At 40.1% G+C, this 144179-nt stretch overlaps 2 protein-coding genes across 4 annotated transcripts in view; one reads left to right on the top strand and one right to left on the bottom strand.

Annotated features, from left to right (window-relative positions):
- The window catches only part of LOC138828396 (5-hydroxytryptamine receptor 5B-like), an 18577-nt gene extending 18045 nt beyond the window's left edge, over positions 1–532 (top strand). Inside the window, exon 2 of the mRNA XM_070024465.1 lies at positions 1–532. This exon is cut by the window's left edge and continues 877 nt beyond it. The gene's annotated coding sequence lies outside the window, so the exon portion shown is untranslated.
- A 1605-nt stretch (positions 533–2137) lies between these two features.
- Positions 2138–80347, bottom strand: Ccdc93 (coiled-coil domain containing 93). 3 transcript variants are annotated; one of them, XM_070024444.1, is made up of 24 exons: positions 80167–80346; positions 75149–75262; positions 73663–73757; positions 65207–65318; positions 61028–61126; positions 59502–59558; positions 50552–50652; positions 45385–45421; positions 43882–43974; positions 43443–43493; positions 42562–42648; positions 29720–29833; positions 28905–28967; positions 27678–27751; positions 26432–26513; positions 24706–24777; positions 22720–22773; positions 21158–21220; positions 18446–18554; positions 15691–15773; positions 13689–13726; positions 11725–11809; positions 8121–8234; positions 2138–7547 (listed from the first exon to the last, which is right to left on the bottom strand). In XM_070024444.1, exons 1-24 carry the CDS (start codon positions 80206–80208, stop codon positions 7494–7496), a joined length of 1893 nt encoding a protein of 630 aa, XP_069880545.1. In that variant the 5' UTR covers positions 80209–80346; the 3' UTR covers positions 2138–7493. The 3 variants fall into 3 exon arrangements, with proteins under 3 accessions (XP_069880545.1, XP_069880535.1, XP_069880555.1); XM_070024434.1 differs by having other exon boundaries at positions 29720–29836; positions 80167–80345; XM_070024454.1 differs by lacking the exons at positions 2138–7547; positions 8121–8234 and adding an exon at positions 8243–8339 and having other exon boundaries at positions 29720–29836; positions 80167–80347.
- Positions 80348–144179: the final 63832 nt, after the last annotated feature.

A 144179-nucleotide genomic window follows, 5' to 3' on the forward strand; every position in this document is an offset into this window, starting at 1 on the left:
GATTCTTAAAGAGGAGGTCTGATGATATAGTACCATGGTCTTAATGGTTTTTTTTTAAACTAGTGGGGGATGCCACTGGATACTGAGGTTGCTCTTTGGACTAGTTAAATTAGAATTAATTCCTGGAAAGTGATATAAGCAGCAGCAAGTGTGGCTAGAGGTGAGAACTCCTGGTGAGGTCTTCTCTTTCTGTGGTGTGTGTGTGTGTGTGTGCGCATGTGCACATGCACGAGCAAGTCCTGGGGCTAGAACTGTCTGGCTGCTGTCCCTGAGCTTTTGTGCTCAAGGTTATTACTCTACCACTTGATTCACTCACAGCTCTACTTCCAGCTTTCTTGGTGGTTAATTGGAGGTAAGTCTCATAGATTTTCCTGTGCAGGCTGGCTTAGAGCCACATTTCTCAGATCACAACCTCCTGAAGAGCTAGGATTTATAGGTCTAAGTCACTGGTGCCTGGCTTCTCTACCAAAGGGATAGCAACTATGAGAAATTTCCCATTTGAATGTCTAATAAAAATACTTTTGAGGCATTATTTTCTAGGCTCTGAATAATTTTCTTCATGACACACATAATAAAATGCAAAAAATGATGCTTGCTGTAGGACTCAAGAATACCACCAACAAAAACTCTATGTAACTACTGAACATGCTTGTACCTACAAGCTATTTCTTGCTATATGCCCATGGCTCATCTGGGGTTTCGCTATTCTTGATGACTCTTCTGAGCTTAGGTTGGAAGTTTGGGTTATGTCTACGACTCCATGTCCCCCATATATACTTACAGCCAGCAAAGAATGACCTGCTCAAAAGAGAAGAGCAAGGGAGGAGTCAAGCCAAACATATAAACATATTTTCAGAACACACAGGCAAGTAAAAGTCTGAAACCAATGGATGGAGAATTACACTAGAGGCCTCTCCAATGGGATATATGAAGAATAAGTGAGCTAGCACTCATAATTTTAAGGGAGAATGTAAACAAAACAGAACAAAACAGTTCAGTGTAATACAAGAACTCTTGTGAAAGTTGTTTCAGTTGCATTTTCACCTAGCTTATTACAATGGCCACTTCACAAGGTTCCCTGCTTGTGCCCCTTACGGTCTGCAGTGAACAAACATCACATGCTATTTGCTCTGCCTAGAACCTTCCTCACCCAGGTCTCTGTCTTTGATAGGTATCTTCCTTAGCTTCTGAGTAAAGGGAAGACATTATAGACCAAACTAGACACTCTTGATCCTTCTTCCTAGCTTCACTCATCATGTTGAAGCAACAAATGCTCTTATTTGTTTTACCACTAAAAGGGGGTTTTACTAGTTTCTCTAGTGCATCAGTCTCTGCTGTAGTCCCAGTGCTGGAGATAGAAAGTCCTATTTTGTTGGCTGAATGAACCAGTTAATAACTGATTTTTTTTCTCATAGAAGAACATGGAGGTAAGTGGACCTCATGGTGGTTCACACTTCTCATGCCTTTAGGGAAGCAATTCTTTCCATCTTTTCACTCTGCTTACTAGTATGTCAGTATGTCTTAAGGTCTCAAGATGGCTGAAGTTGCTCAAATATTGTCCTTTCCTCCATAACTTGAGAAAACAGGAAAAAGAGGCAGAAGCTTTACTCTTATTGTCATTGGCAGAAAACTCTTTCCTAGAGGGCTTATCAGTCTCTTATTAGGGTTAGACACCTGTCTGTAAATTAATTCTTGGTAAAGAGGAATGGAATTGATATAACTCCTTTAGAAGAACTTTCCTGCAACTGGACAAAACAGTTTTACTGAAGGAGAAACAGGATTTTCCACCTATTGGCAGATTTCCTGACAAGATGGGCCTGTGACCCACATGTCTTTTGTGGGCACCTAGATAACACTGTGATAGTCACAAGAGCAGGCATCAATGGGACAGCCTCAGTCTGTTGTCAGGACCCAGCTTCACAGTCCATCTCCCCATCCCTCCTTGTAGTCAACATACACAACATACACAAGTGTTTCACCTCTCCAAAGCTCTTCAACCAAAAGAGGCATGGCCCACTGTCCTCAAGACCCACACAATGGAGTCTAGCTGCCTCTGACTCAAAGCTTTACCTTCTTTATGAAAACTGACAAGACACGAGGAGCTTCTTCCATTGTTTTTTCAAAAAACTGAAGCAAATTACAATTTTAAAAAACTTTATTTTTGAAGAGATAATATATGCACGTGTACACAATTCAAAAGGTACAAAAGGCATACAGTGAAGTCACTCCCACCCCTCTTCCCAGAGGCAATGAAGGCCACAAGTTGTTGTGTAACTTCCCAGAGATACTCATCTACTTGCATATGTAAGTAGATGTCACTGACACACACATGAGTATATGTAGACACACACACACACATACACCTACACACATGTACTGACCCATTTTTTTTATTCCAACACTGTTATATAATACTCAGCATTCCCTCTCCCCCCCCACTTAACCATGCAGCCTGAAGATTATGCTATGACCCATATACACAGAGCAACTCATAGGGAATGGCCGTAATTTATTTCACTGCTGAGGGGAGTTTTCAACTTTTTGCTACTATAAACAATGCTTCGGTAAAAATCCTTGTGAGTAGGAACAATTGTTAGGCGTGGTATTGCTGGTTGTGCACTTGCACTTGTGAAATATGTTGTCCAGTTGTCCTCCATGGAGGCTGTTAGTCTCACGATTCTGCCAGTGCTGTACTGAGTGCTTCCTGCAGCCTGTCCCACTGTCCCACTTGCTTGGTTTCATGCGACTGAGACATTTCTACCAGTCAAGTTACCTTCAGATTCATGAAAAATCTGGAGACAAAACATATTCGCGATCCTATCTGAAAATAGTATTTTCCCTTTCTGTTTTCCTCCTATAGAGGGAGGAAAAAAGTTTCTATAATGTAATTCCTTCAAAAAGTCTGAAAACTCTTGACACCATTTTCCATTTCAACCTTCAAGGTTAGAGAATAATAAACACACTGAGCAAGAGCTGCTAAAGATGCTGAATAGAATTGCTGACCTGTTTCAAACTAAGCATAAATTAGAGGAAAGGTTAAATCTAAAATTGGCTACTATGGGGATTGCAAAGCTGCAATCTGGAGAAGCCAATGTATCCAAGCAGTATTTCCTGATCACTCGCCTTGAGCTAGATGTGGAGGAGACCATAGTGTGACAGGCAAGGTCCCCTTGCTTTTGCTACCCTTACACATTCTGGAGAAGAGTGCAGTTAAGAGACCTTACAAAGGACTAAGAGACATTCAGGCAGCAACTTGTGCCATCAAGACAACGTTCTTGCATCGCCATCTAGACAACAGGGCATAGGCAGTGATCAGGGCAAAGTTAAATGGGTTTGTGCATGTATTAGGCTATCAAGAAAAAAACTCATTGCCAAAGATCTCAGAGGGGACTGAGCTCCAGGCATAGGGAATGTCCATGTAGGGTGAGATTGGCCTCATTAGGAAACTGACAAAGGCTGATTATTAGGACTCAGTGTACTCCTTGTGTTGTCAAGCAAGCTGCAGACCAAGTACCAACTCCTCTAATGATCTCATACCATATGATTATAAAATTACTTCTTAAACATTACTTTCAGCCTACCTGTGTGTGTCATACGAAGGTTTGCTCTCAGTGTAAAAGACCAAGAGGGCATGACATTCTAAGATGCATGAAACAAAGCACTTCCCAGGCCAGGCCCAACCTCAAAGACAGACAGTGGTAGCCATGCTGATGAGCTCTTCACTGTACTGTTCAGTGGTAAGATGTTCTTTTGCTCATGGCCACCACTGGCTATGAGTAAGTCATAAAGAACTTCTTAAAGTGTTTTTCTGCATAGCATCCCTCAAACCAATTACCAGAAATCAGAAGGAATTCAGTCTTGGCCAAAGTAAGTGGGAGAAGTTGCTGTCTCAGCCACAGTAAGTAGTAAAAGTTATTGCTAGAATGCCTGGCTCTTAAACTGAACATCAGCTGGTCACCTGTAGAGCAGGTGAGATAGGAAAGAATAAGAAGCAACAGAAATCCAGGTGGACCAGACTGCAGACCAGGCAGACTGACCCAAATGCTCTTACAGGCAGATTTGCTTTGTCACTACAGCCGTGGTTGGGGCCTGTCAAGGTGACAACCCCAAGGCCACAGGAATGGTCCCCTTGTGAGGTAGTAAAAGGAATTCCTACATATACTAGTTATTGCAAATAAGGGAAACCATGGGACCTGTTTCTTTGGGCCTGGCTTACTTCACTTAATATAATTTTTTCCAAGTCTTTCCATTACCTAACACATGGGGCAATGTCATTCTTTCTGATGGAGGCATAGAATTCCATTGTGTATATATACCACATTTTCATGATACATTCATCTACTGAGGGGCATCTGGGTTGATTCCAAATCTTAGCTATAGTAAATAATGCTGCAATAAACATAGTTGTGCTGGTAGCTTTAGTACGGTCTTGTTTGTGATCATTTGGGTAAATGCCCAAAAGTGGGATTGCTGGGTCTCTTTCTTTGTTGCTTTGTATGTCCCTCCCCCATGGTATAATGCCTGTTTTCACTATATTTGATGTTGGTATAATTTGTGGAGGGGAAGGGAAAAAACAAATAGTTTAAAGAGGGATACAGGTGGACCCATTGCAACAATGAGATGTTATGCTGAAAATGAACTTTACAACTTTGGCAGGGGGGGGGGGAGGGGAGGGGAAGGAGGGGGGAGATGGGAAGGGACGGGAAGGGGAAACAAAGGAGGAGGCAACAATGCTTGATAAGAAATGCACTCATTACCTTGTCCATGTAATTGTAATCCCTCTGTATAGTATTTTCACAATAAAAATTTAATAATAATAATAAAAAAAGGAATTCATGAGACATTTCCACTCTCTGCTTGAGGTCTGAGGAGGGCCTAAGGGCTACAGTGCTGCTGGGAAGTGCTTCCCCAGCCTGTTGAGGAAAGATTTCTGACCTTCACCCAGGTGCCAGTCTTCTGATTCCACTGCCAGACTCAGTGAACCTGGTGGCAGAAACCCACTGTCTTCAAATATAGGCTAGAAACCAGAATCCTGTTTAAGCCAGATGGTCTGACTAATAAAAGCTTATTATTCCTGACAAACTTGTAAACTTCCTAAAACAGTTTCTCCTATGATTCTTGACTACTGTTCTTTAACACATTACACCTGCTTCTAGTGGTGATGGCCTAGCTGTCTACCAGCACTGAACCTCTAGAGGCCCAGTGACTCCCAGGTACTTCATGAGCATCAAGTCTTATCTTGCTCATAGCAGCTCTAATACGGGTCTAAACTAGAACATCCCCATGTAATCCATGAGTGGCATATGGGAGGAAGGGATGCTACTGACCTAGAGGCTGAGAGTGAAGGGTACTAGCAGCCAGCATTACCAAACTCACTGGTTTGAATGGTCTGCTTCTGGTTGAAAACTTATTTCCCTTGAAGTACATACTTAAAATGGTTATTTAGGGGTTAGGAAGGTGGCTCAGTGGTGGAGTGCTTGCCTTGCATGCATGAGGCTCTGGGTTCCATTCCTCAGCACCACATAAGCAGAAAAAGCCAGAAGTGGCAAAAACAAGTGGGAGAGCACCGAAGAACTGGGGATGGAGTCCAGGCCCAGAGTTCAGGCCCCATGACCAACCAAAAAAAAAAAAAAAAAAAGGTTATGTAGAATGCATCTTCATACCTTACAACTCTGGAAAAGCATGCAAGTAACTCAGAAGAATATGATGCAGCACTCTGTCTGGACACCAAGAAAGATGTGGCACTGGAGCTCCCTCTAGGTGCCCAAATTTCTTCTGAAAGGGCTAGGAGGCTCAGCAGCTCCACAGCCTGTAAGGCCTGACTGCACAATGTCCTAATTACTCATGAAGGCGCTGCCCATGCTTCAGACTGTTTGCAGTTAACATGCAATTCTAAACTGGCTTCTGCAGTCTCATTCAAATTATGTTCAAGTAACACGGGCTAATTTATCTTCTGAATTAGGTCTTGTGGATTAAAAAAAAGGTATCTAATATCTCTATTGCAAAACCAAACCAATGAAACTCCTAAGAAACAAAACTATTTCTTCAAAAGAAATATAGTTTTCTCACCAACACCAACATAGGACACATAGACTCCGGTAACACTAGAATACTACCTGCTCCTGCGTTCCTATACCTGTACCAAATTCTTTCTACCTGCTCACAAAATTTAGGTAGCCAGAGGTGGATCCACAAACTTCTTCGCAAGGTAATACAGATGTTTTTCTCAACTTAAAACTTGCTGGATAGACAACATATGTATGCGAGAATGGGGTGAGATCTTCACACTGGGGTTTACTGACTATGGCCAAGGGGTCAAGCTCCTGATAGCCAGGGCAAAAGGTCTGTGTTTGTTTTAGACTGCTCATTTCCCAAGATGAAGCCAACCTATAAGCTTCCTTTTAAAGCCCTGTGCAGTGTGGTGGCACACATCTTTCCAGTCTGGTCTCTTATGCCTTCTGTATCAACCTGCTTGTGTCTCACCATCAAGACCACTCCCTGAACACTCCTCCTCACCTTTTTGTGTGTCTTGTATAGTCTTGTACCCTCCAGTTGCTAACAATATTCACTGAAAGCAGCCTTCCTAATATCCTAATCTTTTTTCCATTTTCTCCATGAAGTCTCCATGTCTCTGCACTGCACTATCTGCTGTCTTCTCTCTGCTGCTCTAATAGAAAGAAGCAGTGTGCAGATCTCTCTCCTAGCTCATGCTATGACGTTCTTTGCAGTGTAGGAACATGGAATGTGCTTTCCATCAAGAAAAGCTTAATCATGTGTTGCCTATAACTCACATAAAAATTGGGACACAGAAACATGTAATTCCTATTGAAGTATCCTTAACTTTCAAAGTTTCAGGCAAAATTAACAACACAGCTTTCATTCTAGTTCCTTGTATGACATCCAAGCCTACAGGGCGGCACCAAGAAGAGTTAGGAGCAAAAGGCACCATAGTGGGTGAAGAGCCCAAGTGACCAATGTGTGATATAGGCAAATCATTTGCCCATGGCCTTCTGTTTGCACTGTAAACTTCTGGCAAAGTTGTGGGAGATTGTTCCTCTGGATACTACTGGATGCCTGAAGGGTAGCGATTGTGTTTTACATTTGCTGGATCTCCCTCAGGGCTTATTTTTTCAGCAGTTGCTCAATTAATACTTGCTAAACAAAAGAACTCTTTTATTTAGAGCCCATACAAATACAGGTACCTTCATTAGTGCAATGTTACTGGAAGAACAGTCGAATGAAAATAGAAAATGAGTACTGCTCACATTTCTTCATAGAATCATGAGTGTTATCCAAGCCAGTGCTTATACTGTCAAATTCTATCCACAACAGCCAACAGAGATGAAATGGAAGCAATCAGGAAAAAGGAAACATCCAAGGAGTTGAAATTAATACACCTGCATCTCTCTACTGTTGCTTCCAGAACCATTCCATGATCTTGTAGTTGATACACGGCGTTAAAAAAAATCAATATATGACATGGCTGGGAGGGTTCAGGAGGCCTTGGCTTTCACCTTGGACAGCAGCACCTCGTTCTTGCGGCCCTCCTGGAGAAGCAGAGAGAGAGGAGAGGTGTGACTACACCAGCACCCACTTGGCCTTGCTGTCCTTGCCAAGTCCCTCAGGAGTAGGTTCGGACAGCTAAAACAGCATGGTGAAACTATCTGGCATCCTATTGACCTCTGACACCAAAACAGATACACTAACATTATTGCTGTGCTGCTAGACTGGATTTCCTAAAATCTTCAAGAGGATAGAAACCAGACACTGGGCTTATGAGGGTAAGAGGTGTGAAGGAACTGTGTAGAAGCACCCTAAGGAATTTTCAGAAAGGCAGCAAGTAGCAGTACAGTGAGCAAACCCCTTTGACGCACTCTTATTCTTACGGTGAGGGGTAGGAGTATTCTCAGCATTTAGGAAAAGAAGTATGAAAAAATGCACACAGAAAAGAGCCCTTTGTAACTATTTCTTTCTAGAATTAAAAAGTAAACTGTCTCCCTGCCCCTATTACTTGCTGAAGACCATATACTACGTACTTGCTCTGGTTTTTAAAAGCTCATCTTGAGATGAATATGAACTTTATTTTAGCTCTAACACACCCCACCCACCTTCCTCCTTACCTCTTTAAACTCTTTCACAGTCTTAAAATACAGTCTCTGCTTTTCTAACAGTTCTAAGTACTGGTCATTCAACTGATCTCTTCTCATTTTGTTCTCCTGTTTCTTCTTTTCCATCTGTTGAAAATATTTTGAAAATGGTGGATGATGAAAAGGCTCCTGACAAAGGCAGCTGATAACATCCAATAGCAACCATCAATATTTCCACGGATTTCTTTCCACCTATAGAAACTGAGGTTGGCTCAACAACTTTCATTTCTTTGTATGACACTGCAATTTACTCAACAATTTGACTATCACTGGACATTAAATAATTACATTATTTCTGTCACTTTGAGCAATTTCACAATAAACAGGTGGGTGTTTCACAACTGGGAGGTTATATTACCTCTGGAGGACATTTGGTGATGCCTCCTGGTAGTTTTGAGTCACAATTGTGAGGAAGAGGAGCCACTGCTTTCAATGGGTAAAAGAGAGGAACGTTGTTAAGATTGATGTACAGGACAGTCCCACAACCAGGAATTACCTGGCCCAGGATGTTAGTAGTGTTGAGGTTAAAAAACTCCTGACATATGAAATTGTTTGTTATACAATAAAGATGCACACCACCTTTCCATTTGATATAATTGTTTCCATACTTCAAGCGTTCTACAATTACTTTAAAAACCATACAATAGTTCTGATCATTGCTTACTAGGCAATACTGGTTTTCTGGGATTATGATCACATCCTAGAGGCTTGATGTTGATTGAAAGACACTCTTTAAAGGCTACCAAAAGTTTATTCTTCAGTAAATACTGACTGAACACTACCAGAGTCCCCAAGAGTAGCAGTGCACAAGGTAAGTCCATGCTTTCACAACGCACACTCTAGAGACTGATGTCTAGCGAACAGACACATTAGAGTTTCCATAAGCACCAGGACTTTGAAGAAAATGAAGAAGGGTTGGAGAAGGGTGGGGAGTGCACATGGCTCCTCAGACTGGAAGGTCAGGGGGACCCCCTGAGGAGGAGCACTGGAGCAGAGCTGACAGCGACAAGTACTATATATTCTGAAGATAGCCTCAGAGCACTGGCCAGTGGAAAGTGAGGGCACAAAGATTTACACTATAACACAACTGGATGCTTGTTACATGAAATCATGACTGATGTGGTGCTTATTACATAAAATCATGAATGATTTTGGAAACAGATTTAGTTAGTAAACACAAGGTGACCTGACTGTACCTGAGATTCAGTACTTTTGCCTTCTCTCTCCCCAATAAGGGTCTCTGTTGACCTCAAAAGTGAAATGCAATCTAGTACCTTGATGCATACCCCAACATTGTTCAGAACACAAAAGGACTTATTTCTTGGTCCAATTCTGACCCTGCATCAACTCCTGAGTCTCAAGTCTCTGTGCCCTGCTCCCTGTGTAATTCTACACATGGACACCTGCAATATACCTGTGGTTAAGTCTTATGTGTGGCAATCTGCCTCTTTCAGTGGTAGTACTCCCCACCTAAGAACTTTGGCCAGTGTCTTCCTGCACTAAGAATGAAGATCTTCAGTAGTCAGCCTTCCTCCTTGCTGACAGCAGATCTCCTGTGCCCATAACCCCAACACCAGCGCCAGCCCAAACTTCTGATACATTGCAATACAACTTGCCCTGCTATTTCTCCTTTGACTCTACTTCAAGCCACCAGATACTTCCTGTTGCACTAGGAGGGCTTGGACTGACAGCGAGCTTCCTCGCTCAGCGTATCAACTTTAAACCAGATCCCTCTTGTTCATTTAGTATTTTAGCAAAAAAACTGGCCAAGACCAGTTATGTTCTAGTGATACAGTTAATGACTTCAAGTCAATTATGAATCCACTCTGGAAAGTAGAATGGCAATATAGGAAACATGAGAGCTTAAGGCCAAAAAGGCCTACCTTCAAATCCTAGCTCTGCCCCTCATTGTGGACCAATGGACAAGCTATTTAATGTTTTCCAATGACAAGTTCCCTCTTAGCTGTAAAACGGGGATAATATAATCTAAATCACAAGTTTTGTTGTAAGAAATGTGTGATGTTAAATGTTAAAACAGATGATAGATCATTTACTTCATAGTAGCTGTTCAGTAAGACAGCTTTGCTTCTTAACACTCCATATGAATGAGTTCAGTGGGAAGAGTAGGGAGTCAGCAGTGCTCAGCTCTAGTTTCATTTTCATACTACTTTCAGTACCATCTTGCCACTCAGACCACTCCTACTCCTTCCTCATCTCCTCTTCACAACTAGGGTAACAACTCCAAATGCTTTTGCTGATTGAGCATTTGTAATATCCAAAGATATTACTTCCCTGGATAAGGTCAAAATGCCTACTCACATGATTCCCTCTTTATTCAGAAGCCCAGGTGAGGAGAAATGCCTATTCTACCATGTTTACTTAATGCTAGTCTATTATTCTGCCAATTCGGGAGGACACAGACTCAACTGTCACATCAATGGAAGCAAGACCCATCCTGGCTTTACAAACAGAGCGGTTTCCTTTTTTCTTTTGTAGCACTGGTGTTTAAACTGAGGGCCTTGTGCTTGCTTTGGAGCTGCCCTATACCACTGCACTTTCAGCTTTTTTTCAAATAGGTATTTTCAGGTATTTTTCAAATAGGGTCCTGCATTTATGCCCAGGTTGGTCTGGACCTCAATCTATCTATTTATGCTTCCCACACATCTGGGATGATAGGCCACTATGATGATGCCACTATGACTAGCATTTTCTCATCTGTAGAGGTAACACCACTTAAAGTTTTCCATTTTTTTGTTTGTTTTTTGTTTTGACAGTAGTGGGGCCTGAAATCACAGCCCGAAGCTTGCTAGGTAGCCACTCTACATTTGAGCCATGGCACTAGCCCCACTCATTTAAGAGACTCTTAAAAAGATCAGCAGAGTGGGGCGCTGGTGGCTCATGCCTGTAATCTTAGCTAGTTAGGAGGCTGAAATCTGAGGGCTGTGGTTCAGGGCCAGCCTGAGCAGTAAAGTCCATGAGACTCTTGAATAAACTGCCAAAAGTGGTGCTGGTGCTGTGGTTCAAGTGGTAAAGCTCTAGCCTTGAGCAAAAGAAGCTCAGGGACAGGGGCTGGGAAGATGGCTCAGTGGTAGAGTGCTTGCCTTGCATGCATGAGGCCCTGGGTTTGATTGTTCAGTACCACATAAGCAAAAAGAAAAAAGCCGGAAGTGGTGCTGTGGCTCAAGTGGTAGAGCGCTAGCCTTGAGCTGAAGAGCTGAGGGACAGTGCCCAGGCCCAGAGTTCAGGCCCATGACTGGACCCCCCCCCCCCAAAAAAAAAAAAGAAGCTCAGGGACAGTGCCTAGTCCCCAGACCACCTCCCCTCACCTTCCCCCCTCCCCCCACAGTGATTGCCCATAGTGGGTGCACAATGCTTCAGAGCTGCTACTCAGAGTACTACTGCTACTCAGTCTTTGAATGTGAGGCACAGGCAGTGAAGGGGTAGGGGTAGGTCCTTGCCCACTGCAGTCAGATATCTGGTGGAAAACTCTCTGGAGGGTGGTAAGGATGGGCAGCAAACTCCCAAGTCTTCCCACCACAGTGAAACTTGTGACACTACAGAAGATAGGTCAGCTGACCTTCATCCTGCTTTGCTTAATTCCTTCTACAATCTGTTCCATCTGCCGTAAAAACTGGTCCCGGGCAGCAGGGGAAGCCATGGCTCTGAAAGAGAAACCGACAGAGAGGTATGACAGCACACAGAACTAAACTATGAGAAGGCGGGACACCAAGGAGTCAGCTCTGGGTCCAGACTGTTGTCCCCAGAAGCAACTGGGCCTTTGTAAAGCTCAATGGACCCATAGAGACAGCTGGGGTCTCAGGCAGGATTCTAAACCTGTGAGGAGGGCAGTCAAGTCTACCTGGCCTAATAACTTAATATTGATCTTTTATTTCCTCATTCTTCCCACAGGTTCACTAACTAATCTGTATTTTCTTATAAAACGTAGCTAAAATGACAGACACACTGCTTAAGAAACGAATTAAATTTGGCTTTAAAAAGTCTGGATTGGGCTGAGTGCTGGTGGCTCATACCTGTAATCCTAGCTACTCAGGAGGCTGAAATCTGAGAAGCATGGTTCAAAGCTGGCCCAGCAGGAAAGTCTGTAGACTCTTATCTCCAATAAACCACCAGAAAACCAGAAGTGGTGCTGTGGCTCAAATGGTAGAGCGCCAGCCTTGAGCTGAAGAGCTCAGGGACAGCTCTCAGGCCCAGAGTTCAAGCCCAATTGACCAAGAAAGAAAGAAAGAAAGAAAGGAAGAAGGAAGGAAGGAAGGAAGGAAGGAAGGAAGGAAGGAAGGAAGGAAGGAAGGAAGGAAGGAGAAAACAGGCTTGATTGGGAGACTTTTCCCAGGATTGGTAAACATATTCTTTTTTTTTTTTTTTTTTTTTTTTTTGGGTCCAGTCATGGGGCCTGAACTCTGGGCCTGGGCGCTGTCCCTCAGCTCTTCAGCTCAAGGCTAGCGCTCTACCACTTGAGCCACAGCACTACTTCTGGCTTTTTTCTTTTTGCTTATGTGGTGCTGAGGAATCGAACCCAGGGCCTCAGGCGTGCAAGGCAAGCACTCTACCACTGAGCCACCTTCCTAGCCCTGGTAAACATATTCTGAGTGTTCCTACTAGGGCTAGGAAGCCTGGTCCTGTTGCTAGAGGCTTCCTAATGTGCTAACCATTCTGCCTTGCTCTACCACTGCAGAGGGCAGGATACCAGGAGGATCAGAGCCACACAGGACTTGAGTTCCTCCAAAGGTCAGGGTGACAGAGCAGGGCACTTCACAGCAACCCTCACTGCACACTTTCTCCATGATCAGGAAAGGGAGATGAGCATCAGTTTCAGAAAAGTCACAAGACCATAAGGCATTCCCTAAATCCACATCTTCTCAGGAAGCTAGTTGGTTTTCCATTTTGTTTTAAATTTAGAGCTTATAATTTCTTAAAATTCCAGTCTCAATGTATCTTTTCACCTGTCAGGACTAGCAGATGTTTGTACTACAGAAAGCAAGCCCTGGGCTTCCCTGGGGTTGAGTGGGGGTTTGAGGGAGCATGGGTAAGACAGCCCACCATGGACATGCTTGAGGGCTGGTGTGATCTGTGTGAAAGCAGCCTTACTATCCAATTTTTGAAGAAAAAAAATTCACATCTGAACAAAATGGAGGAGGCATTTCTATTGCATGATTTTAAAAGTCTTTAAAAAATTACAAAGATTTATCTAAACTTTATGGCTTCTCTATGTACTAAGAACAAATGGTATTCATCTAATCTTACCAAGACAAAAGTAATTTTCAAAGAGATTATAATGGTGATGAAAAATCAAGTTCTTTGAAGGGTAACTTTTCCCCAAAGCCCTTCCTTGTCATTAAAAAATTACATTTTTGCAGGGACTCAGGGACAGTAGACTAAGATCCATGTGTTCTGAGCAGAAGGGGTGAAGTGTAAGCATTATATTCTAGCACCAAGCCTTGCATGTACTTTCCTTGGTCATGCTATGGGTAAGGTGAGGTGCACTGAATACAAAGTACAGGAAGGAGGGTGGAAGGTACTTACTGTGAGAAGTTCTCATGAATTGAGTTGAGCAGGCTAATCTAGGGACAAAAAACAAACTGTAAGATTAACATATAATTGCCTTAGGCTTTGAAAGCTTGTTTCCTCTCCACACATTACTTCTGAAATGAAGGCATGCCAATTTAAAGTAACATACTGAAGTTACTTTAACATAGATTAAAGTAACAACATATGAAAGAAAAAAAGAGCAACATATTCTTAGTCCTTTAGACTTTGAGAGAATTAATTTCTATCTACTCAAAGAAAACTCCTCTTCCTAAAATGCATTATCACAGAATCATAGAAAGAAGGCTTTCTAATGGGCCCTGAATGAAGCTGCGAAGATGCTATGATAATAATTATCTTCGTGGCTATCAGCATGCAGGGTCAGAGGGAAGAATGAAAACAGTTCCCATCCTATTCCTTTCCCCAGAATCTGCCTGCCAGTGTGGCCAGCTGCCAGATGGCTGTGAGAGCTTCTGAGGGAATAAATCCTTCATGGCCCCATTACCATGGAAACTGCCTTATTCCCCAGAGTAGGATCTTCTATCTACCCTAGTAATAGAGTCCCAGAAAGGGCTGAGTCTGGGGCCAAAAAACCTGGGTCCTCTTATGTTTGTGTACATACTAAACCTGTAGGCTTAGAGTAAGGAACTTCCATATTTAGATTTTAGGTTCAAAATCTAAAATGTAAAATATCACATGCATAAATACAATTAAAATAAAATACACAGACAACGTTAAAAAGCTAAGTTCTACCTATGATTTGGAACAAAAAGCCAGCATCCGACTCCCTCAACACACCTAGTTTTCTTTTTTAAAAAATTGCAACAACTTTGTAAACAATTTTGAAGAAGGGCAATGGAGCTCAAGGTGTTCTGAGAAGGAGTTGACCTATCCCTAAATTAGTGCTGGCAAATCTTCACTTTAACAAGTAGGCCAGAGTATAGAGCAGAGCTATTCCCTATGTCTGATCCAAATCTCACCAAACATACTCATCTATTCATTTATCAAATGCCTGGGGTATGCCAGTACTGTGTAAGGTCCTAGATATAGGCAAGCACTAAACTATCTCTTCTCAAGGAGTCTGTATGATTTGATTGCATTAGATAACAAAAGTTACTGATGCTTTGATTTGGGTTCAAAGAGGATATACATCTATAATATTGTTATTATTAAAATCGTAAGTTTTTGTCACAGTATAGCTGGAAAAATGATAATAAAATAAAAACTAGGTGTGCCAACCTCTAAAAGAGGATTGAACAAGAACTAATATGTATTGAGAATCCATCATATGCAAAGACTTGACATTTTTTCACTTTCTGTCCATCATGATCATCATCAACACAATTTCAGAGGGGTGGAAAATGGCCAAAGTGATTCCAAAGCTGTGATTCCTCTACAATCCTGTTCTGCTGTAAAGACCAGGTCTGTTCTCTTGATTGAGTCATAACTGCTTATTCTTCCTTAATCATTTGCCATTTGGGTAGTTCCTGAGTCAGGAATATATCTAACTTGTGTAGGAAAGCAAGAAAGAGGGAGAGATGCTAGTGCCCACATCAACTCCTTGCTTCTGCTTTGAGTTCCCATTCATTTGAATTCATGCCCATGTCTGTCATTGATGATTAAATGGCTAGTTTTTCTATGTGAGCTACAAAAAGCCACACAACAGTCTTCTTCATTCAGTGGGTTCTTCTTGTCTTGTAAAATTCAAACCAGCTCCCCCACTGGTGCTTGCACTATATTTTTCATGATAACATTCCCCACATGGCACTATATAGAATAGCTATCTACTAGCTTCACCTCACCACAGACAATGAACTCCCAAGGATTTTTGCACTTTCTGGTTGATCAATCTCAGCATTTGGCATTATGCATCTTTCTACATAAACTGAATGTTTACATAGAATGATTCCCAGGTATCAAGACCACGCGAACTTCCTGAAGTCAACTATAGTGTTGGTTGTTAACCTCGATTATTTTCTTTTGAGAAATAATTCCTTACCTCTTTTTCCAAATAAACCTTTTTATCGTCCAGGGTATTATATAAAGTGAAGAACTGTTTGGTTTCCTTGTGTACTGCAGAAACTAAATGCAAAGAGACAGGATATGAATGACAGCAGAGATCAAATTGACCTAAGTACCCTGTTCTCATGAAGCATATGCCAGGACTCAGGTCTGCCAGGTCTATGTGCAAACTTAATTGCCTTGCAAGCTTCTGAAAAGTCTCAGAACCAATTACATGAGGATAGCTATTGGTAGGACCCAGGTAGATGACACTATGTAGTCAGCATTATAATTATTGCCATAAATGAGCCAGTCACTATTCTCTGAGATGGCTAAAAAACTGGGTGGGATTGAGGATATTTGATAATGATGATGATGATAAACTGATGTAGCTATTTTGGTGCAGTTCCTTGAAAACAGTTTTGGTGTCAACATGTCCAATGGATAAATTAATGTAATGTGTATATGTATGTGCACACACACACACACACACACACACACACACACACACACACACACACACACACACACACACACACACACACACACACACACACACACACACACACACACACACACACACACACAGAAGTTTTACTAAACTACTAAGAATGATGACATTATGTTGTTTTCTGGAAAATGGAGGAAACCAAAGATGGCCATGTTAAGTGAACAAGTCAGTCCTATAAAGTCAGGCACTACATTTTCCACTTTTCATTTGTGCAGGATAGATGAAAACAAAACAAAGCACTGAAGCCATGAAAGTAAAAGAGAGACTACTAGGAAAATGAAAAGGGAAGGGAAGAGGGGTAAGAGTGATAGACAGGTGAGTACGATCAAAGGATAATATATACATGTGTGAAACTCTTATGTACAATTTAATATTTATCAATAAAATGACTTTAACTTGTGAAATTTACTTTGAAATATATAGATATGCAACATTATTGTTGAAGGCTTTCAAGTAGAAGGCAAAGATTTAACTTAAGGCAGAACCTATTTTCTGCTGACAGCTGTCATTGTTGACATACGCCTCTGATCATGCAAAGACTGAAAGTTCGGGCTGGTAGGTTAGGACATGGGGAATAAACTGACCCAGACCTTTTGAAGAAGGACAATGCTTGAGCTTGAACAAGAAAGGGTATTTTAGAGGCCACGGCTTCAAAGCCAACTTGGAAGTATATCTTGAAATTAACCTAGTGGAAACTGCAGGGCAGTGACATTCTGAACTTGGGGGCTGGTTCACAGGTCAAGATGCAGACGGATGACAAGACACTGAGTAATGGGGGTCACTGGATACTGATTGTACACCAAATGATGTGAAAATCTGTATGTTATACTGGGGATTTTGAAGCTTATCTAAGTCCCAGAGAGATATTAAATAGAAAAGCTTTTACAACAGGAATATAAAAAGATGATCAATGATGTCTGAGAAAGATCAGTCAGCAAAAGTATTGAGGTGATTAGACATGGAGTGGAAATGAGAGGAGGCTTCAGCTGCAATCCAGACAGAAGAAACAGACCTGAAAATTACTATGGAACAGAACTGGCAAGAAGCACTGAATCAGGGAGACTGAATAGGTCCATTGTGGCTCCAGGAAGATATGAGGGAAAACAAGAGTTAGCTTTTGTCTGTGGTGGGAATATGGGGTAGGCTTACAGAGTCTGAGCTGGGTGTGGAAGGATTCTGTCTGATAGAGGAGAGGCGACCTAGATACAGGTACAGGAAGTTTATAGTGTGCTTAGGCACAGGATGTGGCCACAGTATGTGGACTAGAAAGGTTCCAGCTCAGGTACAGTAAGGAAAAATGCTTGATTCAGTAGCCAAGCGCTATAATTAGATGAACTGGTAAAAAACTTGGAGAAGGCACTGCAGACCATCTAAGTCATTTATCTGAGATAAGATGCAAGTAAGAACAGATAGGGCAAAGGAAGTAGGAGCAGAAAGACAATGGCAACTTTTGCAGGACATTATGAGCCACAAAATGTGGTCACTGATCAGACTGGTCCTGGGAGGCTGGGTGAATATGATGTGATAAAACAAAGTCTGTATCAGCAAGAAAGCAGAACAGAGTGAGGAGTGACCTGTGAAGGACATGTAGTTGGCCACAGTGAGGACTGGTTTAAAAGCCTATTTCTAAGAGCTCACTTGCTTAAAGAATTTGTTTATAGAATGAGTAGGAGAGTACCACAGTGCTGCCCCCAGAGTTCTCCTACAGCCTTTATGATGAAATAAAGCCCCAAACAGGCATAATATTCAAAGTACCTATATGCAAATGAAACCATGTAACTTGAGGGGATTGGTAATGTTGGGAGAGATGGAAGAATGATGGAAGGAGTGATAATGACCAAGATGCTCTGTACACATTAACTGATATGCTGAATTGAAATTCCTTTGTACAACTACTTAGGAATAATAATAATAATAATGATAATAAATGAAGCAATGGTACTCACTGGATACTATGTTAAAAATGAACTATACAACTTGTAGGTGGGATGAGAGGTAAAAACAGAGAGCAAGGGGTGACACTGACTTAATGTAACTATAACTCCTCTGTATATCATCTTTATAATAATACTAAAAAACTTAAAATATGACAAATAAATACATATATAATAAACAAAGCCCCTACTGGGCTGGCATTTGTGGACTGTGCTCTGGTAAACACAGCCCAATGCTGAAGTGGCCAGAGCCCCTTGTCTCCTGTCCCTCCCAGCCTCAAGAGCTTATGTGTGGTCAATGCACCTACTCTGGCGGTAGAGTTCAATAAATCTCTTCTGATACTGTATTAGTTCAGCTCGGCTGGGCACTTCATCAATCTTGCGATGTAAAATTGCTATTTCTCGATTCCTTCGAGCCTACATGGAAAGATAGGAGGAAATAATACTACTTGGCCAAAGGTTTTACATATTCCCCAGGTGGAGATTGCCCCAACTTCCATCTGAGCCCAACCACATTCCCTGAAATGAAGATACAGAATCCTGAGACTGGCTTCAGTTCCCCACTTGTGAAACTAATTGACTTTCTCCCTTTATAACATGTGGGAGGAGGTGTATTATAGATTGAACCTTGAATGGCATCAGGGTTATAGACCTGGGCACAGGTAAGTAAGGAACCCATACCTGAATATAGAAAGTATGTCATTCCACTGTCCATCCAAAATACATTCTAAATTCCTCAGCTTGGTTGAAAAGCACTAGTTTACTTTTTTACTTTTTTTAATTTCTCATGGACTAGGGAAATTTCCCTATGAACTGAATGTGCAATACAGTGAAGTGCAGTGATGCAAAGGGAATAGCTACTGCAGGAGCAAACCAGTCAGCCCACACATGCCTCCATTCATATTCTGAAGGCTCAGGACACTGGGATCTCAGCATTGACTTCATTCCTCCTGTCAGCCAATCCTCCTGTTCTTCAGGTCTGTTTCACTCACAGAAGCAGAAGTGTCCTCGAATTTACTCGGTAGCACAGACTCCAAGTGGAAATGTACTATCAACTCATCTAACCTAACCCAAAATTAGTTCCTTGCAACTCTAGCTGTATGGAAGCATCAAATCTCCATTTGGCCAAAGTACCTCATAGGTGCTTAGGCTCTGACTTGTATTTTATTCCCCTTGGAACAGAATATTGAATAAGTATTTAAGTTTTAATTTGCCTTAAACCTTCCCTACTTCAGCAGCGTCTTCTCACCAATATTTAAATATGCTCAAATCCATCACTTTTAATAAAAGACCCTTCTTTAAACCTCATTACCTTTCAAGCCACCAGCCTGCCTCTTTCTCTTTCCTTTCATGGCAGCCTCACTCAGAGCCATGCCTGCTCCCCACAGTGCCCCATCATCCTTTTCCCCCCTCTTTGTGGATTGATGATTTTGGCTGCTCTTGCCAAAGTCATGGTAGATCTTCCCAAGGTCATAGCCAATGGATGAGGATTAGCCTATAGCTTTCTAGATGCTAGACAGCACTTCCCATGCTCTCCTCTGTGCTCACTGCTCAGCCTCCTCTGTGAACTGCTCTTGCTTCCCACCTTGCTGGCACAGCAGCTCAGTGTCAGCCACATGGTGGATTCCTCTTTCCCTTGGCTGCTCCTTCTATGTGTGCTTAGCAGGGTTTACACTGTCTACATTGCCACAGCCTCAGTCAGCACTGACCAAACACAGACATGAATCTCCTCCTCAAACTGTTCCGAGAATACTGACAGTCACTTACTCCTTGGATCTATCTATTTAGTTAAATACCCAGAAAGATGTCACTGGCATTCTTGTCACACGCCCATCCTATTTCTTCTGTTTTATGCTTTTTCTTAGCAACACACACACACACACACACACACACACACACACACACACACACACACACACACACATACACACACACACACACACACACACACACACACACCAGAAACTTAGCATCACACGCCCATCCTATTTCTTCTGTTTTATGCTTTTTCTTGCCACCATCACCAAATTATTTTTTTAACTTCAGCTTTCCTCAAGCTGCTCTGAAGCTGCCCTTAATAGATATTTCCACATAAATTCCCTTGCATCTTGATGGTTATGGGCATTCAATTCTCAACCAGCCAGGTCCCAGAGGCTGAGTCATACCATTTACTGTTCCTGAGCCCTGACCTGCAAGGTAGAAACTGTAGGGAGCTTTCAGCCTAAGTTTCCAAATATGAGGCAGTAGTGTTCTGATTTTATTTCATTCTATGTCTTGTTGAAGATTAGATCAGCACAAGAATATATCTGACTCACCCAAAACTGACCCCCAAACTCAGCAAAATAACTAGGAGCCAGAAAGGGAAGAAGCAGGATCTTACAGGCCTCTGCTACCTGTTGACCACTCTCACCATAGCCTGGCCTTTCCATCCCAAAGAATATAGAGGAGGGCAGCCTGAGTCCAGTGCAATTTATAGCTCTTCAGTTTCCATGAGCTGGATACTAGCCAAGAAAGGGATTAAAATTTTGTACTGTGTATATTTAATTTCAGAAATTGTTTTAACTTTGACTCTGCATTTAGTTCTAGAGCTGGCTTTAAAAGCTACTTCCCAACATTTGATGTCATTCTCTCAAGTCCATGGTTATCAGATATTTTTATGGGGCATCTAACTAAAGAGGAAAAGTACTGGAACTTGAATCCTGCCTTTGGCAACTCAAATTCTGCCTCTGGGAAAGAATTTAACCTATGTGTATTCACTTTTTTCATGTAACACAAGAGACTTACAATATTTACTCTCTACATGGGGTGAAGTTAAACTCAAATGAGTGACAGAGAAAGTAAGACACCAATGTGTGATGCTATTACCATTTTAAATCATGATGACTCTCCAGATAGAAACAGGACTGTAGGTATCATTCTTGTTACCTGATCTCTCTAGTTCTCAGACACTAAGACATTCTACTTCAGTAACTTCCTACCTAGTCAGATGTATCTATAGACTGTTAGTTCTTGTTACTTACCTGTAGTAAACGAATCTTATAGAGTTTCTCTTTCTCCATATTATACCGTCTGTCTAGATCTTCCTAAAAATGTGAAAAGACCAGAATTATTTGGGAATGAAAAACATTCATTCTTTGGTGGGGGGTCTTTAAAACTTAATATATTGTTTTATCATATTTCCTATCTCAATCCCTCAAATTTCTGTTCTCAAATGCCCAAGCTCAGGATCAGGGTCTTATCTGACATGAGGCTCTTGATATTTTTCACATTATGTTTAAAACTCCTTTCATCAAGATTCCAGGAAGAATCCAGTGGTTCTTAAGTGTAGGGCCATGAGCCCTTACCATTCCATACTTCAAATCTATATTTGGATTTTTTTCTGTCTTGATTTTTGTGTGTGCTAGTCCGAGGGCTTGAATTTAGAGGCTGAGCATTGTCCCTGAGCTTTTTTGCTCAAGCCTAACACTCTACTAATGAGCCAGCTGTACTTCTGGTTTTTGATAGTTAACTGGAGATAAGTGTCTCATGGACTTTCCTGCCCAGATTGGCTTTGAACTGGGATCCTCAGATCTCAGTCTCCTGAGTAGCTAGGATTACAGGCATGTACTGTTGGCCGGCTTCAAGTCTTTCTTAACCACATCTAGCTGGTGGTTTTCACAATAGCAGGAGAACACTTTGTATCATAGCAGAACACTCTTTTGGACAGCACTGAGGTAGAGAATAGAGACTAGTCCCACACTGAACTGTACAGTGGGAGACATGGATGGACAGTTTATTGACTCAGAGAAAGCTAAAAGACAGAATGCATATGTATAAATAAACACACACACACCAGCTCAGCTTAGCTTCAGGAAACATATGTCACTGTGGGAGTCCTGAGGCCCATTCTTCTGGCCTTGAAAAGGCCAACAGTTAGAGCTTCCTTCCTTCCTCTCCCATCCACTTTCTTTCCTTTTCCTTTCCCCTAGAGGTTTGTGGATGTGCTGAGAACACTGGCTTAATTCAGAACAAGGTCAGCAAACTTTAGTCTGTAAACTAAATCCTCTAGCTTTGGGTCAAATTTATCTCTATGTCAATATTTGTAAATAAAACTTTATTAGACTATAGTTGCATGCATTCATTCATACAGTGACTATGACTTCTTTATCAGTTGTGCCACAAAGCTCAACAGACTTATTACTTGATCCTTTACAGAAAAAGTTTGGCAACCTTGGTATATGGTAGAGAAAAAATTTTTTTCCCTACACACTACCCTCTCCCCTCAGAGCCCAAGGGCTATGACAAGTACATGTGTCCAACACAGGCTTTTCCCCTGATCAGTTAAAATGGTAACATGAAAGCAGAATTCCAGCACACCGAATTGGGAGAAAAACTCACTGGAATGGTGGCATTGAGGGCCTTCCCAATAAGTTCCTGCCTCTATCTGAAGAGCAGGTGTATAAAGTGGCATAATGTCCCTAAAAGCCCAGCAGATGAGGAGGCAGTTGTACAGACATTCAGGGAGGCCAGAAAGCTGTCTGGGGAGAAAAGAAAGCTAGCTGCCACACCCTTTATGCCTGTCTGTAGATGGGCAGGTACTTACATTGTAAGTCAGTGTGGAGGTCAGGGCTCCATGAGGCTCTCCATTGGAAAGGGTCTAAAAGGATGAAAATATAGGAATATAATCAATACCTTTCCTGAGTAAGGGGAATGGAACAGCAGTTAAGAGTATAGTTGTAGACAGGAGTGTGAGGTGGGGAAACAGCAGAGCTAAGCGGAACCTTGACTCTTACCAAGCATATCTGAAAAGAGAATAGAAACCACACAGCCTGTATATGAGAACAGTGGTTTAAACTGTTTTGAAGTATCTGACAGTTATACCCTAATGAGCTAAACTGTGATTCTCTTCAGTGAAACAATCCCTTTATAAAAAGATATGCTGAGGATAGAAATGGGACCTGGAACTCAGTTATCTGAACAAAATCGGGGTGGCTGAGCTGATGGCTCATGCTTTAGAATTTCCAAACTGGAGACTACTCAAAGGCAGCCTATGTGGTGATGGTCCCAGAACAAGCTGGCAATCCTGGTTCTGTTGCTCATCTATCCCAACATCTCATAGAGTTAAAAGTCATGTTGCAAAAGGCAATCCAAAAGATGCTTTTACTGGGCTTTATGAATTAACTAAATCTGGACACTTAGTCTTCCACTCCCCAGCCTACACTTTGCACATTTGATCTGACCTCTTCCCTGCTGCAGTCACTTTATAATCACCCTGGACTTCAGGAAAGAACAATATAAACATCTAGACAAACTGACCCTAAAACAGGCAATGTCATCTTATCATCTTAAAAAACCTGCCAAAAACTCAAGAGACCACCTGCCAGGCAGCTTGTTTCTATTCTGTTTCAGTGGTAAAATAACTTTTCTGGAACTCCTACAGAGACAAAGACTAATGATCTACCAGGCTATAGCTCCCCAACTTAGCCTATTTAACCTGAAGCCAATGTCTGTATCTCCGAGGATGGCTAAAGATGTATGTATGTACTCCTCCCAACTTTCCCTATTTAACCTGAAGCCAATGAAGATGGTTGAAGATGTATATATGTACTCAAGTGCTGTCTTCCCAGGGCTGCCATGTAATAATCTCCTTTCTCTGCCCTTCACCATGTCTCTTTATTAGCATATGGGGAAAATGGACCTACCTAACAGGGGACTCCAAGATTTTGTTCCTGGGTCTGAAAACCTAGTTTTAATATGGCCCAGCAAAAAGGAAGCCCCTGTAAGGCTGGGGTCTCCTGTTGAGGACAGTGGTCTTCCAAATCCCAGAATGATCACTGGAGAAGACCAGGCCCATTGTTGGGAACTTGGAGGGCTCCTGGTACTACTAGCTTGGAAGAATCTTTCCCCTTCCTTGGAGCTTAGATTCTCCTTCATTTATGGGTAAAGGGGGTTTGTAATCAATGGGTCTACAGCTATTCCAGGTCTCCCATCCTAAACACAAGGACTCTCAGGAAAAAAAATTAAAAAAAACAAAAAACTCTGAATGAGTACGACAGTATGACAGGAACAAAATCAGAGAGCCCTACAAATTTTACTTAGTCAGAGAAAGACATTATATTCCTATTCTATTATATAAGAATGTTCAATGGAATTCTACTCTAGTTCCCTAGAAGAACGATGGAGATTCATTGGGTTAGATGTGGCTGCTCTCACAGCTCTAGGGCTCTAGTAGAAATCCACCACTGCTCTCCTCCTTCACATTTACGGTTACCTTTTGTCATTAGCCTGAGTAGAGAGGAGGGAATGGATAAACTAAAGGAAACTTAAAGAACAGACTATGTGGGAAACAACTGAGACATTTCCTAAATGTAATCAAGAGAGGTCTGAGTTGTATGACCTGACAATTCATGTCTCTGGTTGCTCCTCCACATCCACTATGGCCTTTTTACCTCAAAAGGAGAGACATTAAAAACTCGCCCACTTACAGGCTAGGTTCAGTAAACTGGCTTTCACACAGATTGCTGGTTAATCCTGAAGAAATCATTTAATGTAGTGATAATGTGGCTGCTAGTCTTGAGGACACACTTACCTTTTCATCATCTCCTGGTTCTCTCTCAGCTTTGAGGTTTTCAATTTCCTGTTGAAGCCGTGCCATCTCCTCCTTGAAGAGCAATATAAACATTTACAAAAATCCGACAAGCTAGAAACTGGATCTTATTTTCTCTTTCATAAGTTCATAAGAGGGTAAAAAACAAACAAACAAGCAAACAAAAAAAAACAACCTGGAATTAGCTGCTCGGATGCCAATTTCCAGCTTAGGAAGGTATTTTTCAGGAAGAGGGAGGCAGACATGCCCTCCATTTACTAGGGCTTTTCTTTCTTTCATCAGTCCTGGGGCTTGAATTCAGGGCTTGGGTCTTGTCTCTAGCCTTTTTGTGCTCAAGGCTAGTGCTCTACCATGTGAGTCATAGCACTACTTCTAGCCTTTTCTGAGTAATTTATTGGAGATAAGAGTCTCAAGGATTTTTCTGCCTGGGCTGGCTTCTGACCATGATCCTCAGATCTTAGCCTCCTAAGTAGCTAGGATTACAGGCATGAGCTACTGGTACCCAGCCAGGAGGCCTTTCTTTCTGAAGGGCTAGTGAAATGTGCAGTAATAGCTGGCACAATGAGTGGCACTGAACCTGGTTTCAACAGACTTGTTTGCCTCTTCTTCATAGTCTGCCTTGGCCTTATCTACCTGCTTAACATTTTCTCTCTACTTCACTAAGAGTCTCCTCCACTTGCCATCCTCCCTACATCCAGTAGCTCCCGTGTGGGATTGACCCTTTTTCTTCTGAAGCTTATATAAAACTAGTTGGGCCTCACTCCCTGCCTCCAACTGTATCAGCCTCATGAGATTTAAAAGTTCCTAGATGGTAGAAGCTTGGCCTTATGCATGTGACAGATAGACATCCCAGGCTTTGGAGGGCACCCCTGGCTTTGTATGTTTAATTTTTTAATTTTTAAAAACTTTTCAGTATGTATATTATTTTATATAAATATGAAGAGGCACTTAAGACATTCCACCTTTGTGTTTTCTTTCCTGGATATCCTCTTTTGGTCTCATTGTGTCTGGATACCTAGAATCTTGTATAATTTGTGATATCCCAGTATATTTTAGATATAATTTCTGCATATCAGAGAGAATGTATGCCATTTGTGTCTCTGAGCATTCCTCATATTTATATAAAATAATATACATACTGAAACTCCAAGATATGGAAACAAAAGAGGCCTCTTTTCTTTCGTTAAAGTTTTTAATGATTCTGTCCTCTTTACCTTATGGATGATGCATTCAAGTGTACATCTTCAGAAGGGTATAGAACTTGAGAAAAAAAAGGGTAAAAAGTGCAGCAGTGGAGCTCAATGAACACTGACCAAAGCGTACTATACAACTTGTGGGTGGAGATGGGAGGGAGGAACTTGGAGAGAATGAGGGAACAGAAGACATTATACTCATTACCTGACTCATGCAGTTGTAAGCCCTCTGTAAATAACCTCTATAACAATAATAAAGTAAATTTATTAAAAAAAAACCTTTCAAGATATTTGTAAATCAGATGATATTCTTGGTTTATACTCTCCATTTGGAGTTCTGGCACATGATTCCTATTTCACACCCTCTGCTATCCCTCCTGAGTCTGGCATACAACTGCTTGAAGAGTCTGCTTTTTATCCTGTCCTAGACGGCATGCCCCAACAGCACAGGGGAGGGAAAACAAGAGCTTTAATGAAAGTCCTGGCTTATTTACCAACACCAAAAAGACACTTACCCGGCAATGTGCTTTAAACTCCTGTTCCTGACTTTTCAGATTTTCATTCATGGCTACAAGTGCTCTCAGGTTCTGCAGAATACTGAGGAGAAAAGACCAAAAACTGACATAGTAGGTCATTATGGCTTCTTGAATTACAGCTAAAACCAGAGACCAGCTAAAAAGGACTGCCTTTTAATTTCTTTTGTCTCCCCAAGAATGTCTAATATGTTCTCTACAAATGGTAATGATTTCTATTCAGCTGACATTATTATTCATTTGTATGCCTTAGACCATCAGGGATCCAAACAAATATTACATTATACATTCTAGAATTAAAATGTCAACTGTGGAAACATCAATGAGTTTCAATAGTACTGGATATAATTAATGATGCCAATTATTCATCTGTACTCAGGGAATACACAGTATTGAAAGCCATTTTTAATATTCCTTCTGAAAAGAAAGCACATTGCTTCAGGCCATAACAACAGCCCAAGCTTAAAAATAAAATTGTCAGATGTCTGACAGCAGTCTCCTCCATTATCATAAAAGAAAAGTTTTAATCACAGGGCCAAGTAGTCTGCTACCAGTGTCCATTATTCTGGGAATGTTTATGACTTCACAATCAAGTATGCTGCACATGCCTTGCAGATTTTACTGCCCAAACAGTCAAACTGAAAGGGGCAAATGGTCAGTGCTGCTGCTTTTCTGACCACAGTTAATTTTACTTGGGGGAGAGAGGCACAACTGCAGCTTTGTCTGGACCCAAAAGACGGCAGTATCTCCTCCAAGGAGACAGGGCTGAATTACTGTGCAGTAACAGTAGATAGCTCCAGGGAGGAGGAATGGACAGGGACAGGAACATGAGGGGTACTTTTCCCCTCATGCCTTTGTATACTGTGAAAATATTGTTTTATTTTATGTAGTTTTAAATATTTACTTTGCAGTACTAGGGTTTGAACTTAAGGCCTTGTACTTGCTAGGCAGGCTTCTAGTACTGCATCATGCTGCAGTACTATTCTATAAAATAGAAAAACAAAAACCATGCTGCTCAGATGGAGGGGAATTGGGAAGAAAAGTGGGAAACTCAGTGCAGAACAAGCATATCAGCAAGTAAAGCATCAGTCACTCATTCTGAATAGATGACTTTAACCCACAATGGGGCCAGAACATATGACTTCCACTGCTCTGACCCCTGCTCAAAACAATTAAGCTACCAGATCCTGGCAAAATCACTTACTTCCCACCTGCTAAAACTTCTTACCTTGGATCAGCTTTTGCTTCTATCTTCTCCAGAGCTTCCTGCTCTTTGTCTAGTTTCTCATTGTGACTCTTCAACTGAAAGAGAGAATGGGGCATCCTTGTTGGGACCTGGGAGGAGAAGGGAGGGAGTGTTCCCAATTTCCTTCCTCCTGGCTCACACCTAGATCTTCAGTAAGTGGCCAAGCCCACCAGATTTGGCACTACATTAAGAAAAGAGATGGATGAGATAAATGAGATGGCAGGGAAGGCAGAATGAAAAGGCCAAAATCAGATTCTTCTAGACATATATTCTGCTGCTCACAGAAATCTTGGCAGTAGCTTCAAATCATAGCAGCAAATGGATGGGAAGCCAAAAGTGATGCCAAGAACAGATGCCTCTTGGTAGCAAGAAGAAGAGTTGCAAAAGAGAAAGAGATAGAGAGACAGAGACAGAGACAGAGGCAGATGGGTTTAAATCTCAAAATAAGACTGTCATAGCAGAATTAAAACTTTTTAGCCTCTTGAATAATTTGCCATTTTTTTCCTTTTGATGCACGAATGAAACTTTAAAAGTAACCCAGATTTTGCTGCATAAAGTGCACTATAAAACAGTATACTCCTATTTAAAATAGAAAGTAAAGTAGCTCTTTTACAATGATCTCTACTATCTACTGTTAGGAAAAGAAAAAAAAAATGGTGCTCTAAAAGTATCTGTTCCTCACCTGGTTTCCTTAGCAATCAGAAGTGGAATTTAAGCCATACTGGAAAGTGGGTTACATGGGTCAAATACTCCCACACCCTTCTTCCCCCTCCTTTGATACCCAAGAATTCAGACTTTGAGCTTTTATACAACCTGTTGCTTGAAAAGTGGGAGTCATTCTTGTGAGAGACCTTGCAGGTCCTTTTATGTGCCCCTTCCCTCTCAGACTGGTCTTCCTCAGGGAGTAATTCCCACCTCAGCCCACAGTCATCTCTCCTGTCAAAGTGCCTGATGGCTCAGTACATGGCTACACTGACAGCATCAAGTCATATAGCATCATGTAACTGTCCTGTGTCCTCACGGGGCATGTTACCTTGGAACAGCTTTTGCTTTTATCTTCTCCAGAACTGCCTGCTTTGTCCAGAGGCATGAACTCTGAGGACAGGACCACATCTCCTCCAGGGACAAGTGAAACTTGGTGTTCTAGTAGCAGCACTAGTCAGAAGCAACTCTTGACAGTGGGCCATGGAGGAAGGAGGATCTGCTTACCTCTGCTAGTGTTTTCTTCGTTTCATTGTATTTGGATTGTAGATTAGTATGATTTGCTTGTAGCTGTAAATGAAAGACAAAAGATATTTCCTTTCATTTGACTTTTATCTTAAGAGATGGGATGCATATGTATCCCAATTTCACAGAAAAGAACATTCATGACACCAGGATTAAAATGCAGATGTATGTAAATTTTCTATAGCTAACTAATCTGCCTGTAGACTACATGCTTCATTTCAGCACTAAAGATTCTGACACAGAGTATGAGGATTGGGTAAATATCTGATACAAGAAAGGGTTTAAGACTTCAACACTCAGACAAATAAATTACCTTTACCGCTTAGTTTCTTAATCGGAAACTCACATCTTACTCTTTCTGTCGTTTCCAGTTGGCCCAACTACATACCCAGGGATTATTACATGCTTCTGGCTGGCCATCTTTAATAACATTAATAGGGGCTGAGTGGAATGGCTTACATATATAATGCCAGCTATTCAGAAGTGAAGATTAACCTTGAGAATAGCAGTTTGAGGCCAGTCTGGGCAAAAAGTTAGCAAAAACCTCATCTGGACAGATAAACTAGGAATGGTAGTTCATGCCCATAATCCAGTGATGAAAGCGGTCATAGTAGGAGAATCTTAGGCACTCAGCAAAAATGTAAGATTCTCCCCTATAAATAATTAAAGCAAAACAGGGCTAAGAGTATGGCTCAAGTGGTAGAGTACCTGCTTAAGACATTTAAGATCCTAACTTCAAACCCAACCAAAACCAAAGCAAACAAAAAAACCATTAACTGTAAGACAAAAATACTAACTTCTTCCAGATGTTTGGTCTTCTGCAGAATCTGTTTGTTCAAGGAAATAACTTTCCGATGATGTAGCTGGGAGCTTCCTAGTTTTTCTGGACTTTCTTCAGCTGACAGCTCAGACTGCTATGGGAGAAAGCCCAACGCATTCAATTAATTCACCAGTTCACACATTCATTCCTATAAAGTCTGGATGAGACACTACTAGGTAGACAGTCACTAAGCCAGATCATCTATTAGTACTTCTTCAGAACCTCAGTCCAGAAGAGGTTTTCACAAAATGACTAAAGTTCTCATCAACAGAATCTGCATTCCTGACAATGAAAACAACAGTAAAAATACATGGGCAAAGATGAAGACAAAGCTCAAGTAATAGTGTATCTGCTGAGTAAGCTAGAGGTTCTGAGTTCAAATCCTGAAACCATCAAAAAAATTAAAAAATAAAACAGTAATAAACCACAATAATAAATAATAAGCAATAATACATAATATGGCTGTGGTTATGTTGATACAAAGACATTCTAGATTTTTTTTGGGGGGGGGTCTGGTCATGGGGCCTGAACTCTGGGCCTGGGCACTGTCCCTCAGCTCTTCAGCTCAAGGCTAGCACTCTACCACTTGAGCTACAGCGCCACTTCTGGCATTTTTCTTTTTGCTTATGTGGTGCTGAGGAATCGAACCCAGGGCCTTATGCATTCAAGGCAAGCACTCTACCACTGAGCCACCTTCCCAGCCCCATTCTAGATTCTTAAGTAGGGAAATAACAAGGTCATAGTACTATTTTCAGAAGACCATTCTGGAGTCATTGAGAGAATGATGAACAGATTCACTTTTATCAAATATTATAAGCAACCATTACAGTGTATAAGCACTTAGAAACACTTAAAATGAAACTGAGTCTCCTAACTTACTTTCCCCTATTATTTTTTTTTTCTTTCTGTTTTTCTAGTGTAATAGAGGATCTATCTGAAAGATTGCTGAGAGGCCAGGCAGAAGTCTTCTGTAACAGTATTTAAGTGAAGAGGGGATGAAGAAGAAGGGCTAAACAGGAATCTATAAAGACTTCCAGGACTGAGTGAGGTGAATAGGCAATGAGGCAACATTTGGAGAGAGAATGACCATTGCTGAGAAATTACAGACATGATATGAAAACAAACACTTGCTTTGAGAAACCCTGAGAAAAACAAACAAAAAGGTCTACCTTGTGGTAAAGTATTTTGAGGGTTATGAGAGATAAGGCTTTATTAAACAGTCAACTATCCCTCACAACATTTTCTTTTCTACTAAAAGTACCCCGAATTCCATCCTCATCTTTGATTTTAAGCCCAAATGTAACCAATTGTATGCTGACTTGACTTTCCCTGCATGTTTTACCAGTGATTATAGACTTGCAAGTTTAGAAGATGTACCCCTGGGGAAAAGAAATGGGAAGTGAGAAGGAGGAGAAATTACATGGTCATAACCATCATTAATTTTGGTTAAGGATTTCTATGAATAATTCAGTAGCATTATTAACAGATGAGTTTTGCTGCTTAGTAAGTCTGGAAGTGGGAAACAACCAGCTGAGCATGTTGCATTAAACAGTAAGAAACATCATTTTCTATCCTGTAGGCAGATAGTCTACAACAGAAATAGAAAACCTAAGCATTTGTATCACGATATATCTAGCCTTGAAACCTGAAACTTTGAAAAATGCCAACTAATATACTTCAACTTGTCAGATTTCTGGAAAAGGGAGTTACCTTTTAAAAATTAATTTTGGATACATCAGCTATTAATACCCTTAAGTCTGGGAATGAGGTGGTTTCTGAAAATTATTTGGGAGCAGAAGGAAAGAGGGAGGAGGAAATATCATCCTTCCTTATTTCTACATCACTTTCCAGAAATAAAATATCCACTTTGACTAGATCACCTTGACTTATGTCATTAATTTGGCCACATTTGTACATTACATACTTAATGGCTTTTTTATTATTTCACAGGGCCACATGGCTGTGGATATGTTGATAACATACAGGCAACAGGACACTATTTGAGGGAAAGAAAGGAAGTAATAAGATCATAGAGAACCTTGGTAAGACCATTGGTTTTTAATATCCAACTTAGATTCCTTGATACTGATTTCCTGAGCACTTTTTAGAAAGTAAAAATGTTCAGAACCACTACTTTAAGGGGCCTAGCTCACTTCAAAATTTATTCATTGACTAGAAATACAAGAATTTATCCACTGTTTGGGACAGATAATGGAGCAGGCCCACTAACAGGTGGTGCTTCATTTCATAATACTAAGAGGAGAAAGTATCTGTTCTTACTCTGCTACTGTATAGGTTATTCAAACATAGACAAAATGCTTTCATTACACAGAAGAAATCCTGTAGTCTTTTCAAACATCAGTATTATAGGATACCCTCTAAGAAACAAAGGCTTTCAAAATACTTTCAATACTAATTAACACATTCATTCTCTGTGGAGTCTCTTAAATTTGCAGTATAAAGCATTAATGCACACCAGGATACTCAGTGCCATTTCCATATTAAAATGACTAATAATACATATGTAGGACAATTATACATATAAATTTGTAAGCTCCTACATTTTCCTTGGGTGTAGCCATACTGTAATAGGAAGCTGATCTGTGTAACAAGTTTTGGAACAGATAAACTAGTATTCCAGACATGAAGTGAAGAAAGTTCTCAACCTAGTTATTGGAAAGTGAAAATTCTATTTTTCAAACATATGTTTTATTCAGCAGTCTAATCTTTCTTTTTTCAAATACCCCCTTAAAGCCAAGAGAGCTCAGAATGAAGAATGAAGTAGGTCCTTCCAGCAGTAAATCTCATCCAACAGTGTATTCACTAATAGTCACAATGGAAAAGAAAGCCAAAGATAATCATGTTGCATCCTGAACCAGAGCAAAGCTGGGTAGACAGGAAAGAGGTAGCTTCTGAACCCTTGACAGAATTAAATACCATGGCATCTTGACTGTCTATTTGCAAAATGCAATAGTGTCAAAGAAAGCCAACCATCTACAAATACATCTTTTGTACTTATACTGGAGAGAGGGCTCAAGTGCTAAACTAATTTTATTCAGCAATTTCAGGTTAAGGACATGCTTTCAAAACTACAATGTCGGTTAAGATAAAATCTTATGCAGATTCAATGTTTTCTAATACTTGATAGTCACAACTTCTGTTCTTAAGAGGGAATAGATTTAAATGTCATTCAATAGTATTACTTCAGTTCCAAATGACAATGCCCAAGAGAAACCACAAATGACTACATTTACTAAAATGACATAATTACAGAACTGAAAAAAGACCTGAAAGGTTACCAATATATTAACCTTTTTGTTGGTGCTGGAGATCAAACCCAGTGTCTTGCACATGAATGACTGCATTCCCACAGCTAGACCCAGAACTTCTCTCTTTCATTCCCTTCATCAAAGCATGGTCGCTGAACTGGTAATAAAAGGATCACTATCTCACAAAGTGTCATAGTTCTCCATATGGACTGGAGGAACGTCAGGGTCTGGAATCTTCACCAATCCTCAGTGGAAAATAAGTCAACAGATTAAATACAGTATTTATTTATTTATTCTAAACCCAAGAGCTCACATGAGTGCTATATAATTTTTTTTGGAAGACGGGAACATGGAAGTAGGAGTCCAAGATGGTAATGTACCCAATCGAAGTGGCTTTTTATTCCCCTGGAAGTACTTGTTAATCTTAAACTTTGATTTTTATAATCTAGTAACAACTGCTCCACATAATCTTGACATTGGTATAAGAGTAAAAAATATGCAATGAAGCTGGGTGCTAGTAGCTCCTGTCTATAATCCTAGCTACTCAGGAAGCTAAGATCTGAGGATTGAGGTTTGAAGGCAGCCTGGGCAGGAAAGCTCATAAGATTCTTATCTCCAATTATTGGAAAAAAAAAACTGTACTTGAGGTAAAACCCAGGCCCCGATTTCAGGTTCCATGATGAGCATTAAAAAACAGCAACAAAAAACCACAATGAGACCTTGTAAGAATAGCCCCATGTAGTCCTTCAATTTAAATTCATGCACTACCCAGATGGCCCAATTAAACTTTAAGTCAGGACTACATGTAAAATATGCTTGGAAGTAGCAAAACCATATTTTCCCTGGAAAAACAGGACTCAGAATTTCAGCAAACATTCTAAGGAGTAGCCAGGTGCCAGTGGCTCACACCTGTAATCCTAGCTACTCAGGAGGCTGAGATCTGAGGATTGCAGTTCAAAGCCAGTCCGGGCAGGAAAGTCTGTGAGACTCTTATCTCCAATTAACCACCAGAAAACCAGAAGTGGTGCTGTGGCTCAAGTGGTAGAGTGTTCATCTTGAGCTGAAGAGCTCAGGGATAGAGCCCAGACCCAGAAATCAAGACAAAAGAAAAAAAAAAATCTAAGGGATATACTGTGAATTCCAAGTGAAAACTCAAAAGCACAAAAGAAGTCAATATATCATGTCCCAAAACCAGTGAAAACAACAAAGTGAGTGCTATAGCCAAACACACATGAGACAATTGAAGTTATCTTTATCCAGGGCTCTTACAGCTGGGTTTTCTACAAGAAGTTGGTATGTTTCAAAATGGTAGCTGCTGTCCTCTGGACATCATAGCTTGTACATGACATTTTAAAACCTGAGCACTGCAGACTGATAATACAGGGCTATCTACTTTCCCTCATCTACACACAGTCCCACTATGAAACCAAATATGCAAATACACCTTTCAACATTCTTGACTCCCACAAATGAAACTATGAATTGCAAAGATTCATATTTATATAATCTTATGGACTCTAGGGTTCACTCTGAACTTCACGGTAAGCAACAAAGTAACTCTGCTTAGGATACAATGAATCTTTAAGAGGTGGTGTGAATGGAATCTAGCAAACTGCCTATGGGTAACGGAATCTTCTGAAATAAAACATTTTACACTTAAGTTCTCTGGTGGTGCGCTAAGTGATATTCAATCCAACAAGGCTAATAATGTATCTTTATGTAAGCTGATGAAGATCTTGAAATTTACAATTTGTATGTATAACTTGAACAATCCACTAGGTTAACAATTCATCAGCTGAGACAATTCTTTGCCATTAGTTGTGTCTTCAGTTACTGTGTTACATAATCAGTCACAAAGAAGTCAGGAAACCTTGGAACACACTGGAAAAGCAAACTCATCTAACATTGTTTTCTATATATTTACAGGGTTTCTTCCTCTCAGTTCTGATTACTTTTGACTCCTCCCACCTTCCTTGGCTTAGTTTTCTCAGACCTTATTATGTGTGGGGGCATAGTGGTAAACACCCAGAAAGAGGAAGAAGAAAAGATCTGAACACTGCATCTTCACAGACTCCTGAGGCAAAATTGACTGATTCAGAAATAAAAGCAGTTATCCTCCACATTCTTCTCAATGCCTGGATTATGCCACAGAGAAAGAGTTCAAAAGCTTTTTGTTCCTTCTTGTTCCCTCCCTTCCTTCTGCAAATGTTTCCAAAACCCTACTGTGTTAGGCACTGGGAATATACAGTAATTCTGACCTTCATGCATAGCAACTGTTCTAATTCTGGGAGTAGACAAGAGACAAATGAAGCAGGACATTGTGAGTAGTGCCATGAAAGAGGTTTGGGGGGTGGGGGGGAGGTGGATCTCCCAAACACCATAAAAGAGCCTATTTTATTTTAGTAAGGGGACTCACCCTAAATAGCCACTGGGGGAGTCTCATCCGCTATCCTCTACTGAATATATTGCACGAGGCAGTAGAGACACAAATAGGAAAAATGGAATTGTGGTTTTCCAGAAGGGATTTAGAAATGACTTGTGTAATACCTGTGACAGAAGGTGAAGAAATGATGCTTAGAAATTTGCCTAACATCTCAGCTTTCCTAATCCCAATCTGGGTTTTACTCCCTGTGGCCATGAGCAGAAGGTTCCTGGAAGAGCAAGCTCTTGCTATATTACCTTTCAATTCCAACTCTCCAGGACAGATATTAGCAAGCAGCTACTCAGGAGGTTGAGATCTGAGGATAAGGGTCTGAAGCTAGCCTGGGCAGGAAAGTCTGTGAAATTCTTATCTCCAATTAACCACCAGAAAACCAGAAGTAGAGCAGTTGCTCAAAGTGGTAGAGTGCCAGCCTTGAGCAAAAAAGCTCAGGGACAGCAGCCAGGTGCTGAGTTCAAGCCCTAGTGAATAACACACAAAAAAATTGGTTTTCAAGATGAGGTAAGGTGTCACACAGGTTCCAGATCAAGAACAATTGTACAACAAAGAAGCCAGGAATGACTGCCTGTCATCTTCAGACTATTCAAAGTTCCTGGAATAGAGTACCTTCAATCAGTGTCCTGTGTGTCCCCATTCTATTTCACTCAACTAGGTACAATTTGCAGAGTTCTCCATTATGCCTAATTATTACCAGGAAAAAAATTAGTTCAATGTCAACTATGTCAATCCTTTTTCTTTTCCTTTTTCTTATGTGACAACACAGATTAAATGTCAACTATCATCACTGCAAGGGCAAACAGACTGTGTTGGTGTGTAAAGTATCTTTCACTGGACTGCTGAATCTTTTCTGGGAGTGTTTGAAGGCAGCATCCCTGCCCCCTGCCACACCTGGGGCATGATACATGCTAAAAGAACCCCATAGGGGTAGTAATTACCTCACCTCACTGGGATAAAGAAACCAAATTGAATTAAAAGAAAAAAGTCTCCAGAATTATACTGCTTTTCTTTATAAATGCCTTCATTCACTACGTGTAAAGGATGAAGCAGTTTTGAAATCAGGGTAGAGAAATAACAACATAAGGACAGGTTACCTCAAAGGGGCAGATAATATATTAACAATGGATTCCTTTGGGTTGATTCCAGCCAATATATTAATAAACTTCCTGAGGGTGTTGGAAGAAAGGGCCTATGATGTGTTCACCACCATGTGTTAGTTTAGTGACAGTCCAGAGGGGCTGCCAATCACAGAACCTAACTTTGACATAACTGGCCTGGAGATTAACATATGACTCAAGCCCTCCCTTAGGATTTACTACACCAATACAGGAAACTATTATAAGACTGAAAAAGACTTTGTGGCCAGGCCTCCAATGCAATGACACAAAAAAAGGAAAACAAGGTCAGGAGAGGGTGGAGGGCCATAATCAGCTGTTGAGTACCCAGGAGTTTGAGCTCTGGGAGCTGACACAGCTCCTTTTCCATATGTCGCCAGCAGAATCTCCATCACTGATCACTGGCATGCTGCAGGCTCGGTGGGCTATAGCTAAAGAGTTAAGCGGAAGAACTGAAGGGACAGTCTTCCCTGATGGCAGCATCTAAGGTGTAGTAAAAATTATCCTGTGGCGGAAGACAGATCGGCTCTGATCACAGGTTATTCTCTAGAGGAGATTTTCTTCCCATTGTGTTTTCGAATGTGCATCTTTGGGCTATTCCCAGGCTCTAATTACCTACTGAGACTCTATCTATTCTCACAAGATTGAACTTCAAAATGCTATAGAGGTTCTGACTAACAGAATCAAAAGACCAGAAGTAGTGGGTGCCAGGATTTCTTAATTATGGAACAGGAAAATTTCCAAAACCTTTTAAGAACAAAATTCTCTCCACAAATAAACTCCTTAGTCATCTAAAATAAATTTTGTTTTAGAAATAAGGTGATTCTGGGCTAGGATGCTATACTTTAGGGAGCTTGTGGAACATAGTATCATGTGTTGTTCTGTAGTAACATGAAAAGTCACTTAGCCCAGACAGAAGCTTGCACAGCTTTCAGTAACCTATGTGTATGACTCTGTGTCCAGGCTCCATCGTTTCCCTTCTACTTGTTTATATGATATGTCCCCAGTAAGGCAGTCAGCGGGATGCTTAGTAGAGCCTGAAGAGGCACTGTCACTGCAAGGCTTGGGAGGCAGAATGACAGATGGCAGAGGCTACAACTGCTCCACCTAGCTAAGGAGACAGGTTTCAAAAGTACACAGTCCTACTGAGCACTGGTGGCTCATTCCTGTAATTCTAGCTACTCAAGAGGCTGAGAATTGAGGACCAAGGTTCAAAGCCAGCACAGGCAGTAAAGTCTGTGAGACTCTCATCTCCATGAACTACCAAAAAGCTGGAAGCAAATTTGTGGCTCAGATGGTAGACTAGCCTTGAGCAAAAAAGCTCAGAGAAGGTACTAAGGGTCTGAGTTCAAGCCCTAGTACCTATTCACATACACATAAAAAAGTACAAAGTCCTGTATTCAAACCTGGAGCTTACTAGCTACATAGTATTGGACAAATTATTCCACCACTTTAATCTACAGTTTTTTCACTAGAAAAATGGCTATATCACACATTTATTTACTGATCACTGGCACTGACAGACACTAAGAGAGGCCCTTAGGTAACAAAGGGTAAACCATGTTCCACATCCACATTAATAGGGAGTTTCAACTGCATATATAAAGGTGGAGGCAGCAGAGGGTTACGAGTAAGAAGCAATATGTTAGACATCAACACCAAAAAGCACAATGAAGTTTCATTGAGTACATTCCAGGGAAAAGTATTACACAAGAGTATTACACAAAGAGACAAAGGGAGATGAAACTTCTTGGCCCAGAGCCTCTGGACATTCATAAATTATAAATCTGGAAGTGTCTTCAACATTCCTCTTTCCTGCTGTTTTATAGGAACCATATTAAATTGAGTTACATATCTCAGAGAGTGGCTTAGAAACACATGGATTATTTATCATGTTGTACTGTTAGAAGAACTTGTGAATTTTACAAATGAAAGAAAAGCACATGTTTTCTACCTCATTTTATAGCCAATGCCTGTTGACTTTGCAAACACTTGTTCCAGACAGGCTACACAATTTATTCCTTAGTTATGACATATTTTTCATACTTTATCTATACTCCCCAAAACTATCTTGTCCTTTACGAAGAAAAAAAGGACATGCTGATAAAAGTCTTGCTTGGATTCTTCTTAAGTTTCACCAATGTTACCTCTTGAGCATTCCTCCATTTCATCTACTTCCAACACTTCTGTTTTACTGCTACAATGTGAAGGCAAGAGAATCAATTATAGGTGAAATACAGTGCCTAATTTCACTTAAGCTACAGCAGTAAGGACAAGTAAACTGTGCACACGCCTAAAATGATCCCATCTCCTGATGTTCACTGTGTAACCCTTTCCCCGAGTTCAGATAACAGCTGTGATTTGTTTCCAGCCAAAAGAACATAGCAAAGGTGACATCTTGTATGTGATTACATGCATATGTTACAATATGTTACATGACACTGTAATGTCCATCCTACACAAAGATATCTTCTCTTTCCGGTTTTGATGAAGTATGTTATATTGTTGAGAAAACCCATGAGGCAAGGAACTGAGGGTAGCCTCTAGCTAATTGTCAAAGAGCCACAAGAGTTAAATGCCGAGCACATAAGCATGGAAGTAGATCCTTCCCTAGTCTTGCAAGAGTTTGCAACAAAGTAATCTGCTAAATTATGGCCTATTTCTGACCGGTAGAAACTGAGATCTTAAATTTACAGTATTTAAAGTTACATTTATGGTCATGTTGCTATGCAGCAAATAATTATAGAAACAATCTAAGAAGAAAAAAAGCAGCTTCTGCCATCTGAGAGCTAGCCTTGTACCATAAGCACTTGATGTTGCTGGGAGCTAACATGCATACATAACTTAAGTTTGGATATTATATATAAACAACTTCAAGGAGCACCAACAACAGACCAGGCCACTGTGATCAAGGCAAAAGCATGGTCAACTCTATAATCACATTTGAAAATAAAGAATTAAAAATATCACCCAAATCACAAAAATACCCAAATATCCCTTATACTTGCTATACAGCTTTTACCTTGATTGGTTCCTTTTCCCCCTATGTCTTATATATAGAATTAAAAAAAATAAGTTTATTGTGAAAATACTGAGCAAGGTAATGAATACATTTCTTACCAAGCATTGTTGCCTCCTCCTTTTTTTTTCCCCTACCATCCCTTCCCTCCCATATCCACAACTATATTCCTCCCCACCCCCACCCCCACCTAATTGTAAAGTTCATTTTTTGACATAGTGTCTTGTACATCTCATTGTTGCAATGGGTCATACAGAATTTATTATGATTCTTATTCTCAGATGCATCCTTTCTGATAGCATCTAACACAGAACAAAGCCTCAAACCTTTGACTTCTCCCAAACCATGAAAGCTCTTTCAAACCTTGGTGGGTTAAAGGAATCCATTTTATACCTAGTACATAGCAAGCTAGACAAATGAACATAAAAGCTAGAAATGTCTAGAACATGAGGAGAGAGACAAGAGGGTCATTCACTTTTGTTACAACTTCTATCTCAGTCCCAGAAAACCTTGGCAGAAACTACTGGTTCAATTTCAGGTATTATCTACAAGGCAAGCAGAAAAAAATGTAAAGTCTAATAGAGGAACTATTTAGTGAACTGTATTGTATTACTACAGGATTATACAGGTATCCAAATAAATGTAAAGTACAGAAACACAGAAATTGTTTCAGATATCAGGCAGCAGCAACAACAGTGAAATCTCATAGTTCAAGAGCAATAATGTGCCAAGCAGTGTTTGAGGCATTTAATCTTTTTTTTTTTAATTTTTTTTTGGGTCTGGTCGTGGGGCCTGAACTCTGGGCCTGGGCACTGTCCCTCAGCGCTTCAGCTCAAGGCTAGCGCTCTACCACTTGAGCCACAGTGCCACTTCCGGCTTTTTTTCTTTTTGCTTATGTGGTGCTGAGAAATCAAACCCAGGGCCTCATGCATGCTAGGCAAGCGCTCTACTACTGAGCCACCTTCCCAGCCCCGAGGCATTTAATCTTTACAACTGAGAGGAAAGTAATATTCTCTTGTAGAAGAAACTGGGAAAAAGAAAATTAAGTAATTGGCCAAACTCACATAGCTGAGAAATTAAGACAAATGTGAACCAAGATACTATTCAACTCCACATGTTAAGTTTATAACTACTGTACCATTCTACTACTCTCAGACATAAATGAGGACTGCAACTGTGCATAACTGTGGAAGTGTGGGTATAAACAGAAGATAACATTCAGATATGAATAACTGTGATACTAGAATATGGTTAATGGCAATTTAATTTTAAGAAACATCCATTTCAATGGCAAATAATCTTCTTGATGGAAACAGACAAGCAATGGGCATTTGACCTTTTCCAATTCTCCATACAAAGTTTAATTGGGCATATCCTTGCAAAGAGATGACACTACTTTCCATTCAAAATTACTTCTATTTTTACTCTGTTCTAGAATAATGGAATGGAAGTCCAGGATTAATGGTAGCATGCAGTGCCCAAGGTGGATCAAGATCACTGTAAAATGGTGAGAAAAGAAAACACAGGAGATGGGAAAGAGAAGCCCAGGGGGAGATGTGGCAAATGTGGGGCTGACTGAGAGAGGAAGGGAAGCTTTTGGCTTCCTAGGTAAGAAGAGGGATAGAAGAAGAGATGCATTTCCAACCCCCAGAGGAGTTGTCTCCTCACTTTCCTCCTACAACAATCATAGGTCCTATCTGCTCATTACTGACAAGTTTAAACACAGAAATCAGTCTCCATAGAAATGACAACCCTATCTAGTTGTGTTTTTTCCCTAAAATCTGGCATCAGGAATACTGAGGCAACACAGGGTAGAACAAAGCTATACTCTTGCTACCAGGTGTGGGTGCTAACAAGGGGCCAAAGTAATTTCTTCTGGAGAAAGTAAATGAATCATTCTTTTCAGGATTGTATCTACATGAGTTTATTTTCACTTTTACCATAACCAAATGTTCTGTTTTGTTTTGTTTTTTTTCTGGTCACATCTTGAATGACACATTGATTGGTTTCATCCTTTCTATGTAGCAAATGGGAAGATAATCTAGGAAAGTTGGATTAGAAAGTGCGTGTTTGGAAACATCTATAGTACTTAGGGGACAGAGCAATAAAGAAGCCCCATCTAGACACTGTCTCATTCAGTGTCTTACTCAGAAGCCCTTTCCCTTGGTAAGAGAGGATCTCTTCCTGTGTTTACTGTAGTTTACATATCCCAGGTTACAGGCAACAATTTTCTCCTGACCATACCACCTGTTCAATCATTTCAGAGGAGGTGGAACTAGTTTGTTCTCAAGGCTTCGAAGACAAGAGAAGTAAAGCTAAATGCTCTATCTAGCACACAGCATTTTAAGAAAGTAGACTGAGTGTGGATGAGAAAGGAGGGATGTAAAACAATGCCTTGTAAATCTGAGCATGCCCACATACATCTCAGCCAGGCCAGAGTCAGTTAGGTGCATAATGATTAATCACTTCCTTCCTGAAATATTCAAGGTCCTACTGCCTCTCTCAGAATGGAAAAAATTTAATGCTGAAATATGGTTGTGAGGTTTTGGTTCATTCTATACTCTTTTAATAAAGCAGAACAAAATTTTTTTGCCTTGGGCTTGGCTGAGTTATGGGGTTTATCTCCTAAGTGGCAAAAAGCCTCATTCTTCAACCCAATCACCAAACTGAGCTCAAGTTATAAGATCTGTGATAGGGAAGAAAAAAATGCTTCTGTTTTACCTCAGGCAAGGATGTATCAAATGTGATCACTGCTCTCAGAGACAGATTTTCTCTTAATATTTATAGAAAAATGGGTACTGTAGAACAAAATTAATTTAGCTAATGGGCAAATGCTGAGGGCTGAGCATGGTAAAGCCTAGTATCTGTGGTTTTGACAAATGTGGCAGATAAATTAGAACCAGATTCCACACTGCAGGGGAAGGGTAAGGAAGTCAAACAAAGCATATCTGGTACAAACTCCAGCAGACACCCACCTACCTTATCTGCATATTCAGACACAATCTGCTTAATCTCAGCAGAGCAGAGGCCCACAATCTGGCCCACGGAGCTCGCGGTGAGACGGCTCTGCAATCACATGAGTTCTCAAGTCCATGGCTTGTCTTTGACAGAACTAGAAATCTTGAACACTCCATATTATTGAAAACCAATATTCCAGGGGAAAAAGACAATTTGACTTTGTCCACTTATTCATGGACAGGGGAAACAACAGGCTAGGCTAAGGACAAATGTCAGAGCCACCAGTGCCCCATCTCCTGAGTCCTACACTGATTGTACTAGCTTTCTAGGCTCTGGTTACCCCAAGAAAACCATGCTTCACTGCTATGTCCCATGCCCCAGCTTCTTAAGCGTCACCAAAGAGAGCCTGCAGGGCATTTAGGGGGCTAATGATTCAAGGAAGAGCAAAAAAAAAAAAAAATCTCAGACCCTAAAATAACTCTTTACTGACACAGTTTGTTACTTTACTGGTTTCAAAAGAAATGATCCTTTCCAAGTACATGGCAAAACCTCAGGACAGGCCTTGAGCTCTAGAAAGATCAATTATAAACATCGTGTACCTAGTTGATACTGGAAGGAAATAAAAACTAGGGGCTCCTTGCACAGGTGGATCTTATGGTTATGGAGAGGCAGGGCTGGCTCCAGTTCTACAGAGGTTTGGTGACATCTTCTAAGTCTCCCTCTTAGAGGGCAATGCTATGACTTACAAAAAGCTCTCCCAACCGATGATCCTACAATTAGGCCTCACTACTGAGGAGAAGGCTTTAGAGAAGGTGGTACCCCAGGAGGAGACCCTCTATAGCAGAAGGGATTCCATGTCCTCATCTCCACATTCCTGTCCCTTTCCTCCCACAACTCCTTACCTCCTCATTAGCCATGGCAGTCATCTTGGTCATCAGTGACTGAATACGCTGCTGGAAGAGGAAAGGAAGGAGCAGCAGTGAGCAATTCTGACCATTTAAGACTGAAGTAAGTGCCTATATAAGCTCTGCCTAGCCCAGGATTTTGTTCCTTTATCTTGTTTAGTGTGAGCCTCACAACAGGTGATGAGATGAAACTGCAAGGTGTGCAGTTTCATCATTTAAATGATGTAAATTAACAGTAATACTCACAAGACAATACCTGGAAATAAGGAGGGTTGGGGGAAGGGAAAAGGGAGAAAAATGAGGGAAGGGGTAACATGTTAGACAAGAAAAATGATCACTACCTTACTTATGTAACTGTAACCCCTCTATATATCACCTTGACAATAAAATTAAACAAAACAAAAACCCCCAAAACCTCAGAGGGCTGATCACATACCTCTTCAGCTGCTCGAAGCTCATCTTCTTCATGAGCATCTGTTTTTTCTGTAGCTGAGAGCCCTGCTGCAAGTGTTGTTTTCTTGTCCTCAGTCTGGAAAGGGAGATGTGAGAACAACTGAACATTAGAGACTCAGCAGAAAAAAGACAACATTGCAAAGAGGTACAAGCCTGTGAAAGAAAATACATTTATCTGGAGATGTATTAATCTGGAGAGCTGAATTGGTCTGAGAGAGTACAGACAGTTCAGAGGCTGACACTCTAGTCAGAGGATGAGCAGCCCAGGTATGAGTGGTGAGACTCATCTATTCCCAAACTTCTTGATTAAATGAATACCAGGCCATACACAATCTCTAAACTTGCCCTTTCTCTTTGATGAGGTCTTCCCTCTACTTTAAATTTCAGAGCAGATCACTGAAACCAACAGCAGTGCTATTTCAACCTGCCAGCTAAGACCTACTATGGGATATGAAAGTAAAAATTTATATAAATAAAAGTAATACAACATATCAGAGTGCATAGAGGTAAAGGTTCAGCACTTAAGTCAAAGTTTTGATTCAGTCATAAAAAATTTAAAATAACTGTCTAAAGGACAAAGCTGTAAATTGCTTCATCTGTGGATCAAACTGTATACTCTAGATGTAGGTCTCAGGTTCTCAATGTATTATGACATACTCAAGACAGTCTGATCAACAGTTTTTCCTTGAACTTGGCTGCCAAGTCTAGAGTTCTTGGTGCTCATTACATCTCTTCCATCCATCTAATTTAATTTTCTCTGCAATGTGTTTTATGTTCTCTGAACATGTGCCTCTTTCCTGAAAAATAGGAGTATCTTCCTTATTGAGTAGTTTCAGTGAATAAGTACACGCGAAGCCCTTTAATAAAGGTCTTGGGACACAACAAGGGTCTGGTACTATAAGATTTACCTGCCTGCTCTGTTGGTGATGATTACGATTCATTAACAATACATACATGTACTAATGGAAATCTTTAAGACTCCTTCAAAAAATTGGAAAAACCCATCCTGACTTCTCTGGCTCGTCCACACTTTGTTTCCTGATGCTGGACAGGGCTATTGATTTATTCTATCTCATTGTCAGCATCCTGTTCTCACCTGTACAGAGGCCTCTCATCATAAGGTACATGTACTCTGGGACTTCTGGAAGCAGACTTAACACTGCAAGACTCCACTTAACCAACTCTGAGGCCATGGCTTCAATCAACATCCTTACCTCCAGCCCTAGGATGAGATGAGACTGCTATGTTTTGGCTGCATTGTCTGCAGAGGTGGCAGGTTGCAAAGTCCAGGACAGAGATGCAGGAGCTAAAGGTACATCTCTGCCTGCTTTCCCAAGGTCCAGCACTTGGTTAGCAGCAGCCTTTCCCTGTTCCTTCCTGGGTTTCCCAGTGAGCTGTTGCTCAACTATGACTATCAGGAAGAGGCCCAAAGAGAGGAGGTTGCCATCTCTCAAGTATTCTCTCCTACTGTTGATTCTTATCTTACCTTTTCTGTTTCACTCTGGCGGCTAAGTCCGTATCTCCTGCCAGCCACAAAAAAAAAGGATTTCAATTACTATTAAAAAATCACAATAAATTATAAACTCATTTTTTAAGATTTTATAGGAAAAACACAGAAGAGGACTTAGGCTATTTAGGTGTTTACCAAAAACCATATTCTCCCAGTTTTTGAACAAAGAGCCAGCCATGCTATTTGCTTTACAAACACTGTAAAAGAGAACATTCGGGTACTATAGAGTATAACATTTCGATAAGTGCAGTTATTACTCTTTGAATCAAGAAATGTATTTCAGAGCCACAATGTAAGCTAAAAGCTTAAAAACTATCTGTGTGAACAAATGAGAATGTGTTTGCTCAAGCTGAACATGCTTTCTAGTATTACTTCAATAACAGTTCTGCAAGTATTTTATTCTTATGCGTAATCCAAGCATGATGTCAGTAATATGGATTCACTTCACACAATCTTAAAAGTTAAAAACACACAAATGCCCTTTAAAATGCCTTTTAAATTAGTCTATCTTCTAGCTCTCTTAATCTGTATCTTAAAAAAACAAAAGCAACAATGCAAAAACTATTCAACAAAAAAAAAGCATGAAATGCAAAAGACCTAGCCTTACATACATACTTTAGTTTGTAAGGAAATAAAATTACATGTAACTATTTAAGAAAAACAAATTGTGGAGTTCACTCTACTCTTGCACAGGCTATATCTTAAGTATGCTGCCTCCACTGTTCTGAAGCTTACAGTCTCATTCCCTCCTACTCTTTGTACCCAATCCTTACCCAACTTCACACTGGCCTGATTCCTATCTACTAATGGAACATTTTCCATTGGGAGAAAATAGGACTGCTTGAGCAGCCTCATGTGCCTTCTCTTCCATGGCTCTGCCTGTGAACTACTCAGACTCACCCCTGTAGCTCCAACTACATCCTTAACAGGGAGCTTTGCATATACTGCTCTCTCCTCTCCCTAGTTACCTCTCACTCCTCAGCTCTAAAGCAGCTTCTTCAAAGCTCCTATCATATGTGTGCAATGCATATAAGCAGTCCTGACTGTTTATCCTGATCTGCTTGTATTTATTTCATTTCCCAACCTTCTAGTTGCGTGTCTGCATCCTTTTCCTTGAGGGCAATGACCCTACTTTTTTATTTTGTATTTCTTATGTTTGTTGGATAAATAAAATTAAAAATGCAGGAATCAGTATGTCATAAGAATTATTTCATATTACTTCCAGTAGGTTGCCATCTAACTAGACAGACTAAAAAGTCACTACTGGGCAGTAGGCTCATCTTTTAGGCAAAAATTTACAGTTCTGAAGTGTAGCCAACTTAATTTAAGGTTATACTTTGAGTATCTACACAAATTCTGTAAAGAACCTTATGGCACACTCTGAATGGCTTAATCAGTATTGATTGCAGCTTTCTATAATGCAAAGGCTGGAAAACAAGAGGCTATTTTCCATACCCATTGGGACCTCGGATTCTGAGTGCTATCGAGGTCCCAACCAATCAGATACACTTAATAAAGCTGGACATGTGGAGTAGTTAAGAAAGGAGAAACAGAAGATCAACTTTGTTGGCATGGGCTACACCAGAGCAGCCTGGTTCTGGGCCAGCAACTGTCACAGTGGTTTCCTGGTTTCTGCAGAAGTAGTGTGTTCCCCTTGCCAGCAGCTGTAGCATAAGCTTCCTGACTCCTCAGGCCGTTAGTCAGCTTCCTAATCTGGAGCCAGAGGCAGCACCCTTAGCTCAGCTCAAATGTGAAGCACAGGAGTCATCACTGGCTGAGCCTAGTTCCCATCACTCCCTATGATCAATGAAGCCCTTCTGCTGAAACTCATAGGCATTCCATTTTGCACCAGGGAACCCAGAACTACAGGGGGTCTGGTCAAAACTTCCCATTCCAGGGCTGGGAAGGTGGCTCAGTGGTCGAGTGCTTGCCCTGCATGCATGAGGCCCTGGGTTTGATTCCTCAGCACCACATAAGCAAAAAGAAAAAAGCCAGAAGTGGCACTGTGGCTCAAGTGGTAGAGTGTTAGCCTTGAGCTGAAGAGCTGAGGGACAGTGCCCAGGCCCAGAGTTCAGGCCCCACGACCAGACCCCCCCCCCCAAAAAAAAAACAGAAACAAAAACCCCAAAAAACAAAAAAAACTTCCTTTAAGTATCTTTGCATCTACAGCATTCTTTGCTCTCCAGGCTTCTAGTCTGAGGAGAGACTATCAGAGCAGAAGATACCCTGTGACAAATAGTCATTTTCTAAAGCCCTGATAATGTTATAGATTTTCCAAATAAAGCAGCAGACAACTAAACCTGTGTGACCCAATTCGCAGACCCATCTATTTCTCCTTCCCAGACAGAGGTTCTAGGAAAACTACCCTGACCACCTAAAACTAAGTTACCCTCCTGTGCTTCTGTACTTATACTATAAACACTCATTGCCCTGTATATAATAATTACCTCCTATCTTGCCAGGCCCTGCCGGTTGAGCTCCTAGAGGAGAATCTGCATTATTTTTTTTTGTTTTTTGTTTTTTTTAGTGAGATGTAATTCATATAATATAAAATTTGCTATTTTGAAGTATACACTTCAGTGGTTTTTAGTGGTATGCAACTATCAACACAACATTGTGTAAACCCAGAAAGTTCTATCAACCTAAAAAGAAACTCTGTACCTATTAATAGTTTCAATCCTACTCTCTCAGTCCCCAGGTACCATTAATCTACTGTCTGTCTCTACAGATTTGCCTTCTGGACATTTATGTCCATGAAATCATGCAAGATGTGATTTTTTGCATTTGGCTTCTTTCAATTAGCATAATGTTTCAAATTCATTCATGCTGTAGCAAGAAATATTAATTCATCCCTTTTTGTGGCTAAATAATATCCCACTGTAGAGGATAACATTTTCTTTAACCATTGATCAGTTGTTAAACATTTAGGTTGTTTCCATGTTGGAGCTATTTTGAATAAAGCTGCTAGGACCATTCCTGTACAACTTCAGTCATGATCGTATCCCCACTACCTAGTTTAGAGCCAGCACAGAACAGGCACTCACTATATTTTGCTCAAGTGTCCAGCTAATTTTTCTAAAAGCCTTTTGCTCCATGTGACATGAAAGCAATGCCTACATGACAAAGAAGAGCTATAAATGAGAATGTTCAAAGTAACCACTACTCCATCCCCCACAACCTCATCCTCTACATGCCAGATAAACAAAAAAGAAAACAAAGCATGTATTCTAAGAGAAAGAAAACCTGATGTCTTCATTTAGTACCAACCTTAGGTTTAGAAATTGCCCTGAGTACAACCCCAGCAACAGGAACAAACCTTTTGTTCTTTCTCACATTCACATTTGAGAAGGATCAAACACAAAACCTGTGCCTTGTTCTGTTCCATAAAGGAAGCCAGGCTCCATGCTGGCCTCAATTTACATTGTCCAGTCCAGGATGGACAGGTCCTTCTAGTTTACCCAGCCTTTGCATTGTGACAACAAAACTATCAACAACAAATGTATTCTTAAAGGTCCCATGTGAAAGAGAAATTTAAAGCAAGATATTGAAATGTTTTTACCATATCTTAGTGAACTGACCAATTAACTGAATCTGGCATTTTTTTCATCCCTAGGAGTATGATTTTCTATAAAAATGGAAAAATGCCAATACAAACAATCCAGATTAACAAATCCCACTATATTCTCCTAAATGTTCCCTGGCCTTGGAACATGTGACCCAGAGTTACTCTTTCCAGCTTTGGCTTTCCAGAGTTGTGCTGCTTCCCCTGGTCACCTGGGAGTTAGGCTTGGATAGAGGTACCCCAACATGGTTTCTGGGGCAGGAGTCATGAGAATGCAACCCATCCATTTGTATAGGGCTCCACACTCAGAAGGTCTTGAATGTAGTTACTGTTGTTGTCCTAAAATTCTCTGTCATCATTAACAATTCTCAATAAGTGGCCATGTATTTTCATTTTGTCCCGGATCCCCAAAATACGTAGCAAGTGCAGGAGGTACCTAACTCAAAGGAGCACTCACTTCTCAGAAGCAACTGGTAAGCTTTAACTGTAGCCACCACATTTGGTTTAGGGCCAGAGCTACCTCAACTTCTTTTGGGAAAGACTAGTTTGATGCTTGACCTCATACTATTACCTCAAAACAAGTAATAAATAAAAAGTTATTGCCTTTCCTTGGGAAGCTGGAATAATGAAACCTAACTTCCTCTGGTTCTCTCTAGTACCTTAGAGGAGCAAGCCATCAGCTGCTCCACTCAGAAAACTGCTAGTAGAGGAAGCAGTTAGTTTCAGCCATCCAACAAGAGCTGGGATATGTAGCAGAGCTCTCCCAGCACAAAGAAAGGAAACAGGAGGAGACATACTCACTTACATCAAGGGATCAGTTATCCTAAGTAGAGAATGCATGACATTAATGAATGTTAAGACCCAATGTCAATCAATGCAGAGAATTATGTCCTTGTAGTTTTTTAAAGTGAAAAAGATATAAAGTACCTGGTTTTCTTTTTAAACAAATGAGGTATTTTAAACTTCAAAACTTTCACAGAAAGTCAAAATTGTTCTTATAAAACTTAGTATTGGGGCTGGGAATGTGGTTTAGTGGTAGAGTACTTGCCTAGCATGTATGAAGCCCTGGGTTTGATTCCTTAGTACCACATAAACAGAAAAAGCCGGAAGTGGTGCTGTGGCTCAAGTGGTAGAGTGCTAGCATTGAGCACAGAGAGACTCAGGGATAGTGCTCAGACCCTGAATTCAAGCCCAAAACAAAAACAAAAATAAAAGCAAACCAACAAAAAACTTAGTATTAAACAGGTGAAAATGTTTCCATTTCTTCTGTTTACTAAAGATCTTAATAACAGCAGGTCATGAAGGGCACATTGGGTAGCCTCTGCAAATGCTCCAAACCCCCTAGTTTCCTAAGCACGGCAGAGCCTGGTGCAAGTTACATACACCTCCAGGGAAGAACTGCAAAGACTACCCATTGAAATGGGCAATACCAGAGAGAAAAGTCCCTGAAGCTGAAAAGTCTGCCTGAAAATAGAAAACTTAATCAGATAGAAGCCAACCCCACTGAACTAAATGATGCAATTTAAATTAGCTGTTCTTTTAAATGGTTTTATAAAGTAGACCCTAAGACCCATTCATTACCTGCCATATTCCAAAAGTGTAGCGTGGATTCGAGATTCTTCATCAAGTAGCTCCTCTGCTCCCTGCTGGCGTTTATATTTCCGACGAGGCTTGTAAACATCCTAAGTGGATAAAAAAGCAAGTTACAGGATGTGAAGAGCTCTCCTGAACTATCTGCTGGGTGTCTTCAAGCAGTTAGGGGGAGAAGGTCTTTCCCATCAAGGCCTAAGGAGTCCTTACTTTGCTGCAAGTCTATGGGGGACTCGGGTGGCTGCCTTCAGGGATTAAGACACAGAGGCAAGGTTGATGAAAACTCAGGTGAGACACATGACTTGACTATTATTAATTGAGATAATTTGCTTATACCTATACACCTTGTTGTCTGAGAAACAGGAAAGGTTTTACCATGGAAAAGCAAAGGTCAATAACAAAAGAGGTTCCTTTGTTCTTCATTTGTGGTCACTAACAAAAATAAAGTACATAAACATATGGACAACCCATCCCACCCAACAAATACTGCTGGTGTTCATTGGGAGCCCTGCTATATTGTTTACAGATGGAAACACAGCACTTCCTACCAAGACAAATGTAAGTAATGGGCCCATGAAAATGTCCAGAAGTACATCAGCTTTTTGTTATTTGTTTATTTAAAATTACAAAGTTTTACAAAGAGCAAATGGATATACTCTTGTAAAAAGCCTCAAATTTTCCCCACTGATAATTCTGGTAAACTTATATTTTCTATTATTCTTTTTTTCTATAATTATTTTATTTTCTATCATGAAAAGTTTCAATCTGTGACATACATTATATAATGTCGATAATTTTGTGGAAAAGAGAATGGAATGTAGCCTGGGATGATGCTGGAGGCTGTTCTCACCAATTGCTCCCTAGTTTGCTCATGATTTCTACATAAATTGGAAGCTATAAATAACATAAAAGAGATTCATATGAAGTGAAAAATATAATAAAACTGCATGACGCAGTTACTGTGTATAATTTAATTTCCACTGAGCTCTGCTATTGTAACAGTGCTATATAATTGAGCTTAACTGCTATCTTCCTTGGTTACCACTGAAAGAGTCAATGACCCAAGACAGGAAATTGGCTTCTTCTATAAAAGGACTGGCTCCCAAACAACAATACACTGAAACGAAGAGGTAAAAGCAACCTTTCCTTTGTCATACATTGACAATGTTAACTTTTATATATACTTTACACTTTAAAGTTTATACTCATGTATACATTTTACCTTTTGCACTTTCTAGTCATTATGAAGAGGTAGGACAAATGCTATTATTTTCATTTCACTGCTATGGAAACAAAATGAAATAATAGTATTAGGTCTAAGACAGTATTAGATTAAGGGCTGGTTGCAGGGGCTCATGTTTGTAATCAGGAGGATAATAGTTCAAGGCTAGCCCAGACAAAAAGTTAGTGAAACTGTCTCAACAGACAAATCCAGTGTGGTTAGATACACCAGTTATCCCAGCTAGGCTAGAGGCAAAGGTAAGATAAATTGTGGTCCAGGCCTATTTGGAAAAGTAAGTAAAGCACAAAAGGGCTTGGGGTGTGCCAGATGGTACAGCATTTTCCTAGCAAGCACAATGCCCTGAGATCAAACCCCAGTAAAAGTGTTTTTTTTTTCTTTTTGCTTGCTATTGTTTTTAATGTACTTATAATGTACTATGTGATTTTTTTTTGTTTCTTTTGTATGTTCTTCCCCCTTGGTATAACCCCTGTTTTCACTGGATTTGATTCCGGTGCCCTGCATCTTGTATATACATTTTTATAATTTGGGGAGGGGAAGGGAAATAACAAAATGCTTAAATAAGAATATAGGGTGACCCATTGTAACAATGAGATGTACAAGACACTATGTTGAAAACCAACTTTACAATTTCTGGGGGACGAGGTGGGGGAGTGGTTAGGGAAGAGTTGGGGAGGTGGGGAGGGAAGGGATGGTAGGGGAAAAACAAAGGAGGAGGTAACCAGGCTCAATAGAAAATGTCCTCATTAATTTACTCATGTAACTGTAACCCCTCTGTACAGTATTTTTACAATAAAACCATATAAATAATAAAAGTAGAATTTTGAGTCACAAAAAAACAACAAAAAGAGATAAAAGATAATATCAGGTTACAGATACCTTTGTTTCTAACCTCAAAGCTTTTCCATTACACTAACTTGCTCCTCACAGACCTTTTAGCCACGGAAGAGCCAGAGTGACTCTAATCTTAAGGTAGTTCTTGAGTTTCAGAAAAGCCTGGAGCTCTCTGATAACCACAATATAAGTCAAGCAATCACCAAGGAAATGGGAATAGCTGGAAAGAACCTAAGATAAACAGAACAAAGACCCCTTGCATTTCAAACCCAAAGCGTGACCCGCCAGGTAGCACCAACAAAGTGCTATGTCTATAGTATCAAGTGTCAACCAATCACGTGTAGGCCTAAATAAAATTCCCAAGCTTGCTCACAGTGTATTATAAAAGCTGTGAAAAAACAGAGGTCATGGCCTTTCTGCATAACCAGCTGCGACTGTGTGCGTGGAGGTCCAGGCTTGAGCTTGCAATAAATGACTCTTCTGCTTTTGCGTCAATTCAGTCTCCACTGGTCTTTGGGGGTCCCTCTCTGGGCATTTCACCACCACCAGTCATTTCTTCAAGATATATCAGAAGGCTTACTGTATAAACTGTATTGCCACATGCATCATTATAATGGTCTGCATAAGCATTGAAGGGCTAATGTCCCAGGTTTCCAGGCCCAATATAAAGAACTACTGTTATGCCACCCATTAAAAAAAAAGAAATCAGGAGTACTGATGCCCTCTTCCATCTCTGCCACTAACAAGCTCGATGAGTTTCCCTCTATGGGGGTCTCAGTTTCCTTATATATAAAGTAAGGATAAACAGAACTTGAATGACACTCTTGGTCTCTCAGTCTTTGTGTTTTATCATAATCCTATGAATGTATGACTTGGTAAATCATTCTATCAGTCTAAAGCTAGAAATTAAAATAAAAATATGCCATGCTTTACACAGGACTACCCTCTTTTTATAAAAAAAAATAAAGGTATAAAAGACTCAGTCTTTTTCCATGAACAGTAGCAGCTTTCATTTTTAATGATAGATTTATGCCAGATAGGCACAGATTGCTATATATACACTGCCCATTTGATCCTCACACCTTTTGAGGACAGCTATCCTTATTTTCTGTCTATATTAAACTCAGGTAGACAGTGTAGAGTACCAACAACCTGCATACAGTTAAGTGCGCAGTAAGGAAATAAATAATAAGCAGAGGATAACACTAGAACTTGGACTCAGAAGTACTCCAACATGTTTTATACCTTAATTCTGATCATCCCTCATTAGATTCTGGTATTTTCCATGGCAGATGATAATGGACATTTGAATGGCATTAAAAAAATTAAGGTGACCCCTTTGTAAAGCAGAGAACTCCTACATCATGAGAAAAGATCTGTATTCACAGGTCTAGTTGCCAGTTAAGTCACCTGTCAGAATAATACCTTTTGAGCCCACATTCTAAATGTTGGGGCAGAAAAGTAGAACAGCACAGTACCTAGGCAGCATCTGCAGCAAATCACTGATGGCTGCCATTACAATGACAGTAGACAACTTCTGTATTGAAATAACAGAGCAGGCATGAAGCAGTCACTACCAATCTGGCCTTCTATATCAAAGGCTCAGTGGATCTGACCATACCCATCTTAGCAGGAAGTAACATTTCCCAGAGTTGCTTCCATACCATAACTGCTCATTCTTATGTTTTATCCAACTCTGACATCCCTCAGCCTAGGATTCTTAAAATCAATCTGCCTCCTCCACCAAGAGGTGAGCAGTGTCCTGAAAGATCTCACAAGAAAAAACAAACAAACAATAACTAAGCTGCTCTCATAACAACAGCCAAAGGAGGGCTTGAGATTAGAGCAATAGAAATCTGAGGGATAGATAGATGGCATTATTTGTGTACTATTTTCTCCAGAGATAGCCCTATATCTTGTTCTTGGTCTATTTTTTTTTTCCCTAAACAGGGCTTGGTGTGTGAGTCGACCTCCTACCTTTGAAATCTAGCATATATCCCATCTCAAATAGTTTAATTTTGCAGTAAGACTAAGGTGTGTTGTATAAATAAGATCAAGACAGCTTCTGTGTCTTAGCCCCTGGGTTGTTTAATGCTTTGTAGTGATTTTTACATCAAAACTCAGATGTACAGACATCCAACTACTTTAAACACATCCCAAATCAGCATATATTTAGCCATTTTGAAAGTGTCTATTTTGCATACCCCTCAAAATGCCATCCTTTTAACTGTATTTACACCAGGGCAGGTTGGTAACAGCAAGATCCTCCTGCCCTTCAGAGATGTGACCCGATTCCTTATGTACTGCTGAATACATCACTTTATGGCAGAGCCTTCCCATGATCCTTAGGACTACTTCCTTGTCTTCTTTTACTCTGGACAGTAGCTCCTTTGTCTAAAGTTATGGTGTATGGGAAGTGAGATGAAATTGATGGATATGGGGACTGCCGACTCAGAAGAGAAGGAAGTGGGTTCTCACGTGGCATTGACTCTCACATCTACAAATGGGAAAAGTCATAAGAAATGCTGCAAGAGATGAATAACACCTGACATAATGCCAAAATAGGTGCTAAAAATGTGTGGCAGAAACTGGGGAAAGTAGAAAAGCAACAGAAATTGTTGGGGGGATTCAGATGTAAAACAAAAAACCTGCCTGTCTTTTCTAGCACTGTAGCTACACAGACAAATTATCATCCTTTTTTATGTTTTTCCCCCCAGTACTGGGACTGAACTCAAGGCCTCAAAGCTTCCTAGGTAAATGCACTACCACTTGAGTCATGTTGCTCGCCCTTTTTTCATTGGTTAGTTTTTTGGGTAGGGTCTTGTTTTTTGTCTAGATTAGCCTGGACTATGATCCTCCTATTTGTGCTTCCTCATTTATCTGTGATAACATGTTGCTCCACCATGCTCAACCATTGTGCTCGCCCATAGCTGAGATGAGTATCACATCTCACCATTGGTTGAGATGCAGTCTTGCAAACTTTTGCTCAGGCTAACCACAACTACCTGATCTCTGTCTTTTAACTAGTATCAACTTTTCTGAGCTTCATTTTTCTGATGTATAAAGTGGAATAATATGTAAGTCTGTACTGATGAGGTAAATGTCTGACTAGGTGCCAAGCATATAAAAGTCACTCAGCTCAAAGCACATGCCAGCCATACATATTTTATAAAAGGCAAGAAGGAGGTCTAAAAAGTAGGCACTTGTATGGCTGAACTTATTTTATTACTTAATTTTCACTTCCCAATTAAAATTTAGAATTCTAGATTCAGCAATTAAAAAACAGACAAGAAACGCTGAAAGATGCCTGAAAGGCAAAACTCAGAAATATCTGGAAGCATAAAACCTAAGCCTTGCAAGCCATACCTGCCACCTAAGACAGGTTTCCTCCTCTTAACAAAGGTAATGATTTTCCTTGAAGGAATGATAACAAACTGTATGCTATCCAATTTTGTTTTACTGGGTCACAAAAAATAGACCAGGAATAAACACTACAGGCTCAGAGTATTTTGCAAACTTTTGGGACTCTCAAGCCAGCTAAGAAAGTGCTGGAAGAAGTCACAAGTGCCCAAGGTAATGGCACATAGCTAAGAGCCTAAGAAGGCAGCTTCTCACATGTGTTTTCAGTAGATAAGAAAGGAAAAAGTAAAACCTCACAAGCCAACCCATAAAAATTCCTTACCATAAATGGTAAAATGTGTTGCTATGAAAATGCATTGCCAAATAACAGAAGATAAAGTTCACTTATCAACTACATAATACAAATTTTGCTGTTATTTTCTTATATCTGAAAACTGCCTTTTACCTAGGTTCTCCTAGCACAGTGATTACACTAAGTATTGAATCCATCACTTCTGCTGTGACTTTGCACACCTATGTGATCTATCTGGATCTTAGTTTTTTCATTTGTAAGGAGGTACTCTCTGTTTCAAGAATCAAGAGAGGTTCTAGATAAAATCAGATCAATGTTTAGGAACTACTTACTAGTCATTATCATTACCTCCTTAAATGTTATTTCCAACCAGAAGTAGACTTGGAGAAAAAACAGACTCAAAAACAACAACAACAAAAGCCAACTTCATTATAAATGAGAAAAAGAAATTACCTGTCTGATTCTAAAGGCCTGAGCTAGTCCAAGGTTATGGACATTCAAGGTCATTTCACTGAGAAGGTGATTGACAGCAATATTGATCTCTTTAAAAATTCTGAGTTATATAGCCAAATAATGTATAATTTTCTACTTCCCAGGACTTGCTGAGATTTACATGTGATAATATTCAATTAAGCACTAAAAAAAAAAAAAAAAGCTTAGCTTGGGTTACAGTATCTGAATAAGTTAAATATACACTAAGTATAAAATCCGAATAGCCTAGGTTTTATAGGGAAAACAAAATTTCCCAGGTCCTGGCCTCAGAAGTAAAGTTATTACCTGGTTTTCCTACTTTCAAAAATGCAATGTCACTTAAAACAGGTACTATCCTTCATAAAAATATTAGGTGGAATCTTTAATAGAATACCAAAGATTCTATATTAGCAAGAAAAAAATTACAATTATATTTAAATTATGATTCTAAGTCAACTTAAAAATACACAGAACACATTAGAATGTTTTATGTTATCTTTGGGATCTGAAATGTCCCCAATGGTCCCCAATGCAGCAATGTTCAGAGGTAGATCTGAATGCTGAGAGCTCTGCTCTCTTCATAATATTAGTCCTTTAATGGATTCCTATCTTAATGGGGTACTGGAGGGGGTAGAACTATAGGAAGTGGGGCCTAATTGGAGGAAGAAGGTCACCAGGGTCATGTCACTGAAGGTTATGTTTCCCCCCCTTTTTCCCATCCCTTCTTCCCCTCCCCCCTTCTGCCTTCTAGCTGCCATGAGCCAAGGAGATTTGCTGTGCCACACTTTCCATCAGATGTTCTGCTTTACCAGAGCTTCCATTAACTTAAAAAAAAAAAAAGGAACTTACAGTCACACTCTGATATTGTACACTAGTAATCCTAGCTACTCAGGAGGCTGAAATCAGGAAGATTGCAGTTTGAAGCCAGACTGGGCAAAGAAGTCCATGAGACTCCAATTTCAATTAAACAGCAAAAATGCCAAATTGGAGGCATAGATCAAGTGATAGATCACTAGATATAAGCTGAGTGAAAGTACAAGGTCCTGAGTTTAAGCACTGGTAAAAGCATGAGAGAGAGAGAGAGAGAGAGAGAGAGAGAGAGAGAGAGAGAGAGAGAGAGAGAGAGAGAGAGAGAGAGAGAGACAGAGACAGAGACAGAGACAGAGAGACAGAGAGAAAGAGAGAGAGACAGAGAGAGACAGAGACAGAGAGACAGAGACAGAGACAGAGAGACAGAGAGAGACAGAGAGAGAGACAGAGAGAGCAGAGAGGGAAGGAGAGGAGAGGAGAGCAGAGAAGAGCAGAGAAGAGGAGAGCAGAAGACAACTTTTAGGGTGGTCTAAATTGAACATCTAGCTCACAGCCAAGAAAGAAAACCACTCTGGTAACCAGGCTCTGGTGGCTCACATCTGTAATCCTAACTACTCAGCCTGGGCAGGAGAGTCCATGAGACTCTTATCTCCAATTAATCACCAGAAAAACAGAAGTGGAGCTGTGGCTCGAAGTGGTAGAGCACTAGCCTTGAGCCAAAGAAGCTCAGGGACAGCACCCAGGCCCTAAGTTCAAGCCTTAGGACTAGCATGTACATCCAGTGTGCTTGAGCGTGCGTGCGCGTGCACGCACGCACACATGCACACACATACACACACAAACCTAGCCCAGTGTCATAGAATTATTTCTCTGTACTATTTAATACTGCCACTAAATCAGAAGACAATACTTAATTTCAAGTACCCCTATCTTAAAGGTGTTCAATCCCACCCATTTCAAAATGGAATTAAGTAAAAGACACAAATTACAATTACAAACTGATAGCCTTTTTTTTGTTTTACATGTGCACATCTATCTTTCATTATCAAATGACTGATGTTCTTTTCAGAGAAATCACTTTGGGAAACTACAAATTTACTCTCAAGATGTAGTAGTTTACAACCTTGTTTTAAAGAAGGACACAATAAAGCCACATAAACCAGACAACCTCAATCTTGAAAATTATACAATACAACCCAAGTTATCTGCATAAAAACAACACCTGGAACTTAAGCTATCTGGCTTTACTAGATGATCAATTATAAAATTAATTATAGCTACCTATATAAACATAGCTAAATCTTACACATAACAATGAGTAGAATGGTAGGTATGACATGATTTAGACAAAGTGAACAAGACACAAGTAACAGTATATGCTACTTTTGGAAGAGGGAACTGTACAGCCAGGCACTGAGGCTTTATTCCCTTGAGTTTCATAAGGCTTCAGGGACCAGAAGTACCATTGACAAGGATCACCTGGTTTTGAGTGTTTTGAACAGGACCAAAGCTCTCTTCTGCTCCACCACTCTCCATGCTGGAGAAGTAGATACATGTGTAAACTCCCAGTAATCATATCTGAGCTTTCCCTCAAAGCTCAGAAGCTACTCTGCCCCACCAAAGCTATCAAAGGGATAAAGGTGGTACAGTAAATTCAATTCACCATCTCCAGTTTATCTTCCGCTCTCTAGAGTTATGCAAGTCACTTCTGCTCTGGGACCAACAAACATTTGGATATTTTTTCCCTTAGTCCCATAACTAGGCTAAGAACACAGATGCTGATGGTGGCAGATTCTACCTCACACACCTATTGGGAGACCAACATCTAGGCAATCCCTAGTCACCAAGCAATCACAGGTGACATGCGATTTAAATGAAGGCTGTCTGAAGCCTTTGCAGTGTTGAGACAGAAAAACACAGGCAAGGGTGCTTACAGAGAGGTCAACAACTGTCTTGATGGCCTTGTCTTTTCTCCTTTTGAAGTCATCATCCTGGAAGACAAAACACAGGAATTAAGAAAATTCCAGGTAAAGAATAAGTGAAGCTGGGCACCGGTGACTATAATTCTAGCTACTCAGGAGGCTGAGAACTGAGGATCACAGTTTGAAGTAAGCCTAGGGCAGAAAAGTCTCCATGAGACTTTTATTTCCAATTAACTACTCAAAAAAATTGGAAGTGGCACTGTGACCCAAAGTGGTAGAGCACTAGCCTTGAGCAAAAGAGCTCACTCAGAGACAGTGCCCAGACCCCGAGTTCAAGATCCACGACAAAAAACAAAACTGAATCATTCAGAATACCTTACAAAAGACTTCCCATAACTACTTTGCCTGATATTTCTAAAAAATTAGAGTATTTTCCCCACAGCAAAAGACTGTGACTAGTCCAGATGGCTTCAATAGATCCCAGCCACCAGTAAGAGAAAAAAAGTCATGGAGAATAGTGCTTAAGACAACTATTCTTAACCACTTTTGAAGCTTCAGATTCTCCATCTCCAATACCTATCTGAGATCAGGCAAAGAACAGAGGGCATATAATGTGCTACAATTGGCATATAGTAAGAATTTGACAGTGCTTAGCTATTACTGTAATTGTTAAAAATTGTTAGTAATATCCCTCATAAGTGGTTACTCCAAGAACTTTATACAAAAATAGGCTTTGTAATTTGATAGAAGTTCTGGATCAAATGCCAAAATTTAGAGAAAGATGATAAAACTGTAGTGCTTCACACTCAGTGGCATTTAAAGAGCTGTTCTAAAATGATGGGACAGAGGATGAATTATTTTACCAGTGATACTCACTAGACACTATGTTGGAAATGAACTATACAACTTGGGGTGGGGGGGGAGATGAGGGTTCGGAGAAAAAAACTGGAAGAAAATGAGGGAATGACAATGTTCAAAAGCAAATGTCTTGGGGCTGGGAAGGTGGCTCAGTGGTAGAGCGCTTGCCTTGCATGCATGAGGCCCTGGGTTCGATTCCTCAGCACCACATAAGCAGAAAAAAAAAGCCGGAAGTGGTGCTGTGGCTCAAGTGGTAGAGTTCTAGCCTTGAGGGACAGCACCCAGGCCCAGAGTTCAGGCCCCACGACCGGACCCCCCCTCCCAAAAAAAAAAGGAAATGTCTCATGATCTGACTTATGTAAATGTAACCCCTCTGTACATCACCTTTCCAATTAAAAAACAAAGGAGGAGACACCAATGCTTGATAAGAAATGTACTTATTACCTTGCTCATGTAATTGTAACCCCTCTGTATGGTATTTTCACAATAAAAAACCTTATTAAGAAAAAAAAAAAAAAAGCACTGTTCTAACAAGCCACAAGGACCCTCTTCAATGCTGGGGTGAATCCAAGGCAGGGCAGAGATGCCTGGAGCCTGAGCTACACTGCCCCTTCCTAAGTGTCTCTGAGTATGCACTAATGCTGTTCTTGATGAACAAGAATGAAGGGCACAATACTGACCTCTGGAAGACTGTAGGTTTTCTGGAACTGGGCTATAGAGTAGGAGCGGATATAGTCACCCATCTCTTCTTTTGTTTCTATAGCTCGTTTCACCAGCCACTGGGAGAGAAAGTAAAGAAAGATGAGAGGAAAGAACTTGCATTGTGTTGAAGGCTACTCAAAGACAACATACTTTGTGAGCTCAGATTGGCATGTTTGAACTAACTAGATGAAAAGAAGAAAAGAGTAGAACAAAACAAACAAGCAAATCCCATCAGCACATGCTATTACCTGCTACCCTAAAGGAAAAACAACTGGCTAGGCATCAGAAATTCCAAGACACATTGGGACCAGTGCTAAGTAGCTGTATAGGTGCTTTAAAGCTGTACCTCACATCATCAGATGTCAGTTTGCCTCTCTATCAAAGGAAGATATATTTCTTGACATTTCTCTGAGCTACTACAGGAGTAGTAGCTACTACAGGAGTGAAAGGAATCATAATACTAGCATGGTTTGAAAGCACCTGAAGCACAAGGCTGATACAATATCATACAAGCTACTGGGGCAAGTGACTAATCTTACTGTAAACCTCTCTATTTCCTGTGCTGCTTGTACCACAGACAGGAATTCCCCATGGAGAATACCAAGTACATCTGTTCCTGCAACAGATGAAAAAATCCTGATATTCAGATTAGAGAACAGTATGTACTAAGTCAAGAGCCCACTGGGTTAGACCAACATTTTCTCTTATACCTCATGACATTTTCAAGGAAGATTCAGTGGTCAAGTGTAACAGAACCCAAGGCAGAGAGAGACTATATATTTGCTCACTGATCTGTAGCTGCAAAGGTGTAAAGCTAGGAGTCAACACTTGGAGGTGTTTCCACAACAGACTGTGGGACAAATGGGTGTTAATAAATGTTTCCCAGCTTCACTGGGCTGACAACTGGAAGTAACTTCCTTTACCCAACTTAAAATCCCAGGTAACACACACACACACACACACACACTCTCTCTCTCGCTCTCTCTCTCTCTCTCTCTCTCTCTCTCTCTCTTCATCAGAGATTCAGGTGCTGAGGGTGAGGTCTTGAGTGCAGAAAGAGCCTTTGACAGTTTTGCTTGTTTTGCTTTTAATTCATTTCCTTCATTACTGAAAGCCATAATGGAGGAGGAAGCCACTGGGCTGACAACTGGAAGTAACTTAAAATCCCAGGACACACACACACACACACACACACACACACACACACACACACACACACACACACACACACACACACACACACACACACACACACACACACACACACACACACACACACACACACACACACACACACACACACACACACACACACACACACACACACTTCATCAGAGATTCAGGTGCTGAGGGTGAGGTGTGAGTGCAGAAAGAGCCGTGGACAGTTTTGCTTTTAATTCATTTCCTTCGCCATAATGGAGGAGGAAGCCATTTGTCAGGGTTGCCACTGTCTCTACAACAGAGCAGCTACATCTGCAAAGCAGTTTGGGGGCAGTAGTTGTGGTTTTTTCTGAAAGCATAGATAGCACCACTGGTGAGGTCTAACTGCCTAGGCAAATAGACACAGGCCCATGCAAGATGCTGGAACAAAGGGCCTTGTTCAGAAGACAGTAGCTGAAGTAAAAGACATGTTTTGGAAGCAGTTGTCCAGGCTAGGGTGGCTGAAGGTAACTATGCACCATGTACCCTATGTACCACAGAGTGTAATCCTATAAAAATGCTCTTTTCTGGTTAATATCTTCCATCTAATTTTACTAATCTATAGTATCCTGCCTCCAAACAATGACCTTGGGTACCAACTTAAATCACAAGTGGAGGTGGCAAATGAGACAATATTCACAACCACTGCAGCTCCCCTCACTTTCACCCAGGACCATGCTTAGGACAAACAAGGTAGCTGCCTCAGTGCTCAACTCAATTTAGTTCTGCTTTTGTCCAGGTTGAGACCCAATTTCTGATTCTTCATGTCTGTTTCTGCCTCCACAAATCAGATATACTTATTGAATATAACAAGGAAATTGTTATTCCTCATCTGGACCCTGAAGAGTGTGGTCAGGTGAGGAAGAGATGGCCTGTGGAGTCCCAGGATCCGCACAGCTCTGTTTTGGAGTTCCCAGAATGAGGGAGGGGACCTCCTGGACAGGCAGGCTATACCAGAGCTCCCCTAACACAAGGTAAGTATGTGCTTCACAGGATTCATATCCAGATGGAACAAAGAGATGTATCCTAGACTGCCAGTGCCTTGGAGGTTAGACCTATTTTCTTCTCAGCTGACTTTCAGAGTATACTATAGCTTTGCCAAATGTCAGATAACTAGGTTAACAGTTCCCAAATACTTAACTGGTCTCTGACTAACCTTTCACTAGTGCCTAGAAAACAGGAAAAACCTTCAGACAGGTGTAAGTTTTTCAAAATGCTAAATGTATGCAATTTGAAGTATTGTTCTCTTGAGATCAGGCATCAAATGGCCTTTCTCTTAGGAAATAATAGAGAAAGCAACATAGTAGTTACCTTTAAAAATGTTCTTACCTGGCAAACTACAAGTCCCAACCCCAAATTTTATAGGCCCATGAATTAAGCGAGGTAGTAATCACTAACCCAGGCTTTCCTGTCCGGACAGGAGTGTCTTTAGTACAGCACTCACAGCATGAAACACCAATAGAACCTCAAAATGTCCAAGCTGAATGGAAAGAAAGATCATTTCTCACACATCTTCTGATATCTGGAATAGACTGGCTGCCCCATTACTACAGCATGGGCTAGAGTAAGATCCAATGCTTACATATCCAGGCTTTAGGGGAAAGGTAACAGCTTCATAATATGACTCTTGGAGATTTCTGTAATCAACATCTGGTCCTAAATTCCCTTTTTCACAAAGAGCATCAGGTACCATCTCCATGTCTCCCAGAAGTCCAATGAACACATAGTCAAATTCTGAGTTAAACTCTCAGCCTCAAATTTATTAACTTTAGTTATAAATTTACAAAATCGATGGCATTTCAATCCACTAGACTTAGTAAAAAGATACTAACAAAAGCCAGTATTTGGTACTTTTAGAGGATTTACAAAGACATATGTTAACTTACTTCTCATCCCATCAAGTAGGCACTATTATTCTCTATATTTAACAAATGAGAAGTTAAGCCAGTTCCCACGGTCCCACAGCTAGAAAGTAGCAGAGGTGCAATAGGAACATAGAAGTCTAGGGTCAATGCTATTACTTCCTACATCCATAGTCTTAATGTGGACTAGAAGATTTTTCAGGCAAAGGTTGTACAGCTTCTTTCTTAGCAGCTTAAGAGTGGTAGAATAGGAAAGGCACAACACCTGAGCTATAGAGGTTAGGTGGAGATCTTTAGTTGTCTAGTCTCTAGTTATCTGCCCTTTATCAGAGTTCCTAATCTCACCTTCCTCAAAGGTAAGACAGGAATTATATAATAGATGCTTTGAACACTGCTAAGATCAGACGTAAAGTACTATCTACAGGCATATTACCACTAAATTAGAATTATGTCTAGATCCATTCATTATTTGTATATGTATGGGTGTGTGTGTTTGGGTTTTGATTTGCTGGTTTTGGTGAGTTTATTTATTCAGTTATGTGTTCCATACCCTGAAACAAACATTACTTTCTCATCCATCTTATTATAAATACACTATAAAACTGTTTTTACACTTTCTATAAAAATATAGCCAGGCGCTGGTGGTTCAGGAGGATGAGATCTGAAAAGATCACAGTTTGAAGCCAGACTGAGTGGGAAAGTCAGTGAGACTCTTATCTCCAATAAATTACTCAGAAAAAACCAGAAGTGGTACTGTGGCTGTAGTTGTAGAATCCTAGCCTTGAGCAAAAAGAAGCCTCAGGAACAAAGCCACAGCCCTGAGTTCAAGCTCCAGGACAGCATCAAAAACAAACAAATATAAATAAATAAATATATGTAATGCTGTTCCATAAAACTGGAAAAAAAATAACAAGAGAGAAGATAGTACGAAAGAGAATAAGGAGTGCCAGAGGGCTTTTGAGAATGATGACAGGTCCTGCTGCATCAAACCCAAACCATACCCGCTAGATCGAGGATCTAGGTCAGTTGGCCTCAAAGCCAGATCTGTTTCAAGAGCTGTAGTTTGCAGGCCAGAAAGCATATAGAAGACCTCACCTGTACAACAGGAAATATGTGGATGAAGTCCATGCCCTGGATCTGGTGGGGCTCTAGCTGGTGTGGGCACTTCATCTTCGGAAGGACAGAGACAATCTTTTCAGACAGAGCTCTGAACAAGAAAAACAAACAGTGCAGATGAGAACACCCTGAATGGCCTGAAGACATTGTTCAAGCCTGGACAGCAGCCTAGAACCATACCAATGTCAGAACATTCCCCTGACTGACTGCAAAGTGAGAAAAAGCAGCACAATTAAGGGATGTACACAAATGTTATAAATCTTTTAATTCTAAGGTTTTATTCTTTCTACTTTTTTGATGTTAAAACACTTTTTTTTTCTTGCCCCAGGACTGGGGACTAAAGCCAGAACTTGTGCTTACTAAGGAAGCACTCTGCTACTTAGGGTATGTTCTCAGCCACTTTTTTTTTTATTGTGATAATACCATACAGAGGAGTTACAAATACTCGGACAAGATAACGAGTACATTTCTTATCAAGCATTGTTGCCTCCTCGTTGTTTCCCCTTCCCATCCTTTCCCATACTCCTTCCCTTCCCCCACCCGATCCTCCCCCCACCCCGCACCAAAGGACAGAATCTCACTGACTTTGCCTGGTGGGTTTGAAGTCATGATGCTCTTGCCTCCTACTTATCAAGAATTTCAGAGGTGTGTCACTATGCTCAGAATTTTTATTGTTTTTTTTATGAACACTAATGCTGCTTTTAGTCTCAGTGAGTGAGGTCTTTTCCCTTCATGCATTACTGGTATGTAGTCAATACAGCCTTGCCTCAGTTATATTTCTATTCAGCGGGGTGAGAGCTCCCTCCAGTGGCTACATATCTGTTTGCATAGGGTCACAGATTATCCACCATTCAGTAGCTTAAAATCCAGAGGCTGAGACCCTCAGCACCATCCAGTACAAGCCCTTGCCTTTAGACACGGTTCTCCTTGCCACTTCTCAGAGCCAGCCTACTCAAACAGGTCTCAAAAGGCATGATTTGGGAAAGAGATAGATGGTGTACCTCAGGGGTTATAGCCCTTTTAAACTTGCCTCCCTGAAAACACCGGGAAGTCTCAGTAGCACATGGGAGCTACGAGGCATAATACTGCTGGGGGACTGGGGGTTTAGCCCAGCGGAAGGGCGCCCGCCTGGCACGCGCAAGGCCCTGGGTTCGGTCCTCAGCCCTGGAAAAAAAAAAAAAAGCATAATACTGCTGGGAGAACATGGAAGGAAACACTGGCAGGGTGTGTGTATAGGGTTATGGGGACAGAGTCAGGAAGGCTTCTTACAAAGGTACACTAGTCCCCATTTGGCTTTTCCCTGGATCTCATCATGGATTCTCCAACTTCCTAAAACATTAGGAAAAAGGACAATGGCAGAGGTCACCAAGCAGGTTTCCTAGCCTAAGATTTTAGTATATCATTAGGGTGCTTAGTCAGACTTTACTTTTTTTTTTTTTTTTTTTTAGATATTTAGCATAGGCTGGCATCAAACTTACAATTCTCTTGTATCAGCCTCCTGAGTACTAGGCCACTACATCCAGCCAACTCCCTAGTTGTTAAGTGCTCAGTGCACTTTTCCTTTCACTGAAAACCATTTGAAAGGGAATGAGTTAAACCTGGATCTGAATCCAGGCTCCCACACCCACTCTAGGGCTTCTGGCAGGCAAGTCACCTGGTCTAATACTAACCTCATAAAATGATGAATGACTCCTACCTCCTACATCCTACCTTTTCAAAGAGTGTTATGAAGGTTAAATAATTTGGGCATTTACCCAAATGATCACAAACAAGACCACATTGCAGCCTTATTTACCATAGTTAAGATATGGAACCAACCCAGATGCCCCTCAGTAGATGAATGGATCAAGAAAATGTATATATACACAATGGAATTCTATGCCTCCATCAGAAAGAATAGGATTGCCCCATTTGTTAGGAAAGATTTGGAAAAAATTATATTAAGTGAAGCCAGGCCCAAAGAAACATAGGTCCCATGGTTTCCCTTATTTGCAATAACTAGTATATGTCTGAGTCAAGCAGAAAACGTCAGATAAGTTGATGTTAGGGGAATGAACCCCAAGATAAGCATTCAAATGTTTTTTTGTTTTTTTTTTTCCCCTTTCATGCAATTGTTTCTATCATATTTATAAGATGATTTCTATGTTGCTTTGTATGTCCCTCCCCCACAGTATAACCCATACGTTCACTGTTTTTGATGTAGGTATAATTTGTGGAGGGGAAGGGAAAAAAACAAATCGTTTAACTAGGGATACAGGTGGACCCATTGCAACAATGAGATGTATAAGTCGTTATGTCAAAAAAGGAACTTAACAACTTTGGTGGTGGGGGGGAGGATCGGGTGGGGTAAGGGGAGGAGTATGGGAAGGGATGGGAAGGGGAAACAATGAGGAGGCAACAATGCTTGATAAGAAATGTACTTGTTATCTTACCCATGTAATTGTAACTCCTCTGTACAGTATTCTTACAATAAAAAAAAATAATACAATCATGGCACATGGTGTAGTGCTAAGACATAGGCTTCCGTTTGCTTGGGACCATCTTCCCTGAAGTCTCAGCTCCTTTAACATCCTGCCCTGACTACCCTACTTAAAACATGAATTTTCTTCTATCTGACGTCTCTCCCCATAATACTCTTCTTAAATTTTTTTTTTGGTAATCTTCCTCTTTTAGTCATTACCATTATCTATCTTACTTCTATATAAAACATACTTCTTAATTCTTGTCTTTAGTTTGTCCCCACTACTAATTGTAGCTCCTCAAGGAAAAGACATTTTCATTAGTGAATCCAAAGTACACAAAGAATGTCTGACCACAGGAAAGGCTTTATAAACACCTTCTGAGTGAAAAAAAATGAACAGAGACCCTTTTTGATTGATATTTTAAATTTCCTTCTTCAAATAGCATCATTCATTTGCCTTTCTCTGATCCCATCACAGTTCATAGTCCTTACTGTAAAGAGTGATTATAGATTTACTTCCAGAACCTACTTGGAGAGAAAGCACAAACAAGTGCATTGGTATTATAAATAGTATAACCTTACCATTTTAAAAGGAATTTCTCCACAGATGGAAGTTGTAGGTAGAAGGCCAAATTAAGCTACTAAAATATATTCTCTAAATAGTTCGAACCCAGCAGAACTAACTTTTGCTAAAGGATCAAGAAAGGGAAGCTTAAGTAGAATAAAACTGTACAAACAACCACAGGAACAACAGGAAATTATTGAGACTGGGGAATCTATCTCTCATCTTCTAAGATGAAGTAGATGCAGTGAGGAGTTTAGGTGAGCTCATTTCCTATTTTTACTAGACTTTTATGAAACACAGACATATCAGTGTAGAAAAGACCACTGTGAAGAATCTCAAAACTTAAACAGCTGAAGATGGATCTTTCCAGTGTAGTACAGGCAAGAAATCTTAAGCATTATACTTTGTTTCCCTTGATAGAATATGAATTTTATTTAACTTCATGGATATAATGTCTCTATAATAAAAAAGAAAGATGTAAAAAAATCAACCTCTGGATTTGGCACAATGGAAGAGATCAGGGCCACATACCAGGACTGTGCAGTGCCTTCCAGGAAGGTTAACTATGGGCAGCTTAGTGAGATGCCACACCCCAAAATGGCAGATATTAGAGATACAGGGCTCTGTTACTTATGGTTAGCACTAATGAAAACATATGACTGTGCTAAATAATATTCTTTCTCTAAAATCACATAGTATATAGGTCTTGAATATTATGATATAAAAATATGTTATAATAAAATGTATAGCATATGTATTTTTTGGACAGTGATAGGGTTTGATCTCAGAGCCTAACACTTGCTAGTGCCAAGATTAAGAAATATTTGCCATGACCACAAGCGTTTTGTCTCTCCGCTTCCTGGCTGCTATGGTATGATCTGCTATTCTGTCATATACTCTCTATGGTCATGGATAGAAACTGTGAATCTTTCCTTAAAGTATTTATATCAGGTTGGCAGAAACATGACACAAACACATATCTAAATATTGATCCTCAGAGCCTTTTTAGATACTTTGGATAGATATGTACTAAAACATTAACTATAGAAAATAGGAAATTTTTACCGTTCAGTGCTTAGAACATGGTAGGCATATAAGCAAGATTTCTTTGGCAACTATTCCTAGAAAACCTGTGTGCTTGTACCACCATCTCCACTACAGCTCCTCATTTGCCTCACCTCCTTTAGTACACGGTACAGAGCTGAACCTTGCACTGCAGTGCAGAAGACATCCCTCAATTGACCCAGGACAGAATCTGAAGAATTTGGAGGATGAAAATGGAGTTGATGAAAAGATGACTTTAAATTAGGCAGGTCCTTCTAAAAGATCACTAAGAGAATATCGTTTGATCTGATCTCAGCAGAGATGAGGACAAAGTCACTGAACACCTACCTGGCTACTAGGGATGCAGCCAAGGGGCTGGAATGGGACAAGGCTACTTCTCCCACCAGGAGTGTGCACAAAACTTCAAACCTCCAAAAAGCAAAGGGAGAAGCTACTAGAACCCAGGCTGCCAAAGTAGGTTTAAAGCAAGATGGGACCATCTTGTTCAACAAGAGCATGCAAGAAACTGAGAGCCCCCAATCAGCTGTGGCTACAGCTGTAGACATCCAGGCTGCTGAAACTCATTAAACAACCAAAGACGGAGCTGGGAAGGTGGCTCAGTGGTAGAGCGCTTGCCTTGCATGCATGAGTCCCTGGGTTCGATTCCTCAGTACTACATAAGCAAAAAGAAAAAAAAGCCGGAAATGGAGCTGTGGCTCAAGTGGTAGAGCGCTAGCCTTGAGCTGAAGAGCTGAGGGATAGCGCCCAAGCCCAGAGTTCAGGCCCCATGACCGGATCCCCCCAAAACAAAACAAAACAAATAACCAAAGACGAGGCTACCAAAACTAAGATAATGGATCAAACTGTTACCCCTACAAAAGTAGCAGGCAAACCCACTCAAGTCCTACCTACTAGGGCGAAGGGACCCTCTATCATCAGTGAAAATAAATACAGTATTGTAAGTCACCAGGGCCAAACCAATAGACTTTTTGCCAAGGATAATATGAAAACCACAGAACCTAAACCACTCAAGGATGACTAAATAACAAAATATGTGCTTCAAACACTGTGACTTGGCCAAGTTAAACTTCTGCCTCTCATGTTTAATCCAGAAGAAGCTAAAGGCAGAAGGATGCTGAGTGTGATCTTAAAATTATAGCCATCAATATTAACTGCATGCATTCTTGCGGAAAACCTACAAGAACTAACTAAATCTGAATGTGTCAGAGTCCTCAGAATCCAAATGAATGTGTGTATTCTTGATGCCTCAGAAGTCATACATTCACCAAACCTTAAAGAGGCACCAAGGAAGATGTATGTACACTAGAAAAGGAAATTCAACTTCAATAACAGCTACAACAAAACAGGAAGCAGATACAAAGAAACACAGTTTGTTAAGAACTATAACAGGGCTGGGAATGTGGCTTATTGGTAAAGTGCTTGCCTAGCATGCAAGAACCCCTGGGTTTGATTCCTCAGTACCACATCAACAGAAAAGGCCAGAAGTGGTGTTCAAGTGGTAGAGTGCTAGACTGCAGCAAAAGAAGCTCAAGGACAGTGCCCAGGCCATGAGTTCAAGCCCCAGGACTGGCAAAAAAAAAAAAAAAGAAAAAAAAAGAGCAGAGCTATAATACATACTTTCTGGAACATTCAGTCACAAGTAATAAGCCATATGGAAAAATTTCGGACCAGCCCCCCACAAAAAGGACAAAACATATAGTTATGTAGAGACAAATACGACAAATACAGACTTTAAAGACCAACACTTAAAAATCTATAAAAGATTACAGATAAAGACAACAGTTGCCAAAACCCCCTATCACTTTTTAAGTAATGGGAATACCAGACACAGACATACATGAGGCATAGCATGAAAAAACTGACTATGATACACCTGCTAAGGAATGGAATGTACCTAAGCAAAAACTTCAACAGAGAACCATTTTATAAAATTAAGTGAACTAGACACATATAGCTGAGATACAACCAAATAAAAGGCAGACGACAAAACCACTATTGTCAACAATGGTCCCTGTAAGGGCTTTCCTGTCAACACAGACAAGGAAAAACAACAGGAGACACAAAAACCAGTTTTTCTATCGAGAAGCTAAGCAGATAAACCTCAGTAGAAACTGAAGGGGAAACAGAAACAAAATTACAACCACAACAACTAAAAGAATGTTAATGATGGAGAAAATGGACTAAAAAACTGATGTGAATATAATCAATACCCAATAGAAGATGCTCCAAGCACCACAAAGAACCATTCTGAAGATACCAAGAATGAATCCAGTGTATTTCCTACTACTACTAATGAACTAAGAACTGGAAGAGACACACAGAAATGCCTCTAGAAGGAAGTCTTTTGATTTGAAGACAATGAAGAATTTCTACTATGGATCATCATTTTGAAGTTTTTCATAACAATATTTTAGCTATGTAACACATTGTTTTCACAGACAAGAACACTGCTTGTCTAAAATCTTACTAGACTGTGAAACATCTCAGCAAATAGAAAACTGTACATTTTATTTGAAGTTTTTCCTCATTCACAATGTCTGGATCACAAAACGTTGCTTTTACTTTCACATACCAGGAGCATTCATGAAACATTAGTTCATAATCCTAGGCTACAGTCCCACAAATGACTGTTCAAGTCTTCCTCTGTCTTTCAGGACAGACTAAAGATTGTTGACCAGTCATTTGTGGGATTGTGAAGCCTAGCCTGGGAATATGACCAAATGTTTCAGCAATATTCCTGCACAGGAAGATATAATCAATTTTATGTGTTCCAGAAATTATAAGTGATGAAAATTCTCAAATATAAATTCCACTTTATTTATATATAAAATATATTATCTAAAATTAGGCTAGAAACAATTTTTCACCATGACTTCAGTTTTAGTGAAAAAATTCTTTAAAATTTTTTAAAAATTGCAAACAAAAAAACTTCAAAAACAACTTTCTAGAAATCTTCATTTTTTTTTTTTTTTTGTCAGTCGTGGGGCTTGAACTCTGGGCCTGGACGCTGTCCTTCAGCTCTTCAGCTCAAGGCAAGCACTCTACCACTTGAGCTACAGCGCCACTTCCGGTTTTCTGGTGGTTTATTAGAGATAGGAGTCTCACAGTCTTTCCTGCCCGGGCTGGCTTTGAACCGTGATCCTCAGATCTCAGCCTCCTGAGTAGCTAGGATACAGGCGTGAGCCACCGGCGCCCAGCAGAAATCTTCACTTGTATGTGAAGTGAGTTTATGTCAAACTGGATACAAGATACTATTCTCCTTCGAGGTGCTTTACTTTCAGTATTAGCATTTTCTTTTTTTTTTTTTCTTTTTTGGGTCCAGTTGTGGGGCCTGAACTCTGGGCCTGGGCACTGTCCTTCAGCTCTTCAGCTCAAGGCTAGCGCTCTACCACTTGAGCCACAGCGCCACTCCTGGCTTTTTTCTTTTTGTTTATGTGGTGCTGAGGAATCGAACCCAGGGCCTCAGGCATGCAAGGCAAGTGCTCTACTACTGAGCCACCTTCCCAGCCCAAGTATTAGCATTTTCTATATGTAAAGATAAATTTAAACATAGCCATATCCAAAATGCCTTAAATACAAGTAATCTAAGTGTATCAATTAAAAGACAGAGATTAGCACATTCAAAAAAGTGTAAGAACTAACTACACAAGCGTCTAAAGGAAACTAAATTTTAAAATGGACCCAGAAAAATTAAAGTAAAAGAATAGAAACACAGAACAGAAGAAACAAGGTTGATCAAAAGGATACTAACAGCATAGGTAATTTGGTTTATAAAGTCACATATGGCTTTGGAACACAGAGGACTACTTTCTTATACAATCATATCTTCCTTAATCTGCATTACTTAAGCAAATGAATAATAGTACACAAAATGGGTATATGGGGTGGGTAGCAAAACAAAATAGATATGCCACATGGTCAAGAATAACTAAACTGGGGCTATAAGTATTGGAGAGGATCTACATGTAAAAATGTAAGAATTTATGTTAACAACAAACAGTGCAAGGCCCTGAAATTAAACCCCAGTACCACAAAATAAATAAATAAAATAAATACAGCTGAACAGGGTGATATATACCTATAAGCCTAGCATTTGAGAGGGTGAGGTAACAAGAATGCCTGTCTGGGATATGTATAAAAATGCACAAAAATAAATAAAATAAATATACACAGACAGTATAACATGAAAATTTAAAAAAATATAAATAGAAACACATAACAACTACCTCTCCAAAAAAAGTCCCTTCTCCCTCTGTTTAGGCTCTTCCATGGCAAGCTCTAATAACTTACATTTTTTGACCTATTGTAGAGTTTTCCTCAAAGAGGCGAGCTCTAATAACTTACATTTTTTGACCTATTGTAGAGTTTTCCTGAAAGAGCAAGTCAACATCTACATCAAAGCTGCAAGTGGTGATACACCAAGTCATTCCTCCTACTACCTGTAAGAAACAAAGCAAATATTTGTTTTGCTTTCTAAAGGAAAGAAAGCAGAAGGTAGATAAACTACAGTTTATGAAGATTCAATGAACATATAATATTAGACATCTTTAGAGAAAAAGTGTGTTCTCCTTTCCTATGATTTGTAAGTAAAACTCTGCAATGGTGAAAATGTTCTGTACCTATGTTGTCCTATATATCAGCTTCTGGCCATGTGTGGCTACTAAGAACTCAAAAGGCTGCCAATGTGACTGAAAAGTTGACTCCACTATTAAATGGGCATATTGCACAAAGATTCTCTTCATAGTGAAGGGGACGGACATTAATTCTCAGCTGAAAGATTTCTTAATTTGGTTTCCAACTTGCCAGATCCAAGGAAATTTGTATTTTGCAGACCAAGTACATGAGCATCAAAAGGCTGATATTTTCTGGCTCATTTTGTTTATTTTCTACAAATCTTAATAGTCTTATCTACCTTTGCTTTTATGAGTTTTCTCAGATGAAAATAAGGCTTAGACTGAAATCTCACTTGGAAATAAAATCCTTTTCAGATGTAGCATGATATTTGAAAAACCAACTGAATCTCATTCTGGCTACAGTTTAGACTCAAAGGATATACCTATTAAAATTCCAGGTCCCAACCCAGATGGAATAAAAGTTCAGTGGGTGAGACTTGGACATGTGTGTTACAAAACAACTCAGGATGACTCTGATATGCCCAAACCAGGACTGTTACCCCAGAAGCATTAAGCCCTTGTTTCCTGAAGATTTCCTGCTCTGTCCTGTCATTGGTCCTAGATGACTTAGCACTGTCCACTGAAGCATTTCCTGCATCAGTCCATTTATTCTACGTATGTTGGTTTACTTATCTGTCTTCTGTTTTTACAAAAGTGCTTCTCTTTGAGAGCACTTATTGTTTCAGCTCTGTGCTCAACATCTATTACTATGTCCTGTGCAAAATAACTGTTCATGGTACTGCTCAATTGAAAGCAGTAGTGACTTCTCCCTCCCTGAAACCCAGAGCATATTCCCTCTACAGAGTATCTGTCAATTGTTCAGGAGCATGCTGACTTTGTATAACTAATTATTAACTAAGATTATTTTCAGACATAAACTTTATAATCTCCACCAAAACTGCAACTTCATTAAATGGAGAAAACTGTTCTTTTGCTTGCTTGGATTTTCTAAAAGTCTGTGCACAGAAGTTGACTTTACCTTTATCTACTGAATTATATCTTCTTTGATTAAGGAAATTTTAATACAGCCATAATGAATATGTATTAGGAAAAATGGAGACATGGAAATGGAGAAAGTAAAAGCACAATCTCTTCCTCTGTCTGTCATGGTCATCCTGATAAGATATAGAGTAATGGTTAGAAAGGTTTCCTCTTACTTTGTCAAAAGGTGATAAGCCTTTTATTCTTGCTCTGAAATACCCAGCGGCAACCAGGAGTTCCAGAATTTCAGTCAGCTTGACATTTTGTTCTTCATCTTCTCTTGTTTCCACCTAGAAAAAGAACAAATGTAAGATAGTAAAATCTACCTTTCAATAAGAGGACACCATGTATATCCCTGATGCCACAATGTCATTCAAAAGAGCAGGTGAAATTGGTTGAATCACTGCACCAGATTCATTGTAAATTTGACAAGCATCACACAGAAGCATGTGGACTCTGTCCTAAAGAATGGGCTCCCAGCCCTCAATAAACTTCTAATCTTCACAAGTGGAAGCAAATTGTTCATAATAGGCTACAGGAATCCAGGGGATTGAGAGACTGGTGGACATTACCTCTGTCTCTGACACAGTTTACTTTGTTTGCCTTTTTTTTTTTTTAAAGATAGGGTTATGTTGTTTCCCAGACTTGCCTAGAATTCAGGATCCTCCTGCCTTAGCCTGCTGAAGTGTATGCCACCACACCTGACTTTAAAAGTTTTCTTGATAGGTTTCTCAACTAAATTATAATCTCCTTATAAATAGGAAAAAGGTATTTAAAAAACTTTATACTAATCCAAGTCTGGAAGTCATTAACAAGAGAAGTAAAAACAAGGATTTCACCCCCGATATATTAAAGGGTAATTACTGCCACATAATATGATTGCCTTAAAAATGTCACCTACTATATGTAAATGGAATCTGGTTTAAAGCTTTAAATTTATATTCTTCCTCCACTACTATGTAAATTTGTCTAAATATTCTAGTACTTTTGCATCTAGTATTTTTACTTTCTATTTTTTATTGTATAAATAGTGTACAGAGGGGTTACAGTAATATGAGTAAGGTAATGAGTACATTTCTTATCAAGCATTGTTACCGCCTCCTTTGTTTATCCCCTGCCATCCCTTCCCTCCCCACCTCCCCAACTCCTCCTCCCACCCCAATTTGTAAAGTTCGTTTTCAACATAGTGTCTTGCACATCTCATTGTTACAATGGGTCAACCTGTAACCTTATTTCAGCATTTTATTATTTCCCTTTACCTCCCCTCACTGGAATCAAATCCAGTGAAAACAGGGGTTATACTATGGGGGAAGAACATACAAAAGAAATGAAAAAATAACAGTACATTTTAAATACTTTAGTTAAAAACAATAGCAAGAAAGAAAAAAACAGTTGTGTCCCTATTTTGGGGTTCATTTCACTTAACATCATCTTATATGGTCATATGTACATAGCTTTTGACCTTTTCTGCTTATCCTAGACTTAGACTAGTTATTGCAAATAAGGGAAACCATGGGACCTATGTTTCTTTGGGTCTGGCTTACTTCATTTAATGTAATTTTTTTTCCAAGTGTTTCTATTTCCTAACAAATGGGGCAATGTCCTTCTTTCTGATGGAGACATAGAACTCCACTGTGTGTGTGTGTGTGTGTGTGTGTGTATACATACATACATACATATATATATATATATACCAAATTTTCTTGATCCATTCATCTATTGAGAGGCATCTTTAACTGCCTTTCCTTTCTTCCATTATTATAGAAAATCAAAAGCTACCTTTCTATAAAACACCAATGCACCTTAGCTCAAAGATTCTCAAACTCATCTTTGACTATTCTTTCATGCAACAATGCCAATGAAAACCTTCCTTTACTGTGCATATTACATTTATCTGCCCCTTTTATTCTTGCTTCATGCAATGATTATTCCAATTGCTTCCCAATCTCACTGCTAATTTATCTCATTCAGTCCTTCCTAGAGCTTCCCCATTATCCCTCATTAGCTCATACCGCAGCCCATCACAATGCATTAAAATCTATCTATAAAATAAACTCTACATCTCTTAGTTTGGTATTCAGATCTTTGGCTGAAACTTACCTTTTTAGCTTCATCCTTTATCTCCCACCCACCAAGGATAATCTGAAAGCAGCTTCAGTCAACTCTGACAAAACTTCCTCATTTTTTCTCTGGTCACACCATCCCTTTCCCTCTGTATTCTCAAACCAAGCAAGAATCACCTTCAAATTCTAATTCAATAATGACTATTTCTTACAAATCTAGCCCAGAACAGTCATTTCTGCATTTCTATTTTAAGCCCTTCATACACAAGTGTTAGTCTCTTCTTTGTGGCTTGGCCAGTGTTGGGAACATACCAGTCTTTCCCATTGAACTGTTAGTTGGTTCAGGAGAGGACCTATGTATCACATGTGTGTTTACTCCTCTTTACCAAACGTTTAGCTCAAAGAACACACATGTTACAGAATTAAATGCTTAATCATTACATTAAATTCAGGACCTAAACTAGTTATGTAGTAGCAAAACATTTCCATTGTCATGACACTGATAATACAAAGTAAATTTTATTTTGAAGTGTAAATTGTCAGTAAAAAGAGGATGTACTATTAACATAAAGTTAAACATGCAATTATTAGAGATGGAGTAACAATTCCTTGAGATAGGGTAGAAGTGTGGCAGGGGAGGGACAGCATTTGGCCTCAGCTCATTTTCTCCATTTACTCCTCTCTCAAATGATCCAGCTCATCAAAAATCCTAAAGATTAACTTTTATTAATCCCTAGTGGACCATTACTTACAGACTAGTTTCTAGTAAACAGCAATATTAATTATTCACATCATCTTTTTTCAGCAAAATATTTTGGATAGTTGAGAAACATCTACAGCATAAATAGTCAAGGAAAAGACTGAAGAAAGAACAGTTGTACTCTATGATGGCACAGTAGAAAAAAAAAGATGACATTTTCTTAGAACTCGGGACATAAAATAAGAATCCTTCATTTTGTTGGTGATTTTTTTTTTGTCATGAACACATTTCCAACAAGAGGAAAAATACATTACAGGAGGATAATGCTGCCTAACTTGTATCTAAAGAACACCAACAGGCCACCTACTATAGGACGTTTCTTGTCTATGCACCCCCAGAATGGAATACTGTACTTTTGCAATATATGCTGTGAATTAACTGGCACAAGACAATGAATGCAAATGTTCATGAAAGTTCATTTTGCATATTAACACTGAACCAAAGGAAAAAAGCCACTACTACAGGGGAAATATAAAGAACATCTTTTCTTGAAGGTATAAAAAGCTACCAAAGTGGTTAATACATCCAGTTATTAAAACTAAAACTCTGATAAAGATGAATGTCTGTGAGCTCTTAAACTTGTTTCAAATTTTCAATTGCACTGCCCGGTAATTCATATAAACTAGAAGGAAGGCCAAGCCTAGCTATCTTTCTTTCACAGTCATACAAAAGGAGTTTCAAAAGCTGAGTTTATTGAATTAACTGGACTAGTGAGAGCCTAATGGTAGACTAGTCTTTGATAGTAATTTGATCATATTCAGCATGACTTTCTACTGATGGCCAAGAACTATCTAAAGCTTTTGGAAGTCAATGACAAATCTGCCCCAGCCTCTGACCAAATTGCTTATTATCTTAGAAAATCCCTCATTGGCTTGGAGAAACTGAGGAAGAAATTAGAAGACTAGAAAAGAATCTAAAAGCAAAAGCTCAAGTAAAACTTGAAAGAAAGGCTAGAATGAAAGAGTGACAAACCTTCAAGTATTACAGGGCAGATCTTACCCTTCACTATCCCAGGTGAAATGAAAAGGAATGTGCATGTAAGGTTTCACCTAATGCTGGAGTTCTGACAACTCACTTACCAAGTGTTCTTACAACAACAAAATAAACTTGTTTCCTCACTGGTCCACACTGATGACCCCATAGTCCTTCCACCCCTAGGCATAAAGCACAGTGATTCTGAAAATTAGGAAGATGAAAGAGCTGAGCATTTAAGCAAGGCCATTCACAGGCAGGCATGACACGGGTCCAAGTCAAGGAATCAGTCCCTGGTCCGATGCTTGCATCACAACCTCAGTTTAGGAAAGGCGTTTCCCATTTCGATTCGGAATTGTACACTCCACTAGCTTCTGAGCAAACGAACAGGAAGGGAAGACTGAGGCCAACTACCTCTACGAATGATGATTGCAGCCCACGAAAAATGCCATTTCTTTTTATTCCCAGCCAACGTGGGACATGTAAAAATCACTGAGGCTTGGGGGTGGGAGGGGGGAGGCTGGGACAGGATGTGAAGGGTAGACAAAGGAGCAGGCTGCAATGCTTGATAAGAAATGTACTCATTATCTTGCCCATGTAATTGTAACCCCTCTGTACAGTATGTTCACAATAAAATAAAAATAAAAATAAAATCACTGAGGCTTGATCCTGTCCCTCGGGGATGGAGACACTACTTCATTCCAACTATCCTTAGAAAGCCACTTCTTTCGGGGAGTGGGGGGGGGCAGCAATGTTTCTGCCCCGGGGCTCAGTCCGTGGCCACTCAGCAACCCAGAGAGCGCGGTTCCCCCACACCGACACCTCCCCGGTGCACGCTCGGCTCTCAAACTTCCTGCTCCAGCCTGAGTGGGTCAAATGCTAGCAGAGCTGCGAAGCCTCGGGAAGGCACGAAGGGTGGAGCTGGTCCCCGAGACCCCGTGGGGCCGGAGGGGTGGGGACGGGGTGGGGGGGCCGGAGGAGGTAGGCTCCCAAGGTCACCGCCCTCTGCACACCGTCAGACCCGGACAGACCCGGCGCGCGTCCCGTGACTGCTGCGCTCGGGAGCGTCGGCCCCTAGAACGGACCCCGCAGAGCCCGGGGGAGAAAGAGGGGCGCAGCCCAGGACAGCCCTGGTACCCCGGCGGCGCGTCTGGAAAGCCCCCCGAACCCCGAAACAACCCGGATCCCTACAAGTTTGCCCACCCCGCCGCTGCCCCGGCCACGCAAGGGGACGCGCTGCCCCTCCCCGGTGGGACGGGGGGGGGGCTCCCTCGCGGTACCACACCTGAGAGCGGGGTGGGGGGTGAGCCCAAGGCCCCGCAGGCCCCTCGGCGCCCGCAGCCCCCAGGCCCGGCCCTCTCCTCAGAAGCCCCGGCGTGTCAGGGAGAGAGGTCCTTACCTCCGGGAGACCCTGGCCCCCCGACCCCTTGGGCAACACCATGATCCGACTGGGGTGACAAAGGTCGTCAGAGAACCCCGCCAAGCGCCTGGAGGAAGCCGTCCCGGCCGCCAAGCGGCTACCGGGGTGGGGCGCAAAGCGGAAACTTCCTCTGCCACTGCCGCCGCCGCCGCTGCTGCCGGCCGGGAACCGCGGCCCGGCGGAGCATGCGCAGTGGAGCGAGAGCGCGGCCCCACTGCGCCTGTGCGACTCCAGCCCGCCAGGATGGGCGGGGCCAGGACGCGCTGTACCTGCTCTGCCTGGCCCCGGAGCTTTGCGCTGGGTGTCTGCACTCCTCCGCCCCCCAGTTCGCCAGTGCACCGTGCTTGTTTGCTTGTTTGTTTGTTTCTACCCCCCCCCCCGCATGTTAAGGACAATTTGCATTCCACCTCCTTTCTAAGCTTCCTCGTGGCAGCGGATCTCCCTAGCGATTCTGGTTTTGTCCACCAGCCGAACTTTGGGAGCCCCCTACACCCGAGTCGGGGGGAGCGCGGGTGGCCCGGAGAGTCCACATCCAGCCCGCTTTCCCGCTCACCTGTGCACGTTTCTGGATGTTTGGACGCAGGGAGGGATTGCTCATGGCTGCTGCCTGCGTCGCGTCGGCGGCTGGAGCTTCTCATTCCTATCCCCTGGTCTATTACATCCCAGGTTTCTGGGTCTTCCTGGGGACGAGGACTTCTGTAGCTGTCTCTATTCTTACTAAGCCCCTAACTGCTCCATAAAGGGCTTCCGAGCCTCTCCTGGTTTCATGATGGAGACAGAGGTGATAGGTGAAATCTTTTGCCATAGAAGAGATGGGGATGGGGGAGGAGGTGTGAAACTATGAACTCCTTGAGATCAGATGGGGTCTTACATTTGTTTTTTTCTTCTTTGCCTCCTTAATGTCTTTTATTTAAAAAATTGTCTACTAAGTAAACATTTTTCCTGAAGATTTCTTTTTATTTTAAAAGGAGGGGTGGATTGCTGGAGCAAACCAGTTTCTTCTCAAATGAGCTAGTAAATAATCCAGGAAGCAGTGTGTTGCCCGCCCTCCCCCCCCCACCCCCGTATCCATCCAATAATTGAAGAAATCAATGTTCAAGTTCAGATGCTGAAGTGAGAGCGCTCCTTTGGGTGGTATGACACCTCCATCTCACCCACTGTGATGCCAATAAAACTAAAATTTCTAAGATGTCCACTTCATAGATTTCCAAATATGTTTGAACACTTGAAAATGTCCTTCACTGAAATGTTATCGGGTGAGAAAGAATGGGGACTGAGAATCATCTGTGCCCAGTTACTTGTTAATGCATCAGGCTGAGTAGCAATACCTCACAGAGTGGGCAAGCCTAAATAGCGTAGCATAAAGCAGTCCAGAACAAAGGGCTTGGGGGGATAACCTAATTTAGGCAGCCTATATCATAGGTCCTCTGTGTGTAAATCGCCTTTGCAACGTTTTAAATAAACATGAGCTTTTCCACCAAGAAACTGCCATTTTACTTAGTGTCTATGTCGCAAAGTTCAGTTAACAGCATGCCATTTAAAAAAAGATATTAGTGAAACAGCTATCACAGCTGTAAAGGAAGATTGAGCAGCATTCATTTAAGAAAGGAATGGGAAAACGAATGCAACAGCAATACTTACAAGACATTATGTTGGAAATGATCTGTACAACTTGGGGGAGGGGAGAAGGGGAGGGAAGGAGAGAGGAAAATGAGGGAGGGGGTAACAAGTTCTACAAGAAATGTGCTCACTATATTATTTATGTAACTGTAACTCCTCTGTACCCTTTACCTTGACAATAAAATTAAAATTAAAACAACCCCTGCACAGTCTTGAAGAAAACCATTTTTTTTTAAAGGGGAAAGAAGATTTGTGAAGACTCTCTCTGATAAGTGGGCTATTCTCCCCCTTTTCTATTGCCTAATAACCCCATACACATCAATACAGGAATAAGAATCAGTCTTTTCTGTCTTTTTGCATATTGAATATCAGAGCTGTGTGGTGTTCTTCTAATTGCAAGATTCTCTGGAGCTTCCCAAATACTTTTTAGTTTGGGGGTAAAATGGTAACACAGTAAAGAGCTTCTTGTTAAAACACTCTTTATTTGAGATGATGATTTCTGTGTGTTTTTTGTTTGCTTGTTCGTTTGTATTTGTTGGTCATGGGGCTTGAACTAAGGACCGGGGTGCTGTCACTGAGCTCTTTTGCTCAAGGCTAGTGCTCTACCACTTGAGCCACAACTTCTGGTTTTTGAGTGGTTAATTGGAAATAAGAGTTTTACAGGGACTTTTTCTGCCAGGGCTGGCTTCAAACTGTGATCTTCAGATCTCAGCCTTCTGAGTAGGTAGGATTACAGGCATAAGCCACCAGCAATTGCCTTGAAGATTTCTTTAAAGCTACAATCATGTGGTTTTTAGACTCCTCCCTGTTCCACTCAGGGCTCTTGCTTTGACCAAGAAGGAGATCATGAAGTTCTATAGCAGGAAAGAATCTTAAAAGATGTTCTGGCATCAGTTGTGTGGCAGTGTCAGATTTCTGGCCGAGGCCAGGTTTCTGATTTACAATGTACTTCAGTCATCTATCAGTTAATATCACTGAGACTTTTCTATGCCAGTAGCTCTCAAACCTGTCTGCACATTGAAGTCTCTTGGTTCTGTGGAGAGACATTCCCCCTTGGAATATGCTATTTTATATATGACTTCATTAAGAGTACAATATATATTTTAGTAAGTGACAGTGGTACAGAAAATTCAAGATCCACTAACTTAAAGTCTTTAAGTTAAATGAGTTCCTGGAAATTCTTAGTTGTGTGCTGTTCTATTCTCAAGTGGCAAAATTTTACAATGTTCCATGTAACATTTCTATAGTAAAGTAATAGAAGTGCAAGAATTGCAAGCTGATGTAAAACCCATCTATTCTGAACTACTGGTAAAACAACCTGGTGTTTCTACACACACACACACACACACACACACACACACACACACACACACACACACACACACACACACACTACACATACAATTTTAGGTGAGTTCTTATAGTACACTTTAATAAATGAGAGTTTTAGTTGTGGATTTCAATAATCTCCAGTATTCACAACTACATTCTATTATCTATACTAAAAACAATTTGACGGGCTGGGGAGGTGGCTCAGTGGTAGAGCACTTGCCTTGCATGCCTGAGGCCCTGGGTTCGATTCCTCAGCACCACATAAGCAAAAAGAAAAAAGCCAGAAGTGGCACTGTGGCTCAAGTGGTAGAGCGCTAGCTTTGAGCTGAAAAGCTGAGGGACAGCGCCCAGGTCCAGAGTTCAGTCTCCACGACCGGACCCAAAAAAACCCCAAAAAACAAAAAAACAATTTGACAAGGATCCAAATAGACAGTAGTAAATAAACAAGCCTGCTATATTTTCTATCTTCTCAAGAAAAATGATACCATTTTCTTGGTGAACTGACTTAATAACTAAAAATAACTAAACATTTCTTACAAAACCCTAAAAATTAATGAGATAATGTTAAGTTATAATAAATGCCATTAGTGAAGAAAAACCCAGCATAATTATTAGAGAATCATTGGTAAGTACAAATAATTGGTAAATGTATACTAATAACATAAAAATAATTGCAATTATTACAAATAATTGGAAAATATACATACAATTGGAATAATTACAAAAAGGGGTAAGGCTGGGGCTCTCTTACTATTTGAAGGGAAACCTAAATCCCAAGAAGGTGAGGAGATCACAGGGAAAAGCATTCTAGCAGAAGAGGCATCTGAACTGTTGTGCATAGCTTCCCTTTGCCCCTGAACATCTGTTTTTCAGCCCATTCACCCTTCTTGCTGCTATACAGGTTAACTCATTAGAGCTCCATCAGCAAAGCCTGGGGACACAGATCATGAGGACACTAGTGTGGATCCGGAGACAAGAAGGTTTGCAGTGTGAGTCCTGGGGAATGAGCTGCATCAGGGGCATTAGGATTCCATTAGTAATTTGTCAAATATACAAGAACTTTAAAAACATTCTTGGATATGATATTTACACTTCTAGGATTTAGGTACAGAGATCCAACATGTTGCATTATAAGAAAAAAAACCCTGGAATCCATGTAACTCATAAGAAGGTACTGATTGGGCTGGGAAGGTGCTCAGTGGTAGAGCGCTTGCCTTGCATGCCTGAGGCCCTGGGTTCGATTCCTCAGCACCACATAAGCAAAAAGAAAAAAGCCAGAAGTGGCACTGTGGCTCAAGTGGTAGAGCACTCTCCTTGAGCTGAAGAGCTGAGGGACAGCGCCCAGGCCCAGAGTTCAGACCCCACAACCGGACCCCAAAAAAATTTTTTAAAAAGGAGGTACTGATTAAACATATCAATATATTCAGTGGTGCAATATCATGTTACCAGTTGAGCTGTGCACTTCAGCAAGTAATGAAAAAAAAAGATGAGAGATGAGGCAATATAAATTTTAACAATGTCTGCCTGTCAAAAAATCATTAAAACACTTAAAAGGCAAACTGGAAAAAATGTTGCTTGCTTGTGACAAGAAGTCTTACAAATGAGGAAGAAAATTTTAATAGAAAAATGAGCATAAGGCTTGAATAGAGAATTCTTGAAAGAAATTGTCACTAAGATGTATGAAAAAAATTTCAATGTACTTTTAAAAAGCCAAAATGAGGTATAATTTTATATGGAAGAAATAATTGATGTTTTAAGGACCTGAATGCCAATAGCACACCCTACTCATTAAGTTTTCACAATGGTGCTGGAAGGCAATTTGGCCAAGTTCATTATTCATCAAATATTCCTTCAGTGCCTACTATGTGCCAGGCACTGGGAAGAATATTCAGTGTGTATAACTCAGCATCTCAGGGAAATATGGAGTTTTCACAGGAATTTTGTCTATTGTTGCTGCTGTAGCAAAGTGCCCTAAACCAAGTGACTGATAAACTACAAGAGTTGAATGCTTATGGTCCTTGAGATTGGGAAGTCCAGGATCAAGTCACAGGCAGATTTAGTGACTGGTGAGGACTCATTCCTCATAGATAGATGGTCATCTTTTCACTATAACCTCACATGACAAAAATGGTGAGGGGTATTTCATTTATTTATTTATTTATTTATTATTGTGAAAATACTGTACAGAGGGGTTACAATTACATGGGCAAGATAATAAGTACATTTCCTATCGAACATTGTTGCCTCCTCCTTTGTTTCCTCTTCCCATCCTCCCCCCACCCTTCCTACCCAATCCTCCTCCCCCCCACCAAAGTTGTAAAGTTCGCATTGTTGCAATGGGTCCACCTGTATCCTTATTTAAACGATTTGTTTTTTCCCTTCCCCTCCACAAATTATACCGCCATCAAATACAGTGAAAGCAAGGGTTATAACATGGGGGAGGGACATACAAAGCAACAAAGAAATAATCTTATAAATGTGTTAGAAGCAGGGCTGGGAAGGTGGCTCAGTGGTAGAGCTCTTGCCTTGCATGCGTGAGGCCCTGGGTTCGATTCCTCAGCACCACATAAGCAAAAAGAAAAAAGCCAGCAGTGGTGCTGTGGCTCAAGTGGTAGAGCACTAGCCTTGAGCTGAAGAGCTGAGGGACAGCGTCAAGGCCCAGAGTTCAGGCCTCACGACCAGACCCCTAAATAAATAAATAAATAAATAAATAAATAAATAAGTTAGAAACAATCACATGAAAGAAAAAAAACATTTGAATACATATCTTAGGGTTCATTTCCCTAACATCAACTTATCTGACCTTTTCTGCTTGACTCAGACATATACTAGATATTGCAAATAAGGGAAACCATGGGGCCTAAGTTTCTTTGGGCCTGACTTACTTCACTTAATATAATTTTTTCCAAGCCTTTCCATTTCCTAACAAGTGGGGCAATGTCATTCTTTCTGATGGAGGCATAGAATTCCATTGTGTATATATACCACATTTTCTTGATCCATTCATCTACTGAGGGGCATCTGGGTTGGTTTCATATCTTAGCTATGGTAAATAATGCTTCAATAAACATAGTTGTGCTGGTAGCTTTAGTGTGGTCTTGTTTGTGAACATTTGGGTAAATGCCCCAAAGTGGGATTGCTGGGTCATAGGGGAGCTCTATGTGGAGTCTTTTGAGGAACCTCCAAACTGCTTTCCAAAGTGGTTGAACAAGTTTACACTCTCACCAATGGTGAGGGGTATTTCTGGAGTCCCTCTTATAAGACCAATGGTCCCATTCATGAGGTCAGAACCCAAATCACTTTCTAAAGGTCACACTTTCTAATTACTGTCACACTTTTGAATTATCATCTTCTTGGGGGCTCTGGTTTCAACATAGCTGCTACAGATGTCAATTTGCCTGCACTAAAGTAGGGTCATAAGAATTTTTATTTTTATTTTTATTTTTTTATTTTTTATTTTTTGGGTCCGGTCGTGGGGCCTGAACTCTGGGCCTGGGTGATGTCCCTCAGGTCTTCAGCTCAAGGCTAGCGCTCTACCACTTGAGCCACAGCACCACTTCGGGCTTTTTTCTTTTTGCTTATGTGGTGCTGAGGAATTGAACCCAGGGCCTCATGCATGCAAGGCAAGAGCTCTACCACTGAGCCACCTTCCCGAATTTTTATTTTTGTTAGAGCAATGTGGGCAAATCTGAGATCATGCCAGCTTAGGAAAAGTAGTAAGAGCCATTCCATATTCCTTCACTTTTACACTAGTGCCAGCTACTACCAGAACATCTAGGGATGTTCAGATGTTGTGGTATAAAGCAGCCAGTGCTCTTTCAGTTTGGGCCCTTGAATGAGCAACAAACAGAAAAGAATGACAACCAAACATGAGTAGAACATAGTATTTATTGTAAGCACTGAGATTTGAAGGTGTTTGTTATACTTCATTGTCATAGTATGGCCTACACAAGGAAGAGTTATCCTCCCCCTCAAATCTCATAAGCACCCAATTTCTTTCCCTGAAGACCACTGGATACAGAAAAGCAACAAAATGGCACAATACAATGAACAATCAACAAACAACTACAATAAAAATGACATAATTGAGTTCTAAAGTAAGTGCCATTATGATAAACAGATGGACAGGATAAATGGTGGCTCATACCTATAATCCTAGCTACTCAAGAGGCTGAGATCTGAGGCTTGAGGTTCAAAGCTAGCCTGGGAAGGAAAGTCCGTGATACTCTTACTTCCAATTAAACACTAAAAAAGCTAGATGTGGAGTGGTGGCTCAAGTAGTAAAGTGCTAGCTTTGAGTACAGGAACAGTGCTCAGGCCCTAAGTTGAAGCTCCAGGACTAGACCGATTTAAAAACAAAAACAAAAACAAAAACAAAAACAAAAAAAGAGAGAAGTAAGAGGAAGGATTTGGAATGTGGAGTTAATGAAGATTTCATCAGAAACTTAACATTTAAGATCTAAAGAGGAGTGAGAGTTAAACACAATTGAGGAAGCATTCTGGCTGTGGATGTGGGTGGACAGACCAGAAGCTCTTGGGCAGGAAGTGAGGGGTAGGCAGATCACACAGCATCTGGGGGAGGGCACAGGAAAAGGTTTGGATTCTACCTAAGCACAGAGACAGTCATGTAAGGACTGTTTTGGGTTTGTTTGTTTAAATCAAAATTTATTTTGTAAACATACAAGTCATATCATTACTGCGATTCAGACTTTGCTCTATAGAAATGATATTTGAATTTCAAATGCCCACAGTGGAAAGATTGCTCACATAAAATTATTCCTATTTCCATTATGTGATAGGGACTAAATTAACAGCCACAACGGAAACACTGCTCTTAGACTGTCTAAAAACTGAAAGAAACAACTTAGAAAATTCACATCTAAATCAACTATATAATACTATCATTAGAATTACAGTCGTATCATGCATATGTATAAAAGTAAACGAGGAAAAAAAATTCAATTTTGCCTTGGAAGAAAGGAATCAGAAAATTCTGTTGTCTGGATTAATGTGAGAGCCTTTTTTTCACATGTTTGAAAAAAATTTAAATGTACATCTATTTTATTTTTTTGAAAATTTTTATTGTTATTATAAAGGTGATATACAGAGGTGTTACAGTTACATATACCAGGTAATGATACTTTTTAAAAAACATAAAGCAGCCGGGCGCTGGTGGCTCACGCCTGTAATCCTAGCTACTCAGGAGGCTGAGATCTGAGGATCGCGGTTCAAAGCCAGCCCGGGCAGGAGAGACCGTGAGACTCCTATCTCCAATAAACCACCAGAAAACCGGAAGTGGCGCTGTAGCTCAAGTGGTAGAGCGCTCGCCTTGAGCTGAAGAGCTGAGGGACAGCGCCCAAGCCCAGAGTTCAAACCCCACGACCGACAAAAAAAAAAAAAAAAAAAAAAAAAAACATAAAGCATACTTCTACTATCTCAAAATCAACTAAGTTAACAAGCATATTAATAAGCTTTACACATATATGTGTATGGATACACAAGGGAAAAACTGCATTTTTCATATTCTATACTCACAGAGCATACAACACTTCTTACATGAGATGTGTGGAGATATTTCTGCACACATGAACCAAATAATTCTGCAGCAGATAGCAGCTGGGCATCCTATTGTACAATTTAGTTCTGATGTTGCCTACCTGGAGAGTTGGATCCAACAGGTTCAAGGGTCAATACCATATATTTGCCCTCAATCTCAAAGGCCATTCTCAAGCATAGGTTATACCCTGTGCTTCTGACCAATTCACTATAAATCATAGCTACCATGACATCTTCCTTGAGTTTGATTGATTTACTAGAGTGGCTCATGGAACTCAGGAAAACTCATATATTTACTTGTACTAGGTAATATTATGAATGATAGCCTTTGTAGGAGATTCAGCTAGAGTTGAGAAGAGTATGAAGGAAAGAGTATGAAGGAAGCAGGACAGATCTTCCAAGCCCTCTCTGGGCACACAGCCATCCAGTAATTTCTATGTATTCAGCTATCTGGAAGCCCCTGAGACTTTTTCTTTTAGGATTTTATATGTGCTTCATTTAAGAAGGCATGATTACCCCATTACTCACCGATAATGAAATCAACCATCAGCCCCTTCTTCCCAGTGAATGATTGGGGCTGAAAGTTCCAGCCCTCTAGTACTGTCTTTGTTCTTTCTGATGACCAGTCCATGCTGAAACTACCCTAGGGCTGCCAGACCATGATCATTAGCTCGCAAAAGACATTCTTTTTAAAAAAAGATTTATTTATTTATTTATTTATTTATTGGCAGTCTTGGGGCTTGAACTGGTGCTGTTCTTTTTCTTTTTCTTTTCTTTTTTTTTTCTTATCTTATCTTTTTTTCTATCTCTCTCTCTCTCCAGGTTAACACTCTTACCACTGGAGCCATACCTCTACTCCTGGCTTTTTAGTGGTTAATTGGAAATAATTGGACTTAATTGAGCTTTCCTGCTTGTGGTAGCTTTGAACCACAATTCTCTGCTCTCAGACTCCTGACTGATTACAAAAGTGAGTAACTAACACTGTCAAACTACATTCTTATTACTCCAGAGAGTTCAAGGAATCCAGAAGATATACGTCAGAAAGGTGGGAGGAAGACCTAATACGTATTTTATAGCTTTATAATATTGTAGGTTTATAAAATCTTACCTTAAAAACTTTTACAGTTCTTGACAATGACAAATTACTGCAATGTTTCTAGATTCTTTTACTGGACTTAATAACAAAAATACCTACTCAGGTCTTCCAACAAAGATTTGGAAAATAGTGAAAATTATAAAACATTATCCAAAATGTTATTATCCTAGCAAACTGCTTTGTGATCTACAGTATCAGCACTTACTAACAATAAAATTAACAGTAAAAGAAATCTGAGTTATTCTGGAAAGGAGAAAGGAGAAAAAGGTCTTGCTATGGTGGACTCATGATGAGACAGAATCATCTTGGAAAATGACTTGCTTCTGATACCAAGTTGTATGGATACAAGACTGAAGACTGGGTGGAAAGGGCTTCTGTGGTAACAACAGAAGATCTCCTGCTTCAGTTGGACATGTGTACAAAGTATACATGAGAGTGGTCACGATATGTACGTTTAAAAATAGAAAAATGGAATGAGACCTAAGTGTTTATGGAAAGAAAAAAATAACTTTCCATTGTGAAAATAAGCTAGATTCTAAGTTTGAGAAAGGACAAATAAGAAAACATAAACACCAGATTGAACCTTTTAAAGCAACACATAATTATTTGCTAAGCTTACAAATATAATGTTATTCACTGTAATGGATATAAAAATGGGTGGTAAAGTGAAAGTATGAATAGGATTTATGTTCATGACTATGGTTTTCCCTCGGGAAAGAAAGAGGAGGAAGAGGAACAGAGAACATCATTACTTATGATTTTGTATTTCTTGAGGAAAAGAAGAGAACACAGCAATATCTGAGAAATGTAGATGATAATTACATAAGGGAATTAATTCTATTCTCATTTTTCCTTCAAATTTGAATTATTTTATAGTAAAAATATAAATATAAAAGAGAGAGAAATAATCTGGGCACCAGTGGCTCATGCTTGTAATCCTTGCTACTCAGGAAGCTGAGATCTGAGGAGTGCAGTTCAATGTCAGCCCAGGCAGGAAAGTCTGTGAGACTTAATCTCCAACAAACCACTAGAAAACGGGAAGTGTCGCTGTGGCTCAAGTTGTAGAGTGCTCACCTTCAGTTGAAGAGTGCAGGGACAGTGCCCAGGCCCAGAATTCAAGCCCCATCACTGCGTGTGTGCACGTGCATGGGCCAGAGGGGTGGGGGGCGGGGAGGAAGAGAAATAACTACAAAAATAAGTTAGAAGTCAGAAAGACAGGGCAGAAGATGTAGACTCCTTGGGGGACTTGACTGTGAATAGAAGGAAAGAATTAATGTAGTTAGGGGCAGCATAATTGATGGGAAGTTAGTTTTGTTGTCTTTTCTCTAAACACAACAAAAATTTGAGTTTCCCTTGTCAAACTGCAGGAAGAAGCTAGTTGAGAAAAGAACCATAATGCTTGATGAAAATATATATTTTCATCAAAAAAAACCATTGTTAGTTCCTCAAGAATAGATGAGAGAGTTGTGTGTGTTCTGATGACCTGGACATCTAGGCTCTGCCCTGAGGAAGTGGACCAAGGTTGGGTGGGTGGTTATGGATGATAAAAAATAAGTGAGTTCATATTAGCCTATGTGTTCATCAAAGTGGCCACCAGGTGGCAGAGGTAACAGCCAATAATTCCTTTCAGAGGAAGCATTTCAGAGTGCATCTACAGGATAATAAACCACAGTTACAACCTTTTTTTTCTTAAATTTATCTATGTAAGTGAAAATTTAGGGCTTTATTGATTTCACATATCAAACAACTTTAGATCAATTTAGTATTCCCATGAGAAGAAGCTCTTGGTGCTATAAAGCAAGCCATAGAAAACAAAACAATCAAACAACAGCAACAACAAAACAGTCAGCTATGTGGACTTGGAAATTAACTTGCTATACTTTGGAGTGTCCTCCAAAGGTGCATGTGTTAAAGATGTGCTCCCACAGGATCACACTGTTTGGAGATTAAGAAGTGGGTCCCTATGGGAGATTTTAGATCATTAGAGCCGTGACCTCAAAGGAGATCTTGGGACACTGGTCTCAGTCTTCCTTTCTCTTGTTGGCTATGAAGTCAATAGGTGTTTCTATAACTTGTCCTCCTGACATGATCCACCAGCCATGGACTGAAAGCTCTAAACTGTGAGACATAAAAAAACTCTGCTTCTTTTTAAAGTTGTATTTGTTACAGAGACAAACATGGAACTGTGTAGGTATGTCTAGCCAACTTTTCTTTCTCCTAAAGTCCCACTAAAACGATGGCCATGGTAAAGAGAATTAGGGAGAAAACCGAAATATGATCTCTTGTGAGTGAGAAACAACTTGGGGTTTTCTCCCATCCATCTGTAAAGTTGTTCTGTCAAATATCTTTTGCCCCATACTGCAACTGGACTGTATCTTGTATGGATTCTAAGCCTCTTCTGAGCACTTTTGGAGATTAGTATGCTCTCATCTTTAGGTATTGAAATATACACTCTGATCTACTCTTCAGTCTTATGATCAGATTAAAACTTTCCCTTTCCTGACTAGGTAGCCCTTACATCCTGCCAAATCGAAGTGAAAGCATGTGGTCTATTCGATTTTTTTTTCATTCCTTATTCTATTTTCTTCTCTTATTGGCTAACTAATTGATTTTTCTATCTCTTTCCCTGTCTTTCCCAAGGAGAGTATCGGCTTAAAAATAAAGGAAAAATAAAGGTATTTGATTCGTGAATTTAACTGGCATTGTGCCTCAAATAGTAGTAGGTGCCCCAAGCAGACCTGTTAATGGTGGGGGCAGGCAATTTTTTTGCAGACTTTTCTTGATTCTCTCTCTTGGGACTTTTGACATTTATGCTTCTCCCCACCTTTAACTGGTGACATACCATGTATCTGACTATATATTGTTCCCCTAGTTCTCCTCCAAGGTCCTCTGAATGCCTTTCAAGTTCTCTCTTACTTTGCTGGTTTCATAGTTCCTAGAAAATTCACACATATCGCTCCAACCCAATGATGGAAATAGGAACCAGTTTCCCTGTAGTTTCTTCATTGTCCTTTACAGGCAGCCTCAGGAAGACTAGGATTATTGGAAGGCTCTAATCTCTCTGCTTCACATGAGGGGTACCTAACTACAGAGAACTTGAGTCTAGCAAAGAAAAAGACCACAGGGTTATAGCAACTAGCAGCTACCTAAGAGCTTAGATGCTAATGTTCATTTCTGACAGATAATTCCAGTGTCTTGACAGTGTGCTGTGAAGCCTTCTCTTGCTTGAGCCAAAGGGTAGAGAGAAACATCTGCTTTAAAGGTTCACATTCTCACATATAACAACCCCCCCCCCAAATTTGTGAATTTAAAGAGTCTCAACTCTTTTAGTTTTCTTTATATATGAGCTAGAGATGAAAGATAGACCAAGGGCAAAGGACTTGATTTACTATAAGCACATAGTATGTGCATACTATACTAATATCTAGCACTTCCATTTGAATGAGAAAGCTACATTACCTTTTAGGCTTTGGGTCTCACCCCAAACCAACTTTACTTAAAAGTCTGTTATAATTACACATTATAGATAAGTACTAATTATATATTACAAGAATAAAATGGACTCTTGGAAATTAAAAGCAATATGTGAAATTTTAAAATTCAGTAGAAGCATTGAAAGATGAGACCAAGGAAATGTAGACAATAGGGAAATATTGTTTTCAAAGAAATGATAAAGTAGTGCCCTGGTTGAAAAACATACACAAATGCCATGCATAAGGAGTAGAAAAATAATCCATATCAAAACACATTATTATAATGTTTCAGATCATGAAAGATAAAAAAGAAGATGCTAAGATTTGGCAGAGAGAAAGACCAGGTCACACAATAAAGAAATGAGAATGAGAACACATGATTTCTCAAGAGCAACAATTGAAATCAGAATGCAATGGAATAGCATGTTAAAAGTCTAAAGAAAAATATTTTAAACTGAGAATTCTGTACTACAGCAAGATTTTAATCAACCAGTGGGACAAAATAAAAATATATTCAAGTATATAGTGTATAGTGTTCACTGTGTACTTGTCTTTGTGATGCCCTTTGCTTGCCCCTCTGCTAGCAGAATTTGTTGAGAGTAAAAATGTGCTGAATTCTGTATGTCCTTGGATCATATGCGGATTAGGAGTGGACATGGTGATCCATGTAAGTGGATGAATTCTAGGGAACACCCACCCTTTAAAGTGGGTGTTCAGCAAGCACGTTGTTTTCTTCTTTTTCATTCTTATCTTCCTGCCTGGACATGAAACTCTAGTAGTAATTTAGTTCTCCCATTTTTTACAAGTTTTTATTGTCCAATATGTATTATCCTAAATTCCATGATTCTCTGTACTTGTTGTTTTAAAAAGAGCCATGAAAGCTTTCCCTCCCTAAGCACAATAAATGTTCTTCTTTGATGAAAGATGTCAACTCAATGTGGCATCTTGTTCTCTGTATTCTCATATCCACCACAATTGATACTGAATTATGAATGAGTTCATGAAATAGAGTGAACAAAGCATCATCCTCAGGTATCACCTTCTAGGCACTTTGCCGGTTTTTAAAATATTTACTTACTTACTTACTTACTTACTTTTCTATTTCCTTGAAAAGTGATGCTCTACTACTTGAGCCATACCTACACTTGTGGTTTTTTGGTGGTTAACCGAAGATAAGAATCTCATAGCCTTCCCTGCCCAAGTGTAGTTCTCAGATCTCAGCCTCCTGATAGCTAGGATTACAGATGAGAGCTATTGGCACCAAGCTCAACTCTGTCTTATTTCAAAGCTTTGTACTTGGTTCATTTTCCCTTTTCCTTATGACTTTCATGACTTTAATACCCACCAACAAGATCCTTCTTGAGTTAATGTGCCTTTGAGTCTCTTAAGAGACCAAATTGTTTCTCAAGTTTATTTCCTTCTTGCATCCCCATTTTCCTCTTCCTTAACTCTCACCAGAATACTTCCAGTAAGTTCTTGTAGTTCCTTCACTCCATAACACTGCTGCCAGACTAATCATCTAAGCAACATAGCTCTTTGGCTTAAAGTCCCACTTATTTAAAAAATTATTGGTGTAGAATAACTTTTGCCTTTACAACCTAGTCCTAAAATACTTGGCTCTCCTCACCTCTCACAGCCACACCAGACCTCTCACATCTTTTCAAATCCATCTGGAGTTGTCCCAGTCCTTTGCCCTTGTTTATACTGTTTCTTCTGTCTAGACTTGCCCTTGCTTTCTCTCCAGCCCATAACCTTTCAGCTCAACCAACTGATGTTGAACCTAGCATCCTAGGACCATGCCTAATGCCACTTTCTCCCTAAAACATTACCCAAAGACTAGTAGAATGAATTCTGGAGCCTCTATATTATAAAAGCACTTGTCACTTACATCTACAATAGCCTGTTCACTGATGATGTTCCTTTTCTCTAACTTTTAAGGACCTAGCACCCAGCACCTGAAACACTAAACAATTTTAAGATGAATCAAATTGAGATTCAAGAAGTGATCTCCAATTGCAGTTTAAGTCCAGAATCTTGTGAAAGTAGAAAAGGCGATACAATGCATATCTACTCCCTTGGGAACATTGCCTCATAATTATTTTAAGTTTTTCATTTTAGCAAAGTGCCTTAGAAACTACTCCTTTTCAAAGCTCCACCAAAGCATTATTTTCCTAATTAATTATTGTAAAGGAGTAACTATTGCATAAATCAATTTTCAACTTAGTTTGATGGTGATCACTAATGAAATAGATTGAAGATCTAGAGCCCCAAAGCGAATGTTTTCAGATGAACAATATATTTTATTTGTCAGCAGCCCTTAGGCTCCATTTACGGTGAAATTAACTGAAAGTAGATTGCAAATAATTCTCAGTTCATTGTCAGTCTGCATTTCCAAGGCCCTGAATAGATATAGAATGACGAAAGGTAATTTCGTTTTTCTTCGTAATTGCTTGTGGATAATACCAGAGCCTTTGAAAGAGAGCATGAGGCTATGCATTTTGAAAGTTGCAAAGAAAATGCAAAGCTTGCATTGAATACCAAAAAGTTTCAATATGTCAGCTATAGTAGAATGAACATTTCTAAGCTTTTTGCAACCCATTCCTCTAAAATTGTGTACAACAAATAACAGGATTTTAGATTTGATGTATGAAAACACTATTTTACATTTCAATAGTAATTACTAGGATGGACTATTGGAACCTAAGTGTCTTGTGGGTGCATTCTTAAAGGGATTAAAAGACAATAAAATTCTTTCATATTACATGAGGAATCAGCGGAAGTTTTCCCATCCACTAAAAATTGTGAGAATCAAAAAGGTCCCAGAGTTTTTCTATTGTAAGGCTTTTACATGACTGTACGTTATGATTTTCTAAAAGGGGAAAATAACATGCAACATACCAAAACTTATTCACACCCTTCTGTAGGATGATGTTATAAGAAATTCAAGGCTTGATTCAATAAAATACCTTGAGAGATGTTCTTCTGAACTCCGACAGCACAGTGCACAGATGCTTTCTATTTAGCAATTTGAAGTATTATGATGAGCAATAACCTCCTTTATCTTAATTCATTTTTAAAATAAATGCAAAAGATATCCAGAAAGCTAATGTTGCTACTTTATTTTTTTTTGTCTTTCACAGAGTATCATTTCCTCTATTACGATTAGCTTCTATTCTCTCTAACTTGTTTTTTGAAAGCTCACTATTCTTTACTGGCACAGTTTATTTTCTCCTCTCTGGTAATAGCTAGGAAACTACCAGAAGGAAAGTGCCAGGAAGAAGTCTCATGCAAACTTTGAAGGAGCATGGCCTTAAACAAACCAGGATTTCAGACTTCTAGCACCCCAGAACTATGAAATAGTAAATTCCTGAATTTGTGGAACTCAAATATTTTAAGGTGCTCTCACCTCCTGAACTTCAGTGATGAAGATCACCTGCTGAGTCCACTTCTGATAGAGTTGCACCCATGCCTGACCTAGAATGAGGAGAGGCTGAGTGAAATCTCTGGGTAACAGCAAAGCTGTGGTCCTGACAGCTGCTCTCAGCCATCAGTGATGGTGGTACCTAGCATCCTTCACCACCATGACACAATGAGGCTGCTTCTCATACTGCAACCTGTACACAGATTGCTATCCCTATCCGAGGCCACATAGGAAGGGGGTTGCTAAACATACCCACTTTCAGGTCATTTGTGACTGTATGAGCTGGCACAGGGACACTGATTCTGAAGAGCTTTCTCAGTGTCTTGTTTGCGGTTGGAGTATGTATCTGTCCGGTAGATGACAGGGCATAGAATCAGGCTGTAGGCATCAGTGGGGCACCTTCCTTTACCAGTTCTTCAGCTTTGGATATAGACCTAATCAGTGACCCCAGCTTTGCTGGCTTTACCCACTATTCCCTATCGGGGTCTCTAGAGAACAGTTTTCTTACATTTTTGTGAGAATTGGAGACAGTGATCTATCTGTAAGATGGCAAAAAATGATAACAGGATGGGCTCAATCTAACAGAGATTTTTCAATCACCCTATTTTCAGCCTTGTGACTAGCAGTTGCTCCCTAAGTCCCTGTACCCTCCATTTTAAAGTTGACAGGATTCTGACCTTCTATACCCATATGGCTCACTATCATGACTTCAAGTGGGCCTCTTGGTGTCTGCCTCTTCTCTTTTGTAAAGCTTAAGCCAATCTACCATTTGTTTACCCACTTCCAAAAATTTGTGGACATTTTTCATTTGCTGTTGCTGATTTTTCTCCTCTGTGGTCTTTCTTTTTCTCATTGTCCTTGAAGGTTAAAAAAAATTTAATTTTCTTCTTGTTTCAATTGTGTCTCCAGAGGAAAGTAGTGGTCTCTGTGTGTATCTAACCTACCATTGTTCCCATTTGTCCTTTATTCTACAACCTCCTCTATACTACTCTCACTTGGTTTCCTACACCCAATAAACTCTTGGTGACACTCTCAACTGACCAATCAGTTTCCAGGTCAGACTCTTGACTGTCCTCTCTGGCTTAGCTTTTCTGTGTATCAGTTCTGTTTCCTAGTTCTGCCAGTAGACACTCTCTGATGAAATTCTCCAGAGCTTTGTCCCTGGACCTCGCTGGATTCTCACCGATGCTTCAATGACCATATTTATAGGTTGACTCCAAAATTATGTCTTTATTCACACCAATGAGGACTTCTTGTTGCAAATACTACAAACCTGTTTCAAGTCTGCTTAAGAAATAAAGAGGATATTTTCATTGATGTATTGGAATTGAAGACTCAAGCAGATACTCAAAATATTACCCATCCAAGGGTTTGTCTACTCCATATGTTTCTGCTTTGCTTTCCTTCACACTGACTTTGCTCTTAGACAGTCCCTCTCTAGCTGGTAGCAAATTGAATGCTGAGATTTCACAGTCTTGAAGTCTTAATATCCCAGAGGAATCCACCACCCTGTAGCAAGGTTCCTTTAGAGAATGTGGCTTTGCCTGGTTTGCCTACATGCAGATCTCTCCCTGATGGAGAGGGTGGAAGTCCACTTTTCTTGACCCACAAGGACTGAACAGGACAAGGACTGAACAGGACTGTTATGAAGTAGCCAATTGGAGGTGTAGTGCCAAAGGAAGGGTGGGTAAAAGAAGGCATGTCGACTGAAAGGGAGTATTACATTCATTTTGAAAAGTTGATTGAGGATTTGTAGATTAAGAATACCAGTGCTGTCATGTCATCTTGGATTTTTAGACTTTTAGACTTTTAGACTATAAAATGAGTTAGTTGAACTTCTAAGGACCTGCATTCGAATTTTAGTTTTCTCTTTTGTGATAATGTAACCCAGGCTGATGGGAACTTCCTGTGTGACCCAAGCTGGCCTTGAACTCATAACCTTCTGTATGAACCTCAGGAATAGTGGGATTACAGTATGACCTACCAATGCCTGGCTATGTACCACAATCTTCATGAAATTCTGTGAATTCTATTTGTTGTTGTTTTTTTTTTTTTTGGGTCCGGTCGTGGGGCCTGAACTCTGGGCCTGGGCGCTGTCCCTCAGCTCTTCAGCTCAAGGCGAGCGCTCTACCACTTGAACCACAGCGCCACTTCCGGCTTTTTGCTTATGTGGTGCTGAGGAATCGAACCCAGGGCCTCAGGCATGCAAGGCAAGCACTCTACCACTGAGCCAACTTCCCAGCCCCAAATACTTCTTTTTTCTTTCTTTTTTTTTTTTTGGTCCAGTCGTGGGGCTCTAGGCCTGGGCACTATCCCTCAGCTCTTCAGCTCAAGGCTAGCACTCTACCACTTGAGCCACAGTGCCACTTCCGGTTGTTTTCTTTTTTGCTTATGTGGTGCTGAGAAATCGAACCCAGGGCCTCATGCACACAAGGCAAGCGCTCTACCACTGAGCCACCTTCCCAGCCTGTGAATTCTATTTGTTAGAAGGGTACAGTTATAGCAACTCCACTCTTAGATTGTTGCTAGAACAAGCAGTACTTGACATTCTGCTATCACTTGGGGAATGAAAACTTCTGTTATGCAAATGGTTATTGTGTGTATGGTTTTACAATGGTTATTAGGGCATTTAATCTTAAAACTCAACTTTGTGCAACCCCAACACTTTAATTATCCTTTTCCTACTTCAGAGTAGTTTAGATATAGTTGGCCCTTGGTGCTATGGATTTTATATCTATGGATTCAACCAATGTTAGCCTGGACATGGTCTGAAGAAAGTAATTTGTAAACTGAACGTACATATATTTAAAGTAATTTTTTTTGTTTTTATAACTTTTTTTAATTTAATTTTATTTTATTTGTGAACATACTGTACAGAGGGGTTACAATTACATGGGCAGGATAATGCGTACATTTCTTACCAAGCATTGCAGCCTCCTCCTTTGTTTACCCTTCACATCCCTTCCCACTTCCCAGCCTCCTCCCTCCCTCCCAATCCCAATCCTTCTCTCTTTCCCCCCCTTCCCTCCCCCCCCCCCCCCCCGCACCGACGTTGTAAAGCTCGTTTTGGACATGACAACTTGTACTTCTCATTGTTGCAACAGGTCCACCTGTATCCTTAAACAACTGTTTTTTCCCCATCTCCTCCACAAGTTATACTGACATCAAATATAGTGAAAGCAGGGGTTATACTGTGGGGGAGGGACATACAAAGCAACAAAGAGATAATCTTATAAATGCGTTAGAAACACATGCGTGAAAGAAAAAAACATTAAAATACGTATCTAAGGGTTCATTTTCCTGACATCACATTATCTGACCTTTTCCGCTTGACTCATACCTATACTAGATATTGCAAATAAGGGAAACCATGGGACCTATGTTTCTTTGGGCCTGGCTTACTTCACTTAATATAATTTTTTCCAAGTTTTTCCATTTCCTAACAAATGGGGCAATGTCATTCTTTCTGATGGTACATGGGAAGCCAGGCACTGGTGGCTCACACCTGTAATCCTACATACTTAGGAGGCTAAGATCTGAGGATCAAAATTTAAAGCCAGCCAGAGCACACAAGTCTGAGAGACTCTTATCTCTAACCATCAAAATCCACAAGTAGATTTGTGGCTCAAGTAGTTGAGTGCTAGCTAACTTTGAGTGAAAAAGCTAAGGAAGAACATGTTGGCCTTGAGTAAAAGCCCCAGTACTGGCACCTACACATGCTCACACCCACGTGTCCCCTCCACACTAGTACAGGAGAGGATGTGTATATGCTACATACATACAAAAATACTTGATCATTTTCTATACTGGACTTGGTCATCTGATTGTAGCTTTGTATATTCCGAAAAGGTTGTCCTAGGAAAATTCTCCCATGATGACTACATTTCAATGTTACTTCATTATTAAGCTCTCAAATTTTATTGCTTAGAAGTTGCTGTGGACACTAGCAGAATACTTTATGTAGCCAGCAGTAGGAGAAAAAAATGTCAAGAAAATTATTTCCTAAGGTGAGCACTGTAGATTAGCTTTTTAAAATCCCAGTAAAAGCTGTGTCTAAGGATTGCTGTCATCATGACAAAAAAATAAAAAATAAAAAACAAAACAAAACCAAACCCAAGGTCATTTTCTACTTCCCAACAACAGATGGCGATGTGGGTAAGCAAATGGAAGACACTTCCATGTTAGAGAATCTGTCATCAAGAATAAGGATGAACTGGGGAAAAGTAAAGGATGATATTGTTAAAAAAAAAAAAAAAAAGAAGTTAAGTGTCCTCATTATCTGACATATGAAATGGTAGCCTCTCTGTACAACACATTAATAGTAACAATAAAATTATTAAAAAAAAATAAGGATGCCAGGCCAAGGACGTGACAGTGGATCATGCTTGCAAACCTAGATAGATACTCAGGAGGCTGAGATCTGAGGATTGCGGTTCAAATTCAGCCAGGCCAGAAAAGTCCATGAGATTCTCATCTCTAATTACACACCAAAAAGCCAAAAAGCCATAAATGGAGTTGTGGCTCAAATGGTAGAGCCACAAGCCTTGAACACAAAAAGCTCAGGGCCGGTGCCCAGGCCCTGAGTTCCCTAGACTGGCACATGCACACACACACACACACACACACACACACACACACACACACACACACACACACACATGCACACACGCACACAGAGAAAAAGAATGAGAATGCCAAGCTATAAACAACATATGGCAAACAATGAATACTGTAATTAGGTGTTAATAACTAAATATTGAACCCTTGTCTTCCATCTAACTCACAGCAGTGTTATGACAGCTAATTAATAAATGATTGTAAAAAAAAGGTCAATTATTTACAGTAATAATTAGAATAGGTCTTATGCTTGTAATTGTGAAATGGTTCTCAAAAGTTAGATGAATGCAAAGCCAGTTATTATTCTGTTCTTACTAAATATCATGGCATCTCTTTTGCAATGATTTTTATTCTCATTCCAATTTGCATACATTTATTCCATGGAATCATGTATATGTATTGTTTTAAAGGATACTCTGTCATAAATTATTTGAAATTATATATAATTCATATATATTCATTTTTCATATGTATATATATGTATACACATATATGAAAGCCTGCTCATATGAGGGGAACTTCTTGGAAAGATACCAAGCATTGAACAAACCAAAACAAAATCTTGAACCAGAAGAATAAAGTCCAACCCTAGAGTCTCTGTCTGTTGTATCTGATTCTCATATATAAAAACAAAACTAGAAAGTTACATATTATCCTAAACTTCTCCTCCTCCTCCTTCTCATTCCACATTTTTAAATCTCTTTGAACTGCTTCATGTCTTCAGGATATAACAAAATCCCTTGCTCTGGAAGGAAGCCATGACTGATATATTTCAAGATCTCTCCCTTTCCTCTCTGCTAGTAGCAGAGCTAATGCAGTTTACTTATTAGATGAGTCACCATGGATACTGATACACGCAAGCCAAGTCTACCCCAGTGAAGGGAATTGGAGAATTGAGGCAATTATCCTCATAATTTAAATAAACAATGTTCCTCTCGTTTTTGTTTCGGTTACCTGAATTTTTCAAGTGAATATCTAATTTTAGTTCTGAATTATTAGAGGTGGTTCTTGCCTCAAGTTTCATATTAAATTAGCTGGCAGAGATCTGGACTCCTTTGTACAAAGCAAAGGTATCCTGCACTTTCTTTTTTTCTTTCTTTTTTTTTTTTTATCATGTCAAGCCTTTCTTTCTGGCATTTGGAAACACAATGCAAATAACTCAAGTTTGGGATGAACCATTTTTGGAAGGAAGACAACATGCAGATTGCTTGGAGAGGCTGTATATTTTCAACCTGACAAAGACATTCATAATACCACATACTTCCTGACAATATGACCCCTAATATGTTCTGCATGGACCACATCTTTCTCTTTTGGTCCTCAGGCAAGCCACAGCCTGCACTGATTCTTCCAATTGGGATTTAGGGTTGGTTCTAGCTGTCTTTCCTAATCCCATCTTTCTTCTCCGACCATGCTTCAATCTTGCAAGTGTTAATTCTTTCATTACCTTTAACTCATTACAGAGATAGAGGAGTTTTACAAGATTAAGACTTCAATGGTTGTTGTTTCCAAATAGTAATCCATTGTACTGCTGTTAGTTAACATTCATACACAACACCTTAATTATTAGCACTGTGTGTGTGGATGTGGATGTGTATGCGTGCATGCGCGCCATACTGGAGTTTGAACTCAGGCCTGGGTACTGTCTCTTAGCTTTTAAGTTCAAGGTTGGTACTCTACTTTTTGAAACACATCTACACTTCTGAATTGTTGGTGAATAGTGAAAAGAGTCTCACAGACTTTCCTGCTTTGAACCATGATCCTCAGATCTAAGCCTCCTGAATATCCAGGATTACAGGTGTGAGCCCCTGGTATCTTGTCTTTAAGCTATCATCATTTGGCTTCCCAGTGACTCTGGTAATGTTAATTGCTATGGTATGAGCCTCAAAGACTGTGATTCGAATACTTCTATATACTGAGCATTTTTGAAAACTGACTCTACATTTTTAGCTTTTGTCACTGCTCAAGATGCCACTCAGCATTGTGAGTTCCTCTGGATTCCTCGTCTCTAATCTGTATGCCTTCCCAACAGGAAAGCCATGCTGCACATACAGAGGCTTAATCATGATAGTCATGGTTAGATCTGTTCTTTGTGCAATAGACAATGCAGATTTTTCTCTTCTTTCTCTCTCTCTCTCTCTCTCTCTCTCTCTCTCTCTCTCTCTCTTCTCTCTCTCTCTCTCTCTCTCTCTCTCTCTCTCTCTCTCTCTCTCTCTGTGTGTGTGTGTGTGTGTGTGTGTGTGCATGATGCACTGGTCCTGAGTTCAAGCCTCAGTGGTTTGCTTTTGCTTTTTCACTCAAGGCTAATGCTCTACTGCTCTACCAGTTGAGACACAGCTCTACTTCTGATTTGGTGGTTTATTGGAGATAAGAGTCTCACAGGCTTTCCTGTCTGGGCTAGCTTTGAACCTGGATCCTCAGTTCTTAGGCTCCCGAGTACGTAGTTTTATAGGCATTACCCATAGGTACTTGATGATACAGATATTCTTATCCAATTGTAATTGTACTTCTGTCTCCTTCCTCTTTAATAGAACTTTATCCCTGGTACTTATTATCTAAAAACATTATAGGAGTCCCATACTGGAAGGGAAGCAAATGACATATGCTACTATGACTTTGCCTCTAATGAATTACACTGTTGTGATGAAAAGACAGAATAAAAAATAAGTAGGCATGAAACAGAGAAATAATAATAATGCGACCTAAAATGTATACTATAGAATATATAAAATATATAGTTTTTGTGTTAAATGCTTTACAGACTGAATCTCATTTCATTATTCTGATAATCCAGTATATAAATGTAGTTATGTTTAGCTCTACTTTATAGGAGAGAAAAAGTGAAGCTCAATGAGGTTATGAGATTTGCTCAAGGTCACCCAGCTAATAATGGCCAAATTAGGACTTAAAGTTGGGTTATTTGAATGTAGAACCTGAACCACTTTAATTGCTCATCATGCAGTAATAGATAGCACAAAGAGTTATTTCCAGAGAATGGAGAAGTCATTGTAGGGTGGCATTCACCCAGAAGGTTCCTTGGGGAGAGTGCACTTTTATCTGAGTTTCAGGAGACTGCCTTTAAGAATAAATAGTTAACAGTAAAACAGAATAGTCACAAGAAAGTGACTTAGAAGCTCCCCATGAAACCACATGTCCATCATTTTGATGTGGATTGGTGCCAGATCTCAAAACTCCCCCAGTTATCCCCTGCTGGTCTTGGTGTCTCCTACATCCTGTGATCTCATTTCTCTTACATCAATTATTTGGATTTTATTGTTTAAAAGAACTCAGGGCTTTCTGTACTGGAAGGGATGCCAGGATTTCCATTGCAAGTTCCAGAGAGAAAGTGTGAGTTGTCCAAGATGGCACAGTTGTCCCAACTAGACACTGAGCCTTCCAATTGTCACTCTGGTATGCCTTCTACCTTGTCACATTGGGCACCCGTCTATTAGGGCATCACAAATGGGGGCATAAGATTTCCCAAACTTCTTCCAGCTCTGTCAATTGTTTAGTGCACTTTACCATCCAATACTTATTTCCTCTCTGCCTTATCAGGGCAGTCAGTATTTATAAAAAGACAGTCAGGCCGTAGCTCCCTCATCAAAATGCTACTCTATTGTCTTGCTTAAAGCCAAATACAATATCCTGAGGCCCCCTTTCTCCTGCTGAGAAAGCCTTGCTTCCCCCCCCCCCCCAAACTGGAAGCAAAACGTGTTCACACTCCAAATCCTGAGGGATTGATTTGATTTTAAAGTTGGCTGTCCACTTTCTTCCTGCCACCCAATATATTATGTGTACAGCTGGAGACTCTTTTGTTTTGGACTAATGTCTTTATTTAAAACAAAACACACAGAGCCTGGTTAGGCAAATGCATAAACAGGTATCCAATTCACAGTGACTTCCTCCAAGAGGCAGTCTCTGGCCCACTGTCAGTTGGTCCCCGCTGAGTTGTTTGATACATTCACTGCATTTTATATTACTTAATGTGGCTTATGTATCTGCCAATAAATCTGAAATACAGGTCACAGAATATGTAGCTCAAGGAAATCCATAAAATAGTAGAGAGAAGCTTCACTAACTGCATCAGATTGCCAAAAGCTGAGGTCATTTCCTCTTGCTAAAAATGTAGAGCTCCATAAATTATTTTTATCACCTCCAGAGTCAAGCAAACAGTTTTGCACAGATGCCAAAGGGGAGTTCATTGCTTTCTTTTTTTCCTCTTTAAACTGAAAATATTTTTCTCATCTTCGGCCGAACGATTGTGTTTATACTTCTCTCCAATTTCCTCCCCTCCTGGCCATATTAACATCTCAGTGTACTGCATGTAAATCTAGGAACATAAACCCAAGTCCAAAGGATGGTTCTGACCTTGGTGTAATTATCCCCCGAGATGAGGAGTTGAAATTGTTTCCTTAAAGTCATCTTTAAGGAGATGCTAAGTGTTCAGGAACAGTAAAAAAAAAAATGAGCAGTGAACATTCAGTGGAGAACTTTATAGAAAACACTACTGAATTAACTTACAGTACATTTGTTAAACATGAGCACCTCTAATAATGACATTTCATTTAACAATGCCCTTTGTCTTTTCAGTTCATCAGTTACCTATTTCAGTAATGAACTGCAGTCATACCATTCCGATTTTCTCCTAATGTAAAGGCTCAGTTCACTTCACCGCCAGTGAAGCATGATGCTATTATTCAGTTCCTGGCTTAGGAAAAAAGCTATAGAATATATCACAATTCTAATTGGCTAACAAATATTAAGCCCTATGATTGTTAAGGGCACCCAGTGATTATGTTAGCTTTTGATGAGGATAAGTAAAAAAAAAATTTAGAAAAGGAAATAGTTTGAAGGGGGAAAGAAGGTTAGTGTATATAGTTTATGAGCAGTAGCCCAAGTATCCATTGAAAAAATATGAGCACACATTATATTTAATAGCTCAAATGTTATCTTAATTCTTTATCAACAATTCATGCAGATAGCTTAATACTAAATATTTTAGTTAGGATTAACAATCTGTGAAACAGAAGGTTTAGCAAATGAGAGATGGAATCTGTTGTACTTGCAGCTGCAGTAAGGTGAATGCAAGTCACTGGAAGGCTGGGCTGTGCAGGAGACATTTTTTCTCTGCCAAGTAAATGCAGGCAGATTTGGAAAATATTATGTCTATCATGGCCCTGATTTATACTTCCCCTGGAAAGTAATGAAGCCTGTGTCTAAACTTATTTTTTTGTCCCCTTTGCAAAGCTTTCCTTGGAATGAAAGATAGGTCCCTTCCTGTTTTCCTTTTTCCACATGTCAGAATCCACTGAAGCACCCCTTCCCCATGCTCCCTTTTGAACTCACCCAAACATCTCATTAGTAAAAAATCAAGATTCAGCTCTCTATAATCTTTCCCCAGCTGTGGCAAAGCTGCACAATTTACAATAGATCTTTGGAAAACTGCTTTTTACCGAGTGCTGCCGCATCTATAGATCTCTCTCAATTACCCACAGTAAATTTAGGCATTGTACAAGAGCAAATTTTACAGTCCATGAAGAGATGAAGTGAAATCTAGATGAAATTCATTGTGACAGATTCCCAGTTAGTGCTCTGATGTGTCTGTATTACAGAAGATAGACATTCTATTAGCATGGAAGCTCCCATAATGGACTGTGAATCATCTCAGGTAATAGAGACGCCAAGCAGAATGACTGAAAAGCACTATTGAATTCCATTAGAGCTCTTTGTTTTTAAATCAGTCATTTCTTGTGAATAACCAACTATACACATCTTGACCCTATCTCCAAGTGATAATTGTAGACTAATATTACAATACATTAATCTGAGTTACTGTGCAATTAGCATTTTAGTTGCAGGCTTATTTTGGGTTTCCTAAATAAAGCCTGCTCCTTTGGATACTGGAGCTGATATAACCTATATTCATCTTCAAAAATGAGCTAACCTATGAAGCCCTTTGTAGTTTTGTTCCAACATTATTGGGATTATTCCTTGGTCATTATGTTTACAGGGATATTAAATTGTATCTTTGTGACCTCCTGCCTCTTTACCTTTAAAGATTTACTTCTTCCCCCAGGTCAGCTGTCAGGGCAAAATAATTATCACAAAGATAACTCCAACAATGAAACATTTTAAATAAGCCAGTGAATTTATAATATTTGAATTTAAAATATCTTATATATCTAGCTAATCATTAAGAAAACAAAAAATAATGCATTCTGTTCCATAAACAGCCCTAACTTAATCTATCAGTCAAATGTGATGGAAAAGATGCAGTTAGTACTTGGATAATTAGTACAAAGTTGAGATTTGAACAGTACTCTGAGGACATTTGGATTCCTGCAAAATCAACATTTAGTGACCAAGTTATAGGAATTCTTCAATTATAATGTAAATAATAAGTGTGTACAGTAGATAACCCGAACAAACAAACATTTCTTGATCCATTGCATCAAATAAAATAGCGTCTCATGAGGCAAAGCTTTTTTTGATCAAAGGCTGTATAGTGTGTGTGTATATACATATATATATATATATATATACGTATATACACACACATACACATCTCTTCCTGGATCTAGTGTCTTCTACCTGATTTACACGGCAGGAACAAGGTAATTGTGCAAAGGGACTATGGCATCCAGAAGCGCAGCAACATGAGTTGAATTGCTTCAATATTCTCCCATAAATCCCCTGGGACGACTTTAAGAAGAGTCGACTTTAAGTCTTCTGTCTACGATCATCTATTTTCACATCAGGATGAACAACATTATCCTCATCCACGAGCGGATCTGAGCTGAGCTCCTCAACACACAGCTTTCTCCTTAATGTTGTAATGACAGGTGTAAGATTAACTTTGTTAGGTGTCTAGCCACTCATGCAAACTAAATTAAATTAATGGAACAAATTTCTCTCATAATTAAGATAAAAATTCATGTCAGCTGTAACCTTGCTGTACACTAATTATATACAAATGATTTATCATCTGCTTCGCCCAGAATATTAATCCTTACCTCATTGATAACTGCAGCCAGTGTTAAGAGATGAGAGTTGATTAACTATGACAGATTGGGCAACCACAGCCCTCAGTGCCGACGATACCAGTGAAACCAATAACACTCAAGCCGCTCTCTGTGTTTAAAATGCATTCCCATGGAAACAGATGCATGCTTAATGAAGGATACTGAGATTATTTTCAATAATGACTGATATTGGAACAGTGGGCAGAGCTGATCAATAACAATTAACCACTTAGTCTGCTAAAGACATGGTTAGAGAAAGCAGGTTATTTACACATTAGTAGAACCTTATTCGAAGACCAGTATTCCAGAATGTCTCTATGCTGCACCGTTTCTTTTTCCCCCGCCTGGGAGGGGCTCCACGGTGGAGAGAGATGGTATTGTGCCAAGAGCCCTCCTGTCGCCTCTTAGCTCCTGCTTATGAAATGAGTGATTGATGTTGCCAGCGGTTCTTTGGATGCTCTGCAGATAGCTGCCAAATGTATCAAGGAAAGTCCAAAAGCAACTGTGACCATGAAACTAATATTGCTTTGTAGGGATTTGGTTTGGTGGAAAACTTTCCTGCCAAGGCGTAACTCAATTGTACAGAAAATTCTTTTGATCTTTCAGTGTAAGCTCTTTTATTTAATTTTAAAGAATCCAAGATGAGTTGTGCAGATATTTAAGGAAACCCTCCGCTTTGGATTCCTGTCATACTAGCTGGAAAGGGCTTTAATAACATAAACTTAATAATAGATGTGCTTTTCAAATCTATTTGAAAATTTGCACTTTTATTTTGTATTAATTTGAATCACCCCAGGAGTCAAGATCTTGTAATGCTAATTACTAATATAGATTCCCAGAATCCCTACCCTGACAGTCAGCTTGGAGAAATCCCAACTCCCTGGGCCAAAAAGTGTTAATAAAAAGTGATTAGCTACTTAGGCTGAGTCATATTGTAATAATGCATTATATTTCCCTTGAATGGGTTATGTGCATTTTCATTTCTTTGAATGAGGAAAACGGTTGAGGGAAATGAGAATATATGCATTTTCACTGGCATTGTTACTAAAAAGAATCAAGCTTTAAGAAACATAGAAGAAAGCTCTTTCTTTATACATCTTAGGTTTCAAGACTCAGATCTTAAAATGCAAATAAATAGCTATACACAGGGCACATTTATCAACGGAATTAATCTATTTGTTCACCCAGGCAGACCTATGTGTGAACTCACACAAGAAGCAAATGCCAACCCTAATAGGCTACATGTGTGTTTGAAGCTGTACGCTGTAGGTAAAGAACCTAGCATTTGTCTTTAATGCTATAGACCAATGTTCTTCTCTTAAATGGTCAGCCACAGTGTATCTGTGCCTGAGACTCCACACATATGCTAATGAATTTGGAACAACCTTTATTGTGGCTGAACAAAAAATGGATCTTAAACACCCCAAGTCAAGCACAGCAAACAACAGGCTGACATGTTTCTATCAAGGAAGTAACCAGAATGTCAAACTCTTGAATGATACTGGGTGATCTTAGCTCTGTTTTATCATCTCAGGAGATAAATCTAGAGATGAGAAATGGCCATAAATACCTGTAAAGAATGCTCCATAAAAATCAAATCTTAAGTATATCTCTATGCATCTCTTTCACATTGCTATCCCCCCTGCTCCCCAAACAACAAATAAACCTAACAAATAATTCTTTTTTAAAGCTCCAGGTGGAATAGAATTACATTTAACACAAAGATAGTGATACAGTAATATTATTATATTTTCTACCTACAGTGACTAGTGTGCTGTATAGAAATGAAACAACATTTCTCAGGGAACAGGTTCATTAGTTTATATAGTTATCCTTATTGGGGTATCTGTTTATTACCTTTCTGAAAGCATCCTAATCATCCTGCGACATTGAGGCCTTGAATCCTTATTACAACTAACACAGTTCCACCCCTCTACCCTGGCTGGAAATGCGGTAGAGGCAATTACCCTTTCCCTATCGTCTGAACAACACAATTATTGGGAAGATAATAAGATTATCCAGGCTTTTGCTTCTTAAAATGATACTGAGGAACAGCGACTGAAAATGGTTTCTTATGCATTCATCTTTAAAATAAATAACGGAAGTAAAAATGTGCCTCTAAGCTAATGAGGACCGTGAGACAGGGCCATAGATACATTTTCTCACTTGCCTAATGAGCAAAGTGACAGACAGTGAGACAGTTCACACTTGAGTAACTCTCTACTCATCAGCAATTGCACTGGGCCCCTCCTGCCAGGGTTGCAGAGGTGGGAGTGGGGAGATGTAATAAATAAGACTCTGGCTCTGCTGGCCAGAGTAAGTTATCACAAAGAGAGGAGGTCTTGGGGTACAATCCCTAAGGAAATTTAACTAGAAAAAAAAAGAGCCCATTGAAGTCATCCCCAGCCTAATGTTCAATTAGAATTGAATTAAAACAATGAAAAAAGGAATCACCCTCTCTGCATCAGATCAGCCGCCTGGAGGGGGTGGGGTGGCTAGGGAATAGGAAGGCAATGGCCTCCTTTCCCACTTGAGTCTGCACACTTTTTAAAAACTGGCCCTGCCTTTTTTTTGGGGGGGGGCCTTCACTGTCACACAGTCTTCATTCCTGGGGAAAGAGGGGAAGGCAGACAAAGACTGGTCAATGAAGTGGGGAGAGGAAAGATGGACTGAATACTTTCAGGAGCTTATTCAAAAGTTCACAGGGGAAGGTAACCTTGAAAATCCATTACTTTCCTGGTTTGATGGTTGGAAACAGGAGAACAAACTTCCTCTATACGAGTTATGTGCCAGGCTCTATATATTCTTGGACTGGCTACAATACTTTGGGAGTGGGATCTATGCAGGTTGAACTCTTGTAAATGGGAGTAAACAGGTTCCAGAGGATGAAGTGATTTACACGAGCTCCCCCAGCCAGCTAATGGAATCCTGGAATTCAGTTTACCATACTCCAGGGCATAGAACCCATACTCTTTTCACCAAATTTCATTTTTTTCCACCAGGAGGCTGATATGGGACAAAGACCTGAAAACGGAGCCAGAGAAATTTGTGGTGCAAGCAGTCCTACAGAAAAAGAATTTAAACATTTGTTCATATGGTATTCATACATATTTATGGGTATAGTATTATAATTGGATACATGTATGTAATTCAGAATGAACAAACTAGGGCAATTAATATTTCCACTTTTTCAAACATCATTTCTCTGTGTTGGGAACCTTTGGATTCTCCTAGTCACTTACAAATATATTAGACAATTTTGGAGATTATAATTTCCCTGCTGTTCTAAGGAACAGAATGAGTTCCCTATTTAACTGTATTTTATAACCTATTATCTAAGCACTGTCAGCCAACACTTCTTGCCCAATTCTCAGCCACCATTTGTTGCTCTTCCACATGAGATCCACTTTTCCAGTTTCCTCAAATGAGTGTTAATATGTAGTGCTTTTATCCCCTGTGCTTGGCTAATTGTACTTAACACAATGTCCTCAATCTCCATCTACATTGCTGCAAATGACACAATTTCATTCTTTTCCATTGTCTAACATTGAGTTTGTATTCCACTTTTCCTTTCCATTCCTTGATGGAGACATTGGTTGACTCCATATCCTGGCCACAGTCAACAGTGCAAGAAGTCCTTTTAAGCTAATAAAACGTTGTGTCTTGAAAACTAACTTCTTGCACCATAGACAGAAATCTAGTTCATTTTTAAAAATTATTTTATTTTCTCAATGAAGACAGCTCCCATTTTATGAAGAGTGAAGCAAAGGTTCAGAGAGTCTGGAAACTCTCTGCCAGTCACTATGATAAGGGAGATAAGACCAGGACCCAATCAAGGTTCTCTGGACTATTCTTATAGTGCCATATTGGCTTGTCTGTGTTAATGCTAATATTCCAAATGAGAGACAAAACCTATCTTCTATAAATTGCAGTAAAAAGGTTTTGCTGTTAAGGTTTGTTTGTTGAAAATCATTGGAAGGAAGTTGTCCTTAGAACTCTTCCAATTTGTTCATCTTAGGGAAAACTCTATACATAAAGACTTACCCCTTGTATAAGATAGTAGCCATAAACTTAAGAGATCTAGATAGATTAAGATAACAAAAGTTTAAATGTATGATTCAGTCAAAGTAAGGTATGTTTTGAATCTTTGAACAATAGCGACTACCAGTATTCAGTATTTGAAACGTAAAATAAGTAAATACCTTATCTCTAATCATCCCAAGACCAAAGTGGGAGGCGCCATTATTACAAATGAGCAAGCAAGAGAGCTCAAAATGAATTATTTCTTGTCCATAACCACCACTTCATTCCTGAGCCCTAACAAATTGATGTGACTCAAAGTTCAAAGCTCAACTGAGATCCCTATTACACCAAAAGCTTAGTACATTTGGTTCTTCAGTCATTTGTTTTGTATCATGCATACTTATGATACGTATGTTTAAAGTGTTCAACCTATTCTGTATCTCATTTCCTTAGTGTTTTAATGACCACAGTGTCTTTAACTAGAATGAGTTGAGTCTTATTCTCAGCAGAGGAACCTGCTGAGCATGTGCCACCTCTTCATCTTTTAGAGGTTCTTTGCTTTATTCAAATTACTAACCACTTAGAGCATCACTAAAAGCTTTTCTCCCTTGCTCCCCATGCATGCTTAACCTAATTAACTATAAATGAGAAAAATGCTATCCACATTAAAAGAAAATGTTAACCTATAAATTATCCCACTCTTTCTGGTGAGGCAGAGGACTCATTGTGAAAGAACCATCATGGGGGCAGAGTTTCAGTTCGTATGCATCCAATACCCTCCCTCCTGAGAGGGACCACTGGATCACCAGCTAATAGTGATACTTTCCTCTGTGTTTATTACACAGCTATGTATATTTCTGGAAATTAGCCCCTTTGTGTTTGCTTGACACACTTTTGGGGAACTAGAATAATAAAGTGGAAAGTCGTTAAAATGCTCTCAGGAGCTCACTAAGGTAGAAAGATATTAAGTGACATTCTTGACTTGTCCCTCAGGGAGAGCATTCTAATCCTTACTCACCATTCAAAGCCAAATCCAACCATAGAAAGTCTTGAAGGCCTCAGTTCATAGAGTCCAAAATATTATGACTCTGGCTGACTTTATTCAACCTTGTCCCTGATGCCTGCCTTGTGAGCCATGAGTAAAGTGGAAAGCACCTTACTTAGAAATGCTTGTTAGAAAAGGTACCTGTTAACACACGAATCAGAAAGCCCATAATATCCTCTTATCCTAGATTTGACCTTTAAAGACTAAGGGTAGAACAATGGGAACAGGAAATTGGTTATGGGGCAAGAAAGGCTGGGAACATACACCATACTCAGAGGAAGCTGTGTGTGTGTGTGTGTGTGTGTGTGTGTGAGAGAGAGAGAGAGAGAGAGAGAGAGAGAGAGAGAGAGAGAGAGAGAGAGAGAGAGAGAGAGAGAGAGAGAGAGAGAGAGAAAGAGAGAGAGAGAGGGAGGGAGGGAGGGAGGGAGAAAGAGAGGGGGAGACAGAGACAGAAAGAGACAGAGACAGACAGAGACAGAGACAGACAGAGACAGAGACAGAGACAGAGAGCACGCAATTTTATCCACAGGTTGAGCTCTGGTGTGGAGGTCCAGTGCTAGGAACAAAGAGGAGAGGACAAGAAGCAGCAATGCCCAAAGCAGAAATTTCTTTTTAAACGTTGTTCCTAATATGTCCTGATAGTAGTACATGTAACACATGAGAATAAACAACCTGAGGTTGTAGCGAGTAAATGGCACGGGTAATTCCTCATTCTTCCACACCTCTCTTGCTTCTGTTAACCCTCTCTCTAGTTGTTGATAACAAATCTACCTCACTCTTGTAGCTCTCAGTGAAACACTAGTCTTTGAGGTATTAGTGGAAGGCTTTTGTCCTCCTCTCAGGCTTGCTGTGGGTTTACACTTCCACTGCTACCTTGGGTCTATGTGGCAGTGTCTAGTGGCTGAGATCAGTCCAGTGGGGGATGCCTGAGTCCAGGCATGCTTAACATCCACATGTGCAGTCAATTCTTGATTATCCACACCAATGGTCTGTGACCCAGGCCCAGGTAATCCCAAATAATTGACAATCCAGAAGGAATTTCTCTTTGGTTTTAGAATATGCACTGACTTTTTTTCTGGTTGCAGATCTCCTCTCTGACTTATGCTTTTCTTGGTTGGATGTTAAGAATCATTTATGTTCCTTTAGTTGGGCACTTGGTCTGAGCAATGGCTTGAAGTCAGCTTCAGATTGAAAATTTGCCTACTCCATAGACAAATGATTCCCTTGCAGGCAGTTGAATTTGACAGTATCATATATTGCATAAAGAATCATCTGTCCAGGCTAGTGTTGTTAATTCATTCATTCATTCACCCGTTCGACACATGTGCACTGAATTTCTACTATGTTCTGGAACTATGCAATGAGTTAGTAAATGAAAGGCTGAGCCCCAGATATTGTGGGGTACACCTATTGGTGGGGAAGGGGACAGTAGAGGAGATTTTAGTATCATCCTCTAGACAAACACATACATACACAATTCTCTTTTCACATTTTTTTTTCCAGCTTCCCATTTATATAGCTACTTTTATTTGAGAAAGTTTAGCGTTTTTGGGGAAAATGCTGTAGATAATGGCTGGGTTGGGTGAGACTCACAAGAAAAGACAAGACCCCAGGATCACTCCCATTTTTAATGACCTAGAAATATTGAAAATAGAAGAGAACCCAAAACAGTGGTATAAATATGTAGGAGATTTAAAATATTAACATTTAATCAGTTCATATTTTAACACTCCAAAAGTATAGTGTTTATATAACTTTGTTTGGAGAAAAAAATGTCAAAAGTCTAAATTCTAGGCCCCCTGCAAATGTGAGTACCAACTGCTCAGTTTCCTTTTCTCCACTTTCACTCAATCTCTGCGAAGAAGAGCCTTGGTCTGGAGAAGGGAGGTCTAAATGGAACCAAGCAGGGAGTCTCTATTATGATGCTCAGAGAAATCTCTTCTGATTCAAATCTGTGCCCTGTGGCCCCAATGGTAGTTCTCACCAAGGCAGTTACATCTTAGAGTGCTTTGAGTCAAAAGGCACCAACTCCACTATGTCTAGGAAGTTCATCTACTTCATGATATCCAAAGGAACTTGGGGGTCAATATTGGTATAGTACTGTTACTTAGGTCCATGCTTTCCTTGTATCACAATCTCTCCTTACTTGCTGATATTAATCAGCCCTTTTCTTAAAGTGACCATGGAAGATAAGGAACTTCTAATAATGGGGAAATTGCAGAGACTGGTATTTTATTTTATTTTTTGCCAGTCTTAGGGCTCAAACTCTGGGCCTAGGCACTGTCCTTGAGCTTTTGTGTTCAAGACTAATGTTCTACCACTTGAACTACAGCCCCACTTCCATTTTTTTTGTGGTTAATTGGAGATAAGAATCTCATAGACTTTTCTGTCCAGGCTAGCTTTGAACCATGATCCTCAGAGCTCAGCCTCCTGAGTAGCTACAATGACAGGCATGAGCCACCAGTGCCTGGCACATTTTATATTTTTATAATTATATTTTTATAATTATAACTATATTATTTTTGAACAATGTATTTTCTAAACAATATAGGCAATGATGAGAGCACAGTAAAATTAATTTCTAGTGGCATTTTGTCTACTTTAATCAGCTATGATGGGTGCTGTATAATGGGTTTCATTTTATTTTATTATTATTTTTTTTTTTCAGGTAAGGGGTAGGTTTATTCAGTAGACCTGCTGGGACCAGGCAAGGTTGGTGCTCCACGTGGCTGGGAAAGGCCTGGGAATGAGAGAGAGCTGGGAAAGAGAGGAAAGAGAGAGGAAAGAGCCTCAGAGAAAGGGGAGAGGGGAGAGAGAGGGGAGAGAGAGAGGAGAGAGAGCAGGGAGAGCTAGAAAAGAACAGCGAGGTGGGTTTTATTTTAATACCCATTGCTTATTAGCAACCTTGCAGGAATTCTATTCTGGAAAAGACCAATGCAATTTTGGTAAACTGGCTCTTTAGGCAAAGTGTACAGTGGGAAGCATAATGTTTTTGTGTCTCTACCTAGATGTTGAATATTTGCTCAAGTTCTGACTCAGAATTATTAACTCATACACCAAGACCCTAGGGTGCCCTGGAAATCCAGAAATGCATAGTAATTTGGGTGTATAAGTCAGAAAATGTGTAGGCTTTTTTCATAGCTAATTTGGCCTGTTTGAAATATCTATTTAGTAGCCATGATGATAGCTTCAGTTCTGCCTATGGTCTTACTTATACCCAGCTCAGCTTCTGGGCAATGTTAATAATTTTTTCATTTTCCTTTCTTCTCCTTTTCTCTCCTGTTCTGTTTTTTCTTTCTTTTCCTTCAATTTTCTTCAGAGTTCCCATGTTTCATGGTGAAACCTCACTCTTCTTTTGTCATCTTGACTCTTAAGTCACACACACTGAAATTGAAATTATTGTGACTGCTAAAAGGACATTCAGAAGTCAATCCTTTAATATACACAGTTCCTACAAGGAAACTTGTGCTTTGGAAGCAGTCCCTGGTTCTGTATGTGTCCATATGTGTGTATACATGTGTATGCATGCATATGTATAGGTACTCATATTCATGAGTATGGAAAGTTGGGAGGTCAAAGAGTGAGAACTGAGAAGTCAGAAAAAGACCAATCAGAACAAACTGTGATCATGAAAAAGCAGAAGTTAAAAGAAGTTTCCATTAGTCTTACTAGTTGGGAGAGATGCAATCGGTGCAAAATTTTCTGAAATCAAAACCAGTGTCATTTAAAAAATATAACTATCTGCTGGCCATTGATGAAAGCACCTATTATGGTTTAAATGGGTAGAAATATTTAGTGAGCATTTATTGTGGTAGGTATTATATAAATGTTTTATGTGAATGCATCTCATTCAATCTTGACAACACTTTTATGAAGAGGACTTGTACTACTCCTATTTTAGAAGTCCAGAATGTAAAGAAGTTGAAAATTGCTGTTGGGTTGATATGAGTCTAGAATCTGCATGTTTGGCCCATGCCTTGTACTGAATAAGTATTTAACATTAGAGACTGGGTAATGTTTAATTAATAGTTCTTGATTGAAAGAAGGAAACCGAGATAAGCAGTGTGATCTGTTCCATGTATACACTGCTGGATAACCATTGTAAATCTTACCACTTAATAGCATTTCAGGATTTTATCTTTTAGAAATCCAATCAGAACTCAGTTGGGTAATTTGGTTCCTAGCAGCTTTGACTTAGGTCCCTCAATAGTGTTCAGCAAGTGGCTGGGCTGGTCATAGCGGCTCCAAGATGGCTCCAGTCATCTGTCTGCTTCTTGGTAGGCATAGGTAGACGGCTAGGCTCAATTAGACTGTGATCACAGCATGGTAGTCTTAGGCAATATATCTCAATTAATGTTATCCCTTTCAACATTCTCACTTATTCCTCCCCTACCTATCTCTTCCCTTACTCTTGTTAATTTTATAGGTTATACATTGGATTCTTGACTGCATACTCCCCCTCTTCTCTTCATTTGTATACTTCTTGCTCCTTTCTGCCTTCCTTTTTAATTTTTTATTATTATCTTTTCGTTGTTTATGAAGAAGTTGCCACTTAATACAATGAATATAATACAATGCAATGAATAAAATATATCTTAATCAATGTCACCCCTTTCAACATTCTTAGCTATCCCTCCTCTACTCACTCCTTTAAATGGCACTGGACTCAGGGCTCTATTTTTTGGCTTCTTTCTTTCTCTGTTAGGGCTCTCTACTACAGACAATTTTGTGTACTCTTTCTTTGCTAATATCTAGAGGCATTTTTGGTCATCAGAACTGAGAATGTTGCTAAAAATGTATAGTAAATATCCCCCCCTAAAGAATTTTCCAGTTCTAAATGCCAACAATGTGAAGGCTGAGTAACACTGCTGTGGTTTTAAAAAGAAAGTACAGAATTCAGAATGAGTGTTGGTGTGAAAGGAACATTCAGATAGGGGTTTTTAGTCTCTTTAGGGAGTTGTCTCTGCAACTTTTGGAGCATCATGGCAAATGGAAGGTCCAGAGCTTTGTGGCAGCTGGATCTAGGTTCATATACTAGAGATTTTGAGTATTATTTTGTGGATTTGCCTTAATGATCAAATTAGATAAACTATATAAAGTACTGAGTACCCTTAGGTTCATAAATGGCACCTCATCCTTTAAATTACAAGGTGTAGCAGAACTAAACACTTAAGACTAGGGTTAGTTCATCAGTTGATACTGAATGAGTCGCTGGCAATCGGAAGAGTAGAATAAATATTTGCAGGATCAAAAATGAATAAGCTACTCATATTTACCCCTTAAGAGATTGGTTGTCATGACAGCACTCCAGCTTGAGACCATTTCATTTTATTTTTCTGTCTTTGTTGGATCTAAGATTCAGAGATAAGTTTCCTAAGCTTAAATGTGTCATAGCTTGATCTCTGCAGTATAAAAACAGTGAGGTTCTTTGGAAAGCAGTATGGAGGTTCCACATAGAGCTCCCCTATGACCTAGCAATCCCAATTTTGGGCATTTACCCAAATGATCACAAACAAGGCCATACTAAAGCTACTAGCACAACTATGTTGTGCTAACTATTCACCATAGTTAAGATATGGAACCAATCCAGATGCCCCTCAGTAGATGATGGATCAAGAAAATGTGGTACATATGTACAATAGAATTCTATGCCTCCATCAGAAAGAATGACATTGCCCCATTTGTTTGGAAATGGAAAGATTGGAAAAATTATATTAAGTGAAGTAAGCTAGACCCAAAGAAACATAGGTCCCATGGTTTCCTTTCTTTGCAATAACTAGTATATGTCTAGGATAATCTTACCAGACAAGCAGAAAAGGTCAAAAGCTGCGTACATGTCACCATATAAGATGATGCTAAGTGAAATGAACCCCAAGATAGGAACACAAGAGGTTTTTTTTCTTTGTCGCTTTTGTTTTTAATGTACTATGTGATGTTTTATTTCTTTTGTATGTTCTTCCCCCATGGTATAACCCCTGTTTTCATTGCATTCGATTCTGGTGCCCTGCATATTGTATATATATTTTTCTAATTTGGGGAGGGGAAGGGAAACAACAAAATGCTAAAACAAGGACATAGGTTGATCCGTTGTAACAATGAGATGTACAAGACACTATGTTGAAAACAAACTTTACCACTTTGGGGGCGGGTGGGAGGGAGGAGTTGGGGAGGTGGAGAGGGAAGGGATAGTAGGGGAAAAATAAAGGAGGGGATAACAATGCTCGATGGGAAATGTACTCATTACCTTACTCATGTAACTGTAACCCCTCTGTACAGTATCTTTACAAAAAAAAAAACTAAAAGAAAACTTAAAATAAAAACAGTGAGGTTTTGTGAGTCAGGCCATTGGTTGGCCGAGACCACCTCATTTTTTTGTGGCCTAGGCCAGAGTGACAGAGAAGAAGAAAAAAAATCAGAGGCATACATAATGTCTCTGGGTCTTGTCTTCCTACTAGTTGTAAAAGGGAAGATTTACATATTTGGTGGTATAGAAAGAGGTCACTTTATAGCTGAGTTAACCTGCAGGCTGACAGGTAGCACAGGTAAGGAGTCAGGGAAGAAGGGACACTTGCACACTTTTCTAGCTCCAAGTCTTTACAGTATAACTTTCAAAGTCTATTTTAAAGGCAGGAAAGCTTTTTGAATTTAGAACCATTAAACGCAGGATTTGTACTATGGAGACACTGAATCATAGATTTTTTTTTGGGGGGGGGGGTCCGGTTGTGGGGCCTGAACTCAGGGCCTGGGCGCTGTCCCTCAGCTCTTCAGCTCAAGGCTAGCACTCTACCACTTGAGCCACAGTGCCACTTCCAGCTTTTTCTTTTTGCTTATGTGGTGCTGAGGAATTGAACCCAGGGCCTCATGCATGCAAGGCAAGCGCTCTACCACTGAGCCACCTTCCCAGCCCTGAATCATAGATTTTTATAACTGAAAAAGACCTAAGAAATCATCTAGTCTCAGCTCTTCATTGGACATTTTTTTTTTTTTTGGTCGGTTGTGGGACTTGAACTCTGGGCCTGGGCGCTGTACCTCAGCTCTACTGCATGAGCCACACGGCCACTTCCTGGCCTTCTGATTGGGTATAAAATTGGCAAATCTCAGGTAGATCAAAAATTTTATTCTTACAATTTTGTACTATATAGGTCAATCACAACTGACCATTTCAAGCAACATATGGCATTTCAATGAATGACTAATTATTTTAACTAAGTCATGCTTTCATTTGTGTGTAAGAAAATTATATTTTATTATAAATATTTAACATTTGTAATATTTACTAATTTAGATAGGATTTTCTCACAAGAATTCTACTTAGTGGAGAGATGAGATATGACTGATATTTTATAATCCAATCTGGAGTTGCCCACATAGTCCAGAATAGACAAATATATTTCCAAAGTGAGAGAAAAGTCTTCTTTTTTTGTTTCTTGCTTTTAATTCTGTTCCCTTATTAAATTGTATTGTCCTGAACAAGTGAAGATCAGTTTTACATGTTACAGCTTTTGTCTTCTGGTCATCTATACGACCTAGAATGCCTTTGGCTCCTAGGCCACTCAGAAGGAATGACTTTGGGTAGAAAAGATGACATTCTTGGTGAAATTGAAGGCTCACCTAAACTTACTTCCCCAGGGAAAAATATCTGCAAAGACATCTTTGGGAGCTCAGAAGAAAATATTATGTTCTAACCTTTTAAAAATTAATCCACCTATTAAAAGGGATCCCAAATGTATTTCATTCTAGTTATAATCTGAAAGGTATGATGATTAAACCAAGACAAATGTAGTGTCATAAGCAAATGTCATGCCATAGATTTACCTACCAACAAGACATTGGCATGGTTCAGGTCAGAGGTTAATTAAAGACATTGAAAGGTCATTCTGTGATTAGGTGAAGGCAGAGTTTTAATAGGGCATCAGTCTGACCCACATTGACAGAAGATTTATGCCAGCCATGATGACATCGCCACGAATCCTGCTGATAACAAGAGCCTCAATATTGGACTGAACAGAATGATGAATGGAGCACATATCTCCTCACACTTCTCATTACAAGCTCTTTCACTCCTGGTGGCACTTAGCAGCATTTATTTACTGGGATTTGAAGGTGTGGGACAGCAACCCAGTATATCTAATACTTTTAAATGTAGACTTGTGATATAAAAATGAAACAAGAGATAAGATTGGGTCTTTGAATAATTGCACAGCTTTGCTTCCAAGATTATATTCACTGGTACTAACATTATTCCCCCCCCCCCAACATGTTCTTCCAGAGTGTGAGCAGTTCAAGAAAATTAATTGTCTAAGGCAGAAGGTCAGAGGGAAAAAATTACTGATAAGCATGAAACATGCTATAAAACAGCTCCCCACCACATTTTGCTTTCCGTAGCTCTTAGTATATGAACAAAAGATAATGCAAAGAGAAAGATATACACATTTACTGCTATGCCATATTTAGAGTTGCTTATGTGCTGTTCTTATTTGGATTGGATTAGGTAAAGGATCTTGAAAGAAAGCTCAATAAATGAAAAATAAATAAAAATCAAACAAACAAGTTACAATATTGCTCTGCTGAAAGCAAATAGAAGAGAAACCAACGCCCTGATGAATAACGTTTACTTTTCCATGAAACTCCTTTTCAATATGTTATGTATTTATCAAGCCAACAGAGTGTAAATTCTATGAATAAGCCCTATCATCTCTCACTCAGTAGATACTATGAAAATTATAACTACAGAAAATTGTTAGTATTATAAAAGGCTACTTTCTTTTTAAAAATTTTATTTTATTGTTAAGATCTTGTATGGAGGGGTTACAGTTACATGAGTAAGGCAATGAGACAGATTTAAACATATCTACTTCAGCAATTTCACAGTAGACAAAAAAAAAAAATCAGTCTTTCTGCTTGAGCCACCAACCAGGACTAGGCCAAGGGAAGATCAAATAACATCTAACCCCAAGTGAAGGTTCACATGTATTCAGAAACAGAGACAGGCCCATGAGAAGAAGGGAAAGCTATAAGAGTATCGCTTTAACAAAAATCCCAGTCCTGGGGCTTTAACTCAGAGCCTGGGCTCTGTCCCTGAGATTTTTTGTTCTTGTTATTGAGGGCTAGTGCTGGACCACTTGAGCCACAGCTCCACTTCAGGCCTTTGGGCAGTTAATTAGAGATACAAGTTTCACAAACTTTGAAGCCTGGGTTGGCTTCAAACTGAGATCCTCACATTTCAGCCTCCTTGAATAGATGGAATTATAGGTGTGAGCCACCAGTACTCAGCTGACTTTCCTTTTTTATTTTGAGGTGATTCTATTTGTGGAAGAATACATTATAGGTGGGTTATAACAAATTAATAATTCAGTCCAGCACATAAAATCACTTGGAACCATAAGAATGTAAATATGCATGTACCAACCAACCACATACACACACACACACACACACACACACACACACACACACACACACACACACACACACACACACACACACACACACACACACACACACACACACACACACACACACACACACACACACACACCACATTAGGACCTGCTCCTTGGCACAGATAAGTGAAATAAGCTTTTCAAGTGCCTTAACTAATCCTTCCTGAGTGCCTAACCACCACCAATCAAGAGGAGGATTTCCTTATTGGATTTTTGAAAATCCAGCACTTTCTTCACTTTTTAGCTTAGGATTTTCATTGGCCTTGACAAATGTTTGCTGCGGAGGCCATTAGAACATGCACAATAGACTTGCAAACTGCTTTTCCTCTTACAGTCTGCTCCCACAGAGGCTTCTTTATGTAAGCAATCATCTGAACTAACAGGACTGGCCACTGTAGGGCAGGCTTGCTTGAGAGGAGAGGTCTCAGCCAGGCTATTCATTCCACGCTGATGCACAGATCTGGACTGGGATTGGAGTGGACATTGGGAGATCTGGCTTGATAGACACTGGAGAGTCTTATTGGTCAGTTTTGCCAGTTCATATGTAGTGTGCTAAAATCCATAGACCTCCTCAGAACTGTGTATGAATGTGGATATGAAGGTGTGTGTAAGTAGGAGGGCATGTATGTGAGGAGCTGTGAGTTTGAATTTGTATATCGTATAAAGAGGAAGTATTTAAGTTTTGTAATTTGTGCAAAAAGTATAATATTTTCCTGGATACTATCTCTGGCTCTCTGAGGTTTATTTTGGTTTCAGAGATGACTTGAAGCTAATCAGTTTTAACTATCTGGATCTACTTATTTCAAGCCTTAAGACCAAAACGGCACAGAAGTGGCATAATATCTTTAGTTTCTCTTTTGGTGGATCCAGGGATATTTTATGAAGAATTTTGGGCAAATATGGCTCTTTAAAAAAGAATAGTAAAAGCTGGGTGCTGGTGGCTCATGCCTGTAATCCTATCTACTAAGGAGGCTGAGATCTAAGGATCATGGTTCAAAGCCAGCCTGAGTAGGAAAATCCATGAGACTCTTATTTCCAATAAACCACCAGAAAACCAGAAGTAGCGCTATGGCTCAAGTGTTGATCTGAAGAGCTGAGGGACAGCACTCAGGCCCAGAGTTCAGGCCCCACAACTGATTAAAAAAACAAAAAAGAATAGTAAACAAACGAACACCATAGACCCTGTTCTAAGGGTTTTAAAACTCACTGAAAAGATACACTGAATGGTCAAAGTGAGTACCAAGTGAAGCAACGCTGAATCTGTTAAGTACTTCAGGAGTGGTATGGGATTAGGTTTTTGAAAAGTATTCCCCACCTCCCTTTTTAGTTCCTGTAGTACTGAGGTTGAAACCAAAGTCTCCCACATGCCAGGCAAGTGCTATATCATTTCAGCCATGCTCAAACCCTTTTGTTTGTATTTTGTTTCTAGGGTTATATCAAATTTTTGAACTTCCTGCCTCTGCTTGCCAGGTAGCTGAGGTTATAGGTATATATCATCATGCCCAGATCATAAAACATTCTTTTGTTTTTGTGGTCATAGGGCCTGAACTCTGGGTCTGGGTGCTGTCCCTGAGCTCTTCAGCTCAAGGCTAGCACTCTATCACTGGAGCCACAGCCCCACTTCCGGATTTAATTGGGGGTTAGAGTCTCATGTACTTTCCTGCCTGGGTTGGCTTTGAACTGGGATCCTCAGATCTCAGCCTCCGGAGTAGTTAGGATTACAGGCATGAGCCACCAGCGCCTGGCCATAAAACATTCTTTGTAAAGGAAGATAGTAAATAGTACTGGTTTTGTGGTTATAAATTCTCTGTTTGAAGTGCTCAGTTTGGCCACTGGAGTGAGAAATCAGCTATGAACAATCTGCAAAGAAATTGATACAGCTGTGCTCTAATAACATTATATTTACAAAAATAAGTGGCAGGCTGTATTTGGCCAGAGGACCATATTTTGTTGACTCCCACTTCAGGCATTAAGCACTGTGGTCTTCAGAAAAGCAAAGGGAAAGGACAGAAGTTCTCATGTAGTAGCAGCAGATAGGAAACCATGTAGTTGCGCAGGGGTTTCATTCAACTTGTCAGTACAATGAATCCTGGTCACTTTCACAACTCTCTGCCAAATTGGCCCCTTCCCTCTATTTTCCTAGTTCCATTTTCACATATATACCTTGACTATTATGTCTGCATTGACCTACGATATAACATTGTGGTGGGAGTGCAGAGAAAAATCAAAGTTACTTGTAATTATAAATGATTTGTGTTAAGGTGAGTGTAAATAAAACTAGAAAAAAAGGGCGTCCCTATGAAACAATACAAGAAAACAGGCTATTTCCACTTCTCAAAAGCCGCCACTAACAATTTTATATACAAGTCAGTTCTTGAGGTATATATTCATTCCTAAAACCACAGTGACCAATTCAGGTCCTTTCCATCAGGCTGTTTATTTTTTTTTTTTCCTCTAGCATGTATCATTCTTTCAAGATTGGCATTTCAGGCTCCCAGGTACAGAGACGTCACCCATAGGAAGAATGAAAATACAGCTGTATGTACAATTGAGAGAGTGTCTTTGTGTTGTTTTCTCCATGCTGTCCAGAGTAGCATCCCAATTTAAGTGATCACGGTAGTCTTCAATGTCTGTGTCTTCTATGACATGAGCTCCCAGTGTAAGCCAAGCCGCTAATTCAGAGGGTAGTGATGCTTTAAGTGTCAGAATTCTAGTCTGTCTAGCTGATTCCCAAGACAGGGTTTTGTGGTGCAAACCATGCTTCCTGTTGGAGACTGACAAGAGGCATTGGCAAATTAAAGGGCATGAGAAGGCCTGTTTGCAAAGAATCTTTTCAACTTGTTTAACCATAAATTCCCCCAATGCTTGATCACAGGAAGTATTTTTCTCCCCATGGAGCATCGATAAGCATGTACTGGAACTCATTTTGGAAAACAATGATTTAGGGCAACCAAATGTAGAAATAAATATTACTATCAGTGACTATTTGTAGCCTCAAATTAATATGACAGATACATATACAGAGGAAGGAATAGGAGAGAGAAATTAAAAAAAAACTCAAATGGCTGTCCAGGGATTTGAGGAACGGTAGAACTGAGCCTTCTTATTTATTATAGATAAAGTCTATGCTCTCCACCTATCTTCAGTGAGCTAGGCAGTGGTAGGTGAACAGGAGTGCTAAATGCTGAAAAAGGATGCAAAATAATAGAGATCAGGATATTTAGAGGTGTTTTATCCTTTGCTTTGTTATTTCAATGTTAAACTTCTGGTATTGTTCCTGCCTTCCATATTCTCTTGGAGCCTTTGTTTGACTGGAAGCATAAAAGTGATTGTCATCTTGAACCATTCTTGGCAAGCGGGACTGAGCTTAGAAGGAAAATAAATGTATGATTAGCGTGTGCATAAACATCCCAGTCCAGGGGTAAATTCCAGCTTCTGTAAAGCAGAGGAAGAGCTGTGCAAAGGAGCGAAGCAGCCATGGATTCTGTTGAATTATCTGGAGGCTTCACTACGAAAGTCTGTGAAATTTGCTGCAAACAAGTCAGACATTACAATCCAATTAAATAAAATCATATGTTGCAGAGGCTCTAGTGTTGTGCCTTGTTTCATTTTCATGTTCACTTTTCTGTGTACTTCTGGGACATCCTAATGCTTGTGTTCTGTATTGCTATTTAGTTTTATGAACTCATGGACTGAGTGTTTATTAAGTACTTACTGTATAATAAGTGTCAGGAAAGTCATGAAGAATATGGAGATAACCTTGCCTTTGCAAAGCTGATTGTCAATGGGGGAGACATACACGGACAACCAATAAATGTTATCAAGGGCTGTAAATGTTTGTCAGACGTCTGTACTCAGATGGTAGAAATGACACAAGTTTTTGTACAGGGATGATATTGGAATCAGATCTAGAAAAATGAGCAAGTGTATATAAAAGTAGATTTTAGCTGGCAAATCCTCCAGAATTACTTTTCTGATTGGTCCCCTGTGTATTTGGATAATCAGGATATCCTTGAGTTCATCACATCCCAAGAACATCTTGTCCCTAGCTGAGAACAGTGTCTCAGCAGTGATCTTCAAAGTGGGATCAGGGTTGATCCCAAAACTTAAAAAAATTGCTACCTTCCTTTGAAATCTCCTCCCCCCCTTATTTTCTGCTGGTACTGAGGCTTGAATTCAGGGCCTGCTCACTGTTCCTTAATTTTCTTTCTCTATCATTTGATCTACAACTCCACTTCTGGCCTTTTGGAGGTTACTTGTAGATAAGAGTCTTACAAACTTTCCTGCCTGGGCTGGCTTGGAACTAGTATCCTCAGATCTCAGCTTCCTCAATGGCTAGAACTAAAGCATCAACCACCAGTGTCTGGTTCTCCCCATTTTGTGGTTGCTTTATAATGCATATTTAGTATAACAATATATGCTAGTGCTTTATAAATATATGCAAGTATTTATTTATATCGTATGGCTTTTTTTTCTTTTCTTTTTTTTTGTGAACATACTGTACAGAGGGGGTTACAATTACATGGGCAGGATAATGCATATATTTCTTATCAAGCATTGCAGCCTCCTCCTTTGTTTACCCTTCACATCCCTTCCTAGCCTCCCCCCCACCTCCCTACCCAATCCTCCCCCCCCACCGCACCAACGTTGTAAAGCTCGTTTTTGACATGACAACTTGTACTTCTCATTGTTGCAACAGGTCTACCTGTATCCTTAAACGACTTGTTTTTCCCCATCTCCTCCACAAGTTATACTGACATCAAATATAGTGAAAGCAGGGGTTATACTGTGGGGGAGGGACATACAAAGCAACAAAGAAATAATCTTATAGATGCTTTAGAAATAAATGCATTATCATATGGCTTTTAAGTGATTGGGATATACATGATCAAAAAAGGCATAGCCTATTTTATATTCTTTTTTATGGGTCAGTCCTGGGGCTTGAACTCATGGCCTGGGTGCTGTTCCTGAGCCTCTTTGTGCTCAAGGCTAGTATTCTACCACTTAAGTCACAATGCCACTTCCAGCTTTTTCTGACTAGTTTATTGAAGATAAGAGTGTCATAGACTTATCTGCTTGGGTTACTTCAAACCATGATCCTCAGATGTCAGACTCCTAAGTAGCTTGGATTATAGGCATGAGCTACAGGATCCTAGGTTATGAATCCATGAAGTGATTATTTTCTGGGTTTCTGAGCTCACAACAAGTTTTGTAGGATATTGCTCAACTCTCTACAGTAATTTAAAGGTATATAATTGTCATGCAAAAGTATGTATTACTAAGTTAAAGATCTACTAAATAGCTGGGTTCCTAGTATCCATTTTGATTGAAAAAGTATGTGTACATAAAAAAATGTTCATAAGGGCACACACAGTTGAATTAGCTCTGTGTAGTATGATTGTGGATGATTTTCAGTTTTTCCCTCTATTGTTTTCCATATGTTTTGACTGTTTGGCTATGAAGGTAAAATAATAAAAAAAAATCTTCTTACAAAATCTTCCTTTGATTTCTCAAACACTTTAGTGACAGAGTATGGAGTCTTCTTTCAGTTTAATACTTTTGGTGTTTATAGAAAAATCATTTGGAGTCTGCATGCAGGTAGCTCAGCTTTTAATTTTAGGTACTCAGGAGACAGAAGTTTGGAGGATTACAGTTTGAAGCCTGAATAGAGAAGACCTTGAGACTCTATCTCCAACTACCAGCAAGTAGTAATCTTGGAGTGGTATAGTGTCAGCTCAGCAAGTATGAAACCTGAGTTCAAATCCTAGTATTAGCAGAAAAAAAAGAAAGAAAGAAAGAAAGAAAAAAGAAAAAAAGAAGAGAAAGAAAAGGAAAATCACTTGTTAGAGCATCCATACTCTGAGTATGTCCCTTCCTTCTGTTTGTGTGTCTGCTTGCTTACTTAATAAAGCTCCACCAAGTTTTCTTTCCATCTTGACTTGTCTGGAAATTCACCATCTTGGCCGTGTGCTGGGTTTTCATGTACCCCTACCCTTCTAGTAAGTGTTCAAAGGTCAATTTGTATAATAATGTGTCTCTTTACCAAATTGTTTTTAAAGGTTTTCTGGCAACCAAGACTCAATGGCTCCATAGGCCAAAAGAAAATAAAGGACAGTTTTAAATTCAAACTATGGTAACCAAGACTTAACTGGCTCCATAGGCAAAAGGACAAAAGGACAAAAATATACAGTTTTAAGCTCAAACTGCAAAGAAGCTCATCAGATTTGGGTGTGAACAAATGTATCTAATATCTGTTTCCCATGTAGGCAGGCTGCCTTGGATACAGAACTGACAGTAATTTCAATCTTTAGTGTCCTAAAGTGCTATGATAATCCAGACATCTACCAATGTCTCCCACTGGTCCCTTAACCATTCTAATCCAGGCCTAGCTTCTGATTGGTTATTATTAACCAGTCCACCATGCTCTCCCCACCCAGTCGCCAGATGTTAATCAGTCAGGAGTAGTCAGGAACATGATCCACTAACTCCAGAGCCACCTGGAATGCAGGAGACAGGAATTAGTCAAGTCATTTACTTTTTTCTTTTCTGCTCTGAACAGATGGCTGCCTTTCCCTCTGCCATTTGTGTGCCCTCTAGTGTTTCTAGTGTTCATGCCCTCTAGTGTTCATGCCCTGCCTCATAAAACTTCTTTCAGACTTGATCCAAAGACTCGTACATGTGTTCACCACCCAGGGACTGTTATTGCTGCTGTCTCTCAGACTGGACAACATTTCTGCTTCTTACCCCTAAAACCAACACCCCTTGCTAGCAGGAAGTAGCGAGAGAGTCCACATGCTTTTATAACTATCAAAAGGCTGAAATGTTAGTATGTCTGCCTGGGAAAACAGTCTCCCTGCCCTTCCTCTTTTTGTGAAAATGTTAGCCTTACCAGAAATCCCATGCTAAAAACCAGTAATCACCTGTCAATCGCCTGACTGTGAGTCAGCCAAGGACCCCAGACTTGAGGTCATTTCCTCATTCTCTGAGGTCACTTCCTGAACTGCCATGGTCACACCTCTTTCAGACAGTGAGATATTCCCCAGGCTCTGAGATCACTTCTGCCTCTGCTATGGTCACACTACCCTGCCTTTCCATATATAATCTCTCTCTACCATAAGTTCCCTCTCTTCTTTGCTCTTTGCATACCTGGCAGTTTGTGGGCTGGCAGTTTGCTCTCCCCGCCCCCCCCCCCAACAAACTCTTTCTGCCTGAACCATGTGATGGTCTCCTTTCAATGAATCTCACACTCAGGTGCAAACCCCCAGTTATTATTATTATTATTATTATTATTATTTTGCTGGTCATGGGGCCTCAATTTGGGCCTTGGTGCTGTCCCTCAGCTCTTCAGCCCAAGGCTAGCACTCTACCACTTGAAGCACAGCACCACTTTTGGTTTTTTCTGCTTATGTGGTTCTGAGGAATCGAACCCAGAGCCTCATGCATGCAAGGAAAGCACTCTACCACTGAGCCACCTTCCCAACCCCAGTATTTTTGTTATATGGGAATTCAGTCACCAGATACAGAGAAGCCACATTTTGAGAGGTCAAAGAGGGAGTCTTTATTAGAAAGCCAGTGACAGTGAGCAGACATATGGCCGCCCAAAACTTGCTGCCTTGAATTCACTCAATACTGTTAGGAAACTGAGCCATAAGGGTAGAAGAGTAAAGAAAGCAGAAAAATAATATCAACAAACCAGATCAAGTATAATGGAGAGTTGAAGAGAGTTGCCATGGTTACCTGAGGAGAGTCAGGAGACATGAGGCATGGTGTAAAATTATGGCTCAGGTGGTGGGCCTAAATACAATTACAGTCAGAGGCAGGGTCACAGAGAGCTCCAGAGTTCAAAGAGTCTCTTGAGTTTATGGTAGAGATCTGGCAGGTCCAGTAACCTATTGCCCAAGTCCTTACCCCTGCTTCTAGGAATTCAGGCCTGCTTACCATCTGGGGGTGGGAGTGGGACTTCATCTCTAAGAGTTTTTGGAAATTCCCTATCATCTACCACATTGCCAAGATGGCACCAGTTAGACCCAGTATCCACATTTCATTTTTAAGTGAATCAATATTTATTTAATACTTTCATGTGTAAAGTCCCAAATTCTCACCAATATTGGGACTCAAGAGAAGAATGCCACACACTCCAATTTTCCTTTATTGTCATACCTAGCTTTGAATATATTCAATTCAGCTAAGAAAACAATCAGTTATTTTAAAGATGGATTTCTCTGAATGAAATTTCCCTTGAAAAGGAAATGTTTGGTTCCCACAGTTGTTTGGTGTTTCATGAGACAAATTTTTCCCACATATATTTCTTTTAAAAAATTGAGACAAATCTGGTTTTGTTAACATACCAATTGTAAATGAGTTACCATTGGTTATGACAGATCATTTCTCTATTTGCTATCTCTGTAGTCAGAGTTCCAATCCTTATGGATATCCAGATTATTTCTGTCATCACCTTTACAATAGAGTTTCACTTCTTTTCAACATAAGAAAGGTCTTAAAGACTCAATATTAAGACTAATGTTGGGAATATCAAGATGTGTGCACAAAGTCTCCTATGAGCTCCCTACCAGGCTGAGAGCCCTCTGAAGGCATGAACTAGGCTTTCTCACTTACTGTGCCTTATGTAGGCTTTCTTTCTTTTCATTTTCTTTTCTTTTCTTTTTACTCATCTTCTTCCTTCTTCCTCTCTTCTGATTTCTCTCCATTGTGGGCCCATAGGCCCTCCTAGAATTATTTTGGTTTGTAGATAGATATCTCTGTAAATTATTTGTGGACAGGTGAAAATTAGTATCTTCCACTTCATCTTAGTGATGCCACTACCCTACAGTGCTAGAGGCATTGTATCTGGCCCCTGACACTCACTGAATAGCTTGCTTATATGGCTTCAAGACTGGACCACCCATCAACATCATTAAGATAAAGCTCAGAATATTTTTACACCATCAGTGCTAAGGAGATTTCTTCTTACCCTTCCTGAGTATGCAAAACTCCTCTCTGAGGTATAAGGAATGCAAGTAACTCCACCCTGCACAACTTGTTTGTAGGCTGTGGTTTAGGGATGTAAGACTAGCAATGGAAAAAAGAGTTTCTTTAGTACCAGAATCTAGTATGAAAAGGATGAAAGAGCATGTTTTCCACTCCTTCTATATCTCACCTATCCCAATCATCAGTCAGAGGGTGCAGAAAAGCCTTTCTGCTTCTGTATCTCTCCCTCTGACACACATGTTCTCTAAGTTAATGCTATGTGTGTCCTCTGGGGAGCAGAAAACCCAGCATCCAGATAATGTCCGTGGTCTCCATTCTCCAAGAAGAGTGTGTGGAATTGATGAGTATGTAGTGAGAGATTGGATGGAGATAGCTTTGGCCAAATATGCTGTGTTTCAGGAAGTTGATTCAAATACTGGATCCCATTAGTTCCTAAAGGTACTGTGAAGAACCTGGGGGAACTTTGGTTCAGATAGTGATGGCAGCTGCTGCCAGATGCTCATGGTAATGTCTTTAGCCGAGGCCATAAAATAGCCCCTCTAATGTAGAGGAAGTACTTTCTTTTTTCTCAGACTAGTCTAATCTAATATCAAAAGATTGAGAGTACGAAAGCTAGCTGAATGTTATCTTGGTGAGATTAGCGGCATGATTGAAATTGGCACTGCTTTAGCAATTGTCTCTCAGATAAAGAAGGTACATAGATTAACAAGGAATATGCTTTACTGTGTGGCTCCATCCAGAACAATCTTAAAGACAGTAATCAAGAGCAAAAAACACATTCTTACAAGAAGATAATAAAAGAAAAAAGGAACAGCTAAATCAGTTTTGGTACTGAATAATTGAATTACACTGCACATAATTATCCACATAGGAAAGACTGCCTGTGTTGTTTGTATCTTTTATTTTTTGCTTTTAAAGAAGAAAAGCAGTTTTAAAAAAAACAGAAAATAAAGAAACATGTACAATCTCTGTTTCAAAACTCCCAGCTGACATTGATAAATTGAAAAAAAATATGTTCTCAAAAGTAAAACAAAGTCTTACTGCAAAAATATCAAATTGTAAAGGAGGGGAGAAAGTATTCTCAGATTTCTGAGAAATATCAATCTGCAAAGTCTATTATCTAAAGACCTTGTATATCAATACTAGATTTGAATTATGGGGCTGGGTTGAGCCTTCATTTACATGATATTTCCCTCAAGTAGTCAGATAATATCAATATCTTGCATTTATATGATGATCATCTTCCCAGATGGCTTCATTAAATTGTATGTTTTATGAGACCTACTTTCTGAAATGTGGCCATCTCTGAATGAGAATGATGCTCCTGGGTAACTCAGCGCAAGGGAAAATTCGTGTTTTGCATTTATGCTGTCTTTCTACCAGTGATCATAAAAATGTTCAGTTAGCAAGCATTTTCTGAGCATCTGCGTGGGCAGAGCCCGAGACAAGGCTCTGTATGGTAACATACGGAAGATTAAAAGGCGTGGTCCCAGCCCTCCAATATCTCAGTCTCTATTAAAGAACAATCTTTATTTCACAAACGTGAAAACTTGTGGGCAGGTCAAGTTTAGAGCACTGGTGAAAGTCATAGAATAAATTTGTTCCAGAGATGGAAGTTCTCCTTTGCAGGGCTGGGTATGAATAGCTTGAAGGTTAACATGTAAAAATGCGTAAAAGGTTTAAAAAATGCATTTAAATGTCAAGATCTAGTGTTTTTAAAGGGACTAAAGGCCAGCCACCAAAAGGAAAATAAAGAAGGATCTCTTACATCATTGTCAATAATTTACAACTGTTACTAAGTATCTAGTATTTTGGTAATTATAATAGAGAGAAAAAAGGAAGGTAGGGCTCCAACTCTAAGGAGTTTGGCTGATTTTGGAATTAATTGCCTATATGTGTTTTTTTTTCCCAAGGAAAAAAGGCTAGCTTGTTCCTTGAACAAAAATCAACCCATTGGCTTATTTTTTTTCTACTTTGTAAACCTACAATGACTTCTTGGAGAAATCACATGTAACAAAACCCAACTGAATGGCACACAACAATCAGTCCATAAAGGACAATAAGAAACTTACATCATGTAGATGATGTAAATACCTATTGAGTCTGAGAGCAGGGTAAGGTGGAAGGAGGAGAGGATGGGGGTAATGGATGCAAAAGGAGGGAAAAAGAAATAAGAGTGAAAAAATGGAAATCAGAACCCAGTAGACTAAGGAAATGTGGTGGTTTTGTTGTTGTTTGCCTCCCCTCATATTGAGTATTGAGCTCAGAGTCTTGGACTTGAGAACTCTACCAACTGAGCCCCGACCTCTTGTTTTTAGTTAGTTTTCAGATACTATCTTGCGGTTTGCCCATATGGCCAAGGCATCAATTTTCTCACTTTTGTTTCCTGATTAGCTAGGGTTACAGATGTTCACTATCTTTTGTGACCCAAATTGCCTTTTTAATCTCATGTGAGAACCACACTGATGTGTAATGGTGCACCATATATCTAGAGACACAGGAAGAGAAAATCATTATACTTAAACTGCCTACAAGCTCACATATCATAGAAATCCCAACATTAGTCTTTATCTGTTGGGATTTAGCATTACTTCACTAACAGAGAACTGGACTAGATTATTTCTGAAGGATACTGTCATTATATAAACAAGAATAAGGGACCACTTACCACAAGATGCAAGTGGTGGTCACTTTGATGTTACTTAACAGAGTAAAGAAACAACCTCGAAGTTCAAAGTCCTTTCTTGGTGAAATTTTAAGAAATAGTCAACACACTAGTCAACTGATAAAAATACTGGATGATTTGTCTCTGCTCTAGAGTTCCATGTGTCTATTCTCTTTCCTAATTTAGGATTATCTCAGGCATTTCTAACTTGGTGTCTTCTTCCTGTAATAGAACTTTTACCCTTTTACTTGAAACTGTTAGCTGGATGCCAGTTGCTCATGCCTATAATCATAGTTACTGAGGAGGCTGAGATCTGAGGATCACAGTTCAAAGCCAGATAGGGCAGGAAGTCTATGAGACTCTTATCTTCAATTGACCACCAAAAAAAAGTTGGGAGTGGAGCTGTGACTCAAGTGGTAGAGCACTAACTTTGAGTAAAAAAAAAAAATCAGGAGCCGGGTGCTGGTGGCTCATGCCTGTCATCTTAGCTACTCAGGAGGCTGAGATCTGAGGATCACAGTTCAAAGCCAGCCTGGGAAAGAATGTTCATGAGACTCTTATCTCCAATATACCGTTCAGAAAACCAGAAGTGGCACTGTGGCTCAAGTGATAGAGCACTAGCCTTGAGTTGAAGAGCTGAGGGACAGCGCCCAGGCCCAGAGTTCAAGTCACACGACTTGCAAAAAAAAAAGCTCAGGGATAGTACCTCATCTTTAAATTCAAGCCCCATGCACACAGAGTTAAAAAAGAAAAAAGGAAAGAAGAAACCATTATCTCTACAACATTCTAAATTCCAAACACCTTTTCTACAAAATAAAAAGGGTTGATGATACAGTAACATTTCAAGTACTGTAGAAATTCCTATGAGAAAAGCTGTTGTAGTCATCAGCAGTCAGGGAAAACTTCAATGTTAGAAATGAGGCTTTAAGTTGGGCCCTGAGGAAGTTGAAGATTGCAATTGTCAGAGAAAGAGGTTGTCTCATTCTAGAAATACCTTACAAAAATAAGGACTTCCAAAAATAGTTCAAAGGATAATTATAGTTTAGGATGATGTTTTCACTGGCCTCTGATAACCAAGAAAAGTAAAGAGCAATATGATGATTTTACCTAAGAATTAAACTGAAACAATGTCAAGGGCTATGCTACATCTAAATAGGGCCCTTCTTTGTTTTAGTGTTGAAGTATCCTTTTCTGAAATGGTAATGGTAATGGAGAGTAGCCATTCTTACTTTGTGAATTAGTGGCATTAAACCTACCCTCCAGAAGTATTATCTCTTTCTCTCAGTGTCTCTGTCTTTCTCTGTTTTTGTCTCTTTCTCTCTCTCTGACACACACATACATGTTTCTCCTTTGAACTTTTACTAAGCTAACAAAATGCAAAGATTTGGACATCATCAGTTAAGTGAGAATTTCTGATGATATGATTTTCACTGCTACCTTTACCTGTTATAGAAGCCAACTAGGCCAAGAAATGAGGATATCACTGAATTTTCATTGTGGGTCTAAGTCCTCTTGTCCTTACCACAATCTTGGCATCTTATAGAGAATGAGGAATTTTTACCTAGTTCTGAAAACTCTAGAGGTGAAATAGGTCATTCTTTCAATTGCAGATGTGGCATGTTGTTTAGCTCCAGAAAAGTTTTGCTCCAAAAAATAGCTGTCTTTGGTTGTCCTTGATTGTTCCCCTGAGATAACTGGCCTTTGATTGTTTCCCTAGTTAGCTTGACCTCCTAAAGTGTAGCTTCTCTGTATCTTGCTGATTGAATTCCTGTAGAACACTGAAATAAGGATACTGGGTCTAACCAATGCTATCTTGGCCACATGGTGCATGATAGGGAATTGGGTTTAACTGGTACCATCTTGTCTTCATGGTAGAGGCAGTAAGTTCCATCCTCAGGTGATAGGTATGCCTGATTCCTAGAGGCAGGGGTGGGGACTGAACCTGTTAGTCCTGTACCTTGAACTCAGGAGACTCTGGAGTTTCCTGGGACCCTGCCCCCTACTCCTGACCTTTTGTAGGCCTGGAGGAGCTCAGGCACCATGCCTTGTGTCTCCTCCGGTCACCATGCCATCCCACTTCAGCTCTCCATTGGAGTTGATCTGGTTTATGGTGTCATTTTTCTGCTCTTTCTTTGCTTTACTAGTGTCACAGCTCAGTTTTCTAATAGTGTTCATTGTATTCGAGGAGCTTCAGATCTTTGTGACAAGAGTCCACCAGAAGTTGCTGGCTCTCCAATAAAGACTCCCAATTCCACCTCTCAAAGTGTGGCTTCTCTGTTTCTTGTGATTGAATTCCTGTATAACAATACCTATTCCAGTGATACTGCCAAAGCAATCAATGCTGCTCATACTTAGGTAATGAATACAGAATTAAGCTTAAGCTACTGGACCTAGGACATGCCCTAGAGCTTTCACTGTTCTAGATCTTAGCAGCCTAGCAAATATTTGTTGTGGACTTATACTCTTTGTAGAACTGCATGCCACAACATGCCTGCCAAGCTGTTTGCCAATGTCCTTTCTGTGTATCGATCAAATAAAGGAACCATTCCACAATTCTCCCTTATTTCATTGATACAGAATGACTAGGCATTTGGAGTTTTATTTTAGGAAAAGTATTTTGATTTCCATTCTCAGAAGCCAATCTTGGGTAGTTTAAGTGGTGTTTGATTCCTGGACACAAGGTGGTATTTAAGGTAAGTTTTGCCAAAAGGAAACTGCCTCATGGTTCAGGCAGAAAAGAGTCTGGGGGGGACAAACTGCCAACCTGCATGAGATGGAGGCAAGTGGAGAGCAAAGGGAAGGAAAAAAAGAAAAAAAGGGGAGGGGTCTAGTGTGCCAGATTATATAGGGAAAGGTGGGAGGTGGGACCACAGTGGATTCAGAAGTAATCTCAGAGCCTGGAGAACCTCTCACTGTCCAAGGGAGGCGTGAATGGGGTGGTTCAGGAAAAGACCTCAGAGGATGAGGAAGTTACCTCAGAGTCTGGGATACTTTGCTGACTCACATTCAATTGAGTGACAGTCAAGTGATCACTGGTTTCAGGCTGATGAAGAGGAAGGGGGAGGGGCTGTTCTCCCAGGCAGACCTAACAGTACCCACACTCTAAGCCACCATATACACATTCCCTTCCCTTGGGATGAAACAGCATGAAAACATGGTTTTCTGTTTTCAAATTGTTAGGTTTTTAAAAAGAGGTAGGCTGAGTAAGAACAGCACCACACACGTGGTATTCAGGTAAGGGGTAGGTTTATTCAGTAGACCTGCTGGGACCAGGCAAGGTTGGCACTCCACGTGGCTGGGAAAGACCTGGGAATGAGAGAGAGCTGGGAAAGAGAGAGGAAAGAGAGAGAAAAGAGCTTGAGAAGAGCTAGACAAGAGCAGAGAGAGAGCTAGAAAAGAGAAGGGAGCTGGGAAAGAGAAGAGAAGGAAAAAGCTGAGAGCTAGAAAAGAGCAGAGAGAGCAGCAAGAGAGAGCCTCTGGGCCTGGGCTAGGCCTTATCTAGGGTATGGGCGGAGAAAGAGAGAAGAGCTAGAAAAGAACAGAGAGAGAGCAGAGAGCAGAGAGCAGAGAGAGCTAGGAAAGAGCAGAGAGAGAGGTAGCCGAGTAAGAACAGCAGCACTCACATGGTATTCAGGTAAGGAGTAGGTTTATTCAGTAGACCTGCTGGGACCAGGCCAGGTTGGCACTCCACGTGGCTGGGAAAGACCTGGGAATGAGAGAGAGCTGGGAAAGAGAGAGGAAAGAGCTAGAAAATAGCAGAGAGAGCAGAGAGAGCTACAAAAGAGCAGAGAGGGCATCTGGGCCTGGGCTAGGCCTTATCTAGGTATGGGCGAGAAAGGTGTGGCCACATCAAATTCAGATGCGACTTCAGTGGATGCAGATGTGACCTCTCCCAGGTGTCCCAGTTGCCTAGGTAATGCAGGTACTAGGTGGAGACTTTGCTGCGAGGAGGATGGAGTCTGCTGGCCATCCAGGAGCAGACCTTACACAAATATGCCCCCATATTTCCTGGCCCCTTACTAAGGAGTATAGCGTGAAATATGGATCATCTAACTGGTGCCATTTTTGAAATATGGTGGTTGTTAGGGAATTGAATTTAACTGGCACCATCTTGACAATGTGGTGGATAAGAGGGAATTTCCAAAAACTCTTATAGGTGAAGTCCCACCCCCAGGTGATGGGTATAGCTGAATTCTTAGAGGCAAGGGTGGAGATTTGGACAATAGGTTACTGGATCCCCCAGACTTGTACCATAAACTCAAAAGACTCTTGGAACTCTTGAATGTCCTATGAACCTGCCTCTTAACCAAGATCCTATTTAGGCTCTACACCCTCATCACCATTTTATACCATGCCTCAAGTCTCCTGACTCTCCTCAGGCCACCATGGTGTCCCTCTTTAACTCTCCATTAGAGTTGATCTGGTTTGTTGAGATTATTTTTCTGTTCTTTCTTTACTCTCCTACCCTCATGGCTGTTTCCTAACAGTATTAAGTGTATTTGAGGTGGCAAGTTTTTGGGGAGACATCTGTCTGTTCACAGTCACTGGCTTTCTAATAAAGACTCCTTATTTGACCTCTCAAAATGTGGCTTCTCTGTTACAAGATTGGAGTCCTGAATAACATGAGAAACTTAATAATAGGGCTAATGCTCTGCAGAAATACTAGGCCTTTTAGATATTACTTGGTTATTTATACTTGACTTTACTAGCCCATTATCTATGAGCTGATAGGGAAAATATAATTACAATATCTGCTCTTATCTATTTCAATCTTGAAATGAAGGACTAGATTGAGTAGTGATTGGGTCAAGGTCATCTAGCTTAGTCAGTTACAAAGCAAGGACCTGATGATCTAATGTTCTCTCTCTCTCTCTCTCTCTCTCTCTCTCTCTCATACTTCCCTCTAACACCCCACTGGAATTGAAATCACTGCAATAGCCACTGCCAAGTACCTCACAATGGCTATTTGATAGTGGTCCTTTAAGTCTGTACCCGGGTGGTTTCCAGTTTTTCACTTCATCAGCATGGGGAGGCAATGACATTGTTCAGACTAATATTTCATCCTTAGCTCTGGATTCCCTTGGTTTTATACTTCCAACTCTTCCTTCAGTTTCTTGTAAGGCCTTATGATTTAATTTAATTTTAGCTTATAGCTGGCTTTGGTACCTGAAGAGTGGCAATTTGTCCTTTAAATTATTCACCCAGGGGAGTCAATGTTCTTAGAAAATGAGGAGGGAGAAGTTATAAGCTCAGTCCCAGCAGAGGGATACATGACACACACTGATGCCTCAGCCACTTGTTCTTCTCCCACAATGCCTTATCTCCTATGTTCAGCCCTGGCTCCTATAATACCTCCTATTTCTGCAGAGCTTTTCACATTAACAAATAAAGCAATTTACAGAGTATTTACACACTGACTAGTGACTAATTATATACTTGCAAGCACTGCAATCATTCTGGACAAGCAACATTCCTCTACATTAGCTTCTGTGTAGGAAGGTGACTTGGAGCTGTATGCAGAATTCAGACAACAGTCAGTCTTGGCTCTGACACCCAGTTGTTCAATGGAGAAGCAATGTGCATTATCTCTGATGTACCTCCAAAGGTTCTTATCTAAGTAGGGCTAGAATGTTTACAAAAGAAGATGAAGAATGAATTAATACAATGACTCCAGTAGATCTTTCCATAGTTGTTGATAAAGCTAGGCAAAAACAAGGGAACCAGAAAATGCGGTATTATAAAGTTATTTGTTGAGACACAGGGTGCTTCATTACTGAAGACCATGATGAAGAAATTAATGCAGTTGTTAACTGCAGTTATTCAGTTAAAGGATAAGAGATAAGTAATTTTAAGTTACCACTAATGAGTACTTACGATCATTGATGTTTTTACATATAATCTTTTAGTTCATTTCATAGTCATCCCCATTTATCACATAAAATTCACTGAAGTTCAAAAAGGTGAAACAATGTTCTCAAGATTACACAAATGAAGAGAGCAGGAATAAAATTCAGGACTGTCTGATATTTACTCATTCTATCATAAGCTTCTTTAGGCTAAGAAAGGGTGACAAGCATTAACAAGATGAAAATATTGTGTGTGTGTGTGTGTGTGTGTGTGTGTGTGTGTGTGTGTGTGTGTGTGTGTGTGTGTGTGTGTGTGTGTGTGTGAAGGTGCTTGTACAGACCAAAGACCAAAAGGATTAGTAGCATTCCATTTACCGTGATTCTAAGAAAAGGAATGAAATATTCTCAGAGTTTTGGTTACACAATGGTATGGAAGCAATGGAGGTAAGCTTGATAAACTGACAAAATAGCACAGAGGGTGTTCTCTGATGAGTTAAGCAGAAAAACAAAACAGCAATCATGGTTAAAGATGAGTAGCAACATCAGTTTATTGGAATGTTAGATGCTAACATTCAGAGTGAAGTCAGTGAAAGGAAGTTCACAGTGATGCAGAGGAGGTAGAAGTAACATATCTGTATGGCATGGTGCCTATACTCCATTGGCTGGACTGAGCTCATCCTAATGGGGTGTTTTTAAAACCTTTCTGCAAATTCTCTGACTCTCCTTTCATTGATGAGTGGTGTCTGTCTCTTTTCTGTGAATCTGGGTTGACTGATTATCTAACAGAGTATTGCTGAAGGATAGTATGTGATGGAAAAAATGACTCATCTGCTACCTGATGTGAAGCAAGGAATGGATAATTGGTACACCTGGTGAGTGTTAGACCCCAAAGTATGTATCCAAAGAAAAGAGCCCAGTTGGTGAGGTAGGGCATTTACTTTTGGGAAACCAAAAGACACAGTCAAAGGGTGAGAAGTATAAGGTGTAAGAAATGAAGGGAAAGTAAAAGATCAAAGTCAGTTAGTTATAAGAGCAGACTGGAAGGCAGTCAGGGTGTAGAGTACAAGTATTCATTATGAACAATGTGGAATGGAATCGGTTCAGGACTGATGTGTTAAGTCATTCGAGGCTTATGTTCATGTGTTCAGCAGAAATGTTCTCAAGGTTAAGGAATCTAGGAATCCTAGACACTTAAAAGTTTAAGAGGGAAGCAAAACCACTTACTTGTTTTGTTCCTGGGCTCTCTACAGCTAAATATACCAGACAGGGAAGACTGCACTAACACTGGTTTGTAAAACCAGACAGGTGAGTGTAAGGTATATTAAATAGGTAGGTTTCATTAGGCAGCCAATGAAGAGAACACCACCCACTATTCAGGCAGGAAAAGAAGTTTATTGAACTACTGCCCTGCCATGCATTGGTGGAGAAGCATGGCTGAAAAGGAAAGGGGTGGGGTGACCCACCTCTGAGCCAGGACTTATCTAGGCCAGGGACAGGGAGAGGTGTGGCCAGGTGAGGTGGGGGGAAGGGTGTGGCCACACTGGATCTGGATGTGACCTCAGGGTCTGGGATCCTCCTAAGGTCAGATGGGAGGCATGTGACCAGAGGTGGCCCAGGATGTAACCTAGCAGGAGGGGAAGGTGACTGCTTCCAGGTCTGCCAGTTACCTAGGTAACATACTGGGCAGAAACTTAGCCAAGAGGGAGGGAGGTGTCCATGTGCAGACCTTACATTCCAGCCTTTTGATAATTATGAAAAAGAGTGAAGATTCTCTCTGGCAGGGGTAAAAGGCTGAGATGAGGTCTCCTCTGGGAGAAGGTAGTAGGCAGCAGCTGTCACTTGGGCGTTGAGTCCTTAGATGAAGTCTGGAGGAGGCAAGTCTCTTGGACGAACTCTGGAGAAGTCTCATGAGGCATTGAGGGACTAAAAAAAAAAATACTAGAGAGCAAATAAATGGCAAGAGGAAGGACTTGGGGCTGAAAATGTTGGTAGAAATGTCCCTAGCTACTTCTGACATCTGGAGACTAGATAGAGGAGAAGTCAGGTAACAAAGGCAAGAATATAAATTCCTGTCCAGTTAATAGGTAAACAGGTATAGACATTGGATGGGCAGGCTTCTTACTACTTCCACTGACCTCCCGGCTCTGGTTAATTTTGAAAGGGCAGGCACAAAGTGGCTGATGTGACATCATCTCCTCTTACTCCTCTCCATGGTCCCTTGTTCCCCAGACTGGCTGAGTCTAGGTGCTCATTGCTGGGATGGCTTGTCCCAGTTGGTATTCAAGGAGGTTTGAACTCAAGGCCTGGGAACTGTCCCTGAGCGCTTCTGCTCAAGGCTAGTGCTCTACCACATTGAGTTACAATAGCACTTCCAGTGTTTGGCTGGTTAGAGATAAGAGTCTTTAGCCATGCTTCCAGCCTGGCTCTTTGCAGGTTAGTTGGGAGATGGAGTCGTAGGGTTTTTCATCCCCGGCTGGCTTTGAACTACAATCTTTGCCACAAAAAACCCTTTGTTATTTCCAATTAAAGCAACAAGGAGATCAAATAGAATAAGTAGAGCTTACCTGGTCCTTATCAAGAATTGACCAAATATTCTGCAATGACAAAACTCAGTAGATGTGATGAGAATTTTAGCACAGATATGATATTGATTTCTTTCTGGTAACCCTAACAATGCTTAAGTTAACCAAAGTTTTAGAAAGAGCCTTAGCTTTTACAAATCCAAAGCAATTTTTCACCAGGAAATCAGCTGTGTGTGATGGAGCCAAGTGAGACTCCAGTCTACTTTTACCATAGTGGAGGTAGTCAGGATGGTCTAGGCAGGAGTGAGACCTGTCTTCCAGGTTGGAAGAGATGGACTGGATCTGGACTGCTTGTAGACTGGCTAGCACTGAACTACGTATCCAAACTGAACAAACTTCAGGAATCTCAGACAATTTAAGCCAAAATTGATTACAATGCCAGATAACAAGTTTATACAGACACAGACATACACACATAGGCATACACACACAGAATCAAGTTGAGGTTGGTACGAAGTCGAGTTGGTGCGAAATAGCAGCTGAGCTCCCATGATACCAAGATGGAGCATCCACCACATGGTCAATGCTAGAGAGAGCTAAAGATTTTGACAGTGAGGGTGCATTGCTTCTAGCACACATGGAGCTTCAGGTTCCACCCCCACTACAAAGGCAGAGGAGGGGTCCTGCAGGAGAGGGGGCCTTGTAGGTGAGGCCACAGAGGGCGGATCTCATATGGGAGGCCACAAAGGAGGGGGTACCTTGTGGGGAGGCTGCGAAAGAGGGTGTACCTCGCTGGGGAGGCTGTGCAAATGGGGGTGCTTCTTGGGGGAGGCTGCAGAAGTGGGTGGAGTAGTAAGCTTGGTGGAAGGTTAAGAGTCAGATGAGACCCAACCCTTAACCCACCATGTGGCCAAGATGGCGAACTCAAGATGGCGAATTTCAGAAAAAAATGTAAAGAAAACCTAAACACACGGAAACTCTTGACAATTTTCAAACCTAGCATGGCTAGCCTTTGAGAGGACCTAGAGGGAGGGTCCCTGAGACCCAGCCTGCTTCACACTCTTCAGTACACAAGCCAAAAAGTTGTAGAAAAGAGAAAGGGAGAGATAGACAAAGTTGGACATGATTAGCAGAAAGCAAATAGAGCCTGAAAGAAAACAGACTTCTGACCATTTACCATTGCAGAGGCAAAAAACTGTCTAAATCTGAGAACAGCCTAAAAAAATTAGGCACTCTGGCTTTCCAGGGAGAGCAGGAGGCATTTCAAAGAGGTTTCACAGCTTGGGTGGGACTCGCAGCACACTATTAAAAGTGTATGAGAGT

The sequence above is a fragment of the Dipodomys merriami genome, unplaced genomic scaffold (assembly GCF_024711535.1).
Source record: "Dipodomys merriami isolate MVZ:Mamm:240054 unplaced genomic scaffold, mDipMer1.0.p SCAF_1, whole genome shotgun sequence".
Classification (NCBI taxonomy): domain Eukaryota; kingdom Metazoa; phylum Chordata; class Mammalia; order Rodentia; family Heteromyidae; genus Dipodomys; species Dipodomys merriami.

Bases quoted from the DNA above. Each gene is read 5' to 3' on its own strand.
- Ccdc93 (XM_070024434.1), bottom strand. From the start codon at position 80,208: ATGGTGTTGCCCAAGGGGTCGGGGGGCCAGGGTCTCCCGGAG. The intron at 61,127-65,206 runs GTGAGGTCTTCT...TTTCTCTCCCAG, and splicing joins ACATATTTCCTGTTGTACAG to TGGCTGGTGAAACGAGCTAT. The intron at 29,837-42,561 runs GTAGGTGGGTGT...TTTCTCCCATAG, and splicing joins TGTCTGAATATGCAGATAAG to CAGTCTGAGCTGTCAGCTGA.